General features: G+C 39.7%; 4 protein-coding genes, 6 non-coding genes and 1 pseudogene across 18 annotated transcripts; 8 read left to right on the plus strand and 3 right to left on the minus strand.

Moving 5' to 3' along the window:
* The first annotated feature begins 11,560 nt into the window (after positions 1-11,560).
* On the plus strand, positions 11,561-11,633 carry TRNAR-UCG (transfer RNA arginine (anticodon UCG)). The gene has a single exon. It is a non-coding gene; the product is annotated as a tRNA-Arg (tRNA).
* Positions 11,634-12,699: 1,066 nt separating this feature from the next.
* LOC106823165 (epididymal secretory glutathione peroxidase) lies at positions 12,700-80,442 on the minus strand. 8 transcript variants are annotated; one of them, XM_044776192.2, is made up of 10 exons: positions 69,330-69,468; positions 67,819-68,078; positions 58,846-58,940; positions 58,413-58,548; positions 56,325-56,439; positions 35,695-35,844; positions 32,564-32,681; positions 32,030-32,129; positions 22,122-30,924; positions 12,700-13,804 (listed from the first exon to the last, which is right to left on the minus strand). In XM_044776192.2, exons 5-9 carry the CDS (start codon positions 56,410-56,412, stop codon positions 30,709-30,711), a joined length of 672 nt encoding a protein of 223 aa, XP_044632127.1. In that variant the 5' UTR covers positions 56,413-56,439; positions 58,413-58,548; positions 58,846-58,940; positions 67,819-68,078; positions 69,330-69,468; the 3' UTR covers positions 12,700-13,804; positions 22,122-30,708. The 8 variants fall into 8 exon arrangements, 7 of the variants coding, with proteins under 7 accessions (XP_044632127.1, XP_070371514.1, XP_044632128.1 ...); XM_070515413.1 differs by lacking the exon at positions 58,413-58,548; XM_044776193.2 differs by lacking the exon at positions 67,819-68,078 and having other exon boundaries at positions 69,330-69,466.
* TRNAI-UAU (transfer RNA isoleucine (anticodon UAU)) lies at positions 25,240-25,333 on the minus strand. The gene is made up of 2 exons: positions 25,296-25,333; positions 25,240-25,275 (listed from the first exon to the last, which is right to left on the minus strand). It is a non-coding gene; the product is annotated as a tRNA-Ile (tRNA).
* Positions 58,956-72,596, plus strand: GPX6 (glutathione peroxidase 6). The gene is made up of 5 exons (XM_014828674.3): positions 58,956-60,397; positions 63,279-63,432; positions 67,434-67,551; positions 68,037-68,136; positions 69,358-72,596. Exons 1-5 carry the CDS (start codon positions 60,311-60,313, stop codon positions 69,562-69,564), a joined length of 666 nt encoding a protein of 221 aa, XP_014684160.1. The 5' UTR covers positions 58,956-60,310; the 3' UTR covers positions 69,565-72,596.
* Positions 80,443-81,647: 1,205 nt separating the features above from the next.
* Positions 81,648-81,721, plus strand: TRNAT-CGU (transfer RNA threonine (anticodon CGU)). The gene has a single exon. It is a non-coding gene; the product is annotated as a tRNA-Thr (tRNA).
* Positions 81,722-96,862: 15,141 nt separating this feature from the next.
* TRNAM-CAU (transfer RNA methionine (anticodon CAU)) lies at positions 96,863-96,935 on the minus strand. Its single transcript has one exon. It is a non-coding gene; the product is annotated as a tRNA-Met (tRNA).
* A 1,694-nt stretch (positions 96,936-98,629) lies between these two features.
* TRNAL-AAG (transfer RNA leucine (anticodon AAG)) lies at positions 98,630-98,711 on the plus strand. The gene has a single exon. It is a non-coding gene; the product is annotated as a tRNA-Leu (tRNA).
* Positions 98,712-102,296: 3,585 nt separating this feature from the next.
* TRNAT-UGU (transfer RNA threonine (anticodon UGU)) lies at positions 102,297-102,370 on the plus strand. Its single transcript has one exon. It is a non-coding gene; the product is annotated as a tRNA-Thr (tRNA).
* A 12,668-nt stretch (positions 102,371-115,038) lies between these two features.
* Positions 115,039-115,983, plus strand: LOC106823138 (olfactory receptor 2B11-like). Its single transcript, XM_014828641.1, has one exon. The coding sequence runs from the start codon at positions 115,039-115,041 to the stop codon at positions 115,981-115,983; it is 945 nt and encodes a 314-aa protein (XP_014684127.1).
* Positions 115,984-124,778: 8,795 nt separating this feature from the next.
* Positions 124,779-127,526, plus strand: LOC106823137 (zinc finger protein 3-like; annotated as a pseudogene).
* A 5,969-nt stretch (positions 127,527-133,495) lies between these two features.
* ZSCAN23 (zinc finger and SCAN domain containing 23) lies at positions 133,496-142,072 on the plus strand. 2 transcript variants are annotated; one of them, XM_014828671.3, is made up of 4 exons: positions 133,496-133,599; positions 138,998-139,484; positions 139,729-139,876; positions 140,231-142,072. In XM_014828671.3, the coding sequence occupies exons 2-4, from the start codon at positions 139,074-139,076 to the stop codon at positions 140,842-140,844; spliced, it is 1,173 nt and encodes a 390-aa protein (XP_014684157.1). In that variant the 5' UTR covers positions 133,496-133,599; positions 138,998-139,073; the 3' UTR covers positions 140,845-142,072. The 2 variants fall into 2 exon arrangements, with proteins under 2 accessions (XP_014684157.1, XP_014684159.1); XM_014828673.3 differs by having other exon boundaries at positions 138,998-139,397.
* Positions 142,073-144,179: the final 2,107 nt, after the last annotated feature.

Genomic DNA, 144,179 nt, shown 5'->3' on the forward strand with positions numbered 1-144,179 from the left:
AGGTACTTTGGTGCTCCTGTGTTGGGTGCGTAGATATTTATAAGTGTTATGTCTTCTTGGTGGAGTGTCCTTTTGATCATTATATACTGCCCCTCTTTGTCTATCTTTACTTGTCTTATCTTGAAGTCTACATCATCTGATATAAGTATTGCGACACCTGCTTTCTTTTGTTTGTCATTAGCTTGGAGTGTCATCTTCCCTCCCTTCACTCTGAGCCTGTGTTTGTCATTGGAGGTAAGATGTGTTTCCTGGAGGCAGAATATTGTTGAGTCTTATTCTTTAATCCATCTCATCATTCTGTGTCTTTTTATTGGAGAATTCAATCCATTTAACGTTTAGGGTGATTATCAACATATGAGGGCTTAATACTGCCATTTTATCAGTCATCTTTTGCTTCTCCTGCATTTCCTTTATTTCTCCTCCCATGTGTTTCAGTCTACCAATTGAGTTATGTAGTTTTTTATGTTGGATTTCTTTGTTTTCTCCTTATTTATTATTTGTGTCTTTGTTCTGCTGTTTTGTTTAGTCGTTACCATGAGGTTTGTATGCAAAATCTCATAGATAATGTAGTCCATTTTCTGATGGCCTCTTATTTCCTTAGACTAAACCAATTCGGTCTCCTTCCTCTTCCCCTCCTATGTTGTTTTTGTCACATCTTATTCCATCTCGTGTTGTGAGTTTGTGGTTAAAATGACAAGATTATCTTTGTTTTTGATGTTTTCCTTCCCTTTATCTTTAATTTTATACTTGAGCATTTGCTACTCTGTTCTGATGTATAGCCACAATTTTCTGATTTTGTCTACCTATTTATCTCCTTACTCCATACTTTGTAACCCCTTTCTCCCCCCCTTTTTTTTTCAAGTATGAGAGTCTTCTTGAGGATTTCTGGGGGGGGGGGGGTCTTGTGGCTACAAACTCCCTTAGCTTTTGTTTATCTGGGAAAGTTTTTATTTCTCCATCATATCTGAAGGATATTTTCACTGGATAGAGTATTCTTGGCTGAAAGTTTTTGTCCTTCAAAGATTTGAATATGTCATTCCAGTCTCTCCTAGCCTGTAAGGTTTCTGCAGAGAAATCCACTGAAAGCCTGATAGGGGTTCCTTTGTAGGTTATTTTCTTTTTCCTGCTGCTTTTGGTATTTTTCTTTGTCATTCACTTTTGCCAGTTTCACTACTACATGCCTTGCAGTACGTCTTTTTACATGGAGATATTTAGGAGATCTGATAGCTTATTTCACATGAATTTCCATCTCCTTCCCCAGGTTTGGGAAGTTGTCTGCTGTTATTTCTTTGAACAAGCTCTCTGCTCCATTCTCCTTCTCTTCTCCTTGAATAATTATAATTCTTATGTTGCATTTCCTAATTGAGTTGGATATTTCTCAGAGACTTTCTTCATTCCTTTTTAGTCTTAGTTCTCTCTCCTCCTCTATCTGGAGCACTTCAATATGTCTATCCTCGATTATGCTGATTTGCTCCTCTATAATGTCCACTCAAGCATTCAAGGAATCCATATTTTGTTTTATCTCATCCATTATGTCTTTCATCTTCAATATTTCTGATTGGTTCTTCTTTACAGTTTCAATCTCTTTTGTGAAGTATCTCCTAAACTCGTTGAATTGTTACTCTATATTCTCTTTTAACTCAATGAGTTTTTTGATGATAGCTATTTTGAATTCTCTGTCATTTAGATTACATATTTCTGTGTCTTCATGACTGATTTCTGGGTACTTGTCATTTTCTCTCTTGTCTTGAGATTTAATATAATTTTTGATACTGCTGGAGGGCGTGGCTCTGTTCTTCTGCAGCCTGGTATTATTGATCACTCTTACTACCTATTGCCAATGGGTGGGAGTCAAGATCTGTGTATTCTGAGCCCTCTATGTTCTGCTGGGATCCCAGGCACTGGAGCTAGCACTGGGTGTGTGGAGGGGAGGGATGCTCTTTTCTGCATGCACTGTTGGCCTTACACTGCCTTCACTATCTGCTCTTTTGAGGTGTTGGCTGGATGAAGTCACCCTCATGATAGCTTTCACCTCAGTACAGGGCTTTCCCCTAGGCTGCGAGGGACCTCAGGGATCTTTGATGTTCCCACAAATGGGTGCTTCCTTCCCCATTCCTTCCCTCTTGGAGGCTACACACAGTCCAGGATCGCAGTCTTTCAGGGAGGGAGTGAAGTTTTCTCTTACCCCATTCTACCTCCTCCAAGTGTGGCTCCAGCATCTCCACCCTCTGATGTATAGCTGTGTGGGTCTCTCAGACTTCTTTTGTGTTGCATGGATGTCCTCTGTTGGAGCATGAATGTCTTTTTCATTGTATAGTGGAGGGGAGAGATCACCAGGAGAGCTCACTCTGCTATGATGCTGATGTCACTCTCCTTATCAAGAAGAATTTTTTAGAGCAGTTTTAGGTTCACAGAAAAATTGAAGGGAAGGTACACAGATTCCCCATATGTCCCTTACCTACACCTATGCATAGCCTCCCCAATTATCAATATCCCCCACCAGAATGATACATTTGTTTCAATTGATGAACCTACATTGCCACATTATTACTCAAAGTCAATAGTTTATATTATAATTCACTCCTGATGGTGTACATTCTATAGGTTTGGACAAAATGTATGACATCTATCCATGGTTATGTATCATACAGAGTATTTTCACTGCCCTAAAAATCCTTGGTGCTTTAGCTATTCATCTCTCCACTCTACTCTGAAAGCCTGGCAATCACTAGACTCTTTACTGTCTCCATAGTTTTGCCTTTTCCAGGACATCATATAGTTGGAATCATGCAGTATGTAGCCTTTTCAGGTTGGCTGCTTTCACTTAGTAGTATGCACTTAAATTTCCTCAATGTTTTTTCATGGCTTTTTAGTACTGAATAATATTCCATTGTCTGGATGTACCACAGTTTATTTATCCATTCACCTACTGAAGGACATCTTGGTTGCTTCCAGGTTTTAGTTATTCTGAATAAAGCTGCTATCCACATCCACATGCAGTTTTTTATGCGGACATAAGTTTTCAGCTCTTTTGGGTAAATACCAAAGAGTGTGATTACTCTTTGTGGTTTGTGTGGTAAGAGTATGTTTAGTTTTATGAGAAACTAACAAACTGTCTTCTAAAGTGACTGTACCACTTTGTATTCTAACCAGCCATGTATGAGAGTTCCTGTTGCTCTACAGCAAGTCTTCCCTGTCCAAAATTAATACAGCCACTCCAACTTTCTTTTGATTAGTGTTAGCATGGTATATTTTTCTCAAATTTAAAGTGGATTTCTTGTAGACAACATATAATTAAGTCCTGTTTTTTGATCCACTCTGACAATCTTTGTCATTTAATTGATGCATTTACCCCATTGACATTCAAATTGACTATTGATATAGTTGGATTAATGTCTACCATTTCATTACTGTTTTCTTTTGTTGTCCTTGTTCTGTGTTCCTAGTTTTGTCTTCTACTCTTTTCCTGCCTTTTGTTGTTTTCCTTGAGCATTTTATATGATTGCATTTTCTCTCCTTTCTGAGCATATTGCTTATACTTTTTTTTAACCTTTTTTAGTGGTTACCTCAGAGTTTGCAGTATATGTTTACGGCTAATCCAAGTCCATTTCCAAATAATACAATACTACTGTGTGGGTAATGTGGGTACCTTATAATAACACAATAATCCTAATTTCTTCCTCATGTCCCTTGTATCATTGCTGTCATTCATTTCACTTATAAATAAACATACATGAGCATATATATACATAAGACATATAATAAGCATACATGATCAAATACATTGTTGCTATTATTATTATTATTTTTTTAATTTTATTTTTTCCTTTTTCTCCTCAAAGCCCCCCGGTACATAGTTGTGTATTCTTCGTTGTGGGTTCTTCTAGTTGTGGCATGTGGGACGCTGCCTCAGCGTGGTCTGATGAGCAGTGCCATGTCCGCACCCAGGATTCGAACCAACGAAACACTCGGCCGCCTGCAGCAGAGTGTGCGAACTTAACCACTCGGCCACGGGGCCAGCCCCTGTTGCTATTATTATTTTGAGCAAACTATTTTCTGTTAGATTAATTATGAATAAGAAAAGCAAAAGTTTTTATTTCACCTTCACTTATTCCTTCCTGGATGCTCTTCCTTTTTTTTTTTTTTTTTTTTAATGTAGATCCAAGTTTCTGACCTATGTTATTTTCCTTCCCTCTAAAAAACTTCTTTTAACCATTCTTGCTACCTGCCACACATTAGCTTAAATTTTGTTTGTCTGAGAAAGTCTTTATTTCTCTTTCACTTTTGAAGGTTAATTTTGTAGGGTACGGAATTCTGGATTGGTGGAGTTTTTTTCTCAACACTTTGAGTATTTGACTCCACTCTGTCCTTATTTGTTTCATTTCTGAGGAGAAATTGGATGTAATTCTTATCTTTGTTCCTTCATAGGTAAGATGTTCTTTTCCTGTGGCTTCTTCCGGGATTTTTTCTTTATCATGTTTTTTCTTTTTCTTTCCATAGTTTTAAGTAGATATGCCTAGGTGTAGTTTTTTTGTTGTTGTTGTTTGTTTGTTTGTTGGCATTTTTCCTGGTTGGTGTTCTCTAAGCTTCCTTGGTCTGTGGTTTGGTGAATGATGTTAATTTGGGGAAATTCTCAGTCATTATTCTTTCAAGTATTTCTTCTATTCTTTTCCGTCTTTCTTCTCCTTTCTTGTATTCCCATTCTGTGTATGTTACACCTTTTGTAGTTGTCCCTCAGTGCTTGGATATTCATGGTCTGTTTTTTCAGTCATTGTTCTGTTTGTTTTTTGGTTTTTGAGAATCTGTTGATATAGCTTCCAGCTCGGAGATTCTTTCCTTAGCCATGTCCAGTCTACTAATAAGCCCATGAAAGGCATTCTTCCTTTCTGTTTCAGTGTTTTTGATCTCTAGCATTTCTTTTTGTTTCTTTCTTAGGATTTACATCTCTCTGCTAACACTGACCATCTGTTCTTGCATGCTGTCTACATTATCCATTTGAGCACTTAGTATATTAATCATAGTTTTTTAAATTCCCAGTGTGATAATTTCAACAACACTGGCTAGTCTGGTTTTGATGCCTTCTGTGTCTCTTCAAATTGTGTTTTCTGAATTTGGTATGCCTTGTAATTTTTTTCTTGATAGCTGGCCATGATGTACCAGGTAAAAGGAAATGATGTAAATAGAACATTAGTAATGTGGTGATACGGTATGGGGGAGGGGAAGCATTCTATAGTCCTATGATTAGGTCTTGGTCTTTTCGTGAGCCTATGCCTTTGGACTGTGAATTTCACAAGTGTGTCTCAGTTTTTTTCTCCCCTCTTCTGTGGGACAGGATGTCTAGCGATGGACAGGATGCAGAACCGGAAACCTCATACAGGGTTGAGGGAAAACAAAAAAAGAATGTTCTCATGCTCAGGTTTAGTAACAGCAGGGAACTGTCTGGGAGTGCTGCCTGGTGAGGCCACTTGACAAGACATGTAACATTATATAGAGGAACACAGCTAATCATCATGATCCAACTTGCTTATGCCTCTCTTTGGCATAGCCCAGCAGGAAACCAGAGAGCAAGAATGCAGCCCTAAGGCTCAGCCTCCATGGGACAGAGCAAGGGGAGAAGGATAGAAAGAGCTATCCTTTTGATTTGTTTTCTAATTATTTATTTAATATTAATTTAAGCTTTTTAAATAACTTTAAGCTTCTGGTGTTATTCATCTTACACCCTCCTGAAGATCTAGTTTAGAACATGACATAGAGCTCAAAAATTTCTATCATGGATTCCCAGGCTAAAACATATGTTAAAGAAAGGCCAATTAATCAAACTCTACCATATGGTGCTTGAATCTCTTTAGTTTGTCTCCCTGTAACTTCTGTTCAATGGTATTTATTATGTTTTCTGTATACACACGGGAAATTCTCAATCCTTTTTCATGTATCCTGCTTTCAGATATTTGAAAATACCTAAATTCAACTCTAGTTAATAATACGTGATGTGATATCTGCAACTTACTTTGTAATGTACCAGTAAATAAAATGGATTAATGGATGGATGAATAGATTGATAGATATGTGATAAAGCACATATAGAAAAATGTTAGTTGTAGAATCTAGGTGGTGAGTTTATGGGTGTTCTTTAAAGAGTTTCTTCAACTTTTCTCTATGTTTAAAATTTTTCATCATAAAATATTTCAAGAAAAGAAAGAAGCCACCTTCCCAGTGACACTTTCTCTATCCACCCTAACTAGATTTTAACCATCTCAATATAGTTAAACCCCCTCTCCTACATTTTTTCATTGGAATTATCATTATTTAAAAATAAAAAAATTTACTTATTTGTCTCATTTATTGTGTCTCCCTGGCTAGAATCCCCATGAGGGCAGAGATTTCTTTTTCTTTGGTCCTTCTTTTTAGCTTTTTATCCTTAGTGAGTGGAGCAGTGACTCTGAAACTAGCATGCATCAGAATCACCTGGGGGGCTTATTAAAACACATATTTCTGGGTCCCACCCCCAGAATTTAATTTACTCAGACTAGGGTTGGACCCAATATTTTGCATTTTTAATGCATTTCCCATTGAAGCTGATGCTGATGCTGCTGGTGCAAGGACTATACTTTGAGAACTGCTGGCGTAGAGCAATGCTTGGCACACAGTCAGTGCATAGTTAACATTTGTTGCTGAGTGACTTAATATATTAACTAAATAAAAGTAGTATACAAAGCTGTGAAGAGTAAACAGTGAAGAAATAACATATAACGCTTTCGTGTTTGTGCATAAAATAGCCCTGGTAGTATACACATTAATGCCAGTGGTTACTTGCAGGGCTTGGGTGAAGACTTTTCCCTGGATATCATTTTGTACTTTTGAATTTTGAACTGTGTGACTCTATTATGTATTCAAAATATTAGAATAAAGAACAAAACAAAACAAAAGAGAATTCTGTCCCTTTGGACCAGGCATAACTGTCTTTTGATAAGAAGGAGAGAAAGAAATTAAATTTTTTCCTCTTCAAACTTGACCACAATTGCCATCAAATTATTATATAAATGTTTTTCAGAAAGACTTTCAGGAACTTCATTAAAAGGCTTATCTACTTAGCTACTTATGTGAAGAATGCTGTATCACTTAAACCAATTACCTCAAATTGAATTCCCTCTCTCTATTTGAAAGACCAATTTTTATCTGAGAAAGTAATTGCCTTAATTACACAAAATGTACAAGAATATTGGTAGCAGTGGGATTCAAACCAATATCCTCAAACATACTGGAGCTTTAGGTCATTTGGGCACAATACCACGTTGAAGAAGTATATGTAAAGAGTTTTACTTTTTAGAAGATGATGAATGTATTTTGCATGAATGCAGAGTTGGCAACTCAATACTTTTTTTTGCCTCCTCTCTATAGACGCTGGTCAGGGGTTTCAATTCTTTCAAACTGGGAAAATTAATTGGAGTATGCATTCAGACTGTTCACCTAATTCCTACCTATGGAAAGAAACTATCTCCATCCTTCCAAATCAATCACTGAATAAGGAATTTTCTCAACTCTTATTATGGACCAGGCTTCTGTTTCAAATTGTTGCTGTGAATTTTGTCACCCATGCTGTCTGTGCTAAGATACTACAGTAGGAAGCGATTGGACTTAAAGAGTAAAAGTCGTTCCATTGTAAGAAAATCAATCCTGGAGCAAGCGATTAAAAATTCCACTGGCCTAAGTAGCACTGGCATTTCTACACTTGAAATAGAATCTTGTGTTTAACAGCTGAGTTTGTTGGGCTATGGAGAATTGTTTTTAATCTATTTTTTAATCTAGTTTGTCATATTTCATTTTTTTCTATTTTTAGTTTGTCCATTTTTTTATATTTAATTACAGATATATGAAAATCACATATGCTGCTTGCAAAAGTGTTTGCAGTGGAGTTAAATATTCTTGCTGTGACTCAGTAAGTCCACTCCAAAGTGTACATCTGTCTTGTAATCATTCAGCTGAAATTAAATTGTCCCCCTACTCAAATTTGGTTCAAATAGCAAGACTGAAAATGCTACAAGAAGATATGAAAATTTTTCTTACTCACATAATGAGGCTTTCTTGGGAGAGCAGAAAAGCCTCCTAAGCAAGTCCAAAAATGGCTTGAGAGAGCAAGGAGGGGTGACTGGCTTTGGCTTTTATTTGATTAGAGGGTGGGGCTGGGGTGAAGGTTCCTGTGTGAGAGCCAGGGCTAGTGTGGTTTGACCTCCTCGCCTCCCGGTGCCAAGAGAGGGAGCTTGTTCGCTTTCTTATGGGCTGCCTTAGATGTGACTAAGAGAGAGTGATGGATCTTGACAGCTGTGAGCAAATGTCAAAGATGGAGTCAACCTCTTAATTACAATATCCAATGGAAATTTGTGCACAGGTCCATAAAGAAACATGTACAGGAGTGTTGCTAACAGCTGTATTCATAATACCCCCAAACTGGAAACAACCCAAATGTCCATCACCAGTAGAATAAATAAATGAATTATAGCATATTTATGCAATGGAATATATATATACAGCAACAAAAAATAACATTGTTAAAAGCAACAACATAGATGAACCTCAGATATTAATGTACAAAATAAGCCAGGCATAAAATAGCACATATTGTTCAATTCTATTTATATGTTACTAAAATGTGCCAAACTAATAGATGATGCCAGAAGTCAGGAGTGGTTACCTTATGAAGAAAGTGGTTAGGAGGCACATGAGGGGGGCTTCTGGTATGCTGTACTATTGTATTTCTTGACACAGATAGCCCAAGTGACAAAACCTAGTTCTGGACCTCATTCGATGGCAACAGTGGCAATAAATTGGAACAAAGGATCTAGATGAGGTTTCATAGGTATGTTCTCTTTATAAATATGCAGTGATCTCTATATATTTATGTTTGGGCACTTTTCTGCATGTTTGCTATACTTCAATTTAAAAAAGTTTACTTTAAAAAGAAAAACAATCCACCAATCAAGAGAACCTTGCCATTATTTTAGAAGTTCCATTTGCCTCACTCCATTTTACATCTCTCTCTCACTCTGAGATAACCACCATATAATGCTTGTGATAAACATTTTGTTGCTTTTATTTATTAGCTTTCCTACTTATATATGCACCCATAAAACAATAGATTATTTAGTATGCTTAGTTTGTAGTTTCTATAAATGACAGTGTGATGTATTTGTTTCGGGATATTTTCTTGTTATTGAAATATTATCATGTTAATATCCCATTTTATGTGATCTTTAGACTTTATTGCATGTAGTTGCTTTTTTAAGTTTTTATAGCTGTCAGGAAAGTGTGTTAAAGCTGTTTTGCTAATTATAATTTATTTTTGTTTGTTTAGTTGATTTTTGTACACAAGCATACAATCTGTTTAAAAAAAAGAAGAAGAAGACAGTTTTGTTTCTTCCTTTCTAGTCATTACACCTTTTTTACTTTCCTTTTGCCTGGTAGGGAATAGAAATGACGATTCCTGGCATACTCTATGTTTTCCCAATTTCAAGTAGAATGTTTTGAATTTTTCACCTTTAACTACTATGTTTTCTACAGATTATTTTGGTACTTTAAAAATCAGGTTAAAGAAATTTCCTTCTATTTCCAGATTGTTGTATCATGAGTGGACACTAAAATTTATTAAATGCTTTTCCTGCATTTACTTAGGTGAACATAACTTTTTTCCTTTAATTTCTTGTTATTCTGAATGATAACAACTGTTTTTTAGTGTTAAATTGACATTCTATTTTTGGTAAAAATCCATTTGTCACAATTTTTAAACACTGTTGCATCCAGTTTGCTTTTTTTTAAAGGATATTTTCATTTATGTACATGAATGAGATTGGTCAGTTATTTTCCTTTCTCACATTGTCTTTGCCTAGTTTTGATATTAGGATGAAGTTAGGTTTATAAAATCAGATGGAGAGGCTTCCCTTTGCTGCTGTATTTGGAAGTGTTTGTGCCCAATTGAAATTATTCTCCCTGGAATGTTTTGTAGAACTTCTAGAAGAAAATGTCTGAGTTTGGACTTTTCTCTGCTGGAAAAATTTTGACTATTTATTCAATTTATTGGTTGAGGACTATTCATATTTACTATTTCTTCTTTAGTCAAATTTATTAATTGATTTTTTTTGCAGAGTTTGCTGTTTCATTTCGATTTTCAGATTAATTGGACGAAATTCTTTACACCATTGCACATTCTGATCCACCTTCTGTATATTGCTCTTATTTATTTATTTATTTATTTTTTGGCTAACCCTTTCTCATCTTTTAAGTATCAGTTTAAATTTGGTTCTCTGAATGTTTACTGAAGGCTGGCTTGAGGACAGACCCAGACAGTCAGACACTTAGATCCTGTGTAGCCTAGAGTACCAGGGCGCTGCTTTCCTGGAGGACAAGAGAAAGAGCGCAGCCTCCTCAGGTGTAGTCGTGATCAGAAGCGCTTTTGAGAAAACACCATTTTTCCAGTACCTCTAAAATGTGAAAAATATATGTAACTGATATTGGAGGGTGGGGTGTGGGAGATAGGATGTGCTGAGAAGGTAGGGTCGATGAAGACCAAAATTCGGCCCTCCGAGTTCGCGATTACGGAGAATGACGCCCCCGAGATGCCTCGGATTCCAGCCCTGTTGCTTCCACCACCACGCCCACCGCTCCCACTGGAGGAGGGTCCACAGCAGGCAGTGTGCGTAAGGGAATCAGGCCTCGCGCGCGGCCTTCCCGTCATCCGTGTGCTTTCCCCTCTGGCACCGTCGCTAGTGGGAGGCCGAGATCCGATGAGCTGAGGATGGCTGGGGAAAATGATGAGCTGGAAAGAAAATACACAACCATCACAAGTCGACTCAAGCCCCAACTTTCCTAAGCGGAAGTACAGCTCCTTCCCTCTGAGCCACAGAACACTACGACCAAGTTGGCTGCACAAGAGGATAGACATTTTCTAACTGCTCACTAAGTGCCTGGTCCATTCCTGGGCTTTTTACAGGGGTCTCACTGGAGGGTACTCAATGGGATCTATTCTTCATGGTTTCCTGGCAGGGCCAGGCCTAGGAAGATGCCCTCGGTTCAATCCTAATTAAGCCTCCCTGGCGGGAGTGGGCCCGTCGCTGAGAGGGTCGCAGGAGGGGTCTTTTTCATCCACCTCGTGGTGATTTTCATTTACTCCCAGAAGGTCTCAGTTCTGACTTTGTCTTCATGCTGAAGATAAACTAAGAGTTTGTAGCCGTGATTACAGAAAGACGTTCATTCATTTTCTCCCATTTCTTTATAGTTTCATGCAACCGGCTGAGAGAAGTATCGCAGCACACGTGTAAAATCTTGTTCAGAAAAGAAATTTGGTGTCAAATTAAGGGCAGGAGTTTGGAGAAAATCGTAATTCTCATTTTGCCTTAGCTGTTGCAGTGTGAAATTACTTAGTTTCTGTGAGTATCAGTGACACTATCTTTGAAGTAAGATTAATAGTGTAGATAATGTCATTTAGGATTACACGAGATACATAAACACTTCAGGCAATAGTCCAGACTTTCAACACTTGTTATATTTTTTCGAGACTTTATAAGCGTATGACCACGTGGCCTAATGGATAAGGCGTCTGACTTCGGATCAGAAGATTGAGGGTTCGAATCCCTTCGTGGTTGTTCTTAACCTTTTAACCTCTCCTTACCCAGACTTCACAGTCCCAACTCTCAGATCCCAAATTACAGCATCCGAGCACTTTCGGAAAGAGAACCTAAAATTCTCCGCCCCTGTTTGCAGTAATAAATGAGATGACGCATCACCGTAGATGTCCTCTAGGACCTGACTGATTCTGAAGATGGAGCTGGCGCGAGCCTCCACCTTCCAGTCGCTGGTACTTTGAAAGAAGCTCCTGGCCAGGCAAGCCAACTGGTGTGTGGAGATTGGGAGGAGCGCAAGCCCTGGTCTTGCGGACCCGGTGAGCGGGGTGGGGTCGGCAGGGCACGAATGTCAAGGAGATCCATTCGCCTGGTCCGGCAGTGCCAGGAGGTCTCGGTTATTTTAGCCTATGAGGACCCTCCCTCTTCTGTGGGTTTACAGTTGGCTCTCAGTAATTTGACGGTGAAAAAAGTGTATTGACAGATGTCTTTCTGAAGTCAGTTTAAATGTCACCCTCTTTTGAAAGGAAAACTTCCCACATTTTGAAGGAGCTAGAGAAACAACGTAGTAAAACCCACTGCTGATTCGCGCGGTCTTTCTCCTGGTCTCTGCTGAGACCAGCTCCGAGTTCTCCCGCACGTCGCCGGGTGAATTAGCCGGACTTTCAGCAATATCTGAGGAACCAAGGTTTAAACAGAGACTTGAAACCATGAGAAGAGACAACCGGGCAAATTAAGATGAAGAGGGAGCGGATTCTGCAAAAGTGAAAAGAGTCTGGCCAAATATATTTGAATATTTAGATGACATGGACAAATTATTAGAACAAAATATGTCAAATTAGATTCAGAAGGAATGGCAATTATGAATAGTCAAACTATGAGATAATCTGAATTAGTTGTTAAAAGTCTTCCTATTGAAAAAAAAATCCTATGTTCCGTCTTTTACCCGGAATTTCTTTAAAATATTCAAGGAAGAAATAAATCTAATCAGACACAACTATTCCACAGCATAGGAAAAAAAGAGAAGGAGAGAAAAAGAAAGAGAAGACCCACAACAACTCTTACAGAATGCCACAATGAATTTTTTCCACTTAATGTATCTTTTAAGGAGCTTTATTGAGGCATAATTTTCCTAAAATAAACTGCGTATATTTAAACATATGCATAATTCATGAAACCATCACCACATAAAGATAATGAACATAGACATTATCCCCAAAGTTTCCTCATGCCCTTTTGTAATCTCCGTCCCCCTCCAACTACTGCTTTCTGTCATTATATGTTTGTAGTTTTATGAAACATTATATACTTGTAGATTTTAGAATTTTATGTAAATGGGATCATACAGTATAAATGCATATTTTATTCTTTCACTCAGCATTATTATTTTGAGATTCATCCATGTTGCTTGTATCAATAGTTCATTTATTTTTATTGCTAAATTGTATAATGTTGTATGGATATACCCCAATTTGCTTACCCATTCACCTATTGATTAATATTAGGGTTATTCCCAGGTATAAATAAAGCTACCATGAATGTTTGTGTATACGTCTTTGAATGGATATATGCTTTCGTTTCTCTTGGGTAAGTACCTAGGAGTGGAATGGCTGGGTCAGTTGGTAGGTCTACATTTAATTTTTTAAAAAAGAAACTGACAAACTGAGGCTAGTATTACCTTCATACATAACCTGACTGGGACGTTATGAGAAAGGAAAATCATAGGTCGATCTCACTCTTGAACATAGACACAAATTGTCCTGAAAGTTAAGGAACTGGACACAGTCATGTTTCAAATGAATTACAAGTCATTTTGGTCTTGAGTTTTTACCAAGATTGCAAGGTTAGCTTATCATTAAAAAGTAAATCATTCTAATTCTCACATTAGGAATGAAAAAAACCATGTAATCATTTCAGTAGAGACAGAAAAAGTATTTGATAAAACTTAGCATTCAGTCATGATTAAAACTCTAAGCAGCTTAGCAATAGAAGATAATTTCTTCAACCTCACAAATTACATCATTGAAAAACTAAAGTAAACATCAATCTTAAATGTGAAATATTTAATATTTATATGGAGAATATTGAAAAAATTTTGTTTGGGATTGGTAACAAATCAAGGATGCCAGCTCTCATCACTTCTGTTAAAGATTACAGACTCCTGTGTGCCTCCGTCCTTGCCTTGTGTAGTCATGCTGAAAAAGGAAATAAAAGGCAAAACGATTAGAAAGGAAGAAAGAAAACTGTCATTCTTCTCAGATGACATGATTGTATACAAAGATAAGTTATTAGATTATATAGATCTATTATAATTTAATAGATTATGAGATCTAATAGATTGTAATATATTGAGCCTAAATAAGTGAAGAGAGAAACCATATAGCATATGTTACATACAATGAGAAAATGGGAGAATTAGAGAATAAACTCCCAACTGTTTTTATATACAATGAATCCTTTTATTTTTTACTCCACATAAGCCCTCGAATGTGAGAGACAAAAACTTTATTTATTAAACAATTTCCATTTTTTATTTTAATTAATCATGGCAAACTTCATTCTGGAGGCTGACGAGCAGGTAATGTAATCCAAAACCAAAAGCAGCTGCAATTCTCCTGCTCCTGCTCTAAGTGCCTTTCTGATCCAGTCCCTCCAGTCATCCTGTCTCTTCTAGGTCCTTCCTAAAGCTGAGCAGATAGAGTTGATTTCTGGCCCAGCTGGGGCTTGTGGATTATGAGGCTTTGAGTGCTTTTTCTGAAGATAGAAACCCATTTGTTTCTCTAGAGTTCTGAGCTCTGTCTCAGGGCTTCTAATCTGTGCATAATAATCCAAGGACACCGAATCATGCCTCAAAAACCCTCAAAGCCCTTTAGAGCAGCCATGCAAAAGGGTTCCTCTACTATAGCCATAGAGATCAGAGAATTCAATCCCACACCACCTGGTAATAATGATACCTACCTCATAAGATTAAATGAATTAACATATTGTTTTTAAATGTACCCTGGATTTGTTTTAATCAGGTATGGTAAAACACATAGACGTGGAAATGATTGTCACAAAGGAAGAAGTTTTATACCCACAGATCCCTAGAAGCAGAAGGCACGGCATGCCACGCAGGGCCACATGGGGAAGCACCAAGATCAGTACGGAGGCAGAGAGAGTTAAGGGAAAACGTGGGCAAGAGACTTTATTGTGGTTTTTGTGGGAAGGAATGAGTGAAGCAGGGTAAGCAGGCTGAGGATTGGCCAGTTTGAATAATTTCCCCGGGCTCTGGAGCACAGGGGCTGTCCTTAGTTGTCTGCTGCCTGGCCTTGGGATGATTAGGGCATGGGACTAGCAGCCCAGAGTATAAGAGCCTGATGGAGGAAGTGGTGGGGCATGGACTCTGAATTGGTTGGTTTGCATAGGAAAGGCACAGTCACAGGGAATTTGTTTATTATCTCTAGGAATTGGCTAGCCCTGGTTGGGGAGGGACGGTCTTTCCAGGGTCAGCAAGGCCCCAAGATGTCAAAGTATCAGAAAATAAAAAATATGGTTAATATACCTATGTCAAGCAATTAGTATGAGGCATGACATTTGGCCATACATAAATGATATTTATTATTTACATTACGAATTTATAGCTCAGAGAGGGTAAAGTGATATACCATGGTCATGTGGTTAATAATAGTGGAAGGAATCCAATTTCCATGATCCTCTCTTAGGGCTCCATCCTGCCCCTCACATGTTGTAACTAATTCCTTACAATCTGTGACTATTAACCTTTGTTTAGTTGATAATATCTGACTCTTAAGTAGTCATAAAATTCTATTTTTTCCCCTTTTTGGTCCCCAAAGCCCCATGGTACATAGTTGTGTATTTTTAGTTGTAGGTCCTTCTATTTGTGGCACGTGGGATGCTGCCTCATCATGGCTTGATGAGCGGTGCCATGTCTGCGCCCAGGATTGGACCTGGCTAAACTCTGGGCTGGAAGCAGAGCACACAAACTTGACCACTCAGCCACGGGGCCGGCCCCATGAAAATTCTTTCTTTATGGGCCTCACCTCATGGTTCAGATCATGTAGCTTAAAGACTCTGCTTTCCCAGATCTTGTGGTTCAATAGTTCTCATAAGCTTTTGAGTACCTCCAGAGTAGGCCTCCAACAAGAGAAGAGAAAGTAGTCTAGATTCAGAAGGCAACATGGCTGGCTTATCATGTCAAAACTCTCATCTGAAAGGATTGCATATCCATATTGCAATCAAGTTAAGAACAAAAAGTAAAGGCTGAAAGAGTTTTGCCTACCCCCAGGATCTCTACCTTCTTTGGGCCTGTAGGCTACCATTGAAAGATATCAACGCCAATAGTGAAACATCAGATCCTTTCGTTCTCAGCCATCTCAGAGCCAAGGCTTCCATTCTGGCCTACAACCTGGTCAAGACAGAGTCAATGGGGACAGGTGTTGTGAGAGTTTAGAGCTGGAAAATAGAAAGGGGAGAAGGCAGAGGAAGGGAGAAATAAGGAAAGGAAAAGGAAAAAGGGAGGAAAGGATAAGAAATAAGAATGAAGGAAGAGAAGTAAAAAAAAGAATACTGACATTCACAAGCTGCCTACTATGTGCCAGGCATATTCAAATACACCACATTTAATCCTCACCAATAATCAGGCAGTTATTATTGTCCCCATTATATAAATAAGAAAGTCAACACAGGGATAAAATAAATGATATGCCTAAATGTGTTTACCTAATAAGAAGATAAGCTAGGGGCCAGCCCCGTGGCGCAGTGGTTAAGTTCGCACGTTCTGCTTCGGTGGCCAGGGATTCACCAGTTTGGATCCCAGGTGCGGACATGGCACAGCTTGGCAAGCCATGCTGTGGGAGGCGTCCCACATATAAAGTAGAGGAAGATGGGCATGGATGTTAGCTCAGGGCCAGTCTTCCACAGCAAAAAGAGGAGGATTGACAGCAGATGTTAGCTCAGGGCTGATCTTCCTCAAAAAAAAAAAGAAGATAAGCTAGGACTCAATCCCAAAACTTCCAAAATCAAATTTATTTTTACTATCCAATAATGAAAATTTATGTTATGCAAGAAATGAAGGGAGTAATGGGTGAAGGGAGAGAGCAGAGGTGACATATAGGGGAAAGAAAGAAGAAAAGGAAGGAGATGGAGGGAATTCAGAAGCAGGGACTCAGTTTGCAATAAGCTATTCAAATATCCATCACTGGAATGGTGATTGAGCTGGAGTTGATCTCACTTAGACCTCAGATTCTTCTAGGAGGCAATCACTTGTTAATTAAACAAATATTGATGTATTTTAAGTTCTATGCATACCTCTCATTATTTGGGATAAACAATAACAATTTCTATAGTCTTTGCCTTGAGAAGCTTAATTCCAGTGATGTCAATAACCAGGTATGATTTCCCTGTGACTGTCCCATACCACCAACTGTGGTGTTTGTGTGTGTGCATGTAAAATCAGTTTACAGCAGAAAGGAACAAGGAGGAGATAAATCTATAGTATCAGGAAAATGGTGTAATATTAACTTTGACAGAAGAAAGCAGTATTATTTAACACCCATTTTGCTTCTGTCTTTTCCATCAAGGATAATAATATGTAAAATAGAAAAAGAAAAGGATTAAGGGGGAATATGAGGCTAAAACTGTGAGAGGATAATAGGAAAGCTTTTACCTACTTATAGCGTTTAAGGCTACACCCCATAGAAATACTATCTTAGGATATTTTTTAAAATATCATTAATCAGCCGTAGTTCTGCAATTCTATCTACAAGAAGTCCTAGAGATATAAAAATATTCTGAATTAATAAAGGGACCAAGTGAAATTTTAAAGGCTAGAAGGCAAACTTAGAGATTCTGTGATTTTGTACACTTATTTTCTAGTCGAATGTACTGTGAAGGCCTGTGGAGTGTGGAGATCACTAGGTGAATGCTTAGATTTACAAAGCACAGGTCATAAGACAAATGCAGAGGTCAAGCCAAAGTAGAATTCTAGGTCTGGGATCTAGGATCTGTTCGGACATGTCTTGCTACTTTTGAATTGGTTTGGTGGGAGATATAATATGTGTGCTGATTAACTTTGTTTGTGCCTTATCGCTCATTATGATCAATGACAGACTTGAGATCTCAAAATTTGCTATTGATGGGAGGATGTATTAAACTTGGAAAAAAATCAATATTGGAGATTGACAGCAACTTTGAAAAACAAGGTTCTTGTGTTTTAGTTGACCATAAGCTACACTTATTTTTAAGTGATGCAAAAATAAAAGAAGCTTTGACAATTCATATCCAGAATATTTAAAGAACTCCTACAAATAAATAAAAAACCAAACAAACCAAGGAAAAAAATGGGGAAAAATCTTGAGTATAGGATAGGCACTTCATAGGAATGATATCTAAATGGCCAGTAAATATACATTGAGGTAATATTTAGTCATTAAGATTGATGATGGTATAGAAATACATTTATTAAAAATGAGAAATCCCCTCATATATGTTTAAAGGATAAAAGCAAGTTCCAAGGTGATATATGGTCATTTTTATGTAATAACAGAAAGATTGGCTTATAAATAGATTAAATTATTTCCTTCCTGCCTATCCATAAGTTTTCTCTCTTTCTGCAGGTGTACTTCTCGAGACCACCTTCCCCCTCAAGAGCAGGATCTAGTTTCTTGTTTCCTAACCCCTCCCCAAGGTTGCCCTTCCTCTAGCACATTTGGATAAAGATATTTACCACATGATTGTGCCCAAATCACTCTTCACTGCCCTCTCCCACCACCCCATGCCACTGCTGGATCCCTCAGACTTATAAAGAATAATATACTTGTAAACTTAGTGTGGGGAAGAATTTAATAAACAACATGCCAACAATAAAGGAAAAGATAGACAAATTTGACATCATAAAAAAATTTAAATTAGCTAATCAACAGGCACTATAAAGAGAAATATGGCATTAAGAATACTGTTGGCTGTGAGGTTTCTTCACAGATGTCCTTTGTCAGGTTGAGGACATTCCTTACTATTCTTTTTTTTTTAAAGGTATGCTTTTTGTTTTTTTGGTGAGGAAGATTGGCCCTGAGCTAACAGGTGTTGCCAATCTTCCTCTTTTTTTTTCTCCCCAAAGCCTTAGTTGTATGTCCTTCTAGTTCTTCTATTTAGGACACCACCTTAGAATGGCTTGATTAGCGGTATGTAGGTCCACACCCAGGACCCAAACCAGTGAGCCCCAGGCTGCAAAGCAGAGCACTTAACCACTACACCACCAGGCTGGCCTCTCCTTTCTATTCTTATTTTGTTGAGAGTTTTCATCATGAAAGGGTGTTAGATTTTATAACACACTTTGTGTGTGTGTGTGTGTGTGTGTGTCTATTGAGATGATCATGTGGTTTTTGTTTTTTATTTTATTGATGTGGTATGTTATATTAACTGATTTTTTTTTGATGTTAAAACAGCCTTGCATTCCTGGTAAGTACAGATAAATCTCACTTGGTCATGGTGTATAATTCCTTTTATATGTTGCTGAATTTTGTTTGTTAGTATTTTGCTGAGGATTTTTGCATTCATGTTCATAGAGGGTATTGGTCTACAATCTTCTTTTTTGATGGATGTCTTTGTCTGGTTTTGGCATCAGGGTAATAATGGCTTCATAAAATCATTTAGGAAGTATTCCCTCCTTCTTCTATTTTTAAAAGAGTTTGTGAAGAGTTGATATTAATTCTTCTTTAAATGCTGCCTTTTGATTGGGTTGTTTAATCCATTCACAATGAATGTTATTATTGATATAGTTGGATTTATAGCTGCCAATTTTCTTTTCATTTTCTATGTCTTACGTATTTTTTGTTCCCCTAGTCTTCCTTTATTCATTTAGTTTGCATTAATGAATATTTTCTAAAGTAGGATTTTAATTTGTTTAATGACTTTTTCACTGTGTTTTTAAAAATATTTTTGCCCTAGGGCTTTCCATATACATCTTGACTTATCAGAATGGGCTTCAGATTAATACTAACTTAATTCTAGTGAGATATAAAAATATTACTCCTATATACCTCTATTTCCTTTCTCCCTTCCTGTGGTATTATTATTATACATATTACATCTCTATAGGTTACAAACCCACAATTCATTGTTATAATTATTATTTTACATAATTTTATGACTTTTAAAGAAGCTGAGAGAATAAAGGAGAGCAAGTAATAGTTATACCTTTTGTAATATTAACCTTTTTTAAAAAATTCATTTCTGGCTTTCTTATTTTGTCTTTGTGCATTTGAATTACAATCTGGAGTCATTTCTTTAGCCCAATATAGCTTTGCTTCCAGCTACCTCCTTTGTGCTGTTATTGGCAAATATATTACATTTTTATATTTTCTAGGTCCAACAATACATTAAACACATAGCATTTTATACAATTTTTTTAAAGATTGGCCCTGAGCTAATATCTGTTGTCAATCATGTTTTTTTCCTCCTTCTTCTCCCCAAAGCCCCTGAGTACATAGTATATATACTAGTTGTAGGCCCTTCTAGTTCTGCTATGTGGGACACCACCTCAGCATGGCTTGATGAGCAGTGCTAGGTCCATGCCCAGGATCTGAACTGGAGAAACCCTGGGCCGCTGAAGCGGGGTGCACCAACTGAAACACTCGGCAACAGGGCCGGCCCCAGTGTTTTATACAATTGCTTTTTAAATAAGTTAAGAGAACCAAGGAGAAGAAATATGCATTTATAGTGTCTTTTATAATTACATAATTTCCTTCACTGATGCATTTTGTGTGTGTGTGAATTCAAATTACTCTCTGGGGTCACTTGCATTCAGCTTGAAGAATTTTCTTGAGAATTTCTTGTAAAATGGTTCTGCAAGCAGCAAATTATCTCAGTTTTTGTTTATCTGGGATTGTCTTCATATTGCCTTGATTTAGAATACTAGTTTTGCTGGATATAGGATTCTTGGTTGACAGATTTTTTTTCTTTGAGCATTTTGTTTCATTATCCAACTTCTTTCTGGCCTCCACTGCTTCTGATGAGAAGTCAGCCTTTACTGGGATTCCCTTGTAAGTGATGAGTCATTTTTTCTTGCTGCTTTCAAGATTTTCTTCTTCTCTTTGACTTTCAAAATTTTTGCTATGATGTACCTATTTGAGGATCTCTTTGTATTTATCCTACTAGGGATTGGTTTATCTTCCTGGATCTTTAGAATAAATGCATTTCAATAAATTCAGGAAGTTTTCAACCAATATTTCTTTGAATATTTTTTCTATTCTTTTTCTCTCTCTTTCTCTTGTCCTTCTGGTACTCCCATTATGAATATGTCAGTGTGCCTAACGGTGTCCCACCTTTCTCTGAAGCTCTGTTCATTTGTCTTCCTTCTGTTTTCTCTCTGCTCTTCAGACTGTACTTTCCTTTACTTCCTTAATCATAGATTCTTTTACTTCTTCAAACATATTTATAATGACTACTTTGAAATCTTTGTTAAATCTGACATCTGGTTGCTCTCACAGGAAGTTTTACTTCCTGCTTTTTTTCCCCAGTAGATGGGTCATACTCTATCCTTTGCATGTCTTATTTTCTTTTGGTAACTGGACATTGTGGATAACATATTATAGCAACTCTGGGTTGGTCACCTTCTCCAGGGCTTGTTCTGGTTATCTGTTGTTTGCTTGTCTAATGATTGGCTGAATTATTTTAGCGAAGCCTATTCCTCTCTCCTCTGCATTGTTAAGCCTTTGATGTCACTCCTCAAGGGGCACAGCCTTGGACATGCAGTCATCCTAGTGTAACAGTGGTTTTGGCAGGGCTCTCTTTGACCATCTCATTCCCTGAACACACTTTAGCTTTTAAACTCCACTAATTGCTGGCTGATTGTTCAACTGTTTTCAACAATATCCTGGGGCACAGATTGCTCTACAGACCAATCCAATCAAATTCTGGCTTCTTTGAAGGAAGAATTCCTGAAGTCAATGTTTAACATTTCTTCTGACCCCAAGAGGACTCCTCTCTATTGACTATTTCCCCAGTTCTCTCTTGCAAAATATCTGGCCTACAGATTAGCCTATATTTCCAATGAATTTACTAATCTTCTCCCAATTGGCTTTTACCACAATCTTTCACTGTTTTTGAGATCATTTGTAAGTGTGAACTTCTCCATTCTCTGTTGCAAAAACAGGAGCCCTTTAGGAAGAGATTAGGAGCCATCTGTTCTATGGCCTGTTTCTCCACTCAGGCCAAATCTCCTAGCCAGGGCTCTGAAGCTGGGGGATTGGGACAAAATGTGCTTTTCTCTGAGTGACACCTCTGCTTTAGAAGGTGAGCACTAGGTGAAAGCAGGTTTTCAGGTCTTCTCAGATTATCTCTGCCAGCCAGCATGGAACCACTGCCTTTGCAGTGTTGCTACACCTAAGATAGAGCCTTCATAGCATGAGAGGAGATTGGGCAGAAAAATGGAGACCTCACCTCTCAGTCATGCTCAGAGGGAACCTCAGAAACCAGTAGCTGGAGGCAGGATGAAAAGTGCTGACATCCTACCTCTCCTTGGAAGATAGCCCTCAGGCTAGGAGCTGGGGAGTGAGGGAGTCCTCTGTTCTTCACTGTCTGCAGTGGAGTTTCCATCTCAACGAACTGGGAAGGGAAGAGGGAGGAAGCAATACTGGTTTAAATACCATAGACTCTTGCTGTTCTTATAGAATTTTAGTAGATTTTCTTGAATAGATGTTTCTTCATTTTCCATATGAATTTCTTATTCCTTAAGACCATTTCCAGAGAACTTCAGTAGCTGAATTTTTATAATTTCACCAGTTTCACTTGGGAACAGGTCCATGGATCTCCTTGCATTATCATGCTGAAAGTAGATATCTGGAGGCACCTCTCTCACTTTACTCATCCCTCCAACCACATTTCCCCTCCCTCATCCTCCCTACTTAATTTCATCATAATTTTATATTCAGGATTAATTGGTTATAAAAAAATTGTTCACAGCTGAGGCATGTAGAACTATGATTATATTTCTTTTCCTACACACCTTTTATTTTTCCTGCAAAGTTATTAATTGTCTCATACTTTTTCCTTATTTTCTATGATCCTATAACCAATTCCTTTCAATTGATTTTCCAAGACTTTAAGCAACTCTCAATATGGTGAAACAACTCAAAGAACCTATCAATTTTTATGTTTTTCTCAGTGGCAAACTCTCTGGAGGCCTTGTCCTCCTGCTTCACTCTGCTTGCTCGCTAGGTGTGCTGCACAGGTGTCTTCCTAGGGATTTCATTCCATCAACCAGGGGATGTGCTTTACCTTCTTCCTGTTTTGGATCTCCATGCCTTCCTCTTTCTTATTTCCATACCATTTTAACAGAGAACAACTTCCTGGGTTTTTCTGAGAAGGTGCCTCTCTCTGTAAATGGCTTTATACACATTCACTTTTGATTGATAGTTTGGCTAGATACATAAACCTAGATAGGAAATCCTTTCCCTCATAACTTATAAAATATTGTTCTATTGTCACTTTTAACTGTTATCTCTATTAAACTCATTATTTCTAAATAAAATACATATGCTGCTTTTTGTTCAGATTTTATTTAGAAGCTAAAACAAAAAACAGCCTACTCCTGGTGTCTTGGTGGGTACCCAGTGGGAAGGTCCTCAGGAGTATCTGGAAAAAGGACTGTACACCCAAATTCCAGTCACATGACAAGAATGCTACCCATAAGAGTTTTCTGTTATGGAATTTCTTTGGAAAAATATTAGGCAAACTGGCAACAGTTTATCAGGGGTGACTGCCTTGTATCTCTAAACTACATTGATTAGATATGTCAATGTTTCACAATGTGGATATCAATGCCTTCTCTCCCTATCGTAGGTGACAAGGCAAACCAATAAACTTACCAAAAGGATAGCCAGCACTGGGAAGATGCAGCTAGAGAGGACTGCAGAACCTGGAGGCTAGTTTGTTTGCAGAATTAGGCAAGGAACGTGGACAATACCTACTAATTCATACCTCTGCTTGCTCTAGAGATCTGGAAATTCTGTGTCTTTCACAGCAGGAATTCTGAGCTTGCTACAAGGCCCCAAGGAGCTGGAAGCTTACTCTAGGGGTAAATTTAAATAGCCCAGTGTCCCAAATGATTTTGAAGTCTCCAGGCTGTGGCAAGAGCAAAGGGGACTCAATGTTTGGGGCAATGAGAAGATCACCCAAAGTAATAAACTGCTAACCTATCTTAGACTCTTACTCTCTGCTAAATGCCTTTATCAATCATCTATATCTATGTAACAAACCTCACCCAAATTTGGTGGCTTAAAACAATAATTGTTTCTCTTGTTTGCAATTCTACAGGTCAACAATTTGGGCTGTGCTCAGCTGAGCACTTCTTTTGCTGGTTTCACCCGTGGTCACTCATGTGATTGCAGTCATCTGGCAGCTTGACTGGGACTGGATGATCCAAGATGGTCCCACTCACATGTCTGGGGTTTCAGCTGGAATGGCTGGGATAGCTGGGATGGCTGAGACTCTCTCTCCATGTGATCTGCCATCTTCTAGGAGGCTAGATGGGATTTCTTCACATGGTGGTCTCAGGGTCTCAGGAGGGAAAAGGCAGAAGTTGCAAGGCTGCTTGAGGCCTAATCTTGGAACTCCCACAACACCACTTCTACAACACCATTTCTACAGCATTCTGTTGTTCAAAGCAAATCACAAGGTCAGCTCACACACAAGGGAGAAGGAAATAGACCCCACCTCTTGATGGAAGCTACTGCAAAATCAGATTGCAAAATGAAATGTATATAGAGATGGGAAGAATTTGTGACCATTAATTAATGAATGATTTATTTCTCATTTAACACTACAAACAACACTGTGAATAGTGTCTATTGATATGTCCACTGTACATGATGGTAAGTAAATTATCCACTATCACTTCTTTAGCAACTGTTAATCTAAGTTGTCTGTGAGCCTTGTTTTGAACCCACATTTATATGGTGGGCGGCTCAGAGTGGGGCCAAGGAGAATGTAAATACTCCAAAATGGAGCAGCAGCTGGAAAAGAACTGGGAGTGTTGGACATTTGCACATGGGCAATTATAAATCTTCAGTAAGCCAGAGAGCTGTATGTCTATGTCTGCAGCCTGCCTCTAATAATGTTTAAGATCCAGAGGATTAAGATTACAGGTTTCCCAGCTCAACTGGGAGGCTGTAAATACGGATCACTTCATTTTTTGAAACTGAATACCAGTGTCTCTGTCATAACTACAGGCATCATGGACTTATTAAGAGTGATAAAAATCCCAGAGAAAGCCCAGAGGAGTGAAAAAACTGAGGTAAGGAAAGCAGGTTCAAGGACAGAAAAATTTCCACCAAAATACGTACAAACCAAGATTCTACACATTTCACGGAGCTGACAAATCAGACATTGAATTATTGTTCACTAGTTTTTATATACACCTCAACTCTGGGCTTGAGACTCTGATGGTCTGTTTCTTACTGAATTGAACATTGTGAACAGTTGTCTTGGCAACTGTCAAACTCTAGTTGCCCGAGCCTTGAGCAGACTTTCAAGGCAAATCCCTAGCAAGCTCTGAGTAAGGTGTAAATTACAAGAGTTCGTCCCCCTTCAACTCCCTTTGAATTTGTATGGGCCGAAGAGTAGTAAAAGCTGCTCCAGGTGAGGCTCGAACTCACAACCTCGGCATTGCTCACGAACGTACTGCCTTATAAGTACCGCGCGCTAACCGATTGCGCCACTGGAGCTACGTTGGGTGTACTTTTGGGGAGGTGTAAGTGAAGATGTCTTAACATATTTTTCTTAAAGTTATTAAACAATATGAACAAAATGACACCTTCTGATATGGGACTTCTACAAAGGGGATTAAAAGCACCGAGGGTTCCCCAGTAGCAGCCATTTTGGAACGGTTTCCCCAGCACAGAGATGCCAAGGGGCTGAGGGTCGCGGTCACCTGTATCTTAATTTTCCGCTCAGATTCCCATGGCTTCTCTAAATTCAGACTGTTATTTGAAAGCATTTGAATGAAAGGAAATCGCATTGATTCACAAAGGCAGGAAGCTAAGATGACTGCATGCAAAACGGTCGTGTCACTCACTCTGGTCATATCACTACAGCTCAGCCGGTTTCCACTTGGGAGCCTGTATTCCGTGTGTAAGAACCGGTGCATTTTTATGGCTTCCGCATTCCCGCGGATTTTCCGTCTCAGCCGTTCTAATTTCCCGCTCTTCCTCTCTCTCCACTCTGTGCGCTCCACTAACTTTAAAATTCTACTTCAAAGGCCGCCTCTCCCACCTCCACCCAATCACGCGCTGTCTTTAATCTAAGAATGTTAAAGTACTTTGCTACCCTGAGACATTCAGAGAACTAATATTTCCTTTAGAAAAATTTCACTGTTTTACATGTATAGATGCCACACATGCTAAGGAAATACAGAAAAACAATAAGATAATTACTTGAAAATTTTCTAAAGTCTCGTACGCGGAGAAAGCCGTTGTTTACATTTGTTGTATTTTGTTTCAGGCTCTTTTCTATGAACGTTTTCATTGGAGTTTTTCTGGAGGGGGCATGGCTGTAACCATACACACATACCCACACTCTCACATACACACATATATACTATATAATATATGTACAATTTTATATTCTGTTTTATTCTTATTTAACACTATTACATAAACCATTTTTCCTGATAATTGTGCTAAAGGAAACATACAGCCCTCAAAGTAGGGATGGAACTGTTTAAGAACTGTACATATAATGACTCATTATTCTATATTTTTAAGAGTCAATATTCAATCATCCACTGATATACCACCATTTAATTAATGCTGCTGGACATCTTTGACCTGTCTTTTGATAAAGAGGACATTTGGTACTGTGGTGCATTCTAGAGTTCAAGGACGAATGCTCCAGAAGACATGCTGTCTTTCTGATTCTGTCTTCTCTTCATAGGAATATCCCAGCCTAAGCTAAAGATCTAGTTCAGGACTTGGTCCTGGGAAAGAGCCAGATATCTGACCAACCCACTGGGCCCCTCTTCTCTCTGATCCCCAAACCATCAACATTGCCTCCTGGATAGGACTGTGACCAACCGAGCTGAGAAGACTAAACAAAGTTCTCGGAGGGTCAGTGCCCTTAACAGAACTATATTTGAGTGAAAGTAGATGTTCTCGGAGCCAGGTTTGGGGATGGGGTGGTGGTGTCAGCATGTATAGAATATATAATGAGACAAGGATAAGACTTTATTATGGTGTTCAGATGATTTTATTTAGACTAATGATTCCCAAAAAGGTTACACTTAATCTTATTTCTCACTTGTTTCTTTAAAAAATCGAAGAACATAAATTAATCTTTCCAGAAAAGATACCACATCTGGTACAGCAATTTGAATTGGAGCTATTACTTTTTTTACTTTGTGGTAGTCCACTGTCGCTTTTCTGGGCCTTTCTTTGATTTTTTGCAGGGAACAAACTGGTGAATTAAATCTATCTTATAGGGATCCCAATTGTGCATCCTTTTGATCCTTAAAGGCAATAATCTCTGTCATTCTCCCTAGGAGTATGGTTTTCATTCTCTTAAATGGTTTCATTTACTGTCTTGCATGGGAATTGGGTAAGTTAGTTTCAGGGGCTCCCTCTTGGCCTTTTCTACTGTGATAGCTCTTATACTGGTTGTGCCAATGTCATTTTATATGTTTTTGGACAAGAGAAATTTCCATCAGATGGATCCACGGCCTTAGTGGATGCACTGTGAACCGGACCTGGGCCAGAACTCCATTTGTTACCTGGTCCTCATTACCTCCACTATAATGCTGGCCATGACGTCACTTTGGGTCCTTCAGTATCAATGTTGACTTGGATCTTATTTCCAACAGTCCTTGAAATCTAAGAGTATTTCCCTTTCTTGAGTTTATGGTTACTGAGTAAATGGCCATAAGTTCCTTTAAGAAAGGAATGGGGAAAATATATTCTATATATTTGCAGTGATGTTGCAGGGTCTTACTTTCTCAAGACTTGGCTTCTCTTTTAGTCATTGATTCTGGGTCTGAAAACTGGCTCATGGTCAGAAACTGAGCAAAGTACTGTGATTTGATTTTTAGTGGGGCAGCTGCCCTCAGTCTCCTGATTATCTGTCCTTAATTTCTTCCGATTGTAGATAGTGATACCTTTGTTGGCTGCTCGTCTATCTTGCTTCTAGGTATGCTGTGCTCTATTAAGCATCTCTAACACTCTACAAAGTTGACTACCATTCTGAAATTGTCTCTTATTACAGTAGTTTTGCTCACCCACCCTCCAAACACATGTGCATACACACATGGATTCTTTTTTAAAAAATTTCTTTTTAAAGATTGGCACCTAAGCTAACATCTGTTGCCAATCTTCATTTTTCCTTCTTCTTCTCCCCAAAGCCCCCCAGTACATAGCCGTATATTCTGGTTGTAGGTCCTTCTGACTCTGCTATGTGGGACACCACCTCAGCATGGCCTGATAAGCAGTGCCATGTCCCCACCAAGGATCAGAACCAGCAAAACCCTGGGGTGCCGAAGAAAAACACACCAACTTAAACACTCGACCACGGGTCCGACCCCCATACACGCATTCTGGTGGTTGAGTGCTGCCACCTCTGGCCTGAATTATTTCAAGATCCTATAATCCCCATTGCTGTCAGTGAGGCTACTTCTCTTATCATCAGCTCAGGCCTATTGAGGACACTCATCACAGAACTTCTCAGTCATGCCCCTCTCCCTAGCATGTTCCTTTTTATTTTTTCAAACAGAATGTCACTTGGCCCTCCTGTGCCACATGGTCATCTAGTGGGCTTCCCAAGTTTACCTGGTAAATCCATTCTTCATGATCACTTTTCTGAGTTTTGATCCCTTCTTTCTGCCATCTGTCACAATAGTCCTGGCATTTCTACTACATTTAGTGAGAGCCATTTCTTTTTCCCAGCAGGAGAATCCTAACAAGGTGTTGGTTCTTGCCAGTGTGTAAAAATTCTATAGTTTGGGAGAATGCTCCAGTATCAATGAACTCTCCTTTAGCTAACATTGTGTTCCACTGTCCTTGATCCAGAATCCTTAGAATCTAGTTCTATATGGGGCAGATGCTGAGAAGGTGGTAGAGGCACATGACGTTTGGCAGAGCAGAGACCTCTGCATTGGATTCAAGCAGGAAGGTCATGATAATCCCTAATAAGGAGGACTAGGTTGCTTCTAAAAGGTTCAGGGGGTCTTGGGAAATCTGGGGATTCAGATATTTGAATGCATCCAACCAGATGTCTCCATCCAATGTCTCAAGGTTATGTTCTTTTCATTCAAGGCCATGACAGAGGCATACAAGATAATCTAGTTTGACAATTTAACCTTCTTTGGGGTCCTATTATTCCTATGATTAAGTTTTTGACTGGAAGCTTAACTTTTTGTGCCCTTGAGTTGTAGGATATGAAAGGTTCTTTATATCCTCCTATGGAGGGACTCTGGCTTTCACAGTTAGCCTTTATTTGATGAGATATCATCCTCAGCTTTTAATCATCTCTCTCCAAAGCATCCATTTCTTCTAGTAACAACCATCCAGTTCTGTTGTCTTATAATTCCCATTTCTCCCATATTTCTCAAGCACCTGATACGTTACATCTGCCTGTGCATATCCTTCCACCAGTATCCCGTCTCAGTTCAGGTGTGGTGAAAGTCTTAAAAATTGCACTGCTACTTCGTGTCAGTGGCTGTTTCTGCTCTACCCATCCCTCATTGCCAACCAGATGGTAGGGAATTTTGCATCAAAAATTTCATCTTAGCATCTTCTTTCTCAGATCACATTTGGTACCAACTATTTCAGGTTGGGTTCCCTGGAAAAACTCCAAGATGGAGATTTGCATTCAGAAACTTTACTAGGGCATTACCTCAGAATCGGCACCTGAGGGGCAAAGAAGAGAAGCATAATTTGGCAGAGGGAAAAATTGGGCTGCAGTACCAGGAAGAAAAGGCATCAGCTTACCCCTTGGGGGTCTCTACAGCTGGGTTGAGCACTTCAAAGTTATCCTAAGTTGAGATATCAGAGCTTGGCCTTTATACCCCTCACTGGCTGTTAATTGGATACAGGCTGCCCCTGGAAAGGAGATATGACCTTGGCCTGAGGCAATTCCTGAGGAGGGATGACAATCGAGAGCCATTAGGTGACAACCTTCCAAGATTCTGGAAGGAAAGAGATTCTAAGAGGTTCAGGTAATTTGGGCAATACACCTTCTGTGATAGTCCACAGTGAGGAAGAGGAGAGAGATAAGACGAGTTTGTGCACAGGATAGGATTTAAAAACCACCACAGTGATCCCAGATGCTGCAGAAAACATTTTATTGGAGATGGTGGCAGGGCTGGTTCTGATGCTGTGGAATCTAGGGTTAAAAGGGGAAAGTCCATCCTTCAAAGGGTGCCCTGCCCAGGTGTCATAACCTGAATACACTAAAGATCAGACAATAAGGAAAGTTTTTGTAGGGTCCAAATTAGAGAGAGGCTCTAGGTCCCACTATCGTGGAGATGTCCTTCCCTTCATGTGAGGGAATTTCCTGCTCCCACTCTACCTTAGGGCTCCTACAGGAGAATGACAGATCAGTGGGGGCAGGAGGGGGTGCAGGGCAGAGGTGTCATGGTTGAAGACTGATCTGAAAAGAGTTGGAAACTGACAGTACATGCTTATCTCAGGGGAGGAAAAATCTTATGGAGTGGAAACTAAATTGTATGGCCGTAACCCCATTGCTATTTCTTTATCCTTAGGGTAGAGAGAGACGGGAGAGTCAAAATGTCTAGGAACATTCTTCTTCGGGATATTGTGGCACACTGAACCATCCTCATAGAAAGATGATTTTCCTTTGATGGATATGAATTCCTAATTTTAAACAGAGGTCTGAGGATTTAGGTTTCCATTCTTTGTTCTTCACTCACATACTCTTGCAAGAAGAAATAGTAGTAGACTCGTGAGTATAAATCTACTCGGTAGAGAGTGGGAACTCTAACAGTATAGAGGTGATTTAGTCAAGTGGAGGCCATTTAGGAAGAAAGTGTAGTAAGAAGATGGACTTTTCTTTGAACAGGTCTTCATTGAGAAGCAGGGTGGCTCCTGGCCCCAAATCAGCCTCCCTTTTTAATTTTGAACTGCTTCAGGTATGCCAGGATATCTGACTTGACTGTAATGACTGGAGTCTTATGGAACCAGCGCATGACAGGGACTCCATCAGGCCCCACCAGGAACTTTTCAAAATTCCAGCGGATGTCATGGACCTTTATAGGTTCCCAGGATATATGTTTTAATGAGCCCAAAACATCAGAGGGGTGAGGACAGGAGTGCTGAAGCAGAGAGAGGGAAAAGAGAAACAACAACATCATTTCTGTTCCTGGATGATCAAGGCTATTTTCACCCACAGGTAATCCACTCCATCCCATACCTAGATATTTAAATTTCCTGTGATTCTTAGAAATTCTCTGAATCATCACCATGCCAACTACCAAGAATGTTATAGATATTACAGCAAAGGTCTGTTCCCTCTTCCTGTTTTGTTCTGTGACCCCATCACAAAATCATGCTGCTATGGGTAAGAAATGTCACCTCTCTTGCTTTTAGCTTCCTTTTCTGTAAAGCAAATTGCGTGGATTAGAATGTGGCTTCCCAGGTCATGGGTTCTGTGAACCTGTAGCATTTCAAATGTATCTTTTGGAACCAACATAGAGTTACCAGAATTTCGTTTTGTCAAACAAGAAAAATTTTTTTAAAACATCATCACTTCATCATTTAATTTAAAAAATATTATTGTGAGAATAAATAACATATAGGTCATAATCCTAGAATAAAGGGTAGCCCTGTAAATTAGCCGAGTTTATGAAACCCTCCTTACACTGTCCTATTTTCTTCAATTTACTGAGGATATATGACAATCTCAAAGTGGGCCAGCCTTGGTCCACAAGCTAGCACTTAGGAACAATGAACTCTGGTGATCTTCAGGGACCCTTTCAGCTCTGACATTTTCTGTGTTTAGAAGCTGATGTTTCATAAGAGGCACTTACTATATTGTATTACACCTGTTCATTTCGGTCTCCCTCTCTACTATGAACTCATCAAGGGATAAGGACTGTGTCTTATTCATCTTTATCCCCTTATTATCTAACACACTCCCATGTAGATAGCAAGCACTCAATAAATGTACCTTGAGTGAATGAATGTCAATGACAAAAGAGAGTGGTCCCAGTAAAAGCTGCCATTCTACACAACTGCACCACACTAAACGAGAGCCTCATAGATACTAACAGATTAAACTCCAGACCCTATGCTGATCTGGAAGTCTCTTCCAAAGAGTCCAATCTCACCCCCAGGCATGAGTCCTTGGGTCCATTTCTACTGCACCAACTCTATGCTAGGAATAGTAGAGAAGAAGAGGCTTGTCAGTAATTCACTTACCTTCAAGAAGGTGAAGACTTTCTGTTCTTTTTCACCATTCACATCTCCTTTCTCAAAAAGCTGGAAATTAGGTACATATCCTCCCCCCGGACGGACATACCTGCAATGAATCATAATGTTCCTGGGAAGCTCCAGAATATAAGAGAGAAATTTATGATGGGACACCAATAGCAGACAGGGTTGGGAAGGGAAAATAAGGCTTTTCTTTTTTTCTTTTTACTTTGAGCTCCCTGATTCCCTTTATTTTTCTTTATTCCACAAGCTGTCCCTGTCCCCTACATTGTTTCTGTACCAGCTATTTCTGTGCTCCTGCTCTCCCATGGTCCATCCAGGTCTCACTACCAAGGGAGGAGGAGAGAGTCTCTGGACACTGCCAGACTCATATCAGGGTAGGCCAAAGTGAAAATCAGGGTACAGATGCCTCTGATCCTATTAATCCACCACCCATCCAGAACCTCCCCTACCTGGAAGGGCCTCCGGAGACTGAGGAAAGGTAGACAGGGGCTTCCTATAAGGTTTCAAGCAGGCACTTACTTCAGCCCCGGAAGGATCTCTGAGTTCTCTCCTGGTTCTTGCTTTCCAAATTGGTTGCAGGGGAAGCCCAACACTACTAAGTCGAAGGGCTTCAGCTCCTCCTGAAGTGTGTTCAGTTCTATGGGTAGAGAAGGGACAATATGGTGGCCTGGCTAGAGACCCTGACTTGTGTAAAGAAAGATCCCTGGAGGTGTCCATTTTACAGAGGTGAATACAGGCCCAGAGAAGGAAAAATCTCTAGGACAGAAAGACTATTAGCAGCAAGGCTGACGTTAGATACTGGAGCTCCAGACACCCATTCAAAAGTCTTTTATTATCATGCAGTATTTCTCAAATTTGCAGCACATTGGAATCAGCTGGGGGCCCGGAGAATTTTCTGATTCCATTCCTCTGAGATAGGGCCCAGTCGTCTTTATTATTCAAAAGCTCACCAGGTCACTGTTGGTGGGATTGTAGATTGGTGTGACTGCTATGGAAAATAATATGGAACTTCCTCGAAAAATTAAAAATAGAGCTATCATAGATCCAACAATCCCACTTCTGTGTATATATGCAAAAGAATAGAAAGCAGGGTCTCAAAGAGACACTTACACACCCATGTTCATAGTAGCACTATTCATAATAGTCAAGAGGGGGAAGCAACTCAAATGTCCATCAATGGATGAACGGATAAACAAAATGTGACATAGACACACAACAGAATATTGTTCAGCTTTAAAAAGGAAGGGAATTCTGTCACATGCTACAACGTGGATGAACGTTGAAGACATTATGCTAAGTGAAATAAACTAGACATAAAAAGACAAATACTATATGATTCTATTTATATGAGGTATATATAATAGTCAAATTTACAGGAACAAGTAGTAGAATGGTGATTACCAGGGGCTTGGGCAAAGGGGAAAAAGCAAGGTGTTTAATGGGTATAGAGTTTCACTTTTGCAAGATGAAAAAGTTCTGGAGATTTGTTTCAGAACAATGTGAATATATTTAACGCTACTGAACATCGCACTTACAAATATTAAAATGATAAATTTTAGGTTATGTCTTCTTTTACCGCAATTTAAAAAAAAGTTTACCATGTGATTTTTAAACAAAGCTGATGTTAGCTTTGAATATCACTGCTCATCAGTTTGCCTTTCCTGGTTGGTTAACTGAATCTTTCTTTTTTAAAAGGAAGGACAGGATGTGAACCATGAGAATGGGCTTATCTCTTCTGTACAGGCTGGTCAGCCTGGGTGGAGTGGAAGGAAAGCTGACAGGGACAAAGAGAACCAGAGAAATTCCAAGTAGAGCTTTCTGGTGTTCTTAACAATCCTTAGGATGTTAAAGATGCATTCTACCTAAAAATTCTCCTTGATATGACAAAACACAAGCTTCCAACTGCATTCTTTCACCATTTTCTACAAGTTTTCTAATTTGTCTGCTTAGACTTTTATAATCATCTGTGTTAACCCTTTCTGGGTTAAATGCCTTCAGTCCCCTGACAAACACTGGCCAGTGCCATTCAGATTCTGCTTCAGCCAACTGGTCAACTGGTATCTCCTCTTAGTCCCTTTTCTCTTTTTTATTCTTTCTTGCTTTTTTTTACAAAATAGAGATTGCTTTCCTGTTTCCGCGTGGTTCCTCAGTACCTCTCCCCACATCCTTCCTTATTGTCTTCAGTCACAGGTGATTTCAAGAGTAATCACTTACTCTTGGAAAGAAACAACAAATTAGGAAACTCGTCTTCCAGTCTTTGAGCAACTATGCCTCAGTTTCCTCATCTGTCATGTACAGAGTGGGAACTCAATAAATTGATTTTTAAAGTCCCTATAAATTGGTAAAATGAATTATGGTCCAATAGAATATTATTCAATCTTAAAAAAAGGATGAGGAAATGGTCTGAACTCTAAAGCACTTTATTTATTTAAAAAAGCAAAGCGGCAAATAGTATTTATAGTATGTTATCAACAAAGGGAAAAGCAGAAAAAGGAATCTATCCATATACTTTGTAAATATGATAATATTGGTCATTTGAAGGGAAGGGAAGGAAGTGGAAAGATTTTTCACTCTAAACTTTTTTATCCCTTTAATTGGTGAGCCTTGTGAATATTACCTACTCAAAACATAACATAACCAAAAATAAAAACATGAAGTTCTTATTAGTTCAAATGTAAGAAGTGCATCTGTTTCTGGTAAAATTCATCCTGTTCATTATTCATTGGCTTTTAAACCACATGGCCTAAGATATGAGAAAGACAAAATTATTCCCTGAAAAAGTACAGAGAGAGAGAAAACTACACCTAAAGAAGGCACTGAGGATGGAGAAGGAGTTTTTCCCTCCCTTATTGCCTCCCCTGCCAGCCTCACTCTAGTCAAAAGCAGCTCCAGGTGCCAGCCTGGTGGCTTAGTGGTTAAGTTTTCACACTCTGATTCAGTGGCCTGAGGTTCGCTGGTTCAGATCCTGGGTGCAGACCTACACCACTCATCAAGCCATGCTGTGGCAGCATCCCACATACAAAATAGAGGAAGATTGGCATAGATGTTAGTTGAGAGCCAATCTTCCTCACCAAAAAAAAAAACAATAATAATAAGCAGCTCCAGGTATAAAACTGCTTCCCCACTTTTTCCTGCCTTTATAAGTTACCTGTAAAACCTGGAAAAAGTCTCAAAAATATTGATCCTCTCTCCTGTATTTACCAAGGAGATTTGAATCTTCAGAGAGGCTCCCAGTTCTCAGATATATATTGATTCTCCTGGAAATCTCAGGAGCAAAGCAGAGGCAGCACATAGGGAGGGGTTAGCAAACTTTCTCTGTAAAAGTCCAGATAGTAAATATTTCAGACTTTAGGACCCAGATGTTCTCTGTCACCACTATTCATACGACTACTCAACTCTGACTTGTAGTGTACAATCAGCCACAGACAGTATGTAAACAAATGGGGATGGCTGTGTTCCAATAAAACTTCATCTACAAAAACAGACCGGCCAGATTTAGTCTATTTGCCATAGTTTGTTGACTCCTGAAATGGAAGAATGAAGTCACCTGAGCATGAGTATTTATTCTGATACATAATTATAATTATAACAATTTAGAATACAATGAGCTGGAAAATGTAGTCCAAGGAGACCTGGCTATGAATTCTTACCAGGATATTGAGCAGTCAGACCACAATAAGTGGCCACATTGACAAAAAGGACAGGCTTGCCCACATACTGATTGAACTGAATGTGTTCCTTTCCATTAAGAGTGACGGCGCTATATTCATAGATGGTGTCTTTCACATCTTTGTAGCAATCTGTCTGGAAGATTAAAAAAATGATAATATTAATAACAACAATTACTAACATCTGTGTAATCTTTCAAAGAATAATATATGTATAAAGTAAGACCCAGAAAACAAACAAGAATTGTCTAAGGTGTCAATGACAAGACTGAAACTTAGGTCTTGTGCCTTAAAAGCCAATGGTTTTTTGAGCAACAAGCAGTCAAGTCTCTTTCTATTATCCTGGAAGAGGCAGGATATCAGGAAATACTTGGATGAATGAAAAGAGCAGAGATTCATGAGCTGGGATGGGAGGATCTGGAAGTAAGTGGAGAAAAGCACACTGTCTTTCAGGCTTCTGTGAAAATGAGCCTGTTCCTTGCCTCTGGATTGAAGGTATCTTGCCTAGACTCTCTCAGTGAAGGGAAGGTTTTAAATTGCATAAGTATTTGAAGATGACCAAGTTACTTCTTTAACCTTCACTAGGTCTTCTGACTTCTCATTCCATTCATCAGCATGGTGGAATGGAAAGAACTCTGGCCTGAGAATCGGAAGCCAGCTCTATTGTCAAATTCCTTTGTGAACCTGGGCAATTCTCATCCTTGACCCTTAGTTTCCCCATGGGCAAAATGAAGATATTTGTCTAGATTCCTATCAGATCCTCAAGGTGGCTTCCAGGTTTAACATTCTAGAATCTAATATAATCCCCATCTTGAATAGTTTTCCCTCTCGTGTCACTCTTACTCATATGAGTCTTACAAGCCAATACTGTGAAACTCTAACTTTTTGTTCCTCCCAGGAAAGGAGATGGAGAGCTCAATAGTCCATCCACAAGTAGGTGACTAAAATCTGTCTGGTGGCATCCAACTTATCACATACCTAGGCCCTCACCCCCTTGTTCTCTAGGTATCTAATACTTGCCTTCATCATCAACTTCATCTATCCTATTCCTTCTCAAATCTCCTGAACATATTTGAACAGAGCTGTACATAACAGAAATAAACTTCCACGTAACAGAAATAACTTCCACATGAAATTCTTGTTGTCTTTAGGTTAAATTCCTCTATCAGGCAGATCTCATCTTATTCCTCCTCTGTCTCTATCCACGGCAGGGTAAATGCAGTACCCAAAGTGTACTGACTCCACAGTGCTTACCAGCATATCCTTATCCATTTCCCTATATTGAAGAAGCTGCTACAAATTGTTCATAGAATACTGGGAATATAAAATAGGAAGTATGAAAAGGAATCTACCAAACCACATTGTGAGAAAAAGACAGAAAGGAATTGACCAGGAAAGAGAAAAGGACTTTACTTGATAAGGAAGGTCCACACTCAAACTAGACCACCTGGAAATGCAGTGGACCAGAAAGGGTTTTAGCCAAACACCATCTGCTTCCACTTAAAGAAGGAGGGATGCGACACAAAACCAAACCAAACTTTTTCCAACCTTACAAGCCCACTGCTTCTATCACTAGCACACCAGGTTGTAGCTACTCAGTCTCTACTCTTGGGGAGAAAGGCATTTTCTCTATGCAGGCTTTTGCACTTTTTCCTAAATGCATATATACATTCACGCACCAGCAAAACTGAGACATATAAAAGAGAATATTACATGAAAGCACCAGTTTCCCTTTCTATGATGCCTGGTTCCAAGCTAAACATTTTAAAGAATTTGGCTTTCATCTTTGCTGCTGCAATGAAAATCACTGAAATTCATGTTGGGCACTTAGGGTACAGGAAGTGTGGACTTAGAGAGACGCTGGACTTAAAGGATCCTTTTAGTTCAGCTTACTCCTGACATTCATTGCTTTTCGAAATTTATTTAAGTCTGCATCATATGTCTCAAATACCTCCAGATCCAGCTTTTATTAAACAAAATCTACGGCTCAAGATCTCCAAAACCAGTTAGGCAACACTGGGTAACATAAAAACCATATTAATGCTCAAAAATAGAGAGTCATCCAGGAGGTTCTCTAGTCAATTTCAGAGAGGGAGGAAGATCTTGCTAGAGCTGCCTTTTATAGAACACATTATATGTGTAATAATTATTGCTCACTCACTCCTAAGGTAGGTGAATGTTAATCACAAATTTATAATGAGAGAGTAGAGGCTAACAGAGGTGAAGTGACCTGTCCCAGGCCAAAAGTGGTAACCTCCTATGTGAATGAGAGTTACCCCTAACTTCATGATTCTGTTTTGCCTCCGAGTCTTCTAGTTCATTGCTATCCTTCCCTGAACTGTCCGTCCCATTGCCGTACACATGTGTTTTATCCATAAAGCAACTGAACCATGAATTAGGAATAAAACTGAGGCCAGAATCCAAGACTCCTGATTCCAAATCCAGTTGTTTTAGGCCTCTGTTTACCTTTTCTATGTGTTTTATATTTCTCCAATAACTCTCTGACTTTACCCATCCCTAAAATTTCCATATTGTTTCTTTCCTCCTCTTCATGGGTTTCCCATGGAGCCGCATCTGATAGGATTCAGCTTGGCCTCTCCTTCAAACCCTGGTCCCCACCCACTCTGATGCCCAGCCCTGTCCTATGCCTCAGACTCTGCTCTGTTGCAGATCCTGATGTGGCTGGAGAGGTATCCAGGCAACCTCTACCTGGAGAAGAAGGGGAGAAAGGACCACAGTAAGGACACTCTTTTTCCCCTACATATATTCAACTCAAGGAACGCCCATGTATAGGAGTGAACAAGATTCGAGGAGAAGAAAAGAAAACTTTAGGGGAAACCACAAAAGGGAAGAAAGCAGAGGCTGAGTCTTACAAGAAGGACTGGAGGGAGAGATCTTGGAACAGAATAGAAGAGTCACTCTACATTTGAGCCCTGCCTTGTCCTCTTTGGAAGTCACTCACCTTCATCTTCTCTGCATTGTTTTCTGTCTGCACAAAGCCTGCTAGGAGAAGGAGGAAAAGATAGGAGGCCCTTAACTGTGCAGTCATGACTAGTGTTTGTAGATCGCTAATCTGAGGTCTTCCCGTACCTGAGCAGCCTTTTGATACCGTGGCAGGAACTAGCCCAAGACTGCACAGGCCAATAGCAAAGTGGCAAGGATTTCTGAGGCATGAGTAGGGCATAAGGAGGTAGAATTCAAACCACATCCTCACCTACACACACCCCCATGAGCACTCAGCGCTCACCAGTGCGATGAGGATCTGGGACTCATAAATTCTGGCAGAATTATGAAAAGGTGATGGCAAGCCCTCCATGGTCTTGAAGACTATTGTCTGTTTTTACTGAGTGGATAGGAGAGTCTAGATGCAGACGCAGCCTCTCAGACATTGCAGTAAAGTCACTGCAAAAGAGCTAACATATACATTCCAAATACTATCCTAATATTATCTGAGCTTAAAACCACAAAGGATGGACCACCTAGGATCTCTCTAAGAGAGTTGGAAGGAAGCTGGCCCTGAAGAGGAAATACATTCACAATATATGTGAAGGAAGCACATTAATATGTTCATCATGCTTACAAGTGCTTTCAAGTACTTATGAATCAATAAGAAAAAACAACCACCCCAATAGAAAAACGGGCACCAGACGGTAAACCAGATGGCATCTGTGGTAGGATACAATGTTCTCCCTCACCAATAATCAAAGAGGTATAAATAGGAAAAGATGCATTTGCACTTATCAGATTGGCCAAAGTTAAAAGGAACAGTTGTACCCAGCTTGGGTGTCAGTCTGGTATAGGAGGCTCTTAACACTCTAGCGGGGGGCGGGGCGGGGGGCAGGGAGGGACTACTAATGGCTGCCGACTTTCTGGAAGATAATTAAAAAGTCAATAACTTTTTTAAGCTTTTTATTTTGAAATAATTATAAACTTATAGAAAGTTGCAAGTACTCCTCTTAATTTCCTGGAAGTCCTAGGGCCAAGAAGGATAACAGAAATGAGACACAAGATCCTTTGTCTCTCAACCGGCCTAAGAACCCCCATCCAGTCAGCAGCAATTTCCTACAACTGCTCAATAGTCTCAGCTAAAATTTTGGAATAGATGAGTTGACGATGCGGACCTGGAGCCCTAGGAATTGCTGGGTTTCTCACATAAATAACATTAGTGCCCACCAACCTCCTGGGAGGCTGGCCAAGACCTTCCTCCTCCCTCTTGTCTACAGCACAGTTTTACTTTTTGGACCTCAAGCACTAAGGTTTGAGTTAATGATACTCCTAAATTCATGATCATTTGTCCTTGAAAGGTCCCTCTCTTGTTTTATTTATTATTCATACCCAAACTCCATTGATTTTTGATTCCCAAATTCCATTCTCCTTTTTCTCTCCCCATAGGGGTATAATATGTTTAATATGCATATTGTTTGTATTCCTGAAAAACTCTATGTTTCTCATCAGATTATTAGCTCGTTAAAGTTTAAAAACTTAATTATTCATTTTTTTTTTCCATTTGGACATCAGATTCAAAGGGTTGAGTTAATCAAACTTAAACTTATGGAATTTTATCATCATTAGGCTGTGTGATGATTCTCATTATATTAATTTTTAAATTTTTTCTCCCAATCCTACCTCTCCGAGAGGAGGAGTGGCAAGGAAACTGTTATTGGAGACTGGAAAGTTGGCAGCCTTTGTTCTATTGCAACAAAACACTTGGTAAAACTGTAGCCTGAAGACTTAGAAGGTAAAATGCCTAAAACAAGGGTGGATGTTGGTGTGGGTTGGCTGTTCTAAAACTTTGGAATTAAAAGAAAGGGGTGAGTTCAGCAACTAACTGGGCTCCAATGAGACAACTAACAAAGAGATGTTGGAAAGTATTTGCATTAGTCCAAGAGGCTCGGGTTTGTTTCCCTTTACCACACTTCCCACACGCCTCTCCCTCCTCCCACGGGTTTGCACTTCCAGCTCAGCTTTACTAATGCCCAAGTTTATTGAAATGATAAATTCTTCCTCTCCAGTTCTAAGTTCCTTTCCACCCAGCCCCCTCCACCAGCCCTGGCTCTTCTGGTTCACACAAAAAGCTGCCTCCACCTCCTTAAAACTGAAGTCCCGGTGGGGTTTAATTCCTGTTGCTGGTGGAGTCTGGGCATTCGTAAGCTGGCTTGGAAAACAGAAGCTTTCTGTTTTCCCAGATTTCTGATCTCTTCTCAGAGGCCTCTTATCTAGGGGGAAGAGCTCAAAACAATGTTTGACCCAGCTACAAAGCTCCCAAAGCCTTTTAGGGTAGCGGTACCGGCTTCCAGCTTGGTAGCACCTCTCTGCCCACACATGCTGATTCTCCTGCCCTCCTCCTGTCTATCACAGTTTGATCTAGAACTATGGAAATTAAAACATCAAGCCTCAAAAATAATGTACCTCAGTTCCTTCATCCTTCCCAAGCTGTGTGACTTTGGGCAAGCTACCCTCTGTACCTCTAGTCCTCATTTGTAAAATTGGGAGAATAATAATAACTTCATAGGGTTAATTTTAAAAATAAAGGAGATAATTCATTTAAACTCTTACCACTGGACCAGGCCCAAGGTTAATCCATTGTTAATTCAACAGATGAAGAAATTGATGGTCAAATAGAAAAACTGATTTACCCAAAGTCATATGTTTGTGATGGTGGAATTACACATTTCTCCTCCCTTGCTTTTATAAATTCCTTACTTTCTTAGATGCTTTATGTTTGCTAATTATACAATAACTACTATATTAGAAGAGAAACTTTGATCATAAGCTCTACCTCAATTGTCAGATCACGTGGCCTAAAATCTCTGTCTTACTAAGTCTCTGTGTTCCGCTGTTTTAGTTTCCTGGGAGGCAAGAACTCTGTCTGTGATTAGAGAAGGTTCAGGAACTCAGACTCAGCTGGGGACCACATGGCGCACTTCCTGTCGTGGTCTATCTGATTATATCACATAACTGCTGCCTTCTCTTCACAGCTTCCACCAGAGCCACATCAAATTCCTGTTATTTCCTTTCTGGAATGCTAAAACAATCTCCTACTTGTCTTGTCTCTTCCAGGCTCTTCTCTTTCAATGCTTTTTTTCTATCATCCTGCTGCCACTGGAACCTCTACACACCTGTCTGATGATATCCTTCCACTGATAAAGGGTGAATGAGGCTAGCCAATTTACTATAGCATCAAATTCAGAATCTCCAGCATGATAGCCAAATCTCTCCTGATGGGATCTCAACCCCTTCCCAGTCTTCCCTCCCAGTGGCTCCTCCTGTGAATCTCATACTTCAGACAAGCTAAATTCTTTCCACTCGCCAAAACACACTTTGGACTTAGATTCCTGATCTTGGAGGTCAATTATGCTGAGTGCTTTGGGAATTCACCTCCCCCACTCCAAATTATCTATGTATTTATTCCCACTGAAAGGATAGGGAATGCTACTTTATCAAATTTTACCAAACAAGATTTTAAGTGGAAATGTTTGTGACTTGAGCCCTAGATTAAGGCTGAAAACCAACCCAGGCCTAAATTGGACCATAAGGTTTATCACTTCCTGACTTTAAAAATCCTACAATTACAAACAGTCCATGATCTTAAGTAGATCAAGGTGGCAAAAATCAACCAGAGCCTATCTTTCCCAGTCAGACTTCAATTTTTCCTTGAGGTAGAATTCTTGTGAGGATAACTTTCTTGCTCAAGGTCACACAGCTAGTGAGTGGCAGTTCAGACACTGAAATAAAGTCTTTCAGGCTCCCTATCCCAGCTTCTATTGATGACTTAATCCTACCTAAAAATCAAGACCAGGTTTCCTATTTCTAATTCCTATGGTCATAAAGGAAGCAGGCCCAGTTCTTGCTGGGATGCAGTCCACCTCTTCGTCCCAGATTCAAGCACAGCCTTGCAACGACTCAAATCTGACTTAGAGATTTTTGTCCACCATTTTGTTTTAGTAGAATATTTTCCCTAAATTAGACAATCTCCACTGGCAACTGGGACTCCCATTCAGGTCTCTAGGATTTTCTCTACTCTGGGTTACAAGTACGAAGCATAAGATCTACTCCTTAGCCTGCCATTTGAAAGTAATATCGCTTATGTTTACATAGGATTCGCAGTTCACAAATCTCCCTCACATCAATGATTTCATTTAGCCTTCACTATCAGCCAGTTACATAGGTAAGAAAGGCATTATTTTCTCAAATTTGCAATGGAAAAGTGAGGCTCAGAAAGAGGAAGTCACTTGGGGAAAGTCTCATAATAGTGTAGATCTAGATTATAAACTTGAGTTTTTATTCCAAACCTTCTTGTCTCTCTAATCTAAGTTCAATCCCCCATAATATATATGTTTAGAAATGGGGGAAAGTTTTAGAAAATTACTGTCCTTTTGCATTTAATTTTCATCTTCATGTGTTCTTAACCTTCTAACCTCCTTCCCCAAACATGTTGAGGTTTGGTGCTCACCTCTGGTCTAGGCTGACTGTGGCCATGAACCTTCACTGAGCATCTGACCCTGATACACAGACTTTCTGAAGAGTCTGCCAAGCTTTCCTCCCCCAGGCTGCTCCAAGAAGAACACTGCTTCTTGGAGATTGGGGTGGGGAGGTGGTGAGAGGAATGATGTGTACTCCCCTAGGCAGTGTTCTTGTCTATTACTCCTGTCTAAATGGGCTGGGGGAGGGCGTGGGAGAGAGAGCTCTGTGTCCATGAACAACCACAGGAATGTGATTAACCCACACCATTCAAAATGAGATGCTCTCCCACCTGGAAATTCTCTAGTCTGTGACTCAGGCTCTTACTGCTTCCTGGGAAAGAATAAATATGCCCTATGTCACCAACACACACTGCAAGCCATCACCAACAACTCAATAGAACTGTCAGACATTGGGAAAAAAAAAAACCTCTACAGGCCTCAGTTTACCCATTTACAAAAGGAGGGGGTTGGAACAGAAAGTCACCAAAGTTCTTTCTAAGGCTGACATTCTTAGTTTATTTTCTCAGCTTTTGAGAGACTCTGATCACCTTTGAAACTGATCTGACCAATTCCTACCCCTAGATAATTGGGAAACAAGAGTAATAATCAAGAAATTTTACAAATTTTAAACTCAAATGTGTCTTATTGGTCATGTTTTCCAGAACACAACTGTATACATGAGAAACAGATGCTCAGTAAAGTGGAGAGATTGCCTCATCCGAGTCACAAGGCCAGGGCTAGACACATCCACGGCTCTGATCCCACAGCTGTCTCTATCCACGTTGCAATCAGAGTGAGGTTCAGAACAACCACTTAGAGGCTGAGACCACTTGGCTGCTCCTCTCCCTGTGACAACTTATGAAAGACACCAAGGGCAGAGGGAAAACACCAGAACTTCACCTAGAAACTCACTGCAGTCATCCCGGGGACATCTCAAGAACAAGGTTGGCTTTCTTTCTGAATAAGATCAGAAGAGGCAGGAAATATTTATAGAGGAAGTGATATGATGTTTGGAATTTGCTTCAGAATAATTCAGTGTGTACGTGTGTAGGTATGGGGGGGTTGGTAAGAAGCACATACAAGTGTAAATAAAATGAACTCGGCCTTGAGTTGTGTTGATCATGGTTGAAGAGGGTAATAGGTATATGAGGCTAGTCATACTCTTCTCTCTTCTGTTTCTATGTTTGAAACTTTCCATAATGAAAAATTTAATAAAAAGTAAGAAGCTGGAAATACTTGGGGTAGGAGGCTTCTTAAAACTGATGGATAGAAAAGGAATAGAGCAGATTAGAGGATAAACAAGAGAGGAAAATGGGGAGGGAAGGGAAATGAAAAAAGAAAGAAAGAAAGAAAAAATGGGGACTTACATGAGCATTCACTGAGCCCTTACTATGTGCCAGGCATTTCCAGATATAAATTCTCAATTAATCTTTATTTTAAAAGTTAATATTGTTATATTCTATTACAAAGAAGAAACTAATACATAGAAAAATTAAATAACTTGCTCAAAATCACACAGCTAGAAAGAACTCAAAGCCAGATCTGTTTAAATCCTAAATCCAACCATTTTTCCCTATACACAATGGGGAGGGAGGAAGGAAGAGAGCAACAAGAGACAGCAAATAGTAGAAAGTGTAGAAATGGAAAAAATACGAGAAAGAATGAGGTTTAGTGAATTCAGAATCAGGGATTCAGTTGATAAGAAGGCCTTCCAAAGCCATTTCCGAAATGGCAAGTAACAAGGTCTGGCAACGCTCAAACCTTGACTCTTCTGAGGAATGAGTAATCTTCCATTCAGGATAAGCTAATAGAGAATCCGTTATGTGCCATCTGCTGAGCTTGCTAGGAGGGAACCAACAAATAGTCCCTGTCCTCCAATGGTGTCAACAATCCGGAGGATCCATGAGCTCTCAGACGTTTGTGACTGGCCCTGCCACTAACTTCTTGTGAATGTGCATGAGTGTGTGTGTGTGTGTGTGTGTGTGTGTTTATGTTCAAGCTAAATTATAGCAGAAAGAGAACAAGGAAGAGATAAACACAGAACCTGAGGAAAATAATATGTTAGTCCTCAACGATGATAAAGCAACATTATTTAACACCCACTTTGCTTCTTTCTTCTCCATTAAGAAGAATACATATTTAAACAGAGAAGAAGAAAAAAATGCAGGATGAAGAAGGAATTTAAATTTAAAATTGAGGGATTAATAAAAGCCATTCTACTTGTTGTCAGTGAATTTGTGGGCACAAGCACAGACAGGTAGACTTCAAGACAAAAATTAAAATCTTAAGTTTTCTGCATTGGTTCTGCAATCAAAAGTAACATTCAAATACTTAACACTATCGAATGGGCACAACCAATCAGAACAAGTGCTGGCCTCCGACAAGTGGCATGCGTATTCCCATATCCATCCCTGCCTGCCAATCGCAAGAGACAGGTGTCTTGATAGACATGTAAATGTCCTGATTTTTCAAAGTAGAGGAAATGACCTTCAGAACCTAAAGAAGTTGTATTTAGGGCCATTGCTGCTTTTTAGGACATATTTTAAATAGACGATTTATAAAGATGTGAGTGCAGAACACTGAATGGCAGCATGGGGTTACCCAAAGTCAGTCACAAACATCTTAAAGTCATAAGTTAAATTCTAGGTTAGGGCTAAAGTTTCTACACTTAGCCTCGTTCTGCCATACAAACTTATAATTTATTTGATGGAAGATACAAAAAATATGCTGACCAAATATATAGATCATTAATAGCTGGTAAATGTAGCTATTAGGATAGATGACAGAATTAAGATTTAAAAGATCACTGGCCTGGGTAGAGAGTAAAATAGGCACCAACATTATAATGGCAATTCATATAAACTTACATTGACTTTTACTTTAAGTCAAAAGTAAACCAATAAAAACAAAAAATAAAGATAAGTGGGGCTGGCCTGGTGGCTTAGAGGTTAAGTTCATGGGCTCAGCTTCCGCAGCCCAGGGTTTGTGAGTTGTAGGTTGGGATCCCAGACACGGACATACACACTGTTCATCAAACCATTCTGTGACAGCATCCCGCATACAAAATAGAGGAAGATTGGCACAGATGTTAGCTCAGGGCGAATCTTCCTCGGGGATGGGGGGGAATATATATATATATACACACACACACACATATAAATTAATACACCAGGCCATATTCTAAGGAGGAGAGTCAGGATATAAGCTGGCTCCCAATATATATTTGCTGAATGACTGAACTAATGAAGACAGGAAAAAAAAGAAATGATCTGCCTGCCTCTATTTTTGGCCCCCTACAGGACATTTACTATACAGCAGGCAGAGTGAACTTTTCAAAAAAATACACTTAAAATCTAATCACAGTGTTTCCCCATTTATAATTCCCAAAGCATCTCAGAGAACTTAGCATAAGATACAAATGATCTACAAAGTCTTATGTAATTTGAGCCCTGTATTTCTTTCCTTTTTTTTTTTTTTTTGGTGAGGAAGATTGGCCCTGAGCTAACATCTGTTGCCAATCTACCTCTTTTTGCTTGAGGAAGATTGTCACTGAGCTAATCTGTGCCAATCTTCCTCTGTTTTATGTGGGACACCACCACAGTGTGGCTTGACAAGCGGTGCTAGGCCCATGCCTGGGATCAGAACCTGCGAACCCTGTCTACTTAAGTGGAGTGCATGAACTTGACTACTATGCCACGGGGCTGGCCCGAGCCCTGCATTTCTTTCCAGACTTATTTTGTAGCACTTTATTTACAGTCACCACATCTTGCAGCCACCCTGGTCTTTTTTGTGTTTCTCAAGCACGCAAAGCTCCCTCTCATGGCCGAGTCTTGATACAAGCTGCTGACAGGTTGAAAACCTTCCCCCACCCTACCCCTACCTGGTTCTTCCTGTGAATGGCATCTCTGCATCGTTCAAGTCTCACTTCAGATGTCCCCTCAGTGAAAAGACCTTCTCTGACACCTCTATCTAACGTAGCTCACTCCTCATTACACCGTATGATGCTGTCTGATTTTTCCTTTTACAGGGCTTATCGAATTCTGTAACTTTCTTGTTTATTTAACGAAATAAATATGTAATTTATTTATGGTATATCTAATGCATGAGATATAAGATCCATGAACGCAGGTAACTTACCTGATTTGTCTAGAGTAGTGTTTATAAATTTTGTTGGAGAAACACAAGCAATTTTAAGGATCTGTTGAAAACCAAGGACTCTTTCTCACTCTCTCTGGAAAAATGACACTATAGCACTATGGTTATATTATCAAGGGATTCCTGATTCCCTAACACCCATTGCTATAGTCCTATCTATGTTAGCTTTAACTAAAATATCAAGAACAAAGAATCTTTTCCTCTAAGGACATGAGTTTTATCCAGAAACTGATAGGAGTAGATGTTCTCGCCAAATAATAGTTTGCCAATTTCAAGTTTATCCCGAGCCTTTGAAACAAATGCAGAAATCTCTAGAAGCTCGGCGTTTCTCTCTGATCACTGGCTATTAGTTTTGCCTCCAGCTTGAAAAACTGTAGCCTCCCTGTAAGTCCAGTGCTGTGCCAGCAGGAGGCCCCATATGTACCCACAGAAACAACAACTTACACACATTGGTCTTCCGAACCCTGAGGATCCAGTCTATTTAAATAATGCTATGTGCTTATATACGTGCTTGTGGCATTGACGCATGGTGGACAAAACAGTTTTGTAATTGATGACCTTGTACAAGCGAAACTTTTCTAATAAAGCCTCTATACATTCATCTATATATATGCTAGCCTTCCTTGGAACCTAGACTAATCAAGGCCTACCATCCTAAAAACAAGGAGGAGGCAAAGATTTCTAAAGTACTGCAATGTTTCTTTGCTGGAAATCCAAGATGTGGAATCATATTCACAATAAACTCATGGGAATATGTTGTAGGTCAGTATGAAAGCACGAGGAGGCTTTTCTGGTTGATTGTGTTACCTTGCTCTATACTTTCGGTAAGCTTCATGGTCTTTCTTTGTGCCTACGGTGTAAAATTCATACTTCTCAGTAGAACATTGACAGCCTTCAAGGCCGTGGTTTTAACCTACCTTCCCTGCCATAATCCCACCCATAAACCCCTCTCTTGGCTAGATTGTGCTCCAACTTAATAGGAATGCTCAGTCTTCCTTGAAAAAAGGAAAATAAGAAGAAAATCAGTCTCTTTTTGCTCCCACTAAATTAATAGTATACAAATATTTTAAATGCATTATCTCCATCTTTGACACAACTGTGTACTTGTGGTCCTGAAAAATGCCTCTGCAAAATAGATAGATATGCTGAATAAAATATTAGAAACATACTATTGAAGAAACTCGCCCTAGGATGTATTTGATGAGCAGAATTTCATTTAGTTATTTAAAAATTTTTTCCCTTTATAATTTACATTTTTTGTGCCTTGCCTAAGAAATGTTTCTCAATCTCCAGATCACAAAGATATTCCTTATTAGCTTCTAGAAGTTTCATTGTTTTGTCTTTCACGTTTATATCTATGATACTTCTAATTTGGTTTATTCACAAGTTTTTCTATGAAAATTTAAAAAATATACAATTATGTTGACAAAATAGAAAAATGATCACTAGATTATATACCACCTATTTTCAACAATAATGATGTGTCCTTGCGTACTTTGTGCATTTATGTACGTTTGTTTATTTATTTGTTTTGTGGAATCATTCAAAAATATCTTGCAGACATCCAGATATATTATCCCTATATATATATCAGCAATGTATATCCTAAAAACAATATATTCTTTTACCTAAAACAGTATCCTGATTCCTCTTGATATATCAATAAAAATCCCTAAAATTTTCTAATATTCATTCCACAATCGAATTTATCCAATAGTTCTTAAGTTGACTTTACAACTTTTCTTTCAAAGCAAAATTTATTCAAGGTTCGTGTTTTGATGCTATCATGTCATTTTTCTATCTTTGATTTTAAATCTACAACAATCCCACGAAATTTCTTTTTTTATGGCTTTTTTTTTTTTTTTTGAGGAAGTTAGCCCTGAGCTAACATCTGCTGGCAATCCTCCCATTTTTGCTGAGGAAGACGGGCACTGAGCTAACATCCATGCCCATTTTCCTCTACTTTATACGTGGGACGCCTACCACAGCATGACGTGCCAAGCGGTGCCATGTCCGCACCCAGGATCCGAACCTGCAAACCCTAGGCCATCAAAGTGGAATGTGCAAACTTAACCACTGTGCCACCAGGCCAGCCCCTTTTTCTATGGCATTTTTGAAGATATAAGTCTAGTTGTCTTGATGAATATTCCACATTTTTATTTTTTTCATTGTGTCCTCATGGGGTCAGTTAGCTTGTTCTCCATCCCATATATTTCCTGTTTTGGAAGTGAGGTCAAAGACTTGAATGAACAGAAATTTTGTGTATGGTATAAGGTAGAGCTAAATTTTTAAGTTTTTTCCCCATGGATATCCCACTGTTTATTTTTCTATTACTTTGCAATGTACTTTGTCATAAATCAAGTGTCCTTATATACACATGTCTATTTCTGAGTTCTTTTTTTCTTTTCATTGCTCTGTTTGTTTATCCTTAAAACACTCAATGTTTAGTATAGCTTTAAATAAGTAGTTTTTAAAATGAATTTTTATATTTTAGAGAGCAAGTTCTCCCATCCTCTTCAAGAGTGTTCTTAACTATTTTCGACCACTTGCACTTACATTTAAATTTCTTAATCTTTTTTTTCAAATTTCACAGGAATATCCATGGGAATTTGATTGGGATTACATTGAATCTCTAAAGTAGTTTGGATGGAATAAGCATTTTTACATTATTGACTCTTCTAATCCATTAACATGGTAAACCTCAAAATTAATTTAGAGCTTTTCAAAATTGCACTAATTAAGAATATTTCTCATCATAGAGATCCAGGATATCTTTTGCTAGCTTTACTGCTGGGTATTTGATGATTTTGTTATTTTTAAAAATTACATTTAATTTTTTAATGGTTTATGAAAAGTATATAGAAATATAACGAATTTTCTATTAATTCTTTGTCTAGCAGCTTTGTTAAACTCATACAATTACAATAATTTATTGCTAGTTTCTTTTTAAATTATATGTTCACAGGTATACTAATGACAGTTTTATTTGTTTCCAATCTTTGTACATTTAGTTTCCCTTTTTCGCCTTAGATTCACTGGCTAGATCTATCAATACAATATTGATTTGAAGTAGTAATAAACATCTTTTCCTTGAATTATTTCAGGGGTTAATGATTAAATATTTCACCATTAAGTATGATATTTGCTGTAGATTTGTGTTAGATACTCTTTATTAGGTTGAAAAGTTCTCTTCTATTCTTAGTTTGCTATGAGTTTAAAATATGAATCAATGCTGAATTTTATCACATGCTTTTTGATGTATATATTGAGATGATCATGTGATATTAATTTATTCTGTGAAAGTAGCATATTAATTGCTTGATTTATGAACGCTAAGCCACTTTTGCTTTCTTGGAGAAAAACAATCCGACTTTATATTGCTTAAGTTGGTTTGCTAATATTTTGTACAGGATTTTTGCAACTGTGTTCACAAAAAACATTGGGATTGTAGTTTTCCTTCCTTATAATGACCTTGTCACATTTTGATAGTAAAGTTATTCTATCCTCAAAAAATAAGTTAGGACTCTCCCCTCTTTCGCTCTTCTCTGGAAGACTGTGTAAGCTCATGATCAGCTCTTCCTTAAATGTTCGTATAATTTACTAGGAAAGTCATCTATACCTGGAGAATTACTTGTGAGAAGGTTTATTTATGAATTGAATATCTTTAACCACTAAATTATTATTAATATTTTGTATTTATTTCTGTGATGAATACAGAAAGGGTACAGTTGTATCCTTTTATTAACTTTCCCATTTCACTTAAACTTCTATATTTATCAGCATTAAATTATTCCTAATATGTTCTTGCTCTCTGTATAATCTGAAGTGGTCTCTTTTCCATTTCTAATATTAGTCATTTCTGCTTTTTCTCAGCTTTTCTTGATCATTATTGCCAGAAAGTTATCAATAACAGTAGTCTTTTAAATTCAGTTTTAATTCAGCCTGTTTTGTATATTAGATTTCCATTTAATTTTTCCTCCTATCTTTACAGTTCCTTCTACTTTCTTTAATTTCCTCCAGGCATTCTGCAGCCCACAACTTTTGCTGTCATAATTTTATTATCATTCAGCTCAAAATACTTTCCAGAGTACGGAAGCAGACAGTGGAGGAGACAAGAACATGGGAGAGGAAGAAAAGCAACATAGTATCTGAAGGAAACTGAGGGCAAGTAGGAAAGCTATCAGCAGTGGAGGCTTCTGCTCTCTGAGGCAAAGATGATGAAAAATTTTTAGTTGATGACTGATCAAGGTGAAATGCATTTTCAAAGTGTAAAACATTTCTTTCTGAGAAAAAGTATTTTATAATTTTCATTCTGATGTAATCTCACAAATATGAGTTATTTAGTAGTATAGTCCTTGGTTTCCAAGCATATAGGAATATTCTAGTTATTTTTTAGTTGAATGATGGCTTCATTGAATGATAGGGAATATGTTCTGTGTTATTTTAGTTATTTGAAATTTATAAATACTTGGTTTATAGCGCAGCATATGGTCAATTTTTGTAAATGTTCCATGTGTGTTTCAAAATAATTTGAATGCTACAGCTGTTGGATGTTCTGTATCTGTCTATTAGGTCTAATTTGGTAACCATGCTTATCAAATCTCATACATCATTATTGATGTTATTCCTGCTCTTTCTATTACTGAGAGAGGTATGTTAAAGTCTTCCTTCCTATGATTTGTAGATTTGCGTATTTCTCTTTAGATTCCTAAGTCAATTTTTCATTTAGATATTATTAGCTATGTTATTAAGTGCTTACAAATTTAGAGTAATTATATCTTCCTGCTGAATTGTATGTTTAATCATTATGAGGAATTTCTCTAAATCCTTAGTTTTTCTTTTTGCCTTAAAAATCTGCCTTGTCTGAAATCAATATAGCCAATTTTCTTTTGGTTTATTTATGCTTAGTAACTTCTTCCCATCCTTTTACTTTTTATATATCTTTCTGTTTTAGATGTGTATTTTCTCTCTCTTGTGCTATATCCCTTATTCTATTTTTCTAGTCTTCTTTTAAACTGGTTGATATATGTTTATTCCTCCCCCCACCCCCAAAAGGTGGTGGTTATATACACGTTTATCATTCTTTGAGATTACAAAATGCATCCTTGACACATCGGATTCTAGTTATAAATAGTTACTTTGCCTCTTTTTTACCCTCTTTCTAGGCAATGTAAGGACCTTAGAATTTTCTAACACTATATTCACTCTCTTGAATTATATAATTATATGTTGTATTACTGGTGTGATTAAACATAGATAGATATTACCTATCTAAATACATAAAGAAAAAGATGTTGTTTACATAGTCGATCTTCATAATACATTTACTGGGATGGTTAATTTCATGTGTCAACTTGATTGGGCCGTGGGGTGCCCATATATTTGGTTCAACATTATTTCTCAGTGTGTCTGTGAGGGTATTTCTAGAAGAGAGTAACATTTAAATTGGTAGAATGAGTAAAGCAGATTGCTCTGCACAATGCAGGTGGGCTTCATCCAATCTGCTGAAAGTCTAAATAGAATAAAAGGCTGAGCAAGAAAAAAAATCTCTCGGCCTGACTGTCTTTCAACAGGGACATTGGTCTTCTGCCTTTGGATTCAGACTCCAACTGGAACTTACACCATCAGCTCTCCTGGTTCTCAAGCCTTCAACTCAGAATAGAACTACACCATCGGTCTCCTGGGTTTCCAACTTGCTGACTGCAGATCTTGGAACTTCTCAGCCTCCATAATCATGTGAGCCAATTCTTTATAATAAAGCTCTCTCTCTCCTGGCGCAGAGCTCCTAAAACCCGTAGAATCTCCTGAGTTGTGTGTGTGTGTGTGTCGTTTTGTATACTAATAAGAAGATTTGTGACTGGGGGTAACTAGCAGCTTCAGGATGGCAGCTGGTTTCCGGAAAGTCCAAGTCAGGATTAGAGGACTAGGACTTTCAGCCCCACCCCCCCTCCAGGAGAGGGAGAAGGACTTAAGGTTGAATTCAATCACCAATGGCCAATGATTTAATCAATCATGCCTATGTAAGGAAGCCTTCATAAAAACCTCTAAGTGACGGAGTTTGAGAGCTTCCTGGTTGAACATTGGATGTACTGGGAGGGTGGCACACCTGGAGAGAGCATGGAATCTCCATATCAGCAACAACTCATCCCCGCCTGCCCCCAAAACCTTGCCCTATGCATTTCTTACATTTGGTTGTTCCTGAGTTGTATCCCTTATAACAAACCAGTAAATGTAAGTAACTTGTTTTCCTGAGTTCTGTCAGTCATTCTGGTGAATTTTCAAAACTGGGTGGTGAGGGGTGTCATGGGAAACCCAGCTTATAGCTGGTCAATCAGAAGTGCAAGTGCTCTGTCCTGAGACTTACAACTGGCCCCCGAAGTGGGGGAAATCTTGTGGCACTAAGCCCTTAAACTGTGAAGCCTGTACTGACTCTGGGAGTTGGTGTCAGAATTGAGCCGAATTGTTGAATACTAAGCTGGTGTCTGGAGAATCACAGATCTGCCTCCTCTAGGCATAAGAGGCCTCAAATCAGAAGTTCATCTCTACCTGGAGAGATACTGGCCTTCATGAGAAAAAAATGTTTTTATTATTTGGTTTCTATTTCTGCATAAATGGCTTGGTAGTCCATTACCTTCTTGTCAGTTCTTAAATGCTTTATGAGAGGGATTTGACTATGGACAGAAGAGAAGGCAATGTGACCATGGAGACAAAGATTAGAGTGATGCAGCCACAAGCCAAGGAAAGCCAGCAGCACCAGAAACTGGAACAGGTGAAAAACAGATTCTCCTCTAGAGCCTCCACCTTGATTTGGTTCAGTGAAACTGATTTTGAACTTCTGGCCTCCAGAATAGTGAGAGAAAACAGTTTTGTTCTTTCAAGTCACCAAGTTTGTGGTAACTTGTTACAGCAGCTAACGGAAACTAATATAGATTCTGGTACCTAGCAGTGGGGTGCTGCTGTAACAAATATCTAAAAATATCGGAGTGGCTTTGGAATTGGAATAATGGGCAGAGGCTGAAAGGATCTTAAGGTGCATGACAGAAAAAACCTAGAGTGCCTTGAACTAACTGTTGATAGAATTATGGATGTTAAAGGATGCTTCAGGTAAGGGCTCAGAATGAAGTGAGGTACATGCTATGGAAAACTGAAAGATTCATGACCCCTTCCTGGCATCACTCCAACCTCTAGCTTCCATTGCTGTATGTCTCCTGTTTTCTTAGTAAAATCTCTCTCTGCTTTCCTCTCAGAAGAATAGATGTGATTATATTTACAGTCCACCCAGATAATCCAGGATAATACCTTCATCTCAAAATCCTTAATCACATCTGCCAAATCTTTGCCATAAAAAATAACATTTATGGGTTCCGGGGATTAAAACCTGATATCTTTGGGGGCCATTACTTAGGCTACTACAGAGTTCGGATTTTGAATCAGAACACACTTGAGTCTGGGTCCCAGTTTGACACACTAATAGATCTGTAACTTTGGGGAGCTATCTACCTTTACTCTGTATTCATATTCTTATTTACAGACTGGAGAAAATATTAACTTTATGGTTATTTTGGTGATGCTGAAATGAGAAAATCAATCTAAATATGCCTGAGACATAGTAAGAAGGGAGTCAATATATGTTAGTTCTCCTCCCTTTCTTGTCCTTCATACTTTGTTCTTTCCCTCTCTCCTTCTTTTCCTTTATCTGCCCTCTCCTTTTATCACTTCTCTATTTCTTCTCTATCTCCTCCCCATTCTATCTCTTGGACCAAATTCCTCCTAGCATCCCTTGTTCCTACTGACGTTTCCTCCTGCATGTTGTGGTCCATGGAGTAGACAGAGTTGGCCCTGAGATAGCCTGAGAGATCCAGGGACCTACCAGACTAGAAACTGGTGTTCAACAACTGGCAGTAAGAATAAAATAGGAGAAGTCAAGCCTTCTCAGATTCTATTTGTTGTCCCTAATTTGACTTGATGGCTACAGTGACAGAGGTCAGCGCTTGTTTCTTAGGTAAGGGTATATACAAGGTCAGAAGGGTCAATCACTCCTCTTTCAGGGCTTCTGATTTTTCATACATGAATTGAAAAAGGTTAAATATTTGGGCACTAAAATTTTAGAGATTTCTGAGTCAATACTCTCTTCTCAGTCTTCTCAAGGGGAAAATCAGTCAAATTAGATCATCAAGTGATCTGAACCTCTTAAAAGATGAGGAAATACTAAAAGACTATGAAATGTGAAAGGAAGTAAAGGCAGTCATCTTACAGTCCCTAACCCCTATCCCCAGGTTAATAATTGGATTTGGGTTTGCAGTGTTGATGAGATGGCATATTCCTTCCTTCCGAGGGAGGAGGAAGGCCTGAGTCACAGAAGCTTTGGGACTGTGCCTTATTGGGAGACATCTGGTTCTGTAGCCATATGAGTTGCTTAGCTCTTGTGGGTGCTGTGGGTGTCTCAGATGCCTGTGATGATGCATGGACAGTGGCACCTCCCTGGTACAGTAAGATGGGAATAACAGACACGGCCTGGGATAGTACACATTCTTCTTTACACATTATCCCCTTTGTCTCACCAAACGTTAGAATTATTTCTTGGAGCAGATGAGGGTGGAAATTTTAGCAACAGTGGCAGAGGCTCCAGGAAGACTTTGCTTCAGGGCCAGCTGCCTTAATGAAGGCTCGGGATTAGGGCCACAGCCAGCCTGGATGTGAGGTGTCCTCCAGGATGAGGCAATAGTAGCCACAAACATGGACAAAAATGTACCAAAAAGGAAACTGCAGCCAAAACATCACTTTCTTCAAATTCCCAATGTGTGTAGTTAGTGGATTTAAAGTGAAAAGAAATAAAAAGCAAACAGAAAAAAAAACTAGATTTGAAGTTAAGTGACTTTATATTTTTAAATCTTACTTTCACATTTGTAAATTGAGAAAAATGTCCTTCTCCTATCTCATTTCTACTCTGGTGGTGAGGCAAAATGAAGTGGAAGATCTAAAAATACAACTTACAATATGAATGGAATGGCGTTACAAAATTATGGCAGATCTGGAATTGGAGTCTATGTCTCCTACTTGCAGTGCAGAGAAGGAAATCCATGGAGTCTTGAGAGGACGGCCCATGTACCTAGAAAGATGGATCAAATCAGAAAATTCTTTCAGGTAGACTCAAGCAGAGGCTTGAATCTCTAAGTTGGGGTTCAGGTAAATAAAGAAGCAGTTTCACTCCGCAACTAAGAATAAAGACTGTATTTAAGCAATAAAGTTTTGTTCCCTTTTAGAACAAAGGAACTGAGAATGAAAGCACCCTGTGGTGAGCGTAGGGGTAGACAGAAAGCCAGGGAGGAAACATGGAGGAAATAAGAGGGGATTCAGTTGTTATCTCTGAATTGAAACTTACTTGCAGAAATTGGTATTTTCCTAAGGCTGCCATAAAAATTGCCACAAACTAAGCGGCTTAGAATAATAGAAATTTATTGTTTCCCAGTTCTGGAGGCTGGAAGTCTGAAATCAAGGAGCCACCATGGCCATGCTCCCCCTGAAACCTGGAGGGTGGGATCCTTCCTGGCCTCTTCCAGCTCCTGGTAGCCCCAGACATTCCTTAGCTTGTGGCAGCATAACTCCAATCTCGGTCTCTGTCTTTACATGACATCCTTCACAACAGCCATCTTTTTATAAGGACATCAGTCATACTGGATGAGGGTTCCACCCTACTCCAGCATGACCTCATCTTAACTAATTACATTAGCAGCAGTCCTATTTTCAAATAAGGTCACATTCTGAGATACTGGGGGTTAGAACTTCAATATATTTTTGGTGGGGCGCACAAAATTCAGCCCATAATACCCTGTAACCTTGTACAAATCATTTCTCTTCTTAGGAATCCTGTCTCTGTCCTCTAAACTGCTTCATGCTGATTCGGTCAAAGAAACAGTGATTAAGACAAATTGATCAAAGTCTCTCATCCTTTTCTTCCCTAGCCCTAGGCTATTTGTGAAAGGCAGCAAGACTGACCTTGAGTTCAATTTAAGGCCTGGTCAAGCTCACTAAATCCCTGATTTGTTACTCAGGCCTGGGAGAGTTACCTATGAAATCTTGTTTGATAAAACAGTGTCCCATCATTTTGAATAAAAATGTTGTTAATGTTGACGCAAAATAACCAATAACCATAAAAAACCATTTTATGACCAAAATAACCCATAACCAATAACTAAGAGAAATGAGGTAAGTTTACTTGAGCCAGAGCAAGGATTATAACCCAGGAAGGCCTTAGAAAGGGTTCCAGAGAAGCACGGATTCCAGTACAATCTTAACTGTTTTTAGAACAAAGAGCATACATTAAATACACCCAGGATACATTTTTGTCAAAATTTCAAAGAAGTATTCAGATGCAAATTAGCAGGTCAATATGACCATGATGTCTGGAAAGGAACAAATCTGGGAGTTACCAACAGGGCATTACCAATAAGGGTGGGAGGGGAAGTATGCATTCTTATCTTAAGAGAGTGCATGCTTTACTTTAATGCTTAAGCAGATGTACAATGTATGTTTCACAGGCCATAAGTCAGGCTTTGTAGTTCAAGCCAAATCAGTTTTGAACTCAAATAGTTACCCCATATAACTCAATATGTGAAAGTCTCGTCATTAATATACCAAAAAATCTTTCAGGAATGATCCCAAAGCACTGGCCCAGATTTTACCTAAAATGTCAAGGATCAGCACCTAGATAGGTAGATCCTAGGTGATGGAGACAGTTCAGTCTGTCAGAAACTGAACATTTACGGAAGGAAGGGTACACCTGGAAATCTGGCTAATGTCATATCAGGAAGGATTTTGAGCGCTCCATGGGAGAATTTCAAATTAAAAATGTCAGAAGTAGAAAGGAATCAAAGTATTTTTAACATAAGAGTGATGCCAACAAAACTGATCTTAAGCAAAGTCATAGAACAGAGGGAGAGTGGGGAGGAAGAGGGGCTGGAGAAGCGCTTGGAAGTAAGGAGACGAGCCAAGAGATGGAAGCAAAGTGCCTGGAATGAGAGAACAGAGATTTGAACTACGGCCCCTGAGGAGGAGTAAAGGGGAATTGTAGCCTTGACATACCTTCAGGTGGAACAGGGACGTGAGATGTCTGCCTCATTCCCTCCTGCTCAGTGTGAGCTCTGTACCTTCACTTTTCACCGCTGGAGCCCAGGACCCAAGGTGCTCGAACGCTTATCAGGAATATTGGAATAGGAACCTGGGAAGTTGGGATTTTGGGCCATTAGACCTACTGATGTCTCCTCATCACTCAAGGACTAGTTATTGCAAAACTAGCAAATGTAAGTAAGTTGTCACAGACAATAAAAATTTAGTCACAACAATGGATGATCCACATGGAATCAGAGGAAGGGACCTAAGGTAGGAATCACAAGTTTGCTTTCATTTCACCATAACTAACCCGTGATCTTTGATATGCTTTTTCTCTCTCTGGGCTTCAGTTTTCTCATGCATAAAGCCAAACGTGTGAATGATAAATATATTTCTATTTGCTTACCTGTGTCAGGCCATGGCTGAGTCCTTTATTGTTATTAAGACATTTGATCCTCTCAGCAGCCCTAGCAGGTAGATAGGTAGCTACTAGGATAGTACCTAGGAGATAGATAAATTAGGAGGTAGACAGGTAGCTTATTACCCCAGTTTTACCGGTGAGAAAACTAAGGTACAGAGACATTAACTTTTTCTGAGGAGGGAGCTAGTCAATGGCACGCATGGGTGTTAAACTCAATGGTCTCTGTGGCCCCATTGTCTCAGGTTCAGCCATTTTTTGAACTGAGAATGGGGAGTGGCCAAAGAGCTTGGGAATGCTGTACCTCTGTGCCAAAAGAGGGAAGGCTTCTGCATGGCTGCTCTAAGTGCCTGGGCGCCTGCATGGCTGGATCAGGTATTAGTGATCAGGCCATGGATTATAGGCCTTTGAGAAGAGCTCAGAAATCTGAGATAACAAAATGCTTGTCTTCCAAGTGAGTTCACAAGAATTCAACCCCATCCAGACTTCAGTTTCAGGAGCAGAGAAAGCCTTTTGTGTGAACCTGGAAGAGGCAGGGCAGGTGGAGGGAGCTGGGTGGAAAGGGGCTTAGAACTGAAGAGGAAGAAGTTATCATTTCAGCTAACAAGGGAGTCTAGTAAAGCTGAGCTGGCAGGGAAAAGCCAGATGGGAACAGATGGGAGAGGAGAGGGTGGGTGGGGTGCGATGGGAGAAAAAACTCTGTGCCTCTTCACTAATTCAAATACTTCCCAACAAATTTCTAGTTGTTACATTATTAGAGCCTCACAATAAATCAGTTTATGGAGTGAGTGGGGCAGAGAGGATTACAGTAATTTACAGAGGATGAAACTCAAGCCCAGGCAGTTCCCTGACTCCCAGTTTAGAGCCTTGTCTCTGATAGCTTCCCGCCGTGAACGTGTGTCTCTGATCTGTCCTCCTGCATTAACCAGCCCTTCTCCAGGGGACAGATGGCTGAGCAAAGTGTCTGAGACACTCAGGCCCTCACAGCTGGATTTCATAATTAAGAAAACATAGTGTGCTGTTGACTAAGTGATGAAAGTTTGAGGGGACACGACAAAGGATTAATAGCATCTGGGACAATGCTTCTCGAATTTTAGTTTGCAGTAAATCACGAGATGATCTTGTTTTAAAAAAGCAGATTCTGATTCTGTGCTGGTGGCTTTCCTTCCTGGATGCGGTGCCAGCACTTAGGAACCACCAGACACTTGGAGAGGGGAGAGGGTAGAAAAAGTGCTTCAGGTTCCAAACGGGCAAGCCGGCACCTTGACCCGCCAGAACACGTTTACCAGAACACGTGCGGGCCGCAGGACCGGATGCACAGGCAGCCCTGAGCCGGCGTGTGAATGCTGCTCTGTGATTGGAGGGCGCATCTTCAAACTGGTCCCTGCCAGGAGCTCAAAAGGGGCCGAGATCCCTGGGAACCTCAGAGTCGCCTAGACCTGGTACTGGAGCCATGATCCGGCAGCTCTGGGCCTCCTCTCTTTTCCCGCTGTTCCTGGTGGGCTTCGCTCAGCTAACCCCGGAGTCACAGAAGATGAAGGTGAGTGTCCCGCAAGGTATCCAGGAGGATGTTAGTACGTGACGACTAACTTGGCCTCCAGGGATTCGAGGAGTCCTCCCGTCTCTTCTCGAAGGACAAAATCCGTCTCCCCAGCCCTTCTTAGCAAATTCCACCCCCACCCTCGCTTTCCTCTGAGGCAGAGGCCCTCCTAAACCGCGTCTCTTACGCGGATCTTCTCCCCAGCACCTGGTGGGCATTGAGCCTAATGTGGGCAGAGGACTAAGGCGGCTCTACGTGCCTTCCACTTCCCATACCGGCTGCCTGATAACCCACAGCCTGTCCCCTCCACCCTGGTCTGGACCTTGGGGCCGCCTTGCAAGTTTTCAGAAACGGGACAAGTCGCAGCAAATGGACTAGGAGGGAGGCTGACCTGATGGGTCTTGGAGAGGCTGAGACGCGGGGGCAGGGGAAGAGGAGCTGGTGCTGGAACGTGCTGAGGAGTTTCAGGGTCAGGGACACGGAAGCTTTTTTTCAGGGAATAGTGAAACATTTAAGGCCAGGATGGTTGTCGGCCAATTTTCATTTTAGGGGATATGGTGTGAGGTGGAGACAAAGCTCAGATCAGACGAAGAGGATTTGCTGTTAGGTCTTGGGGCTGCTCCGAATGGCCCAATGCCCTTCAGAAAAGTCCCCCACAGGATGTCAGCAGCCACCCTGTAAAAGATGTGTATGTCTTAGGAGGCAGGGTGGGGACTGAAGTAGATGACTTGAGGCACCAAGTTTTAATTTTAAAATCAGATAAACTCATTCAAAAACTCAGCCTTGCCTGTGGCCTTAGACCAGTTACATATCTTTTATTGGCACCTTGCCCTCCTCTATAAAAGCTGGAGAATACCCCATGTGGAGTGCAGTAATCCCAGAGTTCAACTCACATAGGAACCAGCTGGAGGGCTTGTTGAAACACAGATTGCTGGGTCCCACCCCAAAGTTTCTGATTCAGTAGGTCTTAGAGGAGCCTAGGAATTTGCATTTCTAATGTCCTCAGATGATACTTGTCCGGGTCCTCAAACCACACTTTGAGTGCACTGTCATTCAGTCCATGTGAAGTATAAGATGATGCATGTAAAATGCTCAAATACTGGCATCTGTAGTAAGATCATTTTCCCTGTCTGAAATTAAAAATGGTAACCTCTGGGGCCAGCCTAGTGGCTTAGTGGTTAAGTTCACATGCTCCACTTCAGTGGCCCAGGGTTTGTGGGTTTGGATCCTGGGCACAGACCTATGCCACTTGTCAAGCTGTGCTGTGGCGGTGACCCACATACAAAATAGAGGAAGATTAGCACAGATGTTAGCTCAGGGCCAATCTTCCTCAAGCAAAAAAAAAAAAAAAAAGAGGAAGATTTGCAACAGATGTTAGCTCAGGGCCGATCTCTCTCACCAAAAAAAAAAAAGAAGAAGGCAGCCTCTGAGGGCTGTGTCAGCCACTGCTGCCAAATTGGGGGTGGAGTTTCTGTTGTGAATAAAACGCTGTGTTTTAGGGTATCTTGACCTCTTCAAGCAGACCTCAGCAAACTGGAGCAGACCGGGAAGCTGAGTAGGAAAGATCGAGTTCTTCAAATGTGCAATTTTCTTGGATTCTATATCCTGATTCAGAGGATGATAGCTGTGAGAGACGAACAGCTGGCAGTTGTTGAGCCCAGAGCTAAGGCAGCATGAAGACAAGGAAAAAGGAGGTGCACAAATGACTGCTCACAGGATGATCTCCATGTGACTTCTTCATTACAGTAGCAAGAAAGGCAAATGCTAGAAGTTATTAAGCACACAGCTGAGATGGCATGAAGGCAAAGAGAATGCAGGCACATAGATGACAACCCCTTTGTGGTGGCCTTCTTAGGCTAATGCTCCCAAATATGGGGGTTAATGTGCGCACAGATATGTATGGATGTATGGACACATAGGGAAGGCACCTGCCCTAGGGTCAGCCTTGTTCTCTCCAAGGATAGTGAAGGAGAAGTTAGTGCCTGGTATCCTGGTGACAGAACTTATGGACTTCGAAAATGACAAGAGAGTTTTTGCCCCACTCGCCTCACAGGAGCTCACCCACAGGCAATTCCTTCACTGCGTTGGGCAGAATTTTATGGACTGAGATCCCTTGCAGCTTACTTAAGTTATTCTAAAATTCTATGACTTTTCTCTACATCTCCAGGAATCTGACCTCTCCTCAGATAACAACATCTTAGCTTTTTGTTCCAAGTCCTGTCTGCTTTTTTCCCTTGGCATGCTTGTGGGTAGGAAGTTTTTTCCCTTTGCTTTCTATTTTATAATCCCAAATTCATGAGCACTCAAGGCTGTTTCTCCACAATATAGGAATAAGAAGAGGGTATTGAGGATGAGTTTTGTAGGTACAAATGAGCACCCCAATGGCAAATCTCTAGAAAGGGCCTTCAAAATGGGAACCCGAGGGAGAGCAAGTTATTGGCCCAGCTCTGGGGTGAGGAAATTACAATGTAGGAATATATAGATGAGAAATTTATGTAAAACTTACTTCTTTTATGGGAAACCCTGCAAACATCTGTTAAAAATGTTTGAGAAGGGATGGGATGACTGGAACAGGGTGCGAGGATGTGGAGGAGAGTGCCATGTCAGAGAATGGAGGTAAATTGTATTAATCTTCCAGGAATCGGAAAAACATTATGAAGTGCTTGTCCTGTCACTAAATAAATGACTAAACAAACAAAATTGGGTTTTAAGTTAGAAGACACGCATCGCTCATAATTAAAAACATTACCTAAGAAGGTCTCTTCAGTTCTTAGAGTTTCAAGGTATTATGTGAAAGAGTGCTTTGAAAAAGCCCACAGATGTTGGGGATTATTATTTATCTTATCATCACATCATTGTGGTTGTTTTTGTTACATTCCAGATGGATTGTTATAAGGGGGTGACAGGCACCATCTATGAGTATGGAGCCCTCACTCTCAATGGCGAGGAGTATATCCAGTTCAAGCAGTATGCGGGCAAGCACGTCCTCTTTATCAATGTGGCCACCTATTGAGGCTTGACAGCTCAGTATCCTGGTAAGAACTCATGTTGCAACTCTTGGAAAAAGCTTTGTCTGATGACCATATTGTAGTTCCAGATGGTTTTACTAATTTGTTATTGGGAGGAAGGGGAGTGGGTTGGATAGGTGATCACGTGACTCTGTTCCTCTAAATCCTGCCACTGCTCTCCTCCTTTAGCCTTAGGAATGCCAGGAAAATTATCCCCAGATTTGAGAGCTAAGATGCTCCCAAAGATTTAGTCAAGGCCCACCAGGAACATATCTGTAGTTGAACAAGCTGAGTTGGTTCCTCGATGCCTTGAAGAGAAACTATGCTGCAGGGAACCAGGGAGCTTCTCCATAAGAAGGTGTTAGAAGGGACTTATTTGAGGATCTGGGCTTGTGTTGGGTGATTTGGGGAAGGATTCAAGGAATTGAAGCTGGATTGGATGCTGTCAGCAAATGAGGACAGTTATGTGACTGAGTATCTTGATAAATCAAATGTACAAGGTAAAATGAATAAACCAAGGCTAAAAGTATTAAAGTGAAACTGGTAAAGAAGCAGCCATCACTGATATTGTCAAGAATAAGGTGATGCTTGGTCATTTTCGTGATTTGGACAGTGCTGATGTTTTGTCTGTGTTAAAATAAGATTATGGAGTGGTCCTTGTTTTTGTCTTGAATCATTATGGTCACATATTGTATATTGATGTTCTGTGAAACATATTGTTTATGTTCAACAGAACACCAAGCCCTGGCTGAGACTCCCAGGCCAGAACCTAGCTTTCAGAGGCTGCTTTTATCTTTCTTTCTGTAACAACAGGAGAGAGGATTGATCTTCGATCTTTTGGAAAATGCCCTTGGATTCTGTAGGCACTCCTGAATGACAGAGAAGAGGGAAATGTAGTTTTCTAGCTGAGCAATCTTTGGAATGAGGGCTGTTTGGGAAAATGCTCCATCTCTCTAAACTTGGCCAGTTCTTCTATGGTGACTGAGAGGAGTTTTCCATTTTCTTTGTGCACTCATGGGGAAGAGTTTGGCATTCCTATTGATGGATTATACTAGAGATAGAGGCAATTTTTGACATGCCAAGAACTTTATTTTCTGCTTTTTTTTAAAAAAAAGCTCAAGATAAATTTAAAAGGTTAATTGCATCAAATGCCACAAAGAAATGGATCAAGACAACACATGAACAAGTTTCAAGAAAAATTGTCCATACATTAACACTGATATCTATTTAACCCATCAAAAATACAAAGTCCTATCAGTTTGTCTTAATGGAGCTTCAATAATAAGAAATCGGAGAATTTTCTCCTTCTTAAACACTACTTAAATTTAAGCATATTGCAATCTCACTTCTAAGATATATGGTTCACCAATTTTCATATTTTAAAATTAAACATTCAATGGGTATTATGGTCTGAATGTTTGTGTCCTCCCCAAATTCATATGTTGAAATCCTAAGCCCAATATGAAGGTAAGAGGATATAGGGCCTTTAGAAAGTGCTTGGTCAAGAGGGTAGAGCCCTCATGAATAAGATTAATGCTCTCATAGAAGAGACACCACAGAGCTCGCTAGCCCCTTCCACCAGGTGAGGACACAAAAGAAGTTGGAAGTCTGCAACCTGGAGGGGGCCCTTCACCAGAATCCCACCATACCGGGACTATGATCTTGGACTTCCAGTGTCCAGAACTGTGAGAAGTAAATTTCTGTTGTTTTAGAAGTCACCTGGTCTTTCGTATTTTGTTATAGCAGCCTGAATGGGCTAAGACAGGATGCAGCTTAATTTATGCAAAAATGGTATTAAAAGACCCCCTTCTCCAAAGCACAACAAAACCAAAATGGTTCACATTTACCAAGAGCAGCTAAAGACTTTAATTTAATGGTGAAATTGTGCATCAAAAGATACTCTCAAAATACAGATTATGAAAAGATCTAGACATTTAAAAGAATTCTGGAGTCACTTTATGTTTATTACTTTTATGTACAATCAACTCGAGGCAAAACCTGAAAAGCTACAGATTGATTTTTTTTTTTTTTTTTGGAGGAAGATTAGCCCTGAGCCAACATCTGCTGCCAATCCTCCTCTTTTTGCTGAGGAAGACTGGCCCTGAGCTAACATCTGTGCCCATCTTCCTCTGTTTTGTATGTGGGACCCCTGCCACAGCATGGCTTGACAAGCGGTTCATAGGTCCACACCCAGGATCCGAACCAGCGAACCCCAGCCCACTGAAGTGGAACGTGCGAACTTAACTACTGCACGGGCCAGCCCCAGCTACAGATTAAATTTTTATTTAATTTTTATAAAATCTCAAAATCTAATTATAAGAGCCTAAACAACAGTTTAGTTTTTAGTTTAGCATTATTTTGCAAGTTGAGATTTTCCTCCCTTCAAAAGTTAAATTTGAAAAATATGATAAGTTTAAAAAGTTGTGATGTGTTAAAAGCAGTTCCATAGAATGTAAATCTGCTTTTAAAACTGTTTTAATTTAATTTAGTTTTAACTTAAATTGGTTATGTGTCAAATAGGTAAGACATTCGCAACATTCAAAATTTAAAAGACACAAAAGAGTAACGGTAAACCTTTCCACATTCCCTTCCCTTTGGGCAACCACTGTCATCAGTTTATGGTTTATTTCCATTAATCTTTACTGCATATACAAGCAAATCAGTCAATCCCCCTCTCCCCCTCCTCCTTTCTCTCTTCTTCTCCCCCTCCCTTTCTCCCTCTCCCCTTCTCCCCTCTGCCTCTATCTCACACAGACACGTACACAAATATCCACACACAAATGATTCTGTTCCTTGCTTTTTCACAAAATAAAATATCTTGGATATTACTCTGTATCACTACACGATGAGTTTCCTCGTTCATTTTAAGGCATAGTTTTCATTCTGTTGCTGCAATATAGCTTATTAAACTAGTTCATGAGAATTTTAAAGAGTATCTCATTCAAATTTTACTCCAGATGAGGAAATTGAGAGAGTTAAAGGAACTTTCCAAAGGACTAGAATCAGGGTCTTCTAAGTGTTTCTGTGATAGGAAGGAAATATTCTTGATAGCTAAAGATAAGAGGGAGGTTCGTGTGGATAGTAACTGAAGAAATATATAAAAACAGGTAGGCACTGGTCACTTAGGAAGAGGTCCTTAGGGGAGAGGCCAGCAGGCAGAGCTGAGTCTGAATGGGAATAGCTGATGCTGTCTTGGGGACTGAATAAATCTGAACCGAAAATGACTGAAGATGGAAATAATGGTAGAAGTCTAGACACACAAGTTGGAAGGCTTCCTGGTGGTGGCAAAGAGCAGCTTGGAGTTTGAGTCCTGGAATCTCAGTGAGTCTTCCAGGGAAATGGCATCAGTTAGGTCACTGGAATTGACAAGAGGGTAGAGAATGCTCTGGAGCTAAGCTTGGAATTTCTGATTCCCTCTCCAACTCCCAGGTTAGAGCACCAAAGAGTGCTCCTGGGATGGGGATTGGAGTGTCAGGTTGTGTCGTCATGGGGCATAGTCGGAGGGGTTGGCATGTTATGTCCATTTTGTTTGCCTTTTGCTTACAAATATTTTTTGTAATATTTGCTTAAATATTTTTTGGATCAATATTTTGCTTAAATATTTTTAATATTTAAAATATTTTTATTTAAATAAATAATGCTTAAAATTATTTTTTGATCAATCAATCCACCAACTAAGGAAGGCAGTGGGATTTACATCTGAGTTCTCTTCAGAATCAACCAGGAACACCCCCCCCCCCCCCACCCAGAGGACTAATCAATCTGTGCTTTTTAAGAAGGCTCCTACTGGGTGGTAAAGTGGAGCCATTTATGGGAACTACTGTACAAGAATAACAGCTATTTGGATGTGTTTCTGGAAACCTGTGTTCTAGCTTTTGGTTCTGCCTCCTCAACCTCTGTAAATCTTAAACTTTCTCTTCATAGTCCTCAGTTTATTCATGTGACAAATGGATAAATTCAGTGGTCTTTCACTGCTCAGGGTAGGGCTGCTGGCCAGGCTACCCATGCCGCTCATTCTCTACCTACAGAACTGAATGCACTGCAGGAGGAGCTGAAGCCTTTTGGTGTAGTTTTGTTGGGCTTTCCCTGCAACCAGTTTGGCAAACAAGAACCAGGAAAAAACTCAGAGATCCTTTCTGGGCTCAAGTAAGTGCCTGCAGAGACCCTGTCAGGACTTCTCTTCCACATTCTGCCTAGAGGCCTCATTCTGGAAACTTCTGGAGTGGGTGGTAGATCAATACATTCAAGAATATCATCATGATGCTTTGAATTCAGTCTTGCCCTTCTGGCAGTGCTCAAGTATTCTCTCTACCTTTGAGTTCTTTGATGATGAGACTAGAGGAAAATCTAATGGAAAAGAAGCAGAGGCAAAGGAAGGAATAGAGGAAACAGAAATGAATCAGGAATCCTAACCTTGAAATATCGCTTTCCAATTTTCTTGGATTCTCTCTTGGCTCCGTGAAGCCTATGCATGAAGACTTGATTCCAGAGACCTCTCTTTCCACGCCTTCCGTGTCTACACCCTCTCCCTCTTTATCTCTAACTTCCTTTTGCGGTGAGCTTGTGGTGGCCATTACTATCCATCCTTGTCTTAATTTAGATCCTCTCAGGAATACTCTGCTTCATTGCAGGTATGTGCGTCCAGGTGGTGGCTTTGTCCCCAATTTTCAGCTCTTTGAGAAAGGGGATGTGAATGGAGAAAAAGAACAGAAAGTCTTTACCTTCCTGAAGGTGAGTGAACATAAACCTGGCATGGATTGGTCAGGTTTGTAGAGATGCCCTGAAAGCATGGGGCTGAAGCCTGGGACTGGGGTTGAATTCCTTGGAAAGAAATGCTGAGGGAAGTTCAAGGATCATGGCAATATCTGTTGTGAGGCTTTAGCTTCAAGTAAAGATAACAAATAACTTATGATAGGTCTGACTTGGACTAACCTCCCCTGCTGAATGGTAATGATTAATTCACTCAGCAACCATTTATCAAGTTCTTAGTTATGTGCAAGAACTGTGGTACACAATGAGTTAATACATATTAACAGGGCATGGTCTCTTCCCTGAAGGAATTCATATCTAACCAGGGAGACAAACACAGAAATAAATAATGTAGAGTATCATGTGGTAACTGACTTTAGTGGTAATACAGAGTGTTAGAACAAGAAAAGCCGAAGATGGAAGGACCCCTGAGATCTCTTAGTACACTGGTTCCCAAATGCTGATCTACAGAAAAAGTCTAGTCCTTGTTGAAATGCTTACCCATCCATAGCAGACTGAAAAAGAAGACACTGTGGGGAATTTTTCATGAAGCTCAATTTATTGAATATAAAACACCTTCATTCTGATCTTAAATTAATATTAGGTTAAACCATATAAATTGCCATTTTTGTTGCTCAAAAATGGTGATTCATCAATTTTACATTCCTCAACCTAATACTTAAAAATCTGATAATTTTTGAATTCATAGTTACAGTAGACTTTAAATTTTTTTCTCATTGTTAAGTTGAATGTTGGTTATTCTACATTAATCTCCAAAAAATAGTCATTGAACTTTTACTGGCTTTTGAAGCCCCAAACTCTGGGAACCACTACTCTAAACCAAACCACGATTTTTTTTTTCAGTTAGAGAAATTGAAGCCATAGAAATGATATGATTTACCAAAGAAAACAAGAGATATTCTTTCATTGAAGCACCGTGATATAATCCTGGGAGTTGGGGAGAGACAAGCAAAGGAGGAATGTTTTCTGTTTACTATCATACCCTCTAACTCTTGGTGGTTTGATTGGTAGTTGTTGTAGTGGTGATGTATTGAAATGTCTGTGGTTCATTAGCAGTAGGTTAAGTAGTTTATGTATTGAGATATACAATAGTGGGCAGGCTATCTAGGGGTGGGGATAAGACTGGACTACACAGAGGCAGAAAAAAAATTTACCTTTCTATGTTTCATATCTCTGCTCCAGAACTCCTGCCCTCCAACCTCTGATCTTTTGGGCTCACCAAAACAACTCTTCTGGGAGCCCATGAAGGTCCACGACATCCGCTGGAACTTTGAGAAATTCCTGGTGGGACCTGATGGAGTCCCTGTCATGCGCTGGTTCCATCGGGCCTCAGTCAGCACAGTCAAGTCAGACATCCTGGAGTACCTGAAGCAGTTCACACCTGAGTAGGAAGGGATTTGTCAGAAGTAGCCACCCGACCTCCCGCTTGAAGAATACATTTAACAAAAGATCCTTCTTTGCTCCACATTCCTTTCTATCCAGCCTCCATATGACCAAACTATCCTGTACAAAAACATGCACACGCACGCACGCACGCACATATGTAGTGTATGTGTATGTGTGTGCGTGCGTGCGTGTGTTTGAAGATTAAAGGAAAGAAAATCTATCTTCCCAACTCTCTGATCCCAAAGTATCAAGTTTTTTCACTCTATTCCAAAGGAAAATCATATTTCAGGGCAAATGGTTCAGACTACCCATGGCCCTAAAAAGGCAGACCCCAGAAGTCCTAACATCTATCCTTTCCCATCCTGAAGGTTTAAAGAAAGCAGGAACTGGCAACAAGACTCTCAAGATCCCCTCAATAGCCTCTTCTCTCCTCCAAGATAGGCATGCATTGTTAAACTCTTCCTCTCCCCAGTTAGTGTTCCTTAATTCCCCTGACACCCTGTAGTTCAATTATAGGATCTCTGAAGGCAGAGTGAGAGCTGAAAACTCATCTCAAGTGAAAGGAGGGGCATCTCCATGATGGTAGGTCCCAAAGCCCCTGTAGGTCGGACCTGACCAGAGCCTTCCTTGGTGCCTGTCCCTTAGTGCATTCAGGTCATGGCACCTGGGCAGGGATGTCCCGTCATTCTGAATGATGAGCTTTCTTCTCACCCCAAGTCTCCCCAACTTTAAACTCATTCTTATCACTGTCTCAAATAAAAACATTCTGCAGCAGCTCTGCTTCCTGTGGTGTTTTCCGCGTCCCATATTATGTCTGGAGTCATACCACTTCTTCCTCTCTCACTGCATCCCTGGTTCCTTGACTATCTCACCTAGCTCTTTAGTATTTTGCTTTTCTCAGAAGCACTCTAGACCTTTCCTTGACCCATCCAAAAACACGAGGTGGGACTGGCTGCTTATAAAGATATGACGTGAACACAGATCTCTTGAAGTCAGCCCCCACTCTACCCTCCTATTCAGGTCTTCCTCCAGGAGAGAATCCTTGCTTCTTAAAGAATCTTCTCTTTCTCAACAAGAAATACACATACGTTCCTGTTTATAAAATTCATGCTCGCTGTAAAAATTTAAAATCACATGTAAATAGAAGAAAAGCATAGCAAAACCTACTCCTCATCAGAGAAATAAAGAGCACACTGAGAAGCTCTACCTGGCCCATGCTGTTTTGTAATTAAAGTTCAATCTTTTATGTGAAGACAGATTTCAGAAAATCAGAAACTAAGGAAAGAGAAGGTTGTACGAGGAAGTGAAATAAAACATTTTCTTTTCCTTTTCACAAATTATTGTGAACATAGGTACTTGCACTTTAAAATATTTTTTGCACTTAAAAAGTACAGGATATTTAAATATCAGTGATTAATTTCAAACATTATAATACTGCTGTGTACCTAAATAAAAATGTGATCCCCGACTTAATCTACACATACCGACATGAAAATTGACAAACTAAGCCAGAAATCACCAGGACAGTGATTCTGAAGACTTTAAAATTCATAGGTGGTAGACGCACATGAGAAATAGAAAATACTTTCAAAATATTTTGATGTTTTGTCTTGAACTCAATCCAGCAAGAAAAAACTGATTTTTAAAAAAATCTGGCTGTCCTTGGCTGTAACCCACAGGATCTGAGACTTCCTTAGTCTCTTACCAGGCACTGTGGCAGTTGTGAGGGCAGTGAGGGGATTACAGAACCAGCTACCAGTGGGGGTGAGAAATGTTTCATTTTTGAGTTTCTTCCGTATCTCTGAAGTTCTTAAGAACCTCCAGGAACCTTAACAGTCCTCAGGAGGGTTCCAAATCTGTTGCTATTTTCAGATCAGAATAATCAAGGTCCAGGAAGTGGGTGGAGGAGGATGGGATGACACAATGTATAAAATTCTCCAAGATACCAATTCAGCCTACACCGGGAAACTGCAGTGCTGTACAAAAGTGAATGCTCCAGGGGAGGAATGTCCCCTACCCATGGTACAGTCCAGTAAGGAAGGTGGAGAGCTGCAGCTTCAATCTGAGTGCGTTATGCCTGAGTATCTAGGAGAGGTCTCAATCCTGCTGCTGTTCTGATAAATCCACGTTCCATACTCCCATGCCCTCCAGTGGCTAATCCCGAAGAGAAAACAAAGGTGGTTCTGGGGAGAGGCCCAAGACCAGGGAATTGAGAAACAAATTTCCTTGCACTTGGAGGTGAGTGTAGGTGAGGGGGCAGACTTCACTATCATGGTGATCATCATCATTATCATCACTGGCCCTATTATTGCTGTGGAATTTTTTTCAAACCACAGGTTCTCACAAACTATCATGTAAATTAGATAAACTTGAGCTAATCGATTCCAAGACATATGTTTTCACATAAATCTACTACCGCACAAATCACCTAACAGGTGTCTAAAATCACGAAGCCTCCACTGATCACAAAACCTTTGGGGAGAGTCCTTGGGCAAAACAAGGAGGTTCTCTGAGTCCCAAAGAACCGGGACACAGACCCTCTCTAATCATCCTATTTCCAGATTTGCTAAGCAGCCCATTCCTGGAAGTAAGACCCCAACATAGTCTCCCCCATCGCAGTTACAGCATAGATACAATATCTTCCCTGTGGACTGTGTGGACATTGGTGGTTCTTGGACTTTGAGAGCGCCCATGTTAGTTCTGGAAGCTAGATTCCCCAAAATCTGAAAAAGAGTAAACAAAGTTCATCCCAGAGCACGTCAAATCTTGCTCCTGTGGTCTCACGAACACTCCTTGACTTGGCTTCTGTTTCCTATAAATAGAAGCTGAGACTAGGATTCAGGTACACGTAATTTACTGAGAGAGTCATCTCAGAAGAAAGGGAATCAGTAAAGCAAGATAGGGCAGGGGAAAGAGAGAAGTAAGGATGTGATTTCTGCTGGAGTTTAGCTTCAGAATAAATCACACTCTAACTGTTTCCATCTTGAAGCAAGGATGGTCTTTGATAACTCAGGTCAGTCAATCATTGGCTGTGGGCTTACCTCCAAGCCTCGGAGGCATAACCTCTCATGTGAGATGGTTCCTTTTGGCTGAAGAAATTCTCGGGAGAAGATGGCAGCTGAGGGTAATGCTCTGAAGAATGGGCAGCTGTGAGCGATTGGCAGCCAACATTCAGAGCAGGTGGCAGTGGGTGTCCCATCCTAGTAAAGCAAATTTGGGGAAGGCCATGGAGATCATCTATTACCCTCCATAAACATCTCGTTATTCAGAGGAATCCCCTGTAGAAGTCATCATTTTCCCTTTTCCACATTCTGTCTCTAGGGAGTTGATTCCCAAAGTGTGGTCTCCTGATCAGCAGCAACAGCATCACTTCAGAACTTGTTAGAAATGTACTTTTTATATCTTTCCCAGACTTACTGAATCAGAAACTCTAGGGGGTGGGTCCAGCAATCTGTGGTTTAAAAAGACTTCCAGGTGATCCTAGTACTTGCTAAAGTTGGAAGACCACTGCTCTAGGGAATGGAGGATCTGCAGAAAATATCATCATTTTGACGCAGGCTCAGTGAGGAGACTTTCTCCAGTACTTCACGTGGCTACCAAATTCTCTGCACAGCCATAGCCACAATGCCTCCCCAACTCAGCCATTAGGTCTTCCTAAGACCTCAAGATTGACATGGACAATTCAGCCATTCCCCTGGTTTTCAGTTCCCTCAGTGTCTGACCCTTGTGGCTTCCGTCTAGGTCCAAATTCAAGGTATATTATCTGACAGTCTTCCTCTTCGGCCAAACTTTGGCCAGGCTCCACTGAACCCTCTTCTCTACCAGGCCTCAACCTTGACCTGTCTTTAGCAAAAATCCTGCTAAATTAGTTTAGCAAGAGTCCGCCTATCCTTGATATGTCCTCTTAGTCATCTTTTAACCATTTACTCCTTCATTTTGCCCATTAGCTATAAATCCCCGCTCGTCCCTGTTGTACTTGGAGTTGAATTCAATTTCACTCCCCTATTGCAATAGCTTGATCTTGCAACAGTCTTAAATAAAGGCTTCTCTACTGTTGTAACAAGTGTCAAAACAATTTTTCTTTAACCTATCTTCCAAAATACTTAGCTGTACATTGTGATTTGGAGTCAAAAAAGCTCTCACTTTCTCTTGTCCTTTCACCACCCGCTCCTGCCCACCACCATCCACTGCTCTGACTACAAAGTTTTCTCTTGCTCTTTCAAGTTTCAGGTCAGAAATATTATTTTCTCTGAATCACTGGGAAGTTCCTGGGTAGAGATTCTGCTCCATCCCCCACCTGCCAAATTTCCCTTATGAAATCATCCAGACTATCTACCCTTTCTTGCTTCATTATTAAAAAGAAGAGCAAAATAGTTTTAACTCTTTCAGACTTCCTTTGGCCCCTAAAATACAGCAGGCTCATCACTATAGGAACCATTTGATAACCTCAGAGCGCCACCTAGAGCATATGTAGCACTCCCCCATTTTCTGATCATAACTTCAGTGGAACTAAAGAAAAGATAACTGCAGGAACTTCCCCTTTTTTCTGTCTCTTTCCAATTTCCTTTGTTTATATTGTTTGCCTCCAGAAGACAAATAGGTAGGAAATGAAATTATTATCTGATTAAATTCCTTTTGAAGAGGCCCTGAGCCTGGCAAAGGGAGCTCCATTTTCATCTATAGGGCCTCAGAGTCCTTCCTATACAGAACACTGACAGCCTGGGGCTCCTGTTCCAAAAATACAAACTATGAGTTTGATGGCTTCATAAAATACGAGTTTGCTGTATTATTTGACAATATTCTGTGATAGAAAATAGGAAAGCAAATTGATTGAATAAAGCCCATAGAGATAGCAAGTAAGCTGGTAGCTTATCAGATAAAGGCAAAATTCACAGGCTGTGTTAGGTATAGATAATAAGCAAGTAGCTCGTGAGACAGAGGCAGAATTAATAATTTGTGTTAAAAATAGACACTAAGTACATTAGTAACTTGGAAGATACATTAAAGATAGAATTAAAGGATCATACGATGCAACAAACAGGTGTGTTACTCACAAAGCAGTGGAAAGATGCTGGTCATCAAAACAAAATGGCATTCACCAGGACAGTTTTTCTCTTCCCTCATTAGGGAAAGCTGAATCCTCAAACTGTGACTTCCCGCCAAAGGAGAAAAAAATCATTTACGTCTTCAATCATCTATTTTAAAAGCCAAAATAAAGTTAAAGAAAACAAATTGTAATCAATCACCATGTTCTCAGGGTTCTAAGGGTACTTTCTGGCTTCAACGTATATTCCTAACTTGCAAAATTATGTAGAAAACCACACTTTCTACATCTGCTATCAAGTTCTTCTGAAATCAGCCACTTTAGGCCAGTACATTTTCACAGACCCTATCTAAAACCCTTAGCCCAAAATGTGAACTAACTTTAAACTTTTTATTTCAATTTGGCTTCTCTCAATTTAAGACAGAATGGGTCATTGATGTGTGCCCGGCATAATACACATGGAGTACAAATTCAAGGAAAAAAAGGACTTTGCCAGATCCTCCATAATTGGATCATTCGTCAAGAATCAAAGCTCAAAACCATCCTACATTTTAAGAGGTAATATCAGTTAGACAGCATTACTGTGAGGATGAAAAACCTGTCAGAACTTTGGGGTGTCATGGGGGCTGTGGCTCAACTCTGCCCTCGGTAGTCCCAGCCAGTCAGGTCAGCCAATGTCCACAATTCCCTTCATGCAACAAAGAACAAACTTGGGACAATATTTGCCAATATTTAGGATTGTTTTCCATAAGTTTTGGGGCAAATTCAACTATCCCTTTATGTCAAACTTGATCCAAAATGTCTTTGTCCAGTTAAAAAATCACATTGGTATCTACTTAGAATAAAACCTTCTCTAAGACAAGGCAAATACCAGATTAAAACTAGAACTGTATCTCTGGAGCAGCTGACTCACTACTGGGTTAACTGGATTAAGAGCAAAGCCCTCAGTTCCATCAGATTATGCTTTCAGAACAGTAGGTTCAGCTTAGAATGTCACACTGATTGCCATGACTAGTTGGGGAAGGATCCCTATTTGAGCCTAAACAGCAGCAACACTATATTCACTTGATGAAGAAATGAATGAAAGAGAGTCATCTAGAGTAATTACTCAGTTTTTAGCTTAACAGAATAGATTGTGGTGCTAACAGGCAGAAAAGTAATAAGAGGAGGGACTTGAGTTCAGGTGTCTGTGAGACAATAAGGTGGAAATGTCTGATAGGCAGTTGGCTATAAACATATGAAATTCTAAAGAGGTCTATGTAAAAGGTATTTGGAAGTCATCAGCCCATTTTGGTGTTCAAAGATGTGAGTGTATGGAATATTTTTCTGAATATTCTCAGAGAAAAGTAGGACTACCAAAGATGGAACCTAGAAAACATCAACATTAAAAGTGCGGGGGCTGGCCCATGACCAAGATGTTAAGTTCGCACGCTCTGCTTCGGTGGCCCAGGGTTTCGTTGGTTTGGATCCTGGGTGTGGACATGGCACCACTCATCAGGCCATGCTGAGGCAGCATCGCACATAGCACAACCAGAAGGATCCACAACTAAAATATACAACTATGTACTGGAGGGATTTGGGGAGAAAAAGCAGGAAAAAAAACCCCATTAAAAGTGTGATTCTCTCACTTGCCCTAGATTTTCAGGTTAGAAACATTTTATTCAGGTCTCTGGGAAGTCCTTGGCTAGCATTAGAGATTTCATTCCCCCAAGAATTTCTCTACACAGCCACATATTTGGTCTACTCAATATCTCAATTGCAATTTTTGCTGTGGGCAGATTAACCAGTGGAAGATTGGGTATCACTTAACCACAGTCATTGGCTTTCAAAATGTTGTGAACACCAACAGCCAGTGTCTTCTGAGCTCTTTGTTTCCTGAATACCCCTTGTCACATAAGGTTCCTCCAGCTTGCCACTCACCCACAGGGCTCAGAAATAATCAGCAAGATTGAAAATCAATGACAGACAAGGATATTAGGCAAACTCATACAAAAAGAAAGCACTCATGGACAATATTATTTGAGACGGAATTTTGGACAAAACTATTAAATGAAACAAAGAAGGGACTTCAAATGCTAAAATTTACAATTTAAGTGGAGATATAAGGATTTTTGTTTTTTAATGGTCATGATCAATAAACCAAAGCAGCAACTTTCATTCAGCAGAAACTCATCCAGAGACATAAGTAGAAAGACAGACACAATTTAGCAATCGGCTTTAATTCTCTTCTCTCAGTCTAAGAAATATCAATGGACCAAGAAATAAGTAACATTATAAGAAACTTAAAGAATTATCAACAAAATTTACCTGATAATTACAAATTATTTCCTAAAAATGAAAAATACACCATTTTTAAACTGTCCATGGGATTTCATGAATTGACTATATATTTGTCCAGTAAGAAAATGTCAAAATATTTTTTAATTTAGAAGATTAATAATGCACTAGAAAATAAGGCACAAAATCATAATCAAAATATAATCAGAAAAACAAAGTTTTATACTTAAAAAAATGAAATGCTCTTGAGAAATATCTTGGCTGAAAAAGAAAATCAAAACTGATATTATAGGCTCTGTAGGAAAAAATGATAATAAGAAAACCTCATTACCAGCAGGATGCAACAAAAGCAGATCAGAGGGGAAAATTTATAACTTTAAATGCATTTTTTCTTTAGAAAATAGGAAATATTAAAATAATTTGATTACTGGTGAGTATTCCACTTACAAAGCAAATAAAAGACCAATAAAACCAACCAAATGAAAGTAGAAGAGAGGATTTTAATAGAGAAAAGCTGCTGACATGCTGTGAGAGCTAAGAAAGCATTCTTGATAGATGAAACCAAACTACAAACCAATGGAAAGACTAATCAAGGGAAAATATGAAATCAGAATTCAAAATTAGTTATAAAAAAGGAGATTTATGAATAGGGACATGTTAAGTAAAAATGAAATATTATTTACAGCTTTATACCTCTGTATCTGAGAATCTAACTGTAATGAATGACATAGAATTTAGCACAATATAAATTACCACTATTGATGTGATAATAATAATGAATAACATTGACTGAAGGCTTGCATGTGCCAGGCATTGTACTAGGGCAATAGAGGCAGTCAATCATTGAATCCTTTGGTGTCACTATCTCCCAACAAGGGAAGAAATAGAGAATCAGAGACACTTTAGGACATGCCCAAGTTATACATTCTTGTAGAATAATGACCACAGAAGTAAATGAAGAGGGTGTCAGAGGTCTTCCCATTTCTAACCACCATGAAAATTACTCATTCCCTTAGGCAAGTTCCGTCCCAGTGCCAAGGATCAGACGATTCTTGTGAGTTGAACAGTTCCAGGGCATAAGAAATGGAAAACTGCCCAATCCATTCATTAAGGCCACCAAAACCTGATGTAAATAGTACCCCAAAGAAAACAAATGAGAACAATTCAATTCAATATCTAAAGATCAACATCTCAAATAAAATATTAAGTAGAATCCAGCAAGAATAATTAATGCAACAGGACCAAAGAAAATTCACTCCAGGAATACTAGGATTTTTTTTTTAATGGCAAAACTCATTATTAAACAAATGCCAGACAGCAGTCTCATGGCTAGTGTGGCTAAATAGAGAGGGGAGAACCTCTTTCCCACCTCCATAATCATACACACTTCAGATCCCTATTGGATGAGTAATGTCTATTTTTCCTCAGCTTATGAACTTCAAAATAATAGTTTGCTTGGATTAAAAAACACTTGCAGGTAAAGTGAAAAGACAAATGAGTAAGTGACCAAAAAATAATATTCACAGTTCATTACACACACACACAAATTTCTCTGACATAGAGATAACACATATCAAAGGAAAAATCCAATCATCAACCAGAAAAATGGACAAGGATTATAATAGCCATTTCATAAAAAGGAAAAGCAAGCGGCTTTAAAATTTTTGAAAAGATTTTAGTCTCACAATATTAGAGGGGGAGACAATATAAAACTATACTGAGATACTACTTTTCATCTATCAAATTGGCCAAAAAAAAAAAAAGAAATTCCTTGGTTACAGACACAGATTCTAATCGTGATTGTTCTCTCTGTTCTCCTGAGGCAGGCTATTTAAACTGAAAAGCCTATTTTCTTATCCATTAAGTATTGGTAAATACGGTAATAGCCTCATAGGATTGTTATGAAGCTTAAACGTCTTAATAAATGTAAAGATAGGAAATACTAAGCATCTAGTGAGCACTATATACACGTTAATGTTACTATTTAATAAACTATGCTGGTCATGGCACAGTGAAACCAGCGCTCCAAGTTTTCCCAGTAGGGGTGAAAATTGGCATTAATATCTTGGGAAGCCTTCTAGGGAAGGTCCATCAACATTACCATAGAACCTAGCTTGGACTTATCCATTCCACTTCTGGAAACTTTCCACAAACATGTGCAATGTTCAATATACAAAGTTGTTCACAGCAGCATTGGTTGGGCAAAAATAACTGAGTGGACAAATTCAACGGAATAGTAGCTGCCAGAGCAAAGTGGCTCTTTATGTTTTTCTATGGGAATCACTCCAGGATATTTGAAGTGATTAAGGTGTGTAAGAGTGTGTTTGATACACTATCATTAGAGTAAAAAGTAGGACTAATGATATATATGCATGCACTTGTATGTGCAAAAAGTGTCCTTGGAAGGAAGCACAAAAATGAATATGTTTGCCTGTAAGGCAGAACCTTGGAGGAGAGACGGGGTCGCAGAGCTGGGGAGAGGAAGTAAAGGGGTAAGGAGGATCTGCTTTGACACTTTTTCAGATTTGGTAGCTGTCAAAATGTTACCTAAATGACATACAATCTTCTTAAAAAAATAATATTCTCTCTTTTTAGATTCCAAATCTTGACCGAAGATATGAAAAATAAAGGGTAAACACAGGAAAAGCTTGGTTTTTCCTTTAACTGAATCTTAATTATCCTTAATTTATTATGATAAAGACAAAGTTCTTCCCTATACGCGTCTCTACCAAACCAGCAGCTCCCAAGAAGGCAAAGTACTGTAGCTGGAGACTGGAAGGGCTCTCTCCCTGGACCTCTCGGCGGGCCTTTACGGAAGAGCCCGAAGAAAAATGATGGGCAGGGGTGGGGTTCTACTCTCCGCACCCCAAGACACTAGAGCCCTCATCCAACACTTTGCCACTCAGGCACATGACCGCTACAAAAAAAACCAAATTCTTTTAGAGCTATTTCTAAGGTTCAAACGGCGCATAAGGAAGTTAAATTCAGTATGGACTATCTACTCTACTCCCTTTCAACACGCACTCGTTTGGAGCTTCACGTCCTTCAACCAGGCCAAATTATAGTTAAAACCGTATGCTTAGACCGTCCGCCCGATTCCCTACAAAACTTCAGGTTCTGCATCCTCCCTGATTCCCTACCTTGCAATGAGTCCTCCCAGCGACCGATAAAGATCAGAATTCGGTTTCAGGTCGTTGCCTCTCTGTCCATCCAACACAGACCCGAGAGCCCCGAGTTTCGCTCCTGTGCCGTCTCTTACGATACCCGTGTGTAAAGGAGGAGGTGGCCAGAGAATAAAAGCCATTAGATTCTAGAAGAATCAATCACTGAAATAAACGCTTGAAAATCACCATGGCCGACCTGGCTCTGGAACTGTGACGACGCGAGATAAAGAGTCTCAGTTTGGCCCATGGCGCTTACGGCTCGGCGGAGGGAAGTTTCATTTCCTGTTGGCGACCAGAAGACAGACGAGCTCCCCTCCCCATTCCCAGCCTCCCCATCCCTACCCACTTGGAATTCGAGGCCCGGGCTTTTAATAAGGTCCCTGTTGTGAAAGGTACGGAAAGAAACGTATGTGCGGACAGACATACTTTTTTGCTGAATGTGTTCATGGTCTTAATTCCCAAAGTCCAGGGCGGGGATCCGTTTGCATTTGATGCGAGTTTTCGCATTCTCCCGGGCCCTAAAAGGATGTGTCCCGCCGGCTCCAACACCACCACCGCGGTCTAGGCAGGGCCTCGGGTCTCCTCTCCCCTGTGCCAGCCTCCCTGCCCCTCATCCCCTCAGTCGTCTCAGTCCCCGCCTGTCCTAGGGGCTCTGGGGCCGGCGGACTCACCCGACCCCCACCGCCCTTCCCAGACCCTACGCGGGGCCTTCTGGGGGCGCGCAGCCGCGATCAGGTTGACCGCCCGCGGGTCGGGCTCTCTGCACGTCCCCGGGGGTTTGCAACCACCTGGGAGAAAAGGGCTGGCCACCGTGGTGTGCACGGACCAGCTTGGAGGGGAGAAAGCATAACCTCTTCTGCGAGCTGATTAAACTGGCTGAGTATAAAAACCTAGCCCTAGGGGAACAGAAGAGGACAAAAGGTGGGGAGAAACTAGAGCAAACAAATGGTTCTTTTTCTTGGTTGGATTTTTCAAATGTTCGCCAAATTTCCGGAGGCCGCAGCTGCGGATGCTCCTGCCTCCCAGCCCCACACCCACCTGCGCACCGCTCCGGAGATGCTCCCAGTGGAAAGTTATTACAACAGATCTTTACCGTGCTCTTGAAAATGACATTTTGGGATTTGAAGAGAAACTAGACCGGCTGACACCTGTAGCTGAAGGAAGATTGCCTTAAAGCGCAGACTCCTCGGCTCCACCGAGAGATGCTTGCTCCTCCTCTCACAAGTCTGGCACCTTCAGGTATCTCAAGCTTTGTTACATATGGCCAGTTATTTTATGCAAATTCTTGAAAGTTTTTTTTTTTTAAACAAATGGTGTATATATTTTTCCTTTGAATACGCTTCACCACATGTTGCATTGCCTCAAGTTTCTGAAACGCTTTTCCTTGGGATAAAAGAAAAGTCCTTTGCCTAACGCTGCACCTGCCTGATACTTTTTCTTTTGTCTTTTTCTGTCTCCAGCGCATCCTGAGTAAGTGAAGCATCTCCCTGGAGTCGGCATGTTTTCTAAAGATAACAGATAACACTGTGTAGTATAAACTCATTTTTTCACCCAGTCGAAGTAAAATGAGATAGACTCAGTTCAACCCCGTGGTTTCAGGTGGCTCTATGGCTTAGTTGGTTAAAGCGCCTGTCTCGTAAACAGGAGATCCTGGGTTCGACTCCCAGTAGGGCCTTGTGTTTTCCCAGGAAATCAACCCTTTCTGAAGACCATTTTGTTAGCGAGTTAACCGTGTCTTCTTACTGATCCCCGGAAAGTCTCAGGAAACTTACAGCGGTGGAGCCCAACCGGATACATTGCAAATTGCTTGATTGCAACCTGCTCAGATTCTTTTGAAAAGAAGTAGATTCTTAAGGAAACGGCGATTCAAATGCAAACCACCACCAGAGAATAGTGCATGTGACCTTACCTCAATCACGTTTCACATAAATTTTGCCTTAAACTGTAGCAAAATGTTTTTGAGCACCTACAATGTGTTACAGTTTAAAGCATCCTGACAGGTAGATATGTATAATCTCTATAGATTCTAACAGTCTCCAACTCTGTAATTGATTTCACAAAATTAGGTAAATTAATGAACTATGAATCCACTAATACCTACAAAGGAAAATTAAGATGTTTGCAGGCGAATGCTTGCCATTTTGAAGGGGCGGTGAGGAAGAACAATTACATTCCCATTTAATCCTGTTAAGGAAAAAACTGGAAAGCTTAAGGAATGATGATGAACCAGGAACTAGAATGTTCTTGACATGAGCACTCCCAGAGCCAGGACAAAGTTGCCGTGAGAAAAAAGCAGTTAGGAGAATTCTGCCAGATATCTAAAGCAATTTAGTTTCAGCCCTAGATATTTATTTATTCTATGTCTTTTTGTCTCTCATTCATTCATCCATTAATCCAGCAATATTAACTGCTGGTCTTTTATGTGCCAGGCATATTTCTTGTGCCTTTGACCACTTTCACCCATTTCACCCACCCCCCATCCATGCCACTGGTAACCACCTCAGGCATATTTCTAAGGGCAGGAAATATAACAGTGATCAAAGCTAACAAAAATGACTACTCTCATGGATCTTACATTCTGGTGGAGGTGACACAGAAAATAAAGAAATGAATATGCAAAATAAGCAAGCGTATGAGGTACTGATGAAGTCTACAGAGAAAAATAGAGCAAGGAAAGAGTATGGGGAGTGTATAGGGTGGGGCAGAGTAATCAGAGAGCATCAGCCTGTCTCTTGGATAAAATCACTGGCAAATGTTTCAAAATTATTTTTTTCACTTTTTAATGAGAAATAGTCACAAAGTGGCTACTACATTAATCTAAGTACCATGAATGGCAGGATTAAATAATCAGAAAATTGTCCCCCAACTATGCCTGGACCTCACCTCTGTTCATTTTAATTAGGACTCTATTGAACTAGGTTACACTGCCTGTATTCAAACTTCAGCTACTCCACTAGCTGAGGAACCTTTGGCAACTTACTTTACCTCAATGGGCATCACTTTCCTCATATGTGAAAAGGAAATAGTGAGAGGCCTCCCTAATAGAGTCAATGGGAGGACTTAATGAGCAATTTCACATGAAATATTTTTAAAGGCTATCTGGCACATAAATAAGCAATCAATAAAGTACACTATATTGTTGTGCTAATCATTGTTTGTATTTATTGAATAATTGCTTGGGGTCAAATGTAAAACTCTTGCAACAATATTCTGAGGTATTATTCTAAACTTACAGATAAGAGTTCCAAGCATGTTTGGGGTTGAATTCTGTCCCCTGAAAATATATGTTGAAGTCCTACCCCTTAGTACCTGTAAATGTGACCTTGTTTGGAAATAGCACCTTTGCAGATGTAATCAAGTTATAATAAGATCATGCCAGATTAAGATGGGCCATAATTCAGTGACTGGTGTCTTTAGAAGATGAAGGAGAGAGAGACTTGGACACAGAGACACAGACACACAGGGAAGAAGGCCATGTGAAGACAGAGGCATAGGTTGCAGTTATTGGCCACAAGCTAAGAATACCAAGGATTGCCAGCAACCACTAGAAGCTGAAAGAGGCAAGGAAGGATTCCTTCCTAGAACCTTTTAAAGGAGTATGACCCTGCCCACAACTTGATTTCAGATTTCTATGTCCAGAACTGTTAAAGAGTACATTTCTGTTGTTTTAAGGCACCCAGTTTGTGGTAATTTGTTATGGCAGCCCTAGGAAACTAACACAAAGCATTAAAACAAAATTAGTAATTTATACTAGCAAATAATAAAATCTATTATTTTTCCTAAATTAATACATGACATACAGGATATTTACACTTCAGCTTAAAATTACAAACCTGAATATCTTCCACTTACATAGTTGTTCTACTCTAGTACATGATCTGGGTACCCCTCCTCAATTTTTTTCCTCTTCTCATTTGTTTTAACAGGCCCCTACATCCATCCTCCCAATGACTTATCCCTGTGACCTTCCCTGGTGAATTTCCCTAGACTGTTTTGAGACCTCTAATAGATTATACCACCACCCCATCCCCAGCTATAGCCAATAACTAACTGATGGGAGGGAAGGATACAAAATTCCGAACCCCTTAACTCATTGCCCACCCTGCTCTGTGATTTATGCTCCAGGGCCTACTGTCCCATGGGTCAGTCAAGGCTAGACTTTACCCAAGCATACATCTTTGCTTTGTTACTTCCCCTTCCCCATTGTGAGGACCACTCCCCCAATAAGTCACATACTCCTGAATCCCTGGCTCAGGGTATGATTTAGGGACTTAAGAAACTTGCTTGGAAGTCTTTTTACTGGTCCTCCATATTCACTCAATTGAACAAAATTTTCCCATGGAAAAGTTCAACCCAAGAGCTTTAGATGTGAGGAGGGTATTCACATTGTGCATCAGATACTGATAATGAAAACTTTTGAAAATCCAAAGTGGGGCAAGTGAAGGATATCAAGAAAATTGGTGGCTGACTGATCTTTATTGTTGAACTCTTATAATTCTGTTTACTTTCAGTGTCTTTTTTTTCCTTTGAATCAGAAAAATTATTCCAGGGGCCAGCCCAGTGGTGCAGCAGTTAAGTTTGCACGTTCTGCTTTGGCAGCCTCAGGGTCTGCAAGTTTGGATCCCGGGTGTGGACATGGCACCACTTGGCAAGCCATGCTGTGGTAGGCGGCCCACATGTAAAGTAGAGGAAGATGGGAATGAATGTTAGCTCAGGGCCAGTCTTCCTCAGCAAAAAGAGGAGGATTGGCAGCAGATGTTAGCTCAGGGCTAATCATCCTCCAGAAAAAGAGAAAGAAAAAGAAAAATAGTTCTATTTGCAAGTCATTATTCAGGATTCCTCCTCATTATTGAAACTTTATAAAGTGCATGGCCCTGTAGAGCATTTAATAAAGTGCATATATGTCATGAGAGAATATGAGCCCTCAAGTTATAATATACTAGAAGAGATAACAGTTTTAGAAAAATATGGCCTACATTGCACAGTCATAAGTTATTAGTTCTATAGATATGACATAGAAACAATGCTATTCCTTCAAATGAAATGATTTAACCAAATGGAGGGAGCCCATACATCAGAAGTGAGCCTGCCAAAATTGCTGAGAGATGAAGGGGAGATTGGGATAAATAGGAAAGGAATTATTATCAAAGCTCCTAACGTATTAGATTTGTTACTTTGGCAGTAAAAGGGTAGAAATAAAAGAGAGAGATAGACACTCACTCTCTGGAGATTAAAATACAGAGTCAGAGATGAAAAATTCACAGAATGGGATTGAGAGCAATTTATACTTTGCAAAATAAAGGCTTGTGAACTAGAAGACACAACAATGGAAACTAACCAAAATGAAACACAGAAAGAAAAGAAGACTAAGTGGCACATCATTCTGCAGCCTAATATATCTGAAATTTGAGTGTCAAAAGGATAGAAGAAAGAGAGATAGATAAAATACTGAATGGCTGGAATTTTCATTTTGCTGAAACTTATAAACTTTCAAATCCAAAAAGCTCAATGAATCCTAAGCAAGAGAAATAGGAAAAAAACTACTCCAAGACAATGATGGAAAACATCTCATCAGAAACAATGCAATCCAGAACACAGTACAGCAATATCTTTAAAGCACTAAAAGAAAAAAAGAATCAATATGAAATTCTTTGACTAGAAGAAGGATCTTTCAAAAACAAAGGCAAAGGGGGTAGTGATGTCAGCATCATGGTGGAGAGAACTTGCCCGGGACTTTCTCCCCTCCAACATACAACAAAAAGGGACATCCATACTCCAACAGAAGACATCCTAACAACACAAAAACCTCAGAGAGACACACAGTCACACGATGGAGGGCAGAGAGGCTGGAGCCCCCAGCAGGGTAGCTGGAACTGGGTAAGAGAAAACTTTGCTCCCTCCCCTAAATACTGCAATTGCTGCCACAGGAGGATCCATGAGGAAAGGAATGGGGGAGGGGTCACGCAACTGTGGGATCACCCAGGACTCCCTAGGGCCCTTGCAGCCTAGAGGGAAGCCCCCTAATGGGGCAAAAGCTTTCGTAAAGGGTGATCTACCCAGCCAAGACCCCAGGAGACAGCACGCCTCCTCCCCACCCACTCAGCGTGGCTCCAGCTCCTGGGGTCTCGGCTCAAGGAAGAGGGCTCAGAATACATGGCTCTCGACCCCCAGCCAGTGGTGATAGCCTGTAACAGCAACCAAATAATATCAGAATGAGAAAGACCCGACCTTCCAATATCAGACACTACATTAAGTCTCCAGACCAGAGAGAATGACAAGCACCCAGAACTCAGTCCTGAGGACACAGAAATATGTAAGCTAAATGATAATGAATTCAAAATAGCTATCATCAAAAAACTAAACAAAGTAAAAGAGAATGTAGAGAAACAATTCAACCAGTTCAGGAGCTACTTCACAAAAGAGATTGAAACTATAAAGAAGAATCAATCAGAAATATTAGAGATGAAAGACACAATGGAAGAGATAAAACAAAATATGGATTCCCTGAATGCTCGAGTGGATATCCTAGAGGAGCAAATCAGCATAATCGAAGATAGACATGTTGAAATGCTCCAGACAGAAGAGGAGAGAGAACTAAGACTAAAAAGAAATGAAGAAAGTCTCCAAGAGATATCCAACTCAATGAGGAAATGCAACATAAGAGTTATAGATATTCAAGAAGGTGAAGAGAAGGAGAACAGAGCAGAAAGTGTGTTCAAAGAAATAATAGCAGAAAACTTCCAAAATCTAGGGAAAGAGAGGGAAATATGTGTGGAAGAAACTTCCAGATCTCCTAGATTTGTCAATGTAAAAACACCTACTGCAAGGTATATAGTAGTAAGACTGGCAAAAATGAATGACAAAGAAAGACTACTCAGGGCAGCAAGGCAGAAGAAAATAACCTACGAAGAAACCCCTATCAGGCTTTCACTGGATTTCTCTGCAGAAACCTTACAAGCTAGGAGAGAGTGGAATGACATATTTAAAACCTTTTTTTTAAAAGATTTAATTTTTTTCCTTTTTCTCCCCAAAGCCCCCCGTACATATTTGTATGTTCTTAGTTGTGGGTCCTTCTAGTTGTGGGGTGTGGGATGCCGCCTCAGCATGGCTTGATGAGCAGTGCCATGTCCACGCCCAGGATTCAAACCGATGAAACACTGGGCTGCCTGCAGTGGAGCATGATAACTTAACCACTTGGCCACGGGGCTGGCCCCTTAAAACTTTAAAACACAAGACTCTTCAGCCAAGAATACTCTATCCAGCAAAAATATCCTTCAGATGTGAAGGAGAAATTAAATCTTTCCCAGACAGACAAAAGCTAAGGGACTTTGTAGCCACAAGACACCACCTACAAGAAATCCTCAAGAAGGCCCTCATACCTGAAAAAAGAAAAAAGAGAGAAAGGGGTCACAAAACACAGAGTAAGGAGATAAATAGGTAGACAGAATCAGAATAGGATAGCAAATATTCAACTGTAGCATTAGGACAAAGGGAAGGAAAACACCAAAAACAAAGACAATCTTGTCACTTTAACCACAAACTCACAACACAAGTTGGAATAAGATATGAGAAAAACAACTTAGGAGGGGAGGAGGAAAGGGACTGAATTGGTTTAGACTAAGGAAATAGGAGGCCATCAGAAAATGGACTATCTTATACACGAGGTTCTGAATACAAACTTCAGGATAACACTAAACAAAAAATCAGAACAGAGACACAAAAAAATAAATAAGGAAAAAAACAAAGAAATGCATCATAAAAAACTACATAATTCAATGGGTAGACCAAAACACAAGGATGAGAAACAAAACGAATACAGGAAAACAGGGAAACGAGTGATATGACAGCATTAAGCCCTCATACATCACTAATCACCTTAAACATAAATGATTGAATTCTCCAATAAAAAGACACAGAGTGGCAAGACGGATTAAAGAACAAGACCCAACAATTTGCTGCCTCCAGGAAACACATCTCAGTTCCAGTGACAAACACAGGCTCAGAGTGGAGGGAGGGAAGATGATACTCCAAGCTAATGGCAAACAAAAGAAAGCAGGTGTCACAATACTTATATCAGACAAAGTAGACTTCAAGATAAGACAGGTAAAGATAGACAAAGAGGGGCGGTATATAATGATCAAAGGGACAGTCCATCAAGAAGACACCATACTTATAAATATCTATGCACCCAACACAGGAGCACCAAAGTTCATAAAGCAACTATTAACAAACCTAAAAGAAGATATTAAAAATAACACAATAATAGTAGGGGACCTCAACACCCCACTCACATCAATGGAAAGATCATCCAGACAGAAAATCAACAAGAAAACAGTGGAATTGAATGAAAAGCTAAACCAGGTGGACTTAGACATATATAGAACATTCCATCCAAAAACAGCAGAATACACATTCTTCTCAAGTGCACACGGAGCATTCTCAAGGATTTGTGTCTCAACAAGGCTGTATCTCCTTTAAAAAATGAAAAAAAAATTAACAAAGATGTGAATAATTATGTATGATTTTGCCATGTGAAGCAAACATGATAATATCTAAAAGGATTTCCAAAAGAAGATACATTTACAATATACATGTCAATTTTATATAGGTCAGGAGAAATGTAAATGAATTTAAAATGTACTAGGGTCCTTTTACTATCCAGAGGAAAGAAAAACATACTAAATTTAAAGTTTAACAAGTAAAGTACACTTGTTCTGATTTGTAGGGTAACCACAAAAGAAAAGGTACAATGTACAACTTTAAAACAGGCGGAAGGAAAAAGGAATCCTTTTAAAAATTAAGTGAAAGCCAATAGGAAACGAAAAACAGATGGCTCAAAAAGTCCCATTCCATTAGCAATTACATTAACCAAAACATAAAAATTTTCTTATACAAGACACTAATTAAGTTAATAAAAATTCAGTAATATGATGTTTCCAAGAGACTCATCTAAAAGTTAAGAACACAGAAAGATTTAAAGAAAATAGATGCCAAAGTTAAACCCTAAAAACATTGACCAAAATGAATCTGGTATACTTATATTAATATCAGATAAAATGGAATTTAGTGCAGCAACATTACTAGACATAGAGAGAGACACTTCAAAATGATAAAAGCTTCAATTCAGAAAGAAAGTAAAAATTTTATGTTTGTATATGCCTAATTATATAACCTCAAAATATATAAAGTGAAAATTCTCAGTACTATACAGAGAATAGATAAATCCACAATCAGGTTAAGAGATTTAGTCATGTTTCAATAATTAATGCAAGCAAAAAGTAAATTCCATAACAAAGAGAAAAAATTAGTAATTTAAAATCTGACGTAAGGGACCTATAGAAAATACCGAATCCAACATTGCAAAGTACAAAATATTTTAAAGCATACATATAGAATTTAGAAAAATTGAACATATAATGTCATAAAACAAGCCTCAATCCATTTCAAAGAAGTGAAACAACATAGAAGATGTTCTTTGAACACAATGCCACAATTCAATGAAAGTAGGTATTAAGAATTATGGGGCCAGCTCCGTGGCTGAGTGGTTAAGTTCACGTGCTCCGCTGCGGTGGCCCAGGGTTCAGATCCTGGGCACAGACATGGTGCCACTCGTTAGGCCACTTTGAGGTGACGTCCCACATCCCACAACTAGAAGGACCTGCAACTAAGATATACAACTATGTACGGGGGGTTTGGGAAGATAAAGCAGAAAAAAAAAAAAACATTGGCAACAGTTGTTAGCTCAGGTGCCAATCTTTGGGGAAAAAAAAAAAGAACACGCTCTGCTTCGGCAGTTCGGATCCTGGGCACCGATGTGGCACTGCTCATCAGGCCACGCTAAGGTGGAGTCCCACATAGCACAACCAGAGGTACTCACAACTAGAATCTACAACTATGTACTGGGGGACTTTAGGGAGAAGAATAAAAAAAAAAGAAGAAGAAGATTGGCAACAGTTGTTACCTCAAGTCTCAATGTTTAAAAAAAAACAATTATAAAAAGATAACTAGAAAATCTCCTTTTATCAAAATTGAGACATGTACTTCAAAAACATCTATGAGTCAAAGAATAAATCACTAGAAAGTATTTTGAATTGAAAAATAATAAAAATGCTACTTATCAAAATTGTATTTTGTTGCAAATTTTGAGCTATTGTTAACAAAACTGCTATAAATCTTGTACATAACTTTTTTGGGCATATATACACTAGTTTCTCTTGGCTATGACAAAGTACATAGTGGGACTGCTGCATCATAAGAGAAGTATATGTGTGGCTTTATTAGAAAGTACAAAACTATTTTCCAAAGAAGTCGCACCATCTTATACTTCTATCAGCAACATATGACCATTTCAATCGTTCCACAGCCTCAGGAATTCATGGAATTATCATTCTTTTTCATTTTAGCCATCCTAGTGTCTAGTGATATCTTGTTCTGGTTTTAATTTGCATTTTGCTTGACTATTACTACATAACAAACTATCCCTAAACGATGCCTTTTAAAAAATAATCATCACTTACTTAATTTGCTCCATGAGTCAAGCTGTTTATCATGTTATCACATGCACGGGGCCTTGACTGGGAAGATGCAAACAACTGGGCCCTAGAAATCCTGAATTTCCTCAAGTCTCTCTCCATCTCTGTCTCTGTCTTTCTCTCCCTCTCTAAATCAATAAATTTCTAGCCATAGTCTTCAGGAAAAAAAGAGAGAGGAGATGCAAAGGGATTTCACTAGAGATTCTACAAATATTGAAATGATATAGGGGGGTGTTATGAATAACCTTGGAAACTTAAGTGAAATGGAAAAATTCCTTGAAAGACACAAATTACCAAAAGTTTTTTCAAGAAAAAATAGATAACTCAAATATCCCTACATCTATGAAAGAAATTGAATTCATACTTTATTATTTTCTCACCAAAAGAAAGTCAGGCCTAGATGGCTTCAGGGTGAATTCTACCAATTATTTAAAGAATAAGTAATACCAATTTTATACAAATTCTTTCAAGAAGTAAAAGAGGAGGGCACACATCTAAACTCACTTTATGAGGCCAGCATTCCCTTAATATCAAAACAGACAAAGACATTAGAAGGAAAGAAACTACAGACCAATGTTCCTCATAAAAAAAAAAAAATCCTTAATAATACTAGCAAATCAAATCCAGCAGTTCATAAAATGATAGTGCAAGATGACCAAGCAGGATATTCTTGGGATAAACTCCAGGAATAAACTCCAGGAATTCAAGGTTAGTGTAATATTCAAAAACCAATTAATGTTGGTTAATCATATTAACAATTAAAAATAAAGCCATATAACTATCTCAAAGTACACTTGCATTTCACAAAATGCAACATCTACTCATAATACATAAAAACTTTCAGCAAATTAGGAACAGAAGAGAACATCCTTAATTTTATAAAGGACATAGAAAGAAAACATACAACTGTCATTATATATTATGGTGAAAATGGAATGTTTCCCCATAAAATGAAGAATACGGCAAGCGTGTTCACTCTCATCATTTCTATTCAACATTGTTCTGGAAGTCTTAGCCAGTACGAATAAAGCAAGAAAAAATAATGAAAGGCATAAATTGTCTAAAGGAAGAAGTAAAATAAAATTGTCTCTATTTTCAGATGATCAGCTACATGGAAAACCCGAAATATCTATAAAAAACTGGTAGAAATAATAAGTGAGTTTATCAAGAGTACAGACTACAAGGTCAATTTTTTTAAAACATTGTAATTCCTTATAACAGCAAAGAAAAATTGAAAAATTTTTAAAGACATTTACAAGAGCATCAAAACTATGAAATACTTGAGGATAAATTTTAAAATACGTGCAGGACGTGTACACTGAAAACTGCAAAAGTTAGCTGAGAGAAATTAAGACTTAAGTAAATGAGGGAAATACCATCTTCACGAATCAGAAGACTCAACATTGTAAAGACAGCAGCTCCCTCCAAATTGGTCTAAAGATTCAACACAAGCAAAGTAAAATCCCAGTAGTCTTCCTTAAAATAGAAATTGACAATCTGAGTTTAAGATTTATATGGCAAAGCAAAGGATCTAGAGCAGCCAAAACAATTTTGGCAACCTGATTTCAAGGCTTAGAATAAACCTACAGTAATTAAGAAAGTAAAGTATTAGTGAAAGGGTAAACCATCCAGTTATCAATTGATTTTTAAAAGAGGGCCAAGATAATACAATGGGGAAAATAAAATCTTTTCAACAAATTGTGCTGGGACAATAGGATGTTCATATGATTAAAGGCAGCTTAACGTCACACTTTATTTAAAAGAACTCTGAATAGATCATGACTCATATATAAGAGCTAAAACTATAAAACTTTTAGCAGAAAACAAGAAAAAGAAACATCATGACTGGTTTGGGGAAAGATGTGTTGGATGGGGCACAAAAAGCAGGAAGACACACACACAAATCAATAAATCAGACTTCAACAAAGTTGAAAACATCTACTCTTTGAAGATTTCATTAAGAAAATGACAAAGCAAGCCACAAACTACAAGAATATTTGGGGAAAAAATATATATAAAGAAATTGTATCCAGAATATATAATGAACTCAAGTTGATAATAAGATAGCCTACCCAATAAAAATCAAGGGAAAACTTTTATATACACTTCACCAAAGAAGATATATGTGTAGTAAGCAAGCTCAACATCAATAGTCATTAGAGAAATACAAGCTAAAATCACAATGAGACACCAATACAGACCCACTAGAAAGGCTAATTTTTTTTAACTGGCAAAACTTTGTGTTGACAAGCATGTGGAACAACTTAAATTCTCAGACACTTTTGGTGGGAAAGCAAAATGGTAAAAGCATTTTGGGAAACACTGTGGCAGTTTTGAATAAAATAAAACATTTGCATATGTATCCCTGGGACAGGACTCAGCAGCTACACTCCTATATATTTACCCAAGAGAAATAAAAACACCTGGAACACAAAGCTATATACTCAAATGTTTTTGAAACATAAGCAGAAACTTGAAATAGCCCAAATGCCTGTCAACTGATAAGTGGACAAAGAAGTTATGATGTATCTGTTCAAAGGACTACTGTTCAATAATGAAAAGGAGTGAAATACTGATACACACAACATGGATGCATCTCAAAAGTATTATGCTAAATAAAAGAAATTATATGAAATTCTAAAAAAGATAAAACTATAGTAATAGAAAGCAAAACAGTGTCTATGTCTGGGGGTTGGAGGGATTGACTGGAAAGAGATAGAAGTGAAACTTCTGAGTTGTTGGAAATTTTCTATATCTTGTGGTGGTGGTTCTTCTAAGGGTGTATAAATTTACCAAAATTCATCAAATTAAGCATTTAAAATTAGTAAATTTTATTGTATGTAAACTATAGACAAATAAAACTGAGTTTTTTAAAGTCTTTGAGCTGTGCATTAATGATTGTGCACTTTACTGTATGCATAATTTCCCTTAATAAAAAATAAGATGTCACTGAGGGACATTTATACCTTTGAACACACACATTATAAAGAACTCTAGTAGTTAAGATGGTCTAGGATATGCTGTAGTGACAAACAATGCAAAACAATGCAAAAAAAGAAAAAAGTTTACACCTTTCCATCCACCAAAGGAAACAAAACACATTGCTTCTCAGGAATGCAACTTCTCTGCCACCACATATCTCCAAAGCATGGGAAAGAGGACTGCCCTCTCTGAGGCTCTCTCAGGACCTTCAAAAGTAGGAAAGTGATCTGTTGCCTACCATACTAATAGCTGATCTATTCACAGAAGGTTGAAACAGCATTCTTCCAACTAAATGTTTTCAGTACTTGACCTTGTTTATTTCCTAGGCACTATTCTAGGCTCTAATGATATACAATTCAGTCTCTTGTCCCAAGAAATTTATTGTCTGAAACAGTGGTTCTCAATCCTACCAATCCAATGACCTATTTTTGTATTTTCTAATACTTTACTGCATCACCTACAATGCACAGATAATATAACTTACTTAAATAATTTCCCAAGAACACAATATTATGACATAAAATAAATAAAAAGAAAAGATTTCACAATAATTCCATTTTTTTCAATATGTTAATGCCTGAGCTTGAAAACACTAGAAAATACAATAGGCAGAAAGATGTTGGAATCTGACTGATTCTGTGGAGTCATGAACAATGCAAGAGGTGCAAATGAAGCAGGTCTGTCATACCAGACACTAGCGTTGGCATTAGAGACCTGGTTTTCTGAAATAGTGAACACGTTTTGGTGAGTTTCTGAACAACAACAAAAAGACAAACTTCACTCAATTTATAAGGCAGTTACATTCGTGGACAATTTGTTGTATACTAAAACCATGAAAAACATGTTTTCACATCCCAGTATCCCCAATACAAATCCCAGTAATGTCCCCCAGATCATTTTGGCAACCCAAAATGTCCTAACATACGAAATGAAAACCATTAGTCCAGGATTTGTGTGTGTGTGTGTGTGAGGAAGATTGGCCCTGAGCTAATATCTGCTGCCAATCTTCCTCTATTTCATGTGGGATGCCACCACAGTGTGGCTTGGGTGCTAGGTCTGCACCCAAGATCTGAACCTGTGAACCACTCTGCCACCTGGGCAGGCCTCTAGGATTTTTTTTTAACGTGCTCAAAACCTGTTATTCAGGTTAAAAGGAAACCAATAATGTGGTTCCTTAGGAAATGGTGCAGAAGAAGTAATAAGGCAGCAAGTAATTCCAGGCAACTTCTTACCTGGAAGGTCTTTGACTCTGTAATTAGATAAGTTCAGAGAGAGCTGGAAGGTGTTAAGAGGTTTCAGCTGGTACCATAGGGTGTGATGCTCAGAAAGTTTCTGGACAGCCAAAGCCATGAGATATCAGAGGTCTGGCTCTCCTTTTTCTCCAGTGGAACAAGCCCCTTCTGGCTGGGCCACAGTCATTAGAGACAGTGTTAGGGCAGTTGGCTTCCAAGTAGAGGTGTCTAATTTAGCATAAAGTTCAGAAAAGAATAACTGAAAGGAAGTGGAGAGATCTCCTCAGAAGTGAGGCAGGTTTCAGTTAGATGAAGGGAAGACATTTCCCTAAAATATGGGATTTTCCCAGGCTTGCATGGTATGGAATGATTGTGGCAAGAAAGAAATAAAAGTGTAATGAGAGGCGGTGGCAATATTACCACTCATCATATATGCCAAATGGATTCTGAGAAAAAGTCAAAACATGAGATCTCAATGATAATTTATCACTTCCATTGCAAACCACCTTTCAGGAGGTGAAGGCATTTGACATAAACTGAAGCCTTTTAAGAAAAAGGGCCATCTGCAAGCCCAGTGTCTTCAGGAAAAAGCTGCTTCCTTCCCTTTCCCTATGCTTGTATAGCTGTCATTCTGTGTACATCACAGAATCTTCATGACATACACAGGAGATCCACAAGGGTCTTGAGAGTGTTATACCAGTAGACACACTACCAGCTTGGACTGAAAAGGACAGAGAGGGGACAAAACGAAAGAACGATGTTGAAATCCCAAAATTCTCTAGGCAGGAAATAGCCTGATCAAACTACTCAGTTGCAAGCATGTACTACCCTTCACAAAAATGAAAGGGTGACTCCAAGGAAGAAACACTAGTCTGAGGGCAGAGCCTCAAACTATAGAAGATTATTCCCAGGCCTTGAAAGCTAATGCTGTTTGCCTGGATGAATTTGACAAATCCAAAATCCAAAAGGGATTTGGAAAATCTATTCTGGAATTACTTGGAGGTGGTGACTCCTTTATCCCTTCGATTTTATCCCTTTTTAATTGGAATGCCTATAACTGTTATCCAATGCCTATTCCATCATTGTATTTTGGGGCACAAATAACCTGTGAATTTCACAGATTTGTAGATGGAGAGGAATTGTGCCTAGAATTGGTTGTACACAGAGCCTCACTCATACTTAATTTGGGTGATCTAGGTGGTATTTGCAATTTTTGAGCTGATGAGATTTAGATGAATTGATGCTAAAATGAGTCAAAGTTTAGGGGGAGATTGGAATGGGGTGAATGTTTTTTCATGTGGGACAGGTGTGAATCTTTAGGGACCAGTAGGCAGTCTATGGTAAGTATAATACTGTCTTCCACCCCCCTCTTGAGATACATATTTTCTAATCTCCAAAACCAGTAAATATGTTATCTTGCATGGCAGAAGGAACTTTGCAGGTGTGATTAAGTTAAGGATCTTGAGATGGGAAGATTTTCCCGGATACCCACGTGGGCTCAGCGTAATCACTAGATCCTTATAAGAGGGTGGTAGGAGAGTTGGAGTCAGAGAAGCAGATGCGACAACAGAAGCAGTGGTCCGAGTGATGTGACCATGAGCAAAGGAGTGTAGGCAGCCTCTAGAAGCTGGAAATAATAGGGAATGAATTCTCACCTAGGGTATCTGGAAGGAAGGCAGCTCTGTTCAACCTTGAGTTTAGCCCCATAAGACCCATTGCAGAATTCCAACCTCCAGAACTGCAAAATAATAAACTTATACTATTTTAAGGTATTACATTTTTGGTAGTTTTCTAGGGCAGCAGATAGGCAATTAATACAGACTTGTATTAGTGTGTACTATAGTCAGTGTATTGAAAAACTGTCTCGCTACCAAAGGAAGTCGGTACCAAAAGAAACTGGTAACGTTCTTGAAGGTCTACAGCCTCGTTTATAATCACATCACACCACATTGACTGGGAGTTAGTCCTGGAGGCTAGATTTCATACCAGAGAACTTGATCAGTGGCATAACTTTCTCTGCTATCATACTTCTTTCTGAAACGAAAGTCCGTAGAAGTGACAAAACAGTTGTGCCTTCTCTGAGGTTCGAACTCAGGACCTTCAGATTATGAGACTGACGCGCTGCCTACTGCGCTAAGAAGGCACTGAGTGCAGAGCTTTTCGGTAGAACTACTGCCGCTAACCCTTTCAAGCCTGATTTTTACAATAGGGTACAAAATTAAAGTACATACTATGTCATATGTTACTGCTGTTCCCAGTATGTAATAAGGATTAATCAAAATCACTTCCAATTTTATCCTTGATTAAATAAACATGCAGCAAAGTGGATTTTTTTTTCCCACTATGCCTTAAACACCATTTACTGCTGGGAGAAGTCGGACTTCATTAAATTTCACACTGCTCCACTTTACAATGACAGGTGTAGAAGGTGACATACAGATAGAAGGGGCCTGAGCTGGGTACACAGCATGAAGATTTCCAGACTGGAACTACGACGGACACAGAAAGTTGCTTAGTTCTGATGAAAGTGGAGCTGCGGTCTTACCTGACTTTGAAGCTTCCTTGCCTGCGAATGTTCCCGTTACAATTGATGTCCCTGACCTTGACATCTGACGGCCCCTCTATTCTAGCTAGAAGTCCAGAATAGTGTAAATAAAAGTGAGATAAGGGGGGAGAGATGAGATGAGATGACTGAGAATGGAGAAATAATATACTGGATTTCAAGGTAAGACAATCTGGCCAAGTGGAAAATGTCCTAAATTTAAAATTGTAGGATTGGAGTGTAAATCTTCCGTGTGTCATCTATTAATTTAGGAAAAAATAATTCACTTGGTTTTCTTGCGAATATGTTACTCAATTGTAAAAGCTTTATTATCTGTAAAATGGGATAAGATCTCACAGTATTATTTAAAAGACTGAACACGACACAAAAAGTTGTTCAATGAATAAGTGATACAAATAATGATAGTAAACTTTTCTAAGTGCTTGTTATAGGAAAGATACTCTTTTAAGCAACTTACATGTATCGACTTAAAGATAAATAAATAAATCTATCATTTCTTTAGGTAAGTTTTATTGTCACCATTTTACATATGAAGAAAGTGATACCCGATAAGCTTAAGTGACTTGCCAATGGGTTTATGGCTGTTAAGTGGAGCCGCTGGGATTTGAAAAGGTGGAACTGGGGCTCGCTCAAAAGAGGCAGCATCTTATGGATCAGGCGGGACTGAGAGAGAGGATGAGCGGTCTGGAAGCCGAGACCTGGGCCAAGGGACCCGCCCAGCTCGCGTTCAAGGGGTAAGAGCGGGCAGGACGCGTCCTCTGCGAGTGCGGAGAGAATGCGATGCTCCGCGCCAAATGCAAACTGATTATCTCCCTGAACTTTGTAAATGAAGACCGTGACCATGTTCAGCAAAAAAAAAGTAGGCCTGTTTGCGAAGTTGTTTCCTTCCACGACTTTCACAACAAGAATTCACACACAGACACAGCAACCAGGAACGGAGTTCCGGGTGAGCAGGAAGGGAGCTCCTCTGTTTTCTGGTTGCGGACATTAGAAATGACTTCCCGCTGCGGATCCCCAAACGCAGCTGACAAATTGGCGACTCTTGATCTCAGCATCCTTAGAGTTCCGGTGCTGCGTCGGCGGTGGTGAATTCCGATCATTTTGTCAAGGGCTAATTACTTTCGAGTTTGATGGATGTTGAGCGTTGGCTGCCTCTCCCTTTACCCTCGGGTATCAGAAACAGAGCACAAAAGGCTCTAGAAGAAAATAACACGTGCAAGAACAGTCTTGTACCTTTTAAACTATCAGGAAGAGTTTTAGGCTATCGTACGTATGGTAGCGTGGCCGAGCGGTCTAAGGCGCTGGATTAAGGCTCCAGTCTCTTCGGGGGCGTGGGTTCGAATCCCACCGCTGCCAACCTTATTATTAAACTGGCTCGATCAATCTTCTTGAGACTGGGAGAGCATTTTCCCAAGCGGGGCGGTGCAAAAGTTGTTTGTCTCTGTAATAGTAGGCTGAGACCAATTATAATCCTTAGGAAAAAAAAAAAGTCTGCCAATTATTTATATCTAAGAGCAGGATTTCGTGTCCACAGGGAAATTCCTTTTTAATGTTTTAAAAATGTACAGAAATAAGTAAAACTTTCACATGCTTCAAAATTACAAAAATGTAAGAGTATTCATCCAGTGAAAGTCTACCCTCACCTCACTTCCTTCCACCCTGACACCCGATTCTGACTCTTTGCGAAAACATATTAGAGCCTGGAGCTACCTTCAAGGTATACATTTTGCATATACAAGCCAAAAGAAATCCAGTAGTATGCTCCTGTTTTATACTTTCTAAACCTACCCTGGCTTGCGTTCACGCTTCATGTATGTTGCAGTGGTTTCCACGGAAACACAGAAAGAGCTTCTTTTCCCTTTGTCTCAATAGTATTCCATTTCATGGATATATCTTAATTTATTTCGCCAGCCACATTTAACGATATAAACATTGTCACAATAAATTATTTCCACATTTCATACATGGGTGGGATTAGAGAACTTTCTAAAAGTGCAATTGCTAAATCAAATCATATGTGTGATGGTAATTTTGGTTCCCTAAATGTTACTAATTTATCCTCCTATTCTACTGGTGAAGAGCATGTTTCCTCGATACACTGATGAGCACAGAACATTCTAACAATGATAATCAGCTATTTAGCTCCAACTAAGCCCAGAGACTGTCATTAATTTTTTACATATATTAAGTCATATTCTCACTAATATATAAGGAAATTCATATTATTATTCCCATTTTACAGAGAAGGAAACTAAAGTTATAATCAGTTAATAGCTTGCCTGTAGGTGGAGGAAGCAGGATGTTAATGCCTATGGTAGACTGAAAAATGGCCCCCCAAAAGATAGCTTCACTCTAATTCCTGGAATAAGGTAAATATTACCTTATATGGCAAAAAAAAAAAAATTGGGGAGTCTTTGCAGAAGAGATTAAGTTAAAGACCTTGAGATAGAGAATTTATCCTGGATTATCCGGATAAACCTTGAATTTGGTCCTTACGAGGCAGAGACACAGGGAGATTATGCAGAGACAGAAGAGGAGAAGGCAATGTGAATACAGAGGCAGAGAGGAGTGAGGGGACTACAAGCCAAGGAATGCTGGCAGTCACCAGAAGCTGGAAGAGGCAAGGACAGATTCTCACCTGCAGCCTCAGTAGGGAGTATGACCCTGTCAACACCTTGATTTCCGCCCAGTGATACTGACTTTGGACTTCTGGCCTCCAGAATTGTGAGAAAATAAATTTTGGTTCTTTTAAGTCGCTGAGCTTGTTGTAATTTGTTACAGAAGACACAGGAAACTAATACAATGTCTTTAAGTGCTCATAGGCAACACTAGCACAAAAAATTGTGGGGGGTTTTGTTTGTCAATCTGATAAGTAGAAAATATTATTTCATTGAAGTTCTGGAGTTTCATTTTGGATGTCTCTAGGAAACTCCACGAACTAGAACAGAGGGAAAGACTGGATTAGGAGAGACTGCCACACCTTTAGCTACTTGCCTTTGGCTAGAAGAACTCTCCACACCTAAGATGTTTCCTCCAAGTGGGAATTTTCCGCCAGCTTTTAAGGAAGAGCCTGTTTACTGGTTGTTTGCCGCCCGGAGGGAGCCGGGATGGTGGTGGTGGGACCCTAACTCGTGTTTCTAAAGAAGTTGGAGACAATTCCTCCTCCTAGAAGACTCCCACACTACCGCCAGAGGGGCTTTTAATTAAACGTTTTTCTCATTTCCAAAAGATATAAGAAAGTTTTGCAGTCTGTTTAAACATACTTTACTTTTCCTGCTTTCTTTGCACAAAACAGGCCCTTCGCTTCTTATCCCTAGGAATATCAGATTCCCATTTGCAAGCATCCCCTCCTTGATCCTAACAATCTGCTCCGGCGTAACGAGCCCCCTCCCCCGCCCCCCACACACATTTCTTCCTCCCACACACACACTCCCATCTGTTGCCCCTCTGTCCACCAAGCAAGGACCCTGGAGACCTGAGTTTCGCATCCTCTTCTGTCTCTTCACGATACCCCGTGTAAAGGCAGCCAAAGAATAAAATCCGTTAAACTCTGGGGGGAGCAGAGATCAATACTTTAGGGAATTATTTAAAATCACCACTGCGGACACGGTGCCGGGACTGTGACTAGGCGAGGGGGTGAGTCTCCGGTCTCCCGAGAGCTGCGTCGGGGGTAGACAGCGGGAAGTTATTTTTAATGCCTGCAACTAGAAGTTAGAGGAGCTCACACCCCATCCTCCCACCGTCCCCTCTAGGAACTGGAGTGGAACTGGAGTGAAACTGGAATCATGGGAGTGTGTGTGAGAGACAGAGAGAGAGACGAAAAGTGCAGGGCAGGGAGTCCGTTTGCATTTGATGCGGGTCTACACGTCCTCCCCAGCCCTGAGAGGCTCCCACACCACCAGCGCGGTCTGGGCGGGTCCTTGGGTCTCCTCTCCCCTGTGCCAGCCTCCCTGCCCCTCATGCCCTCAGTCGTCTCAGTCCTCGCCTGTCCTAGGGCCTCCGGGGCCGGCAGACTCACCCGACCCCCACCGCCCTTCCCCGACCCTACGCAGGGCCTTCTGGGGGCGCGCAGCCGCGATCAGGTTGACCGCCCGCGGGCCCGGCTCTCTGCACATCCCCCAGGGTTGCAACCACCGGGGAGAAAAGGGCGGGTCACTGCGGGGTGCACGGACCGGGTTAGAGGGGAGAAGGCGTTACTTTCTTTGCGAGTTGATGACATACTGCTCTCGAAAACAGGCCTTGGTTGGGCAGGAGTGGGCAAAGCGGCGGTTCACTGGAACCGTAAGGCTCCTCACCTAAGGAGGACTGTACCTGGATCCTGGGAACACCTTGTAGCCTCCCGGGGCCCACTCCGCCTCTCCTTTTCCATCTGTGGTTGTCAGATCAGAGTCTTTACAGTTCCCTTGACATTGGCGTTGTGGGATTTCAAGAAAGTGCTGTGACTGACTGTAGCTGAAGTCTGCACTCCCAGCCTCCTCTTCTCTGCTCCCGACCCCTCCCCTCCAAATCCCTGCTGGCTAAATGCAAGCGACCTGTAAGGACACTCTCTGCCCTAACCCGGCGGTCTAAGAGTCTTTCAGTGGAGTTCCTTTTTTAGAGAGTCTCACTTAGTACATTCGAATGAAGAATCTAAGTTACAAAAGATGAGGTGCAGTTATAGCGAAGTTTCCTTTTAGAAGACTTTGCCCAATTTGGAAAAAGTGGCTAGCCTCGACTTTGGTGATTATCCTTGGACAAGTTGAAGTGTTATTGGTCCCAACACGCAAGCTGCTCGAAAGTTTTCACGCTTGTATTAGCACTGCAGCGCATCTAAGGACGCAAAACGTCTTCTTGGAGTTTTCTGTTTTCTCACGGTAAACCACTCTAGATTGTATAGACTACGTCAAACATATTTAATCTCATAGTCAGGACAGATTGAGTATTACGCCAAGCGTACATAAGGGCTCCATGGCTTAGTTGGTTAAAGCGCCTGTCTTGTAAACAGGAGATCCTGGGTTCGAATCCCAGTGGGGCCTCATCTTTTTCTCCTTCTGGAAAGCCAACATCTTCGTTACCCATCTCCCGCACCCCCACCCCCCCCCACCCCCCGGCACTCCTCACTCCCTGTCCGCTTCTAATTCCCTGCTGTACTGTGTTCTTGTAAATTCTGATCCAATCACTTATAAGCAGTTGTGATTGCAAAATTCTCACTCTCAAAGAAAAACTGATTTCTTTTCATGTTCAAAATGATAACTGTAAGAGAGGAAACAGAGAAGGAAAATGGATTCCTCATGGTCCTGAAAGCTGGGAAGCCCAGAAGTCAGTAACTTTGTGACATCTTTCCTAAAGCTCTTCCCTGTCCTCTCTTTTTTTGGGAGGAGGAGGGGGCAATAAATATGTTCCCAACTCTAGAGGCTTTTTCTGAACTCCCATATAATTTATTAGTGATTCTAGAGAATCCAGCATTATGGTAGCTGTTTTACATACGATTTTCCAAATATTACTAAATTATAAAACAGTAATTTATATTTGCTTATACGCCCTCAGTCTTCAAGGAAGGATTTTATTCCTCCAAGGAAATCAATAAATTGGCCCCACTGGGAACTGAACCTTAGTGCTGCAGTTGAAAAGACAGAATGATCCTGGAAAGCAGTGACTCCCAAGCTTAGCGTGCATTTAAGTCACCTAGGGAACTAGTGAAAACACAGTTTCTTGGGACTCATCCCCAGAGGTTTTAATTCTGGTTTGGTGAACGGCACAAAAATGTGTATTTTTAACAAACACTTCAAGTAATTTTGAAGCAAGTCAATCACATTTGCAAAACTCTGGCTTAAAATATCACATATGCAGCTGAACTGTAAGTGAGGCCTACCTGTGCCATTAGCACCTTTGTACTCATCCCTGAACATCCACTTACCCTCTTATCATCAAGTGAGCGTTATTGGAAGTCTACTATACTCCAGGTGTTTCCAGACACACTCTCATTTAGTCAAGCCAACAATCCTGTCACATGTGTGTTATAATCAGCTCTTTGAAGATGAGGAAACAGGTTCAATAACGTTCACAATAACATAGTTAGCAGGTGACAAAGTTCAATTTCAAACCAGGTCTTTCTAGGGTCAGAACCCACGCTTTTCTCATGATATCTGTACTCTATTTCATCAGAGTCAAGACTGAAATTTTTGGCCACTGAGCTAAACAAAATTAAGCAGCCTAGGCTGATGTCAAACCTTAGTCCTGTGGGTTAGGGAGCCTGCAATAACCTTCTGTTTTCTATGAAAAATACCAGCCCAGTGAAGAGTTGTTCAACTCATTTAACTCACAGAGGGGGAAAATATGAAATAAAACCTTAGAAATCTGTGTAGGAGGTTCTCCATGAAGAATGAACAGGCCATGTAAACAAACCGAATTAAGCTTCTCCATCTCCCAGGTTCTATTTACCTGCTTTTGCCTTGCACATGTTTTCTTCATCCCTTGATTCTTTCGATTTAAACATAGTGTATTCGTCACCTAGGGCTGCCATAACAAAATACCACAGACTGGGTGGCTCAAACAGCAGAAGTTTATTTTCTCATAAGGAGGCTGTAAGTCAGAGATCAAGGTGCCACCAGAATTGGTTTCTGGTGAGACCTCTCTTCTTGCATTGTAGACAGCTATCTTCTCCCTGTGTCCTCACATGGCCTTTCCTCTGTGCATGGAGGAGGGAGAGAGAGAGCACTAGCTCTGATATCTCTTCCTCTTCTTATAAGGACACCAGTCTTCTTGGATTAGGGCCCCATCCTTACGACCTCATTTAACCTTAATCACCTCCTTAAAGGCCCTGTCTCAAAACACAGTTACATTGGCGGTTAGAGCTTCAACATATGAATTTTGGGGGAGACAATTTGGTCCTTAACAAGCAGGAGAGGGAGGATTGTATGGCTTAGCTCTGAGTAACAACTTAGTCATGAGGGCATCTAATAACTTCTGGAGTGCAGCCTGAAAAAGGAGCTTTTGGGATGTAAAGAAAGTAATGAGATAAAATTAATATCAGACAGTTAAGCAAGGATTTGGCCTTTAAAGCACCACTTTTTAAATTGCTTCTTTTGTTCTACTTTGTTCTGAGGAGTGACCTGCTCTGTGATAGTCTTCATGTGAGGGAGATGAGTGAACATTGTACTAGCATTTGTAAGAAATAAAAGGAAGATCTTAACTTGGTTAGCACGTGCTCATGCCAGTTGAAAAAGAGGACCTAAACCTTGTCCCCAGGGAGCTTTCAATATGGTTGAAAAGACCAAATAAGCATGTACCCCAAACACTACAGACATGAGAAGACCAATGTTTATTCGTGACATTTGCAAAGCATCCACTTGGTGTTTAAATTCTGGAAATGTGTGAACCTTGGACAGATTACTTACCTTTTTTAAGCCTCAACTACAAAATGAGGACGATAATAGTTTCCATCTCAAGGAGTTGTTAGGATCCTTAAATGAGACAATTCATGTAATGTGTCTAGGATGTATTAAGCTATTAGTATCATCATTATCATTATTAACACATTTGTTTGCTTTCTGAAAATTGCCAGGGTAAATCCTGCTCTCCCTTGCTATTAAGCTGGGATTAATCAATGGAAGAACTGATGCAATCTATAATCATAACCAAAACTGTAAATAAAAGACAAATATGGTTTCTCCAGGGAGATTGACTCCTCAATGACAGCCCCTACGGGATCACTGACACACTGGGTGAGAGCTGGTTTTATCTGCCTTTGATCAGACTTGGAATCAGGAGAGGCTATCCTCTGCCTCCAGAATTACATTCACTTTACCTGCTATATCAAGACCCGTGGCATCTTTTATTGAAGCCCTGACCTCACTGTACCTGTTACCCTCTCTCAGGACTTTTGGAATCCAGCCTTTTTGTAACCTTTCTCCTGACTAAGCTTCTATAGCTAAGGACACTTGCCTAATACAAGTTCAAATGAGAAGAGGTATGTTCTGGGATGTCTCTTTTTATTCACACCAGCCTAGATGGCATTGGGTTTTGTTCAGTTTTATGGAGTTTGAGACAGAGAACAAAGGTTCTGAGTGTTGGACAAGATCAGGCAGGGTAAGATGGCCCCATGAACTAGATGAATTCTCATTATGCCAGACCAATGGCTGTCACTTGTTCACCTCAATCTTAGAATTATGTTCAAAAGATCCAGTTACTTAGGAGACATGGTGGGAGGAGAGAGCAGGTCAAGTCATTAAAAATCAATTAATTTAAAAACCAATGCCCTGAAGATAAATTTGAAGATCAAACAATATCACCAATGACCAATAAGCCAAACAGTGAGGATTTTGGGGGGCAGTGGGATCTTGCTTTACTTTTTCCCCCTCTGCCATTTTATATGCAAATGCGTTAACTTTCCAGGAAATGTAATCTATTATCTTCTCTGTCTTTGGAAACATATTCCCTTGTCATTGCCTCTGCCTCTGTATCTGTCCTGGTCCCTGCCCTTGGTAGTTAAACAGCTGCAAGAAACCATCCTAGTCATGGATTCAAGAAGTTGTATGATATTTTATGAATGGGTAGTTGGTCAAATTGACCTAGGGGTGCCTGGGAGAAGCAGGAATCCATCCTCTGGTGAATGGACCCTCCGGGCCAAGTGTTACAGGTCAAGCTTTAAATTTACCTTTGTAAAAGGAGTTATTTTATTGGTCAAATCATATATTACTATCAATCCTCACATATATGCCCCTTTCTGTTAATTGAATTTCTATTCTCTTAGCACATCAGATTAAAACTTTAAGGTTTCTTTCAACTCCTTCCTCTTTCTTACATCCATACCTTGCTCTTGAGTTCCATTGCTACTATCCTAGCTAATGTTCTCAGGCTCGCTCCCTTAGACTCTTGCAGTAGCCTTCCAGTTGACCTCCCAACTTCCAGTCTCTTCATCTTTAATCCCTCATTATGTGGCCATAATAAATTCTGAAGTGCCGTTCCAATCATTTCACACCCCTTCTGAAAAAAATCTTCATTTGATCGGACTCCTTAACATAGTATTCAAGATTTTCCATATCCAGTACCCAGTTATTTTTATAACCTGGTCTTGCACTGCACCACTTTATGCATACCATGCTGCAATAATCGATAATGTATGCTCTCTATCCTTTCAAATAGTGTATATCCCTCTAATGCCCTTTGCCACCATTTATAAATATTAAGATCTCTTCCATTACTTATATTTAATTTTCATTTCTATTAAAGACATATATGTTCAAAGTTAAAATAAAATTATACTATGAGCTTGCAATGAAAAACGGCAGTTCCCTTCCTCCTCGTTCCTCCCTCTCAATTCCTGTTCTCCTAAGGTAACAAATTTTAATAATTTCAATGTTTTCTTCTATTTACCCATATTTCTTAACAAGAAAGTTTTATTCTGTTTGGTTTTCTAGTTTTAAATCTTATTTATTTGTTACTTACTATAAAAAGTGAGGACTTTTAACCCTTACACAACAAGGAGAGAGTGAGAGCAAGAGTAAGTGACAGAGAGAGAGAGAGAGATCTATGCCTCATTCTCCAAATACTCTTCTATCACACTTTTTAGTTAGATCAGCATTGAGGGTTTACACTTTCATGATCATGTAAACATTAGTTACAGTGGAACCATGTAATGAATTATGGTTATCTAAAAATCTCCTCTCAGTTCTGTCTATAGCAGGTGTGATAGATGGTACCAATTTCTTTTTTCATTTTTCGCGATACGACTGCTGGTGCCTGTTCAATCCTTGTTGTTCTCTAGCAGGCTCCTAAGACTTCCCTTTACTATTGCTATGGAAGTTCCCTTCATCCTCTTGTGTGAGTTTCCTATTTCCTTTCTCTTTTTTTGTTTACTCCCATATTTTGGTGGCACATACCTCCAGTAACTTCCTGAGAAATGGTGCCTAGGAAATAAAATCTTGGGGATTGTACATGCCTTAAAATGACTTAGTCTAACCTTACAGTTGATTGGTTGTAGATAGAATTCTACTTGAGAAATCATTTCCTTCAGAATTTGAAATCATTCCCCATTTCCTTCTCATTTCCACCATTGCTGTTAGGAAGTTCAGTACGATTTTGATTAATTCTACTTTATACACACTTTTTTTCCCCTACTGGAAGTGTTTGAGATCTCATCCTGATTAACTGACATTCATGAATAATGCAACTAGATATAGGTCTTTTTCCTTTCAATGTGCTGGATATCTGGCCACTCATGTCACACATACATAAATTCCTTTGCTAATTTCCTCACCTATATTTTCTTTATTCTTTCTTGCTAGGATTCTACTAATCAGATTTGAACTTTGTTGAGGGAGGAGGAGCACTTATTTCCTAATCCCCATTTTTATAGAGTGGAAGAATTTCTATTACTTTCACTAGTCAGGAAAGGTACCAGAAGAATGATTCCAGTTTATCTCAACTCTCTCAGTCACAGTTTTGAGAAAGAAAAAGGAATTTGTCAGGTGGGTAAGTTTGACAAATGGAACAGAGCATGCTTGGCTCAACAAGTTTCCCTCTCTCTGGTTGAATCTAATATGTCTTCAGGATTCATCTTGCTCTGGTACCCCAAACTACAGGCAAAGATTCATTGTGTGATAGAGTGTGTGTGTGTGTGTATGTGTTGGGGGGGGGGGGGTTTGTCCAATTGTGCCAGTGACTGATGGATAAGTCCTCTCAGGGATGGAGAAAAAGAAAGATGGGGGCCAGCCTTGTGGCCTAGTGGTTAAGTTTGGTGCACTCCAGTTCGGCAGCCCAGGTTCAGTTCCTGGACATGAATCTACACCACTCGTCTGCAGCCATGCTGTGACTGTGACCCACATACAAAATAGAAGAAGACTGGCATGGATGTTAGCTCAGGGCCAAATAAAAAAAAGAAATTATTTAATTGTATGACTAAAACCATGATCTCCAAACAGCTCTAGCAACAATAATGCAAATATTTTTATCTCCATCTCTCCAGTATCTATGTCCACTTTTTTATTTTGTTCTAAATTCAGGGAGAGAAGACAGAAATGTTATTGATTAACTCCTCTAAAATCTGACAGGTCTCCTAGTCTTGTCCTTTAGTTTTTTATTTATTTTATTACATTCTTATCCCTATCTTTTTGTTCTCTTTCTAAGAATTTTCCACAACCTTTCAGTCCTTTTATTTAATCTTTCCTTTATATCATATTCTCAATTTTCAATTACTATTTCATGTTCTAAAAATATGCCCCCAAGTTTTCAGTGATCCTGTTCATCTCTCAAGGTTACAATATCTTATTTGTGTTACCTGACATCTTCTCCTTCCTGTATTGTCTCTGTTACATTTGAGTTCTTTTTTAAAAAATCATATAGTTATTTTGTCTATTATAGTTAGAAGGTTTCCTCAGGTGTTTGGTTATCCTTGTCCATTCATATTTAAAAATGAGACACCACAATGCCAGTTGGCAGCTTTGTGTGACTATATGGAGTTTGGTGATGGGAGGGTTTCATTATAAGAGTGATCAAGTATGGATGCAGCTTTTCATTTTGAAATGAAGATTTCAAAATGTAGGTCTTTTCTAGGACTGTTTCTCAAATGACACACCCTACAAATTCCTGTTTGGGCTGTACAGGCATGGCTTCCAGTGTTGTGATCATTGAGAGAGGTTGAGAGTCTCACAAATCAGTAAACAGACTGCCATTTAATTGCTCATTTTCATTCTGTTCCCTCACTCCTGTTCTAGTTTTGCCTGCTATACCAAAGTTTAGGGGACCTTTAGTTCACCCTTACAGAGGAGTAAACTTACTGCCTTCTGGAAGAATGGGAGAGGAATAGTCACCTGGTAGCACTAAAGAAGCTGGGGATCTGAGAGTCTAACTGTTAATATAGTTTCTCAGACAATCCTCCTGTTTTCAATTCCATGTCATACCCATCACCTTCAGGGTATCTGGTTCCTCCAATTCCTATACCTTTCTGGGTTTCTCCTGTATGAATCTATTTGCTTGTTGACTCCCTCCATTACTGTCTAAAGTTTCTGCTTTCTCAGGTCTTCTAAGAAAATTACCACCCAACTATCTCCTTTTTAGCTTCTAAACAATGTTGAAATTGTTTTTCTGCCATCACCTCCTTTCTCATCCTCATTTCCTTTGTGAGCTCATATCATTTTTTATTCCGTTACTGCCATGTTGGTAGGTAGAGACAAATGCATGTGTTACATATGCATGTTTAACCTGAAAACAATATTTAATATTCAAGATCTAGTTCAATAGCATTCACCTTCATGATACCACCATCTCCTTGATTCTCATCTACAAATAATTTCTTCCACCTCAAAATTCTCTTTGTCCTTTACCTGTACATTTAGGATGCTACTTAGCACATTTTTAGTTATTCTTAGTTATTTATGCACATGTAGAGAGGTACTAGGGTATAGTCTTCTTGGAATGGAGGATAGGTCTGGTTGGCTTTCCTGCCCTACAGTGTCTAACACAGTGCCCTGTGCTTGGTAGGCATCAAAGTAATGTTAATTTAATGAGTGAATAGATAAATGACTCAGTAAACAAATCAACCAATATATTTTTTCTTTTTTGTTAAAGATTGGCACCTGAGCTAACATCTGTTGCCAATCTTTTTTTTTTCTTCTTCTTCTTCTCCCCAAAGCCCCCCCAGTACATAGTTGTAGATTCTAGTTGTAGGTCTTTCCACTTGTGCTGTGTGGAATGCCGCCTCAGCATGGCTTGACGAATGGTGCTATGTCTGTGCCCAGGATCTGAACAAGTGAAACCCTGGGCCACTGAAGCAGAGCACTGGAACTTAAGCACTCGGCCATGGGGCCAGCCCCTGAATCAACCAATATATTCTCTGAATTTAAATACTAAGACTACATTCTATCTTTACGAATTGTAGTTATATTAATTTTCTTTTGCACACATTTCATCTTATGAAATATTTGCCTCCATGATTATTTTATCAGGTTTTTAAAGGAAGAAGCCATGTATTTTATTTCTTTTATATCATTTCTTGCTGTTATTATCTTGTTCTTCAGATACAAAGTACTCAAAAATTAATTTTTTCCAGGTGGAGGTAGAGATGTAAGGCAAATTTGGGTTTCCCACTTACAGGGTGATCTTGGGGGACATCAATGCCATCTGGAAATTGGATTTGCAGACATTAAGCTACACTATGCAAGTAGTATGCAAGTACTATTACACGAGTAGATGAAGCTTTATGGTTGAGAAGGAACATGAAATGACCTATGAACTTCTATCCATTCTTCCCATTTTCATTTTCTTCTCTAAACAGACCTTGGAAAGTTTTGTTGTTTGTATAGGCAGTCCACAATTATTGAGCTCTTATGCAATATATGTTTGCTTCTACTCAATCACATCCAGAACTCCTTTACTTCAGGATTTGTGCTGTACCCTCTGACTGAAATGCTCTGTCCCCAAATTCCTCATGGTTCATTCCCTCCTTTTATTCAGGTCTCTACTCAAAATGTCACTTTATCAGTAAGGACTTCTTTAATCTCCCTAAATAAAATAGCAAATCCCTTCAGCATGCCTTCTCTCTCCTTATGCTGCATTATTTTTCGCTAGTACTTATCACCACATGGTGTATTATATAGTTATTTGCTTATATGTCTAGTTTCTTCTCCCCCAACTATGACGTAAGATCTGTGAGGACAATGTCTATTTTATTCAAGTGTATCTCCAGCATCTAGAGTGGTGACTAATACAGAGTAGGTGCTCGAATAATTCTTATTGACTAAATTTTCTAAAGAATGAATATTTCGTTTTTTAAAAAAATGTGTGTGTGTGTGTGTGTGTGTGTGTGTGTGTGAGGAAGATTGGTCCTGAGCTAACATCCTCGCCAATCTCACTCTATTTTGTACTTGGGATGCTGCCACAACATGGCTTGATGAGTAGTGTGTAGGTCCACACCCAGGATCCCAAGAGGTGAACCCCGGGCCACCGAAGCACAGCATGCAAACTTAACCACTACACCACTGGGCTGGCCCCTGAATCTTAAAGTACGATCCAAAAGCCACTTGCATCATCTGAAGTACTGGCTGAAAATGCCAATTCCTGGGTCCCACCAAGGGCTTACAGAATCAAAATCTATGAAAATGAGAGACATGAATATGCATTTTGAGCTTTTTAATTGAACAATTACATCCCAAAGGTGAAATGGCTAAAATAAGTGCATAAAGCCAAAATCCAATAGGAGCAAAGTAATATAATAAAGACCAGATGCATGGGTTCATAGGCGATCAAAAAAAGAAAAGAAAAGAATGAGCAGATTTGAGTAGAATTAATCAGGAGAGTTTCTTGGATTTGGTACAGTTGTCCAAAGTGGCATAAATAATATATGAGATAAGTATTGGCTCATAGCTAGATGGAAGGCAGACCAGCTGGTTAAGTGGTACAGAATTTCTATAGAAAAGCCTGCTCCAGCTTCAAGTACAAGCTAAGAAACTTACATCTAGAACAAGTAGAAACTTCTCTCAGTGTATTCATTTTGAGAATTCCTCATCCTAAGCATATTTGTAGGTCAAGTTCATCCATTTAATTATGAGTTAGGTCTGTCTCTTGTTTAACATGACATAAACGTCTGTCACTATTATCTATGTTTCATATAAAACATTCCCCTTCATATACTATAAAGATAGAATTGATAACGAAGTTATGTTTCTTATACTTTGAGTTGCTTTTTAAGGAGAGAGGATACTGATTCTCATCATCACATGATATTACCCATTTAAAACAGTTGTCTTAGAATAGGAGTATAGTCTGTAGATATGGTCCTTTCTCTCTGAAACCAATTGAGCCACATACGGTGATGATCTTGTCCTCATCCACCAGCCTGTTCTCATCAACTGAGTTAACTCAAATATTACATAACCTACACGTCTTCAAGGTCCTCTTACTATATTCTAAGGGAATTCTGACAAATCAACATCATTTATGTGGGTCGCTTTAACAGTGAGTTTTAGTCAACCAAGAGAGAAAACAATTAAAACCATACCCATGGCTCTGGCTACTAAACTGAAACAAGTCTCTCTGGTAAAGGTAACCATTATGATAAATTCATATCTAATTCTTTTGGTCAAACACCCTCAGAATTCATTATCACATACAGTCTCCAAATTTCTGCACCAAATTCTCAAGGACCTGTAATGTTTCTTATGCATTATCCTTTTCCTCAGGTTTATCTTTTAATTGCCCCTGACAGAGCCTGCTAGAATCTAACTCTGTTTACCTGATGGATGTGGAAAGAGCCACGAGGAGGATTAGTTTCCTTTTACCCTGCATCCCTCCAGTAAGGAGATATCACAATTTTTTTAAGACTTTATTTTAGAGGTTTTACATCACAGCAAAACTGAGGAAAATAGAGATTTCCCATATACCCCCTGCCCCAACACGGGCATAGCCTCCCCCATTATCAACATCCCCCACCACTGTGGTACATTCGTTACAACTGATAAACCTACACTGACACATCATAATCACCCAAATTCCATAGTTTACATTACTGTTAACTCTTGATGTTTTACATTCTATGGTTAAAAAAAAATGCGTAATAACATGTATACACCATTGTAATATCATACAGAGTAGTTTCACTGCCCTAAAAATCCACTGTGTTCCTTCTATTCATCCCTCCCTCTCCCTTAACCACTGATCTTTTTACCATCTTCATAGTTTCACATTTTTCAGAATGTCATATAGTTGGAATCATACAATACGTAGGCTTTTCAGATTGCCTTCTTTCAGTTAGTAATATGCACTTAAGGTTCTTCCATGTCTTCTCATGGCTTGATAGCTCATCCCTTTTTAGTACTGAACAATATTCCGTTGTCTGGACATACCACAGTTTGTTTATCCCTCCACCTAGTGAAGGATATCTTGGTTGCTTCCAAGTTTTGGAAATTATGAATAGAGCTGCTATAAACATCTGTGTGCAGTTGTTTGTGTGGATATAGGTTTTCAGCTCATCTGGGTAAATACCAGGAAGTTGATTGCTGGATGGTATAGTAAGAGTATGTGTAGCTTTTTAAGAAACTGCCAAACTGACTTTCGAAGTGTCCATAACATTTGGTCTTTCCGCCAGCAATGAATGAGAGTTCCTGTTGCTCCTCATTCTTGTCAGCATTTGTTGTCATTGTTCTGGATTTTGGTCATTCTAATAGGTGTGTAGTGGTATCTCATTGTTGTTCAAATTTGCATTTCCCTGATGATGTATGTCTTACTTCATTTGGGCTGCTATGACAAAGTGCCAGAGACTGGGTGGCTTAAAATAACATTTATCTCACAGTTCCGGAGGCTGGGAAGTCCAATATCAAGGCACTGACAGATTTAGTGTCTGGTAAGGACTCGTTTTTTGGTTAATAGATAGCACCTTCTAGCTGTAACCTCACCTAGTGGAAAGGACAAGGAATCTCTGTGGGATCCCTTTTATAAGAGCACAAATCCCATACAAGAAGGCTCTACCTTCATGACCTAAGCACTTCTCAATGTCCCCACCTCCTAATACTATTGCATTGGGAATTAGGTTTCAACATATGAATTTGGGAGTGGGAACTATAGTCTATAGCAACTCGTGATGTGGAGCATCTTTTCATATGCTTATTTGCCATCTGTATATCTTCTTTGATGAGGTGTCTGTTAAGGTCTTTGGCCTGTGTTTTAAATGTTTGCTTATCTTCTTATTGTTGAGTTTTAAGTGTTCTTTGTACATTTTGAATAACAGTCTTTTATCAGATATGTCTTTTGTAAATATTTCCTCCCTGTCTGTGGCTTATCTTTTTCATTCTCTTGATAAGTATAGCATTTTCAATCAAGATAGCTTCATTAGACAAAAGAGGACATCTGCCTTGGCTAGAATGGGAGTGTGGGTCGTGGGGTACCATGGACACTCTGATGCCCCATATATCCTCATTCCAATTCTTGGAGTCCTACTCTTTCTTCATCAGTATCTCAACTTATAAAAGACATGCAGAAAATTTCAACCCACTTTCTGGTTCTATTTTCTGTATTCGTCAGGGTCCTTAGTTGTAAACAAAGAAAACAATTCTGATAACTTAAGCAGAAAGAAAATATTGGAAGAGTGGTAGTTCACAGAATCAGTGGGAATGGTAAAGAACCAACTTGGCAAACAAGCAGAAATGAAGGGAAGCAGGACACACCCACGATCCCACTCTAGAAAGACTATGTAGGACACATTCTTTGGTGTTGTCACATGGGATATTAGTCAAGAAGACAGCTGCTCTGAATTTCTAACAATCCCTCCCCCCGCCCTCATTCTTTTGCATCATTTTACCAAAATTCAAATCCTGGGTAGAAGCATCTGATTGAGCAAACCTAGGTCACATAGTCCCTTAGCTGCAAGGTAGCTAGGAGAAGAATACAGTGCACATCTCCCAATGGTTTCTTTACTCATACAGAAGAGCCACAACAACTCATGTCCACTAACCCATCGCACAGGCCTTCTACAAAAAAAGAAATATTTGAAACCACTTTCTCTACTGAAGGAACTTTTTCAATTTTACTTATAATGATAATTATAATTATTATATCCATTAGTGTTGTTATGATTTCTATTGAGGATGTGCCCCCTCTCTCCTTCATAAAAGTATATTCTTTCCATAATACCTTCAAAACTTCTACCAACTCAGGGTTTTTTTAAACACCCTTATCTTCCTTGATTTTAGCAGGTGTCTCCCATCAAAATTCAATGAAGCACGTGAATGAAAGTTTTCCAGAGAATTTTATTCTCATGGGCTTTACCAAATATCCATGGTTGGATCTTCCTCTCTTCTTTGGCCTCCTGATGTCCTACATGTTCACATTATTGGGAAATATTGCTATTATTCTTGCCTCTCAACTAGATTCCCAACTCCAAAGTCCCATGTATTTCTTCCTCACCAGCCTCTCCTTTTTGGACCTCTGCTTCACCACCACAACTGTACCCCAAATGCTGTTCAACCTAGGGGGACCCAACAAGAGCATCACTTATGTAGGTTGTATGGCCCAGGCCTATGTATTTCACTGGCTAGGCTGTACTGAATGTGTTTTGCTTGGCATCATGGCCTTAGACCGCTATGTGGCTGTATGTAAGCCTCTCAGGTACTCAGTAATCATGGACCACAAGCTCTGCCTGCAGCTCTCCAGCACAGCTTGGCTCATTGGTCTGGGAAACTCACTGCTTCAGTCTACACTCACAGTCCAGCTGCCCCTGTGTGGGAACCAGGAACTAGACCACTTCTTTTGTGAGCTGCCCAGTCTTATTAAGATGGCTTGTGTGGACACCACGGTCAACGAGCTTACTTTAGCAGTGGTGGCCACCTTCCTGATAATGGGTCCCCTTTCTATGATTCTTGCCTCTTACAGTTATATTGCCAAAGCTGTATTTCAAATCCCGTCTGCTGATGGGAAACTTAAGGCCTTCAACACTTGTTCATCACACTTACTGGTAGTGTCTTTATTTTATGGTCCTGGAGTCTACATCTATATGCAGCCATCAGGGGATGGCCGTCAAGACGTCACCAAAGTTCTGACGCTGTTTTATTGTGTTATTACTCCTATGGCCAACCCATTCATCTACACTCTGAGGAACAAGGATGTTAAAGGAGCTTTGATGAGACTTCTGAGGAGGGCCATTTCATCCAAGAGGATATGAAAAAATGATGCTTTATTCTGAATGAGAAATCCCAAAAATAACCTGAAATATATCCTCCTTTAAATATATGTTCCATCAAAATCATGCTCAAAAGTCAATTCAAGAAAACCATATGTGCTGTGTTTACCAACACCACTTCTGATACCATTTGTGTTGGGGTTTTTTTTCCCCACATTATCCAATTCTCTGACACCAATTGGGTGTCTTAGAATTCAATTCAATTCTGAAACTAACTACCAAGAATTAGGATAGAACCCACAGGTTAAGGGTCAATCCCACAAAACTGCCTCCACTTCAGATGCCAATCACAAGTCTAGGCCACTTGTACTTCTGACCAACCAGCTATAAAGTGGAGCTACAACTCTCCCACTTCAGGTTTGATAATTTTCTAGAACAGTTTACAAATCTCAAGGAAACACCTTACTTACCAGTTTATTACAAAAAAATTACAACCCAGGAACAGCCAAATGCAAGAGATGCATAGGGCAAGGTATGGCAGAGAGGTGCAGTGGATGGAGCAGAGGGATGTGCCACCCTCTCAGCACCTCAATGTGTTCATCAACCGGGAAGCTCTCCACCACACCCCACTGTTGAGGGGTTTTTATGGAGATTGCATTATATAAGCATAATTGATTAAATCATTGGCCATCAACTCGATCTCCAGCCTCCTCCCCTCCCTAGAGTCAGAGGATGGGGCTGAAAGTTCCAACCATCTAATCACATGGTTAGTTTCTCTGGCAACCAGCCCCCATCCTGAAGCTATCTAAGGGCCTACCAAGAGTCACCTTATTAAGATAAACTCAGGTATGGTTGAAAGGGGCTTATTATGAATAACAAAAGATGCTCCTATCAGCCCTATCATTCAGGAAATTCCAAGAATTTTGGAAGCTCTGTGTCAGCAATAGGGGGCAAAGACCAAATACGTATTTCTTACTATAACACTTTGCTTATGAAAATAAGCATATTCATTTTAAAAAACACCTAAAAGTTAGTTAAAAAATGTCTTGAAACTTTTAGTATAGTATCAGTGAAAAATGCTAAACTCATGTAAATTCTGAAACAAACAAATCTGAAACAAATTACCTTGAAAAGTGTCTCATTATGTTAGAACTTTAAAAACCTTAAAATACAGTTATCAAAACTGTATGAAATTTTCTTTAAAATGTAAAATTATTTTTATGAGTTCTTGCAATTAATTATTTTAAGAACTTGTCAAATCAGAGGTATTTCAACAATAGGAAAAAGAAGCACTATTATTAAACAATATGGATGTTGTAGGATGTTAGTATGGTGAATAATTAATTTGGGTCTATACTTCATACCAGAAATTGTTATAGGTCAAACCAGACTTGGCCTAAGAGAAGCCATCTTATAACTCTCTATAACTTTTGTTTCTCTTCCCTTGTAGGAGATGCTTGAGGCTCACATTGTTTAGATGATTAACAACCACCCTCCAGGAAATAACATGCTCTATAGGTTTTATGACCCCTGCTTACATATATACCTCCCAACTGTGATTAGGAGATAGCTTTGTTCTTTTGAGTTCTTTAGGAATGTGACCACCTATGGATGAAAACTTTATATTGGTATCCATCATTGATAACAGATGAAACGCCTGGTGTGGTGACTCCCAGAAAACTACAATGACAGATGGTCAACATTCCTGACTCCCTCCTCTATAACCCTCTGCTCCTATATAACTGCTTCAAGATTCCATACCCTTTTAAGATGGTTCTTTAGGATGCTAGTCTACCATCCTCCAAACAGTCAGCTCATAGTTTAACAAAGTCCTTTCTCTACCACTGTCTTGCCTCTCAACTAATTGGCTTCATCTTGCAGTGAGTAGATTGAGCCCTTTGTGTGGTAACAAAATTACAACAAATTTAACTTAAATCAGAAAGTTAAAAATTTATGAGCCAGCCCTGATGGCTTAGTGGTTAAAGTTTGATGCACTCCACTTCAGCCCCACGGTTTGGGTTCCTGGGAGCAAAACCACATCACTCATCTGTCAGGAGCCATGCTGTGCCAGTGGCTCACACAGAAGAACTAGAAAGACTTACATCTAGAATATACAACTATGTACTGGGGCTTTGGGGAGGGACAAAAAAAAAGAGAGAGAGAGAGAGGAAGATTGGTAACAGATGTTAGCTCAGGAAAAATGTTTCCCAGCAAAAAATAATAATAATAATAACATTAAACAATGTTCCCTTTTTAAAAAAGTTAGAAATTTAAGAACCCTTTTATTAAAAAATGAAATATTTGTCTGTCACAGTTGTGGAAGAGTAATACATTTCTGGCAATTGAATAAATGGAAAATAAGACCAAAACAAGATGAATAGGAAGGATAAAGATGTGTACAACAAAATAAACATCAAAAGTAAAGTTGTTTTTAAAATATAGCCAATATTATGTTTTTTGTATACAAAATATACAAAGACTGAACAGATATATATGTACAATAGCCTGCAATCACTAAATAAGCAACAGCTAATAACTAAATATACAAATACTCTGTGTATGGGGAAACAGACAATATATCATTACGTGACAAAATTCAGTCTTAAAAACAAGTTTTAAAAAATGCAGACAAGAGGGCTGGCCCCGTGGCCCAGTGGTTAAGTTCGTGCGCTCCGCCACAGGCGGCCCAGTGTTTCGTTGGTTCGAATCCTGGGCGCAGACATGGCACTGCTTGTCAGACCACGCTGAGGCAGCGTCCCACATGCCACAACTAGAAGGACCCACAACGAAGAATATACAACTATGTACCGGGGGGCTTTGGGGAGAAAAAGGGAAAAATAAAATCTTTAAAAAAAAAAAATGCAGACAAGATTTCAAACTGACATTGGTTTCCATTGGCCCCTTCTGCTAATCCAAGCTGGGAAATGTGATAGACATACGAGGAAGTTAATGGATCTCAGAAACTATTATTTTAAAAATGTGAGAAATCTTTTGGAATACGGAAATTAGCTGAGTCCTGTTATCTGGAGGAAAACAGCATCCCAAAGAAAGAAGTTTGAGGGCCAAAGCTAGAGGATAAGCTGTGAAAACTTCTCTCACATGACATGAGAAGATTCTTTCCCCCATCACCACCGAGAGCAAAAGCAGCCTCCTACTCAACAGGATGGGTCTAAATTGGGCCCTCCAGGGTGATGTCAGAGCCTGGCTAAGGATGGAAACAAATTACAACAGATGAAGTAATAAAAGCCAGTCTGTATACATTTCCTACTTCACTCACTCCATGGGCTAGTTAATAACAATACAGAGGCAACAGTTGTAAAAGATCACCGCTTGAAGCAGAAATATGGGCATTCCCTGATAAGCAAGACCCCATGGTGGCTAGGAGAGAAAACAAGGTGTGGTTAAACCAGAATGTTGACACTAGATGCTCCTCTTCCCAGGCACATCTCCCACCACCCACCACCTACTCCTTGTATTCACCAGAAAGGGTACACATTAGGGCCTGAAATTTTACTCCTCCCCCCAGGTATATATTACCAACAAGGATTGCTGATGTCCTAGAATATGAGCTACAGAACAAAAGTATGAAACATTTGAAGAACACTTGCACTTTAAGAAGAAGACAACAAATTGACCTGGCATGATGGGCACATCAATGGAGTGGCCAGGGTGGCAGAGATAAAGACTACACAAGAGTGCAACAGAATGGACTCTCATCTATAAGGCAGAAATAGCTGTTGCTATGACTGTTTCATGTCATACTACCCCCAGAAAACTCAGTCCTAAATGTAAAAATTCTAATGTAAAAAATTGAAATTTTAAATAATGTGAGAGAAAATATAGAATAATCCTTTGTCTTCTAGATTTAGGAAACTACTTCTTAAACAACATTCAAATAGTACAATCCATATAGGAAAAGAGGTAAATTTAACTAAATCAACCATAAAATCTTCTGTGCATCTTAAGACACCACAAACAAAACGGAGAAATGGGCCTCAGATTGGAATAGTGGGGAGGGATCTAGGTTTTGTAGAACCTGAATCTTGCATAATATGAGGGGGCCCTCTTTGAAAATAGAATACAGTGTTCCTAGACCTGTTCAATGAACAGAGCTAGCAAGTATTCCCAAAAAGGAAAAAAATTCTGAGTTCATACTGATATTTCCTACTCAATATAGTGAATTTAGCAATATAGTGGTTAATGTAATTTTTTAATTTTTAAATTGTATCTATTTTATACTGGTTCCTAAGAATATTGACATAATTGCTTATTTGCTTTATCTTACAACATACATATAATAATTTCAAGATAACAATAACAATATTACTACTAACAGTAAAATAATGATTGAAGTTTACAACTACCTTCACATAATTTTTGCCCTAGGAATATATCACTATAAGAATGTATAATACGTTATGTTCTAGAGTCACCTGAAATAGGTCTTTTTTCTGTACGGTTAACTAATTATTAGATTTTAGGGAATTACTGGATTTTTTAAAGGCAAGACAAGATACTGCAATTATCAGGGATATTATTATTATTATTACTATTATTAGAGGCATGCTGAGTATTTAGGTGTGAAATATCATGCTTGTCAATTTCCTCAAGAAAATCTGTTGAGATTTTGATTTGGATTAGTAAGGACTATGACCCTCAAGGATTTGAGGATGTAGGAAAGTCCAAGGAAACTTAAATAATGTTTTTGAAAGATGACTGATTGTGTTGTGGAGAATTAACTGGAGGAGATTGCAGGGGGACAGCTAAGAGATTGTTGAAATAGTGCAGGAGAGATATAATGGCAGCTTATGAGATGGAGGCAGAAAGGAAAAAAGAGAAATGGATGCACCCAAGAAATATTTTGGAGGATTTTGATGGGTTTTATGTGAGGGTAAAGATGAGAGATGCCTAGGTTTCTCATGCGGACAAGTGGACAAAAGGGACATTGGAAGATGAGTAGGTGTGGGAAGAGATTATGAGTTTGTCTTTAGGCATGTTTTGTTTGAAGTGCCTTTGAGATATCTAAGTATAGAAGGATAAACAATCACAGCATTCAGAAAAAAAAATCTGGAGATATGAATTTGAGACACATCAGTGAATAAAGTTAAAATGAGAAACCACTAAACTTCAGCCAAAATTTTGAAAAACTGTAACATCTGCTGCTCTGAAATGTGAGGTGGTTACAGCCTTTTGGAAAGCAATCTTTAGCATCTTTTTAAATTAAAAATACAAATATTCTTCCACCCAACAATGTTACTTGTGAGAGCCTATCCCCTAGAAACAAAATCATCTGTGCAGAAGAGATCATATATAAGAATATATTTTGCAGACTTGTTCGTCTTAACAAAAAACTAGAAACACATTGTAGTATGCCTGTGGACAGTAAATCAGCTATTAAAATAAACACCATGGGACTATTAAAAATAATACTTAAGAATTATTCCAGATGACTTGTAAGGATTTAGTAGGATCCTAATGGTATAAACAAAATATGCAAGAACATATGTTATATACACATTATAAGGTTATATAGAGAGTCTTATTTTTATAAAACATACAATTCTTTCCCCCCAAAATTTATTTTGTTCTTGTTAGTGCTGTGGAGTGGATTCTGACTCCTAGTGACTCTGTGTACAGCAGAGTGAAGGCCTGCCTTCTCTTTGCCATCTTTTCACCCTCCAGCGTTATATTGGACAATGGCCTGGCTGCTATTTGTGGGATTTTCACTGCCAATTTTTTTTCAGGAGGGGTAGCCCTTCTTCCTTGTCTTAGACTGGAAGCTCCGCTGAAACCTGTCCATCATGGGTGACTCTGCTGATGTTTGAAATACCTGTGGCATAGCTTTCAGCATCACAGCAACACACAGCCACAGTATGACAACCAACAGGCAGTGGTGTGGTTCCCTGACTGGGAAAGGAAGCCAGGCAACCGGAATCTTAACCACTAGAAAAAAACTTACCTACGTAAATAATTAGCAAACATTTGTTTGGTGCTTACTGTGCCCCAGAGGCACTCAATATTCACAATAACTTTCTGATGTATATGCTATCATTCTCATTTTACAAGTTAAGGAAAATGAGGCAGAGAGAAATTAAGTAACTTGCTCCACAGGACAAAGCTAACAGGATTTCCAAAGTCAAGCTCAGAAACCAAGCAGTTAAGCACCAAGTTGTCTTTCTATATTTACATATACATGTGTGTGTCTATATACGGTTACACGAGAAGAGAGTAAAATATGGAAGAACACATACTGGGACAATGACACACGTTGGGGGAATGGGAAGGTGCTGATTTTTGGATGGCGGATGTGAAAAGAGGGAGATAAAACCGGGGGAGGGCAGAAAACAAAATAAGTATCTCCAGACCGAGGGGTCATTCCTGGACTAACCAGGTGTGGACTTGGGAGGGAATCGGTCGCCTGCGGAATTCTCGGGAAATATGGATCAACCTTGGAAACGTGTACCAGCTACGACGCCGGCTGGACGGTGAAACCATAGAGATGAGTATTCCTAGTGTCCTAGAGGGGCGTGGCGGCACGTCCGGGATGTCGGCTGATCCCAGAGGAGGGGGATTTTCTGGGCTTCCGGGTGAGAGGGGCGTGGACTCGTCTCGGGAATAGGGATAGGGTGACGCTGGGGGTTGAGAAGCCGCGGCCTGGGCTCACCCTAGGCGGGCTCTGGGCGGAGTGTGAAAAACTACCTCACCCCCTCTTCCAATTCCGGGCTGCCGTGAGGAGGTCTGGGGTGACCCCTAACGAGGGAGACCAGGCTTTCTGCCCAGATGCGACCCCCACCGCGTCCATCTCGGCGACTCAAAGTCAGGCTCCTCCTCTCCAGAAATTTGATAGGAGCAGAGGACTCCGTGTAATGGGGGTGACTTTTTTGGAATCTGACGGGTCCCTGACACAGAAAACGGAACTTCACTCCGATCCTTGGGGTCAGAAGTGTTTTCAAAATCAGATTTTGAGGGATTGTTTTAAAACTTTATGATGCATATATAGTATATTGAATGAATAATACCCCAGGAGTTTGGGGCAACCTCATATTCAAACAGTAATATTTCTTTAACAAAATGTGAATATTCACTCTAAAACTATAAATAGTCTCATGTCATTTCAAGCCAAGGTTTGTTACAAAATGAATTTATGTCGCTTTGAGTATTGCCATCAAATGACTCATGAAAATATTCTTGGTTTTCAGAGCTTTGGAGGACTTCAAAGTTGTGGAAAAGGCATTGTGGACCTGTTCTATTTAATGTTTTTGCTTCCTGATTTCTCTAATTATATTTGTTTATTTGTCACACAGTATAAAGCAAACAATTCCTGAACAAGTTTTGAGAAAGTCTTACAGTTAATGCCTTTTGTTAGTCATTCGTTTTCTCAACGGATAGTTATTGATGACTTAGAATGCACCAGGCACTCTTGGTACTTGGGATAGTGCCGTGTACAGAATAGATAAAGCCACTTCTCCTATGGCATTTTTGGTATTGTGGGGGTAACAAACAAAAAGCAAGTAAACATATATTGTCAGGTGGTAATGAGTGTTACAAAGAAAAATATAGTAGGGTAAGAAGGTGGATAGTAGTAGAACTATTTTATATAGGATGGGCTAGAAATGTCTCTTTGAGGAAATGATGTTTGAGCTTACTTTAATGAAATGAGAGAACGTCCCATGCTAACATCTGGGTAAGAGCATTCCAAGATGGTGTGAAGGGCCTCAGGTAGAATGCATTGAACATGTCTAAAAATAGAAAAGGGTTTAATTGGAGTAGAATGAGAACAGGAAAGATTGGTAGGAAAAAAATTAACTCTTTTCATTTCAAAAATAGTCATGTAAATTGCCGTTACCAAGAATGTCAAATCCTCAATCATCTACATCACTGTTAGCAAAATTTCAAAGACCTTTTCTGTTGTGCTTAAAGTGGTATAGGCAGCCTTGAATAGTACATGTAGATTCTTTATTAACTGATGGTAATTTTTCAACTGAATACTTTCGATATTTTGTGAAGAGGCGTCTCCCTGGAGTATAGACCCATGTGCAGAGACCCCTCTCCTGAGAGAAAATGGCTACAAATCTTATCATCCAGAATGGAAAACAACAGGAGGAACCTGTGATAGTAAAAGTGGGGGAAGATCACTTTTTTGTACTAGAAATTGACTTGCAGAAGAACAGCCAGTCCAGCCAGGAGGTCTTTTGCCAACACTTTAGATGATTCTGCTACTGGGAGACACCTGGACCCAGGGAGGCTCTAAGCCAACTCTGGGAACTTTGTTATAAGTGGTTGAGACCAGAGAATCATACCAAGGAGCAGATACTGGAGCTGCTGGTGTTGGAGCAATTCCTGTCCATTCTGCCTGAGGAGCTCAAGTCTTGGGTGCAGGAGTATCACCATTGAATGGAGATGAGGCTGTGTCTTTGCTGGAGGATTTGGAGAGAGACTTGATGATCCAGGCTTTCAGGTGGGAAGAGGAGTCATGTTCTGTGATGGTAAAGTACAGCATTTAATGGTTAGGTCAATAGGAAAGCAGTGAGGGCAACATTACTGAGCTTTCATCCCTATCAGGCTTCATTGCTTTTGCTAGTTCCTTTTTGTGTCTCATCTTTCCTTCTAAGCCCATTGAGTCCTTTTCCCCTGTCCTGTCTCCATGGGAGATGTTTCCTGAAGTTTTAGCTATAATTCTCGCAGCAGTTTCCTCTCAAGCCCAATGGTCCCTAATTGTCTCCAGGGCACTTCCCACACCGATGGACAGGAAGTTCTCTGGAAGGAGGTGATATCTCTGGGAGTCGCACAACAGTCACCAAGTTATCAGCTCCAGCACATGGAGACCCTGCTCAAGCATGACTCTCTGGAACCCCAATCCCTACGAGAGCGGTGAGGAGGAAGAGGAGGGATCTATCTGGGAAGGTGAGTTAGGGTAGGGGACTCCTGCTTGGCCAAATAAAGCCATCTTTTACAACTTAATTATTAGTGTCTCTAACTCTAACTCACTCCTAAATCCTCCTTGGCTCATCTACCTCTCTCTTCACAAAGTACAACCTTTATTCTTGGCCTTTTAAGCTAAAAATTTTTCTTCTGTTTGTTTTTACATACCCAACTTTGCTTTGCATTAAAGCATTAAATTATCACATGGTTCTGTTGCTTTTTATATCACCTGTCTTTTACAGTGACCTCCAAAATGTCTTCCTTGTCCTACCTTTAAGTTTTCCCTACCCATCAGTGATAAAGTCACCATTTAAACCTTTCACTTTGACTACATTGCTCCTATCTTCTTCCACAGTGAATTATTTTCTCTTTTCATGTCAATACCTTCCCCTGTCACTCCAGCCTAGATTAGGTACACCTTTTCCTTTCCACATTCTCTCCATGTCAAATGTGCTTTCCATTTACAAAGCATCCCCCTTTTTACATCTGGATCCCCTTCAGAATCTGTTTCTAGAAAATAGCAATCAAGTGGCTAGGAAAGCCAAGAAATCAGTCCTTTTCCAGTATTTCCTGTGAATTCAAGTGGAAGCTCTGTTTTTTATTATTGAGGTATAATTGACATAGCATTATATTAGTTTCGGGTGTACAACATCATGATTTGATATTTGTATATGGTGAAAACTAATCACCACAATAAGTCTAGTTAACATCCATTACAACACAGAATTGTTTTTCCTTGTGATGAGAACTTTTAGATCTATTTTATCAATTTGCAAATATACAATACAATATTATTAACTGTAGTCACTATGCTGTACATTACATCCCCATGACTGACTTATTTTGTAGCTGAAAGTTTGTACTTTTTGACCCTCATCACCCAATTACCCACCTCCTTGCCTCTGGCAGCCACTGGAATCTTCATTTTAATGAGCTCAGTGGGACACGTAACTTTTCTCTTTCAGGTCAAATTTCACTGAAAATGTATTCTTTATTGTCTTAATAAAGGAATATTTTTCATAAAGGAATATTGACCTTGGTTTATGTAAAGGAATTATTGGTTTACACCAAATCTGCAAGCAGGGCCTGTTTGGGGGAAGATTGAGACAAAGGGTTTTCTTTCCAAGCAATAGAATAAAGACACTTTTGCCTTCCCTCTATAATTGTATTTGAATGCAATTTAAAGTACTCTTTGTACACTTAGACTTTTTCCGAATGCTTTAATGATTTGTGCCCCTTTTTAGTGGTAAAGATTGTTCTCAATCCTACCTTAGTAAATGCTATATAGGTTATTTATTCCTAGGATATGTCTATTTTACCTTTCCTTTCTAGCATTTTCTTTCCTAGCATTTTCTTTCCTTACTTGAACTAAAGAGATATTTATTGATTGTTGGGGGAACATGACTGAAAAAGAGATAAATGATCCCTTAGGAGTTTAATATTTTATCTATTCAAAAAGATAACATTTCAGGGGCGAGCCTGGTGGCACAGCAGTTAAGTTCACACATTCTGCTTTGGTGGCCCAGGGTTTGCCAGTTTGGAGCCAGGGTGTGGACCTATGCAGTGCTTATCAAGCTATACATGCCCCACACATAAAATAGAGAAAGATGGGTACACATGTTAGCTCAGGGCCAATCTTCCTCAGCAAAAATGAGGAGGATTGGCAGATGTTAGCTCAGAGCTGCTCTTCCTCAAAAAAAAAAAAAAGGTGACATTTCTATTCAGTTTAATTTTATATGTTTAAAATTTTCCCTAATAAAAAGTTTAAAAAGAAAGTGACATTTAAATGGCCCATTTCCTATTTTAGAAAGAGAGACCAAGCATCAGATTAGGAAATTGGCTCCAAACCAGAAAGTACCCGAAGGAATGGCATCACAGAAGATGATACTCAACAGAATCTGCAGAGGCAGGAACATTTTCCAGGGTACTCATTTTGGAGACCTTTGTAAATGCAAGGACAGGTTTGGAAGGCATCAAGGAAATTCAGGAGAAGGAAAAGAACACAGATGTGATCACTGTGGGAAAAGCTTCATGCACAGCATCAGTCTTATTGGACATCAGAGAATCCACACAGGGGAAAAACCCTTTCAGTGTAAAGAGTGTGGGAGAGCCTTCAGTCAAAACACAACCCTTTTTAAACACCTTATAATTCATACTGGTGAAAAACCTTATCAGTGTAATCAGTGTGGTAAAAGTTTTATTCGAGACTCAGTCCTTATTAAACATCAGAGAAATCGCACTGGGGAGGGACCTTTTGAGTGTAATGAATGTGGTAAAACCTTCAGTAACAGCACAGATTTGCTCAGCATCAGAGATACCATACCTTAATAAAATGTTACCAGTGCAATGTCTGTGGGAAGGCTTTCAGGGAAAGTTCAAACCTCACTAAACATCAGCGAATTCATACAGGAGAGAAACCCTATGAATGTGATGAATGTGGAAAAGCCTTCAGTGGAAGTTCTGAGCTTACTAGACATCCCAGAATCCACACGGGGGAGAAGCGCTACGAATGTGACGAGTGTGGGAAGGCCTTCCGTCTGAGCTCACATCTCACTCAACACCAGAGAATCCACAGCAAAGAAAAGCCCTACATGTGTAATAAATGTGGAAGATCCTTCAAACAGAAGTCAGGTCTCTTTCAACACAAAAAATCCCACAACTAATCAAAATCACATTGCCTTAAGTATTATGGTAAAAATGTTAAGCAGCATTTGTTCCTTGCAGAATTCAGAGAAGCCACATGAGCACTCTCAGTATCTATCACCATCTTAATCTCTTCTGACACCAAAGTATCCTCAGACTAGATTCTCTCTATCTCAGAGTAAGCTAAGTCAGATTTTCTGTTTCTAGGCCTCAGGGCTGGCTAGTTAAAAATGTAAAGCTTCGGAATGGCTGGTTTCATCCTATTCACAATTAAATTTACATAAAAATGCACACCCGAACCCAGAGTTGAAAGTACTGTAACATTTCTCAAGTGAATGGTCAAGTTTAGGCATTGCTTTTCTTCCTCACTTTTTCCTCCTTTGCTTTATATATTGGTGGTGATCAACACCTTAGTAACTTATTAGATGTTGCTTTAAACGGGGGTTGACGTGGGGAGAGGAAGGAGAAGTAGGTTCTAGGTTCTAGTACTCACTCTACCTCTGTGTGACCTTAGGTGAGTCACCCACACATTCTAGGCCTTGGATTCCCCATCTGTGAATTATGGGATTAGAATATGTAATCTCTCGAAGGTCCCTTCCAGCTCTATAGTTAAGTGATTTTTGTGAATGCCATCAAGCCTCTATATTTAATTCCTCTGCCTGACATTCAAGAGCCACCTCCACAAATATGTCCAGTATTTCCAACGTTATTTTCCTTTACTGTCCTACAGGAGCTCTCTGCTCCTATTATACACCTCTCACTTTCCCCAGGCACCCCAAGTACACTGAAGCTTCCGTGTCTTTGTCTTCCATTCTTTCCCTTTCATGCCCTGAATGCCCTCTTTATCTTCATTGTTTCCCCAACTAAATTATATATATTTCACTGTAAGCCCACTTAGAATAAACAAGCTTTCTGAGTGCTAAACCTCCTGAGGTTGTGTAGCAGTACTCCTTAACATGTGACTTAAAAATGGGCTTGGGTAGGGCCGGCTCCGTGGCCGAGTGGTTAAGTTCACGCGCTCCACTGCGGCGGCCCAGGGTTCGGATCCTGGGCGCAGACATGGCACCGCTCGTCAGGCGACATTGAGGTGGTGTCCTACATCCCACAACTAGAAGGACCTGCAACTAAGATATACAACGGTGTACAGCGGGGGTTCGGGGAGATAAAGCAGGAAAAAAAAAAAAAGATTGGCAACAGTTGTTAGCCCAGGTGCCAATCTTTAAAGAAAAAAAAAAAAAGGGCTTGGGTAAATACTATTGACCCTGTTGGGTACCTACCCTTAAGAGCCCTGGAAGGTTTTCCTTTGTGCTGTCAGTTAATTTTATAACAGTTGGGTTTACCCTCTAAAATAAGATGTTGCTCCCTGAGGAAGAGAAGGACAATCACTTTCTAGAGTACTGGAAAAAAACTAGTGCTCAAGGAGGCATTGGTTACCCTCCCTGAGAAAGGCTGTGATGCCGATCCCGCATACCCCAGACTGTAATGGGGGTCAGAGGCAGCTCCTTTGCAATGGTACTCTATAAATTCCTGATGCAACTGTGTAGTACACATCCAGGCAGGTAGGATGGTCCTAAGAGAAGTGCTCCTTGTTAGGTACCTTTATTTTATGTTAGTGCAGAGATAAATAAAATGAGGACCTAGAGAGGGCGGAGAGTGATTCAAATCAAAAGATAACCTCGAAATGTCGCTGGATTAGAAGACAGGTAGCAGAGCTTAAGGCAACGAAAGCTACTAGTGGCTAAGAGTGTATCCTAGGATGAGCAGACTATGTAAACCAGAGAAATACTCTCCCTTAGCATGATTCTTACATAAAAGTTGATTTTGTTCAGCGGCTGAGTGACACTGAGGGCACTAGCTGTCATTTCTGTGAAATCTGATATCCCTATCTGTTAAAAATAGAGCTGTCATTTTGATATGATTAGCCAGTGTCCTGATAAGTGGAAAGACCTTGAACTTCCCCCAGGCTTCTAAGGGAGAGCTTAAACCTCCAAACGTGACAACCTTGAAGGATAATGCAGCTATGGACACTTACGACTCTGCGATGATAATGTGGTATTTTGGACATAATTTACTGACTGTTTGGTGAATCACTAATGCAATGCCATTCTTGCCTATTCTTTCTTACTTTTTTTCTTCACTTTTTCTCCCTTCTCTTTTTTTCTTTTATCTCTTGGCCATCTCACTTCCCTTTTTTTCTGACCACTCACTTTACTTCTACCACCATAGATATCATTTCTTTCTAATTATCTGTCCTCCTTCCAAACTTTGACTTCTTAAATATCAGTGTTTAGGGGGAGGAAGCAGAGATAGTGGGTTCAATCAGAAATGATGAGATCACATTTAGAAAGAAAACCCAAGATAGGGAGTCAAGGTACAAGCATCCTATATCAGAATTTACGATCAGCTGCTAGTAACAAAGATCTGAAAAATATACAAAGTGTGTTCCTCTCATGTAAAAGAAGGTAGATAATTTACAGTTGTTGCTTTTACTTCATGGAATCATCAGAGATCCAGGTCCCTTTCACCTTGTCATCATCCTCCACATGCAGCTTTTTTTCCCATGGCTGCTGAAGCACCAGCCATCAGTTCTGCATTCCAGTCAGCAGGAAGGCAAAAAAGGCACTTCCAGATAAGTCAGCATCTTTCATGGAGCTATCTAAGAATACATAAATTTCTTTTAATATCTAATTAGCCAAAACTTAGTCATATGACCACACTCAGCTGCAAGAGTAGCTGAGAAATGTAATCTTTATTCCAGGAGCCAATGTACACAGATAAAAACTGGAGTTCTGTTATCTAATAAAAAGGAGAGAATACTTATTTAGTAGGCAAACAACAGTCCCAAATAAAGGCATGGCATTTTGAGTTCTAAAATGCACGTACCAACTCTTAATAAATGTGTGCTAAAAGATCAATGAACAGATGAAGAATGAGAGATAAAGGGTGCAAGAAACAAAATTAGAACTAGGAGATACAGTGGTGTCCTAGTGGATGTTAGGAGGGGCGGAACAGAGCAAGGAGAAGGAGAAGAGGAAAGTGAGGAATGAGAATTGATGAGATCCCTGAGTTGGAGGATCCTTAAACTCACCAAGCTTCCTTCAATAATAATAATATTAAAGAGCCTTGTGGAAAAAAATAGTTTAAATATATTTTAAATGGCATCAAAGGATTAAAAAAAATTCCGCTTGAATCTCACTTCCCTAATTTAAAAGTTATTTTTATTTCTTTCTGTTGTCTATTTAAAGAGATTGACATAGATATCTAGTTTTACATAATTTTTATTCAGTGTATTTAGAATTTTTATGCTCTGTTATATTTTCATCAGTCACCCTTACTTTTTAAAAAATACACCCCATGTTTCTATATAATCATAGTTATCACCTTATGGTTTGTATAATAATTTTAGGTCACTTTAGCCTTTAAAATATATATTTAAATCCACCTCTCTCTCTATTTGGGATACATTTCACGTAAGATAGAATAGTTGAGGAAGAAGATTATCATACATGTGTATTTAAACATTACTAATAACTGCGTTTTTGCCTAATGGTCACTGTGTTAAACTTAAACCAAGGAAATGGCCCCGTTAAGGATTCCTTAATGGCCCCAATGCAAGGATTCCTAGGTAGCTGACCCCTCAGAGCCAAGTCAGGATTTCCTGATCAGGAAACATGGATTTGAGTCCTGGCTTTGCTGACCTCAGCAACACACTTCATTGCTCTGAACCTTGGTTTCTTCGACTGTAAAATGGCTTGAATTTTTAAAAAATCTTTCTATTGAAATATTATATACATATATGTATAATTACACAAATCATAGGTGTACAGCTAAATGAAATTCACAAAGTGAGACCACCCACATCACCACCACCAAAGTCAATAAATATAACATTACCAGTTCCCCAGAAGACCCTACTTGTGCTCCTCCCAAACTATTCCTTTCTTCCTGTTGTGTCTTCTAACAACAGATATTAGTTTTCCTGTTTGAACTTTACATAAATGGAATCATGCAGTATGTATCTTTTTGTGTCTGGCTTCTTTCACTCACTGTTACGTTTGTGAAATTTATCACTGTGGTTTGTAGCTGTAGTTCATTCATTTTCATTGTTGCACAGTATTCTGTTGTATGAATAAACTTCAATTTTTTTATCCATCCTACTGTTAATGAACATGTGGGTTGTTTCCAGTTTAAAGCTTTCACAAAGCTAACACACGTCTTTAGATGCAAACATATATACATGTCTGATGGCTATATAACTAGAAGTGAAACTCCTAGGTCACAGAATATGCATATGTTCAACTTTGGTAGATATACCACACTTTCCCCAAAATGCTGTTATCAACTTACACTCTCATCAACAGTGTATGAAAATTCCCATTGCTCTATAATCCTTGCCAACATTTGGCACTGTGACTCTATTTTTAACAGGGATTTCGGCATTGAGTTTGTGGTTCCTTAAGAAATACCTAATGACCTATCATATTGGCAAAATTCAAAAGCCTGAAAACATACAGTTGGGGAGACTGTGTGAAAATAGGTACTTTCACACGTTGCTGTTGAAAGTGAAAAATGATGCAACCCTTACAACGACATCTCTCTTTCTCCTTCCTCTCTTCTCTTTCTTCACTGTTCATTGCAGCAGTATTTGTTAAAGCAAAATACTGGAAACAATCCAAATACCCATCCCAAAGAGACTGGTTGAAAAAAATGTGGTTAATCCACACAATGAAGTACTATCCCTCTGAAAAAAAAAAGAATATTTCTGTGCACAGATTTAGAATAATTTTCAGGTTATTCTGTTAAGTGATAAAGCAAGGTACAAAAAAGTGTATATAATATGAAAATTTATAGAGGTAAAGGGTGGTAAATGCTTATTTTTGCAAAAGAAAGGAGGGAAGAGAGGAGGGAAGGAGAGAAGGATGGACAGGATAAATTAAAAACTAATCAAAATAGGGCATGAATATATATGAGGTACAGGAGTTAGAGATGGAAGCAAAACTCTGAATATACCTTTTTATATAATTTTGATTTTGAACTGTTTTGCATGTTCAGAAAGGAAATGAAAAGGGATGAAAGGAAAGCAAACCTTGACATTGAATACAATCACAAATGATCCTAACTGTATGTCAAGTTTAGAACATAACCATACAGAGAAAAGAATTCAAATAAAGCATGTATACAGTGGTCTGAACAGACTTCTGTAAGGGGTATAATTCAAGAACAAATAAAGTGAAGAAATTTTGAACTCTACATAGTAGGTATGTTGCTGGTGATACTGGTATTGTAATTTTGAAAGTATTTTGTTTTTCTTGTAAAGTAGAGCACATTGAGTAAATATGTTGATGCTGTTGGGAACCAGGCTTTTCACTGTGGGAGAAAGGAAAAAAACAAATGTACAGTGGTGAAGATGAAAAATAATTCTGTGGAATTGTATTGAAGATATCCTATAAAATCCTGATCATATGTATATATTCCAGGTCTTAGGTCCACTGATAGGGCCTAGAAGCAATGATACATCCCAGTAGCCAGAGCTTATCTATTGCCCAAAACGCAGATCAGTGTTTCTATATATCATTCTCCACTAAAAGGAACCATAGCTTCATTGAGCAATGCTGGATTCCAGGTATAGAGAAGAGAACGTATAAAATGAGCCAGGAATATCTTGTGTGAGAAAGTAAAGTATACAAAAACTGTTTCTTTGCAGGATATATCAACCAATAAATGTGGCTGAAGGAAAGTGCCTCAGTTTCCTCATTTGTTAAATGGGATAATTGTACCTAACAGCGCTGTCAATGCAGAGTAAATGAGTCAGAACGTGTAAAACAGTATGTTCGCTGTTATTATATTGCGCCCCCCCCCCCCAAGAGAACATGCCCCCTAGCCCCTCGAGGGAGATTCAGCGAGGATACCACAGAGGCGTAGAAACCTCCGGGCTTACTAGAAGGAACGCGGCTAGAACTGCTGCTCTCCTGGAGAGCGGCCGCTGTGACGCACTTCCGGCCTTTGTCGTTTATCAGTCTCTGGGCTGCGGTTGTCAAGGACTCTGAGGTGGTGCGATCCGGGCTGGGTGGCCTCTCCTCCCGCGGATGCCCGGTGAGCTTCGGAGTCGGGCTACCGCCGAGGGCCTCCGAAAGGGCTGGTCTGTGCCCTGCGACCCCGGCCTGGGTGTGGGAGGAGGCAGAGGGGGCTTCTTGGCCAGAGCTTGGCTGCACAGGTGAGGGGCAGAGGACTCTGCTCCGGAACCTGGAAGGGCCTTTTAACTGAAAGTCAGCGTCCTTGCCCCACCCCCACCCGCTCTCGTCTATTCCTCAGCTCTTCAGCCACTCTGCCCTAGTACCGATGCCCCTCTGAACTCTTCCTCTCCGCATGTTAGGATAACAATAGATGCGGATATCGAGGAATGTTTGTATTTTCCGACGTCATCGTTGTCTACTGGAGACTTATTCAGAACAATGAGCAAGGATAGTTTTATAATATGCCACAGCCTCTCTCAGTCTGATTGACATAGTGTAAAGGCCCTTGCCATTTCTTTAAAAAGAATATTTAAATAGCACTTACTATGTGCCAGCCAGGTACCGTTCAAAGCACTTTCCAAATATTAACTTATTTACTTATCATAAGTCAACGGGTAGGCACTGTTATTATGTAACCTCTCCCCCGTCCCCCTTTTTTTAACATCCAAGAAGAAAATGACGTTAAGTAACTTGCCTAGGGTCATAGAGCTGGTAAGGGATGTAGTCAGGATTCAAATCCAGGCAGTCTGGCTCCAGAGTCCATTTTCTTAAATCCTTTGCTATGCTGACTCTTCTTTTTCTGTAATAGCTTTACAGCCACAACCCAGAAAGTTACTTCTTTCATTTGAATGTGGTCCTACCGTAATCCTGGGCTTCTAGTTAGGATTTAAGATTAGAGAGAAATGTACACCTGAAGACATATATGTCTGAGTGTGTCTGCAAACCTGATGAAACAGCCAGTTTGTGTGTGTAGGCATGTTTTTCCCCACCCACTCACCCATTGGTTGTGCTTTGGGCAATAGAAAAAGATTACAGTCCTGGCCTTAAGGGTAAGTAGCAGCTATTGATGAAGCCACCCCTGTACCAAAAGTTGCACATTGTCTCATTAAAATGTAGTTAATTTGCATGTGTTTTATTTGCCAGACTTTGTGCAAAACCACTTTATATGCATTATCTCATTTAATACTCTCAAAAACTTTGCAAGGTAGTTGTCCTTATTTCATACGTGAGGAGATTAAGGCTCAGAAAAATCAATTAGGTAACTTGCCCAAGATCACATGTTAGTAGATCAGAATTCCCAACCAGATCTGCCTATGTTCTCTTCTACTTATCTCAGATAAATAGCAAAAATATTGGCTATGTTGTGTGTGTGTGTGGTGTGTGTGTGACTGCAGATGCATAGACAATGTCTGAAAGGATACATTCCAATCTTTAACAGTGTCTATTTCTGGAGAGTGGAACTTCGCCAAGGAATTCTATCTTCTGTACTTTTTGGATTTTTTTTTAAAAGGAAAGAAGTAACTGCAAGATAGATTGTGGCTGAGAGTAAAAGGTGGGGCTCATGCTATAAGAGCTAGAAGGAGGAAGAGGGTGGACTGGAATGGATGAGGAAGACTTCAGAGAGGGTGTGAAATGAGAATCAGCTGCAGAGATTGGGTAGGCTTTGAATGAGTGCAGAAGGCAACCAAGAAAGTGGAAGAAGCATGAGGAAAGCCTGATTAAAAAATAGTGAGAAGAAAAGCTTAAGTGGAGCTGGCAGTTTTTGCATGTGAAATAGAGGAAAACAAGAGTGGGGCCAGACAATGAAAGCTAGAGGTCCGATTGGTCTTGAGCCAGGCTTGAGAGTTTGGGAATTCATCCAATAAGTAGTGGGGAGCCATAGACTGACAGCAGAGGTGAGAGTGGAGGTGTGTATTATAAAGGCACATTTGCATGGTGTGCTGCTTAGTCTTCACCTACATGTATCCTTGGCAAAGAGCATGATGGTAGATTTAGGGGTGTTGAGCTTGCCGAGACTCTGGGAGAAACCAACTTTAAAATGCAGATGTATTTCTTTAAGGTGAGAGAGATTATTATGCTAACTATATACCTGGCATATATAAATGGGGTGGAGATCCTGAATGGGAGATTAATAACTATGCGTGTGACAAGGAAAGCAGGATTATAAAATACTTGGGAAGCCTTTTAGAGACATTGGGTCCAAAGAAGAACTAAGTTATGCTGTTGTGAAGACCTGGGTATTCAGACCACCAGATAAAAGCAAAATCAGGCAAGGGAAAGCAAAAGGGAACCTAAGATATACAGAGAATAGAGAGGAATCGATGTCAGCAAAACTGGGTAAAGATCTTAAACATCACATACCAAAAATGATTTTCTGTGGGCAGAACTGAAAGCTTCAGCTGCATTGTCTGTGAATAGAAAAACTTTGACTTGAAACCAAGGTGGGTAGGCAGGAAATAGGAAAAAGACGTTCAAGGGCCTAGAAGGTTAAGAAAACAAGACAGCATAAGTGGCTGTTTAATCCTTTGAACTCACGCTAGGTTAACTGAGTGACATGAAAGCACATATTCTTAATTTACCTATTTGATATCTGTACCGTAAAACTTTCTCACCCTAGAACAAACTCAGCAGACCATGGTTCAACCCACCATCATTTCTCCCCTAGATTATTGCCACAGCTTCTCTCCCTCCTTCCACTTTAACCCGTGGTCTATTGTCAAGCAGCCAGTTATGACTTTATATTAAATATGAGTAAAATTTTGTTACCCCCCTCCTGAAAACCTCTGATGGCTTCCCACATCTCTTGAGTACAAGGCAGAGCCCTTATGATGGCTTTTCATGATCTGTTCCCACCCCGACTTCATCTCCTGTTACTGTCCCTTTTGCTTTCTCTCTTCCAGCTACATTATTCAACTAGCTGTTCTTGAAGGATCCAGGCATGCTCCTGCCTCCAGGAACTCAGTGTTCTCTTTGCATGGGACAGTCTTTCTCCAGATAGCCATGTGACTTGATCCTCAATTCGTTCATGTCGCTGCTCAAATAACATCTTATCAACAAGGCCTTCCCTGACTACCCCACATAAAATAGAAACATGTTCTTCCCCCTTACTCCCTACCTCCGGTACTTTTATTTTTCTCTATAGCATTTGTCACCATTTGACAGATATTTATTGTCTGTCTCCTATGGCCCCCTTTCTTTATCTTGTCCCCTTCTTCTGCCCACATAGAGGAGAGACAGTGGTATGGTGGTTGAGACTGTAATTCTGAAGTTAGATTTCCTGGGTTTGAATTGCAGCTTCACCACTTGCTACCTGTGAAACCCTGGGCCAATGACTTAAGTTCTTTGTGTCTCAGTTTTCTCATCTGTAATATGGGGGAAACAATAGTAGCTTACTCACAGTTTTTTTGAAAATTAAATGAACTAATGTATGTAAAGCATCTAGAACAGTGTCTGGTACATTAAAAGCACTGTAAATGGCAGTTATTATTAATATTGTTATTAGAGTATAAATTCCATGAGACTAGGGACTTTGTTTTGTTTGTAGGTTATCCCCAGTGCCTAGAACAGTACCAGGAATATGGTGGGTTCTGAATAAATAATTTGCTAAATGAATGAGTGGGGTATGAAAAGTTTTGACAGAAAAAGATAATGTGGTCACAGTGGTGGTGAGTCAGCACCAAGAAAAGTTGGAGGGAAAACATGAACTCAGGGATCCTGTCTTTTGAGTGAAAACCCTCTCCACTCTTCCTGAGGTGGTCTATGGAAGTCAACCAAGCCAAAGATGTTAGAAATTTGGTAAGAGAATTACGTTTGCAGGTCATCCAGAAGGATGCTATCCTACAGCAGTGGGTTTTTTTTTTCTGCTTGATAACTATAACCAATAATGGCAATATGAATTTAATGACTTTTCTTTTAGTTGTAGTGTGGTCAGTGTCCACTTGTAATGTAAGTACCTTATCCTTAGTTTTTAAAATTTTGCAATGCATGCCAATCCCTAGAGATAGTGTAGTTATTTTTACGGTGAATTACAATAATTTTACTGAAAATCAAAATGAAAACATTTTTAAACTATAGGTCACGACCCAGATGTAGGTCATGAAATCTATGTGGTGGGCAGTGACTGGGTTTTTTTTTTTATGAAATAAGATTTAAAAAATAATAATATATATCACAGAAGGTAAGGATACATAGTGTTTTGTAGAATTATTATTTCAGTCATTTGTGTGTGAGTGTGTGTGTCTCACACGTGCACAAACATACATTCATATGCACAGGTATATGTGTTCTAAGTCACAGTATAAAATGTTTCTTACTGAGAGTCCTGGTCAAAAAAGTTTGAAAGCCTCTGCCCAGCAATGGTGCTTGGAAATCACTAAGTCACGTAATTATTTTTCTTTCAGAAAATTGCCTTCATTAATTACTATCCTGGTTAAGATTGTTCATAAGCTAAGTGGTCATAGATATTTGTGTCTTTATTAGCACTCATTTTACATACAGTTGCCCACTCTCCATCCTCGAGGAGCTTCAAAGAGAAACAATTTCCAAGAAATTAAAGGGCAAAAAAGAGCTCAAACTCTACCTGTTTAAAAATATTAGAACTAATATTTCCTTCATTTTAATATCTCTGAGCCAAGACCACTCCACTTGACTACTTTCTGATTTTTTTGCCTCAGTGTTTAGATCACTGGGATATTCATTTAATCTTTCAATAAAATTTATAAGAAAAATAACAATAGTGGTAATTTATACTACTTTACAGTTTACCAAGCTGCCAGCTTCTTTGTGCTCTTTATCCATGGTCTTATTTTATCTCTATATCAACCTAGACAGATAGGCAAGGTTGGTTTTAGCATTCCTGTTTTACAGATTGAGTAAATTAAGGCTCAAAACGTGAAGCCCAGGGCTGCGGAGGGAGTAGCTGGAGGATCAGTCTCAACCCCAGCTCTTCCCCACTCCAAACATGGATCTCTTTCCTCCACACTTCACCTTACTGGAGGGACTCAGCGTCTCCCCCAAGTGCATTTCTTTGGCTTCTCATTCTGTCGTTTTATCTTCTTTACTTTCCCTCCCTCTTCCATTTTCTTTCCCTTTTGTCCTTGATGCTTAGTGTCATCTGTGACCACTTGGGCCCAAAGTGCTTCTTTACTTCCATTCAACTAAAAACTTACTATGAGTCTAGTATCTTGCCATTCAAATGGAAACCCAGTATATTCAAGCTGATTTATTTGAGTGGATTCATTCAGGATGATCAAATGGCCCCTTCCTTCAATAAAACTGGGTGTCCAAGGGGGTTGTTTTGTTTCTGTTTTCGTTCCTATATTATCTGCATAAGTATTTGTGTGGTCCTTATCATTAATCATGCATTCATGTTCCTCATTAGACAAAGTGACTGATTTTGGTATAAATACTCCCATTGCCTGCCAGCAGAAAATATTTTCTACATTTTAATATTTTTTTCTCTGCAAATTATTTTTCAGGTTTTGGGATTTCCAGAAGAAGAGATCAAGGGGGAGTTATCAAGAATAGATTCTTTTTCTGAATAGTTAAGCTTAAATGGCCACAGCCTTGGCCCTTCAGACTCCAGAGATGCAAGAGGGACTTATGGCAGTGAAAGTAAAAGAGGAAGAGGGGGACCATGCCTGTGGGCAAGAAGCTGGCCTATCAAGAGATAATAACCCTCATACCAGAGAGATCTTTCGTAGACGCTTCAGGCATTTCTGCTATCAGGAGACACCTGGGCCACGAGAGGCTCTTCGAAGACTCCAGGAGCTCTGCCGGCAGTGGCTGAGACCAGAGGTGAACACCAAGGAGCAGATCCTGGAGCTGCTGGTGCTGGAGCAGTTCCTGACCATCCTGCCCGAGGAGCTCCAGGCCTGGGTGAGAGAGCACTGCCCAGGGAGTGGAGAGGAGGCCGTAACTGTGCTGGAGAATTTGGAGAGAGAGCTGGATGAGCCAGGAGAGCAGGTGGGAAGATGGGAGAACAGGAGTTTGTACCTGTGTGATCAAGTATGGGGTTTCAGTGCCACAAGAGGAAGAGGAGGAGAAGGATTTCTTTATGCCTGACTTGGTCTGTAGGAGGCTCCTGATCTCTCTGCCTTTTTTACTTTGCCAGCTTCTTGGTCCTTCTTTTCCTATCCAGTGGCCCTGAGAAGGCCCTTGTAATGTCTTCTCTGATATTTGGTTCCCAATTGTCCTTAATTTCCACCAGGTCCTAGCCCATGATCATGAACAGGAAGAGCTTGTGAAGGAGAAATCAACTCCAGGAGCAGCCCAGGAGTTGTCAAGTGGCCAGCTCCAAACCTCAGAAGAGCAGCGTCGGTATAACTTCCAAGAGGTGTGCCCGGTTCAGGAGATTGGTAAGGATTAGAGTTTCCTCAGGAAGCCTACATCATTCCCTGAATGTTCCTCAGTTTAACAGTTTATTTAGTGTCTGCTCTGTGCCAGGCACTGTGCTTGGTACTGGGGATACAGTGATGAGCAAGGTAGACATGGTCCCTGCCCTCAGGAAGTTTACAGTCTGGTGGGAGAGGCAGACAGTAAACAAGCAGTTACAATACAGTGCATCCTATCCCTGAGGTCGAGGCATTATTGTTTAGAGTGGGAAAGTACACAGAAAATGAGGTCACTTTTCCCCTTCCACCCATTCTCCTAGCCACTTTTTTCCTTTTATCTTTGGAAACAATATTCATGTGATCCATTTATTATTTCAGATGATGAGGCTGGAACTTGGAATGTGGAGTTAGCCCCAAAGATGGAGCTTTCTAAAGAAATTAAATCTCTTGTGGAAGTACCTGGAAAACTGAATGGTGACATCATTCAGATGCCTGAATGTGGAGAGACCTGTGACCATGAGGGCAGACTGGAAAGGCAACGGGTAAGCTCTTCAGTGGAGAGACCCTATATCTGTGGTGAATGTGGAAAAAGCTTCACCCAGAATTCCATCCTTATTGAGCACCAGAGAACACACACAGGTGAGAAGCCCTATGAGTGTGATGAGTGTGGGCGGGCCTTCAGCCAGCGTTCAGGCCTGTTCCAGCACCAGAGACTCCACACCGGGGAAAAGCGCTACCAATGCAACGTTTGTGGTAAAGCCTTCAGCCAGAACGCTGGGCTGTTCCATCACCTCAGGATCCACACTGGGGAGAAACCTTACCAGTGCCAGCAGTGCAGTAAGAGCTTTAGTCGACGTTCTGTCCTCATTAAGCATCAGAGGATTCACACTGGAGAAAGACCTTATGAATGTGAAGAATGTGGCAAGAACTTCATTTACCACTGCAACCTCATCCAGCATCGGAAAGTCCACCCTGTGGCTGAATCCAGCTAGCTCCTTGAAACAGGCAGGGCAGAATTTCCTGACATTAGACCACTAGGCAAAGTGACAAGGGTACTGGTTCTTACTTTGTCCCTGGAAGAACAAAAATAGTTTAACCCTCTGCAGGAAGCTCCAAGGAAAGCCAGTGAACATGTCCTTATTTTTATGCTGAGAAAAGCATAATAATATCTCAAATATATCTGTCAGTTTCTCTGTGGTCAGTGACATGCATGACTTTGCAATACTGAATATTATTATGTTGATTTCATCAACATAGTCTCACACACACTGATGCAAAAAGTTTTCTAGGTGTACTTCAGGAAAACTTCATCTTAGTTTATAAAAACTTTTAAAAAAAAGTTTTAGAAAATTATATGCAGCCTGAATACTAAATAGTGTCAAAGGTAGTTCACTGAGTAAAAATTGATTTGAAAATAACTGTAGTAAACTCTGTAGTGTAAACTACTTGACTATTTTCCATTCTCATAAGATATGATAATTTGCTTTTTAGCCTACAAAGGGGGCAGATGAATCCTCCCATAAATGTATGAAAGGCTTGTCCTTACAGAGTTTTAGTAACTCAGCCTCATGAATTTTGTGCAAAGATCAAGAAACTTAACTAAAACTCTGATATCTTGGGGCCAGCCCCATGGCATAGTGGTTAAGTCTGGCACACTCTGCTTCAGCAGCCCAAGTTGGCAGGTTTGGACCCCGGGCATGGACCTACACCACTCATCAAACCATACTGTGGTGGCAACTCACATAGAAAATAGAGGAAGACTGGCACAGATGTTAGCTCAAGGCTATTCTTCCTCAAGCAAAAAAAGAGGAAGATTGGCAACAGATGTTAGCTCAGAGCAAATCTTCCTCACCAAAAAAAGAAAAGAATCTGATATCTCACTTCAAATCTTTGTTATAAAAATACAGGCCTCTTTGGATTTTTCCTGTGACATATGAGCATTTTTGTTTTTTTCTTTTTCTTTTTATTTAACCTTTTTTTATGGAAAATTTCAAACATATACAAAAGTAGAGAGAAAAGTATGATCAGTCTTCCATGTTGATTGCTTTTATAACCTCCACACTCCTCAGCACTACCTATTGATTACCACCAATGTCATACATACAAAAATTTCTTTCCCTTAACAGTGATTGAGTGAATGTTTACTAAGCTTTATACTAAGCCCAGGAGACAAGGAAATGGAAAATCGGTGGTGATGATAATCTGGATGGGAAGACCAAATACACAGTGGGTAACATAAGTAGAATAGAAACACAGTAAGAGACCTTAGAAATCACTTCTGCATGCCCTTATTTGACAGATATGGAAACAGAGGCTGTGGGAAGTCACCATGTAAGATCATACAGCTAGTTAACAGAGCTGGAACTAGAACCTCGTCTCCTCATTCCTAGTGCAATGCTGTTTCTACTAAGGCACTGGAAGCATTATATTGCCAAATAGAAATTACAAATATGTGGAACTTACAAGATTTATAAGTCATTGAGGTTTTGCTCTTTTAGCTCAACAAACCCTCCCATCTATACATTTCAATAAATGCACAGCTTCTCTATTTAATTTACAGTGGCATTCCAGTAAAGACTCCTCCCACTTATCCTCCATTTGAGGCATTTTACTTATTTCTGTAGTACTCATTTATTTTATTTTTTTTGGTGAGGTGGATTGGCCCTGAGCTAACATCTGTTGCCAATCTTTCTTTTTTTGTGTGAGGAAGATTGTCACTGAGCTAACATCTGTGCCAATCTTCCTCTATTTTTTCTATGTGGGACACCACCACAGCATGGCTTGATGAGCAGTGAGTAGGTCCACACCCAGGATCCAAACTGGGGGAACCCAGGGCTGCCGAAGCAGTGTGTGTGAACTTAACCACTATGCCACTGGACCAGTCCCAGTACTTATTTATTTTTAACTTTTAAAATTTAATTAGAGGGACTTTTTTAAAGCAGTAATTCATTCTTCACCTGGTTTGAAAATCAAAACAACGTGAAGAAGGATCCCTATCTTTCTTCTTATAGGTAGCTGTTTTACTAGTTTCTTGTGTATCTTTATTTCTTTATGTAACTACAAGAAAATATGAATATATATTCTTAGTTCCTCCATTACATGGAAAGATGGCATACTCTTTACACTCTTCTACACCGTGCTATTTTCATGAAACAGTATAGAGATTTCTACATCATAACAGAGTTTTCTCATTCTCTTTACAAGTGGATAATACTTCATTTCTTGGTGCTCCTATACATACTCCTATAGATGAAAATCCCTATTTTAAAATGTTGTATATTCTGTTTCATTCTTCTCCCCAATTTAGTTCAAGTCAAGCTCTGTCTATTTAAAAGCTAACAACTTCCACGTGAGCGAGGAAACAGTTTGGGTAACTAGAATTGCACACAATTCTTCTATAGAGAAATGGAGAAGTGATGGGTGGTGGTTTTCAGTTTCATGTATCTGGTTCTATTATATATTCTTAAACCTAATGTTTCAAACTATTTGTGTCACTACTAGGCCTAATTATCAAAAAGCTTAAATTTCCTCAAAATTATATTTTATTGTGTCTTGAGGTTAAATTATTTCCAAGAGAAATATATATGGATTTTAGAGTAACATTAAGGAAAATATAGTAGATGTAAGTTTGAAATGAAATCAACTTCTTAAGTAAATATATATTCCATATAGTGATATCATACATATACTGTTATAATCTGAATTCATAAGCATCTTAAATGCCTCTCCATATGCTGAAGCAGCATGTTTGGGTAATTCCATTATATCAGCTCTTAAAAGATTTAAAATATAAACAGATCAGGATTTTAAAGGATGTATTTCTAATGGACTGAATTTTAACACCTGCAATTGAAGATTGGATGTTTTGTGCTTGTTTTTTTACAGCTTCTCAAAAATTCTCACTTTTCTCAACTTAGAAAACATCAAGATACAAAAGGCATTAGATACACTGTAGAGACAGATGTACCATTGGAATGCAGTGATGGTTAACATGATTAAAATGACTGACGGTTCACCAAACTTTCTTGTTTTCTGATATTTATGGTGCTAATTCTCTTACCTAGGATGCACATTCCTCATTAGTTGAGAAACAACAGTTGACTTAACCTATAGGCAACGACATGTAGACCTTTGCTTCTTCTGTGCTTATTCCAATCTTCCCGGCCAGAAATTCTTAGTTGTGTCTCTCTCACATTTCTAACTTTCTCTCACTTCTCTTTTCTCTTTTTCCACCCTGGCTCCTTTATTCAACCCATGAAGTCTCTAGCCTTGATCTCCTTTCAAGTGATTCCTGGACCAGGATCCATTCATGCTTAGCCCCTTGACG

This window comes from Equus asinus, chromosome 8 (assembly GCF_041296235.1).
Source record: "Equus asinus isolate D_3611 breed Donkey chromosome 8, EquAss-T2T_v2, whole genome shotgun sequence".
In the NCBI taxonomy this organism is placed as follows: domain Eukaryota; kingdom Metazoa; phylum Chordata; class Mammalia; order Perissodactyla; family Equidae; genus Equus; species Equus asinus.

Coding starts and splice junctions, on each gene's coding strand:
- LOC106823138 (XM_014828641.1), top strand. CDS start 115,039: ATGAAGCACGTGAATGAAAGTTTTCCAGAGAATTTTATTCTCATGGGC.
- LOC106823165 (XM_014828677.3), bottom strand. CDS start 38,920: ATGTGGTTTGAATTCTACCTCCTTATGCCCTACTCATGCCTCAGAAAT. Junction 35,849..38,674: donor ACAATGCAGAGAAGATGAAG/GTGAGTGACTTC, acceptor TTAATCTTCCAG/ACAGATTGCTACAAAGATGT. Junction 32,130..32,563: donor GAGATCCTTCCGGGGCTGAA/GTAAGTGCCTGC, acceptor GATTCATTGCAG/GTATGTCCGTCCGGGGGGAG.
- ZSCAN23 (XM_014828671.3), top strand. CDS start 139,074: ATGGCCACAGCCTTGGCCCTTCAGACTCCAGAGATGCAAGAGGGACTT. Junction 139,485..139,728: donor TGGATGAGCCAGGAGAGCAG/GTGGGAAGATGG, acceptor AATTTCCACCAG/GTCCTAGCCCATGATCATGA. Junction 139,877..140,230: donor GTGCCCGGTTCAGGAGATTG/GTAAGGATTAGA, acceptor TTATTATTTCAG/ATGATGAGGCTGGAACTTGG.